Genomic DNA, 144,179 nt, shown 5'->3' with positions numbered 1-144,179 from the left:
GGTGCACCCAGTAGAGTCCTTGCACATGAGCTCAAATTTACACCATTTTAACTATGAAGCAGGTTCCCTTTGGATACTATATTAGGTTGAATTCTAAGCCTGTGAACCGGGCCTTCTTTAACCTCCTGTTCTTTAACCTCCTGGATGATAATAGGGATTGAGGCTCTTCAGGCAGGAAAGGCCTGAAGTATGGGGTTCCATACTCAGAATAACTTTTATTTATTTGAGGATGTATTGGTGGCTACTCCAAAATAGAAAAGGCCTATGTCATTGACCTGCCACCAAGTGACTGGTTTATCACAAGTAACAGGACCATATCAGGGACAATGTTGGCATCTGTCACTAGCAAGTTAATCCGTCAGAGACAGAAGTAGCTACATACTGACCTCAATAAGTGGGAAATCTGTAGAATTTGGTTCATGAGTAGCTTCTATCTCTGTAAACATGGCCATTATGATCATGTGCCATTGTGCCTGTTCTGGAGCGAGCTATGATAAATATCAACTGGGAATTATCCTTTTGTCAACTGTATTTCCAGTTTCTTTTTCACCCTGGTGGTATTTTCTGGTTGAAGTGAACATGTGACACAAAAATATCCACCCTTTGTGCCCACTCTCAAATATCTATCCATATTCCCCTATTGCAGACCTCTTTACCTCCAGTTTTCCAGGGTTTTCCTTCAGGATCCTGAACAGCTAACCAGACCATTGATATTGCTCAGGAATCTATATAAATTATCAGCAGAGTTCACTTCTCACTCAGTCTACATGAAGTGAATGACACAGATTGAAGATTTGCCCACTAGAAAGATTTTATTCCCTTTCCACTATCATTTAGGGCCACTTCTGAATGTAGCTGCCACCCATATGCCATGCCAGCTCATTCATAAATCAAGCTCAAGTTTTTCCTCCTATTTCTATGGCCTGTGCAGCCTAAGGAATGGGGGCTGATACAACCATGGTCGGTGACATAGGGATCTGGGGTACAAGTTCATGCAGTTTACTTGTGCCCTTTGGTCCTTTGGGGTTTAGCTTTGAATACATCATTTCCTTATTATGACTAACTGCTGCTAAGCCCATCAACAATATGATTGAGCCTAACAGAACTCAGCTTATGATGGAGACTTCCTCACATAAGATAACTAGGTTCCCTACAGTCAAGTTTTCTGCTTCCACTAGCATTTAGCACCACACTAAGGGCTATTTACTGAAAGGAGTAAAATCCTGTGCTGTGATGGCATGGCCTAGCTCCAAAACCCAAGGCCTATATGCTGATTTCTCACAGAGACTTGTACTTTGTAGCTGGGCTGCATTCAGATCAGGCAACTTTCCATGTGTCCCAGAATATGAGCTAGAGCAGTGTTCCTTCCAGTGGAATTTGTTACTTCCAGAACCCAAAGGGACTCACTCTACATCAGGCTCCATGATAGTAGGAAATGCAATGTACAGAAATGTGCATTTTACTCTAGAGAGGATCTCTCCATGTGCCACCAACTACTGCACCTCTAAAAATTTTACAGAAGGGTCAGATTCATGGATCTTCCTAAGGTTTATCTTCTTCTCTGAGGATGCACGAGTCTTACCAAGGCCTCTAGTACACAAGCCTCCTCTTTCTCACCCACCCTATCAGAATATTACTGATATAACACATCAAGGTACTATTCTGCAGGATATTCAGACACCTCATGTCTCTTGAGACAGTATTATAACAGAGGGTAAAAGAGTTAACATAGTCTTTAGACAATGTTTAGAAAAATAGAAACTGTCTCCTTCACAAAGAAAAAATAAACATTATTCAATTTCTATTGCATATACCTTTCATAAGTATAAAAGCAGTCACCCATACTGCCCTTAGCTACTGCTGATACATGAATGTAGCTGGAAGTCAGATTGAAAGGGACAAAAACACAAAACCAAAGTGCTGCACCATGCACAAGACATGGCATGGAAGGTGAGCTAGTGGGAAGATAAACCAGGAAATAGCAGTAATCATCACAAGGCCTGTATCTCTACTTGTCTAAATCCTCTTTCTCTTTTAACATCCAGACAAAATGGCATGAAAATGCTCCAGAAAGCTTTCTCTGATCCTTATAACACAGATCATCTCTGAACTCCAATAGCTCCTTATCTGGACAGACCTGTCTCATTCCACTTATCACTTGTACCTTGTATCACAGTTATTTATAGACATCTCCTCTCCTCTAGTAGACTGTGAGCTCCTTGAAGAACGAAACTAACATTTATGAAACACCTGCTCTGTACCAGGCAATGTGTTTAGTGTTTTCAAATGTATTGCCTCACCACCAGAATCCTTATAACACCCCTGCAAGGTAGACCTCGTTTTCCTCCTTTGAAGACAAGAAAACAGACTCAAAGGAGTTAAGCATTTTGTTCCATAGTCTTGCTTTTATTAACAGCTAAAGAAAATATAAGATTTAAAGTCAAATCTGAAGTGGTAGTTTTCCCACTATAAAAAGGTTGTCTAATTCATCTTGGTATTCCCAACACAGTTCTTTGAACACAGGAGGTGCTCAATAAACCTTTAGTCATTGGGTTAGGTGATTCAGAAATGTCTAGTGAATATGGACAACAAGATCAATTGTCAATTTTTCAGGTCACCTTCTGAAATGCAGTCCAGAAAATAACACAACATCAAAATGACCAAATGTATTCTCTACAGACTATAAAAATTCAAACTAAAAGGGGAAAAAAAGAAAAAGGGGGGAAAAAGGGCAGTGAGCCAGTTTCTAACTTATCTTTGGGTGAGCTCCATAAAAACCATATACACTGTACATAAGAACATGCTGTTCTAATCGACCATCGCATCCCAGTACATTATACAAATGCAACCTAGGATGGTACCTCAAGTTTTCTCAACAACCCATTAAATAGTTTCTTAAATAAGTAACAGAACAATCCTTTGTTCATGAAAGTCAATTATTTACCCTTTTAAGTATGACTATTTCTTAACCGTGGCCTGAATAAAAAGTATCACAAAGTTCCCATATTCCCTTGTAAGGAGGAAAAATTCTAGGCTACACGATTTCAACTGGAGCCACAGTTGTAAATTTTATAGGCTCTCTGGGAGAGCCCTAAGGTATTTTTCCCTTTTTAAAAAAATGTCACTGAACTAATTTTGAAGTATCCAACTCTTCTGTGAAGTGTGTCAAAACTGAAGTCCAAGAGGGTAGATTCACTTCACAGTTCAATGTGGCTCCAATTCAGTTGAAGTGTACTAATTGGAATTTATAATGTGGCCTCTTAATAAACAGTAATTAATTATCCAGTGGGTCCAATTTTTAAAATGCTGAAAAAAAAACAGTGGGAGGAAAGTGATCTCATTTGGGGTCTGAGACTTGGGTTCCTAGGTTCTAGTCCTAAATAATAAAATCCTTCCTCATTGTTAGTTTCCTCACTTCAAAAAAAGGGGGGGGAGGTGTCTAATATCCCTTTCAAATCTAAATCACTGTGATTCCACCCAACAAGTAATGGAATGGTTTTCACTGGACCTGTGTCAGGCTCAACAATGGACCCCAAAGATGTCCACATCCTGATCCTGATCCCCAGAACCTAGGAGAGGGATTTGCAGGTGTGATTAAGTTAAGGATCTTGAGACAGGGAGATAATCCGGGATGATCCAGATGGACCCAACATAATCACAAAGATCCCTATGAGAGGAAGGCAGGAGGGTCAGACGGGAGAAGGAAATGTATTTGGGAGGAGGGAGTGATGTGCTTGCCTACACTGAGGAGGGAAGGGGGACCCGGAGCTGGAAGGTGGGAAAGGCAAGAAAATAGATTCCTCCCCAGAGCCTCTGGAAGGAATGCAACCCTGCTGTCACTTAAAGTTTCTGACCTCATAATGCAATAGAACAAACCCACACGTTTCAAGCCACAGTAATCACAGTTAACTTTTTACAGCAGCATATGGGAAACTAACACAGACCTGAATATGCTTCAGTACAACTCGTACACAACAATGTCATGAAAAGAACAATCTGGAAAGATAATAATTATCTTTCTTAAATTTGCCAGTTTGATCTATTTGAAGATGAAAATTTTCTGCTGCTAATGACTATGGGGAATGGTTTGGAATACGAAACTATCCAATTAGACACTCATGAGACAGTTGTGTAAAATCCAAGCAGAGTAATGAGAATAATAAGTGTGATAGTGGATAAATATTGAGCACTTATTATGTCCTAGGCTCTACAAGCACTTTGTGGCATGCTCCGATTTCACTAACCCTCTCTCTGCCTGATCCTGGCTTCTCATGTGCCAAACAAAACAGCATTTAACAGCAGCTGGTGGGAAACCAACAGAGAAAGAAGGCAAGGTAAGTTTAGTTTAGCACTAGCTAATGTTCTGCAAAAAGAAAGACTGAGGTCAATTTTTCTGCTTTCGTTCAGAGAAAAACACTTGAGTTGCAACCATGAAATATCAGACCTTTGACTAGACTCATGTCAGACATGAGTCTACAATGTACCAGACAACATTTTTTTTTCCTATTTGAGACTTAAAACACAAGCTCCTCATTCAAATGCTGTCCCCCATAAACCAAGAACAGAAACTTAAAAAATAAGTGCCTTGTGTATTTGCTTACCTGGAAATTCCTATGAGAAAAATTTTATTATTACTTAACTGGGACCCATTATATTACATTTTTGAGAGAAAGGCTGGATGCTTTCTCATTTAATTCAATTACCTAAAACAGCAAAATGCCATAAGTGGAATTCCACTGTTGTTAAAACAATAGATAACTAACTTTTTATAAGATCATTCTGTGCAAGAGACAGATGCTGAGAAGCAACCAAAACTATCTCTATAAACAACATGATAGATAGTCCACTCATAAAATGCCAAGTTAGGGATAACATGAAGAAATTGTGGAAATCAAAAAGATGGTGCATGCATACCCCACAGTAATAAATATCAATATCTGATTTTAGAATCATCTGTAATGAAAATACATCACCTTTTGTCAAAATGTCCCTGCTTTTATTGATTCTAATTATTTGATCCCAGCATGTCTCTAAATATGGACTATAAAATGTTTCTTTCCAACATAAAACATTACTTCAAAGATAAATAAAAAGCACAATTAATACTAAAAAGCATTGAAATAACCATTATAAATACATATTTGCATCAGTTAAAACAATTACCATATGATCAAATGTGTTTTCCCTAAATGAGAGAGACTCACCAAAGCAATTAGTTTAGCTGACTAAAAAACTTTCTGCCTTCAAATGAGTTTTCCCACCAGGCTCAGTATAATAGGAACGCCAAATAACAATGACTTTGAGATTCCCTTGGCCCTGGGCAATATTCTGATTAGTATGTTTCACAATGTACTATGGTTATCTGTTCCCATGTCTGTCTCCCTCATAAGACTGTAAGTTCCAGGGTAGAAATGAGTAACTTATTTGTTAGTTGCATCTCAATAACACTAAATACTTGTTGACTCACAAATGAATACTCATAAGAGGTTTTTTGAGTGATAAATTAATAAATCAGTTCCAAAGACCAACTTTAACGAATGTACACAAAAACCAAGAACATGCCTCATTTGTGCCACTGACACAGCACAGTGTTCTACAGAGTATAAACTCACCAAATACTGGTTAAAGATTGAGTTAATGAATTATGCCGTTACTAGGAGTGATTTTTAAATTTGAAGATCAGCAATACTTATCAAATTATAATCCTTTTATATAAGACATTAACCATTACTAACCTATCTGATGAACAGTTTTCCCTGCAGTAAGAGTCATTGCTAATATGGTTGTAAACAAAATAATTAATGGCAATTTCCTTTTACCAATGCTCAAGGAGGACCCACCCCAGTCTATCAATACCTCTTCTCTCAACCTTTCCCACTGCTCATTCACCCACTTAGCCAACTGGTTCACCAGGGACACAGCCTGTATTTGGAAGCACAAGTAGAACTGCTTAATTGTTATATCACCATGACTAAGCTAAGAATACTGTGATTAGTTTAGCATGAGATGGAATGAGATAGAATCCCAGGAGCCTCACACAGTCAGTGCAGTTGAAGCAATATGAGTAGGAGGAAGAAAATGCTTTTGGAGTAGAAGTGGAAGGTGCTTTGGGGGGGCGTAATTAGTTTTTTAAGATATGTGTGTATGAGTATCATACATACACACAAGTGTACACATATACACAGAGATGTTTGTATTTTTACATACATAATCTTAACAGTAATTAAGTGGTCAAATACTTTGACAAAACATTTTGAGAAGATCTATTTGGCTGGAGTTCTTTTAGGAAATCTCACTGAATGATACTACAAAGATCTTAAAACAGCTTCTAAAACAGAAGCCCCAACGGGACCAGTTCTAGGCGGTCTGCCAGAGTATAGGACACAGAACTTGCTCCAGCAATATTACTGAGTTTTCTGTGTTAGAAAAGCAAAATTTCATAGGCAAGACGGTTAAAGCAGAGTTGAAAGAAAGAAGGAAAGAATGAAAGAATGAATGAAAGAAAGAAAGAAAGAAAGAAAGAAAGAAAGAAAGAAAGAAAGAAAGAAAGAAAGAAAGAAGAAAACAGGTCTCTTGTGCTCAGTCCTTCCCTGAAGGATCTTGATGGCTACAGGTTTAAAAAAAAATTTTAAGAGTGAAAACTATAAAGGCAGATGTAAAATGCAGGAGTAAGAACACTAGAGAGAGAGAGAAGCAAGAGAGAACTGGAAAGAAGATGACCCAGGAGAACTTAAAAATGTGAATGTAGTTGGATATTAATATTAGATTAAAGAGGCTGAATCTGAATATTTGAAAGAAATATTTAAAAAAATAGCTCCCTAAACTCACACTGATTTGATTGCCATACTAAGGTTGGAAGGGACAAGATTGACCTTCATAAATTTGCCTGGATGGAGAGGTTGCTTCTCCCTTCTAGAATGCAACTTCCTGTTCAGATAACTCTCACTTTAAAAAAAAAATTAATAAAAGGCTCAAAGAGCTTAAATTTCAAATTGGGAGCAAAGAAAACCTTTCATTCATCAACTTTTATAAATGAAACCCCACTAAATACCATGCACTGTTTTTTTGTTTTTGAATCGAGGAAGACTTTGTTGGAGGGATGCTGATCTACTCAAATATCAGTACACATGTCCACAGAAGTTCTCATCATTGCCACCATCCAAGTGATAAAAAGACTCGGACATAAAATTGACTTTGGGCCTCCAGAAAAAATAATTACATATAATTTGAATTTGCTTTGATAAATAAATTATTCAGCACAAAAATTTTTAAAAGGCATAAATAATCCTAGTTAAATATACATGTCCTCTATAAACTATTAATCATATATTGGTTCTTTTGCAGTATATAGAGAAACCATATGTCCAGTAGCATAATAAATAACACAATATGAATGAAGGACATAAAACAATTAGCAGATGGTATTAAAGATTCAGTAGCAAAAAACACATCAAAACACGATGGAACATCAAGAGATGAATGAATAAACAAAACTGTGTTATATTTATGCATTTAAATAAACTACCAACTCAGCAATAATAAAGAAACCCATTACTGATAAGTATATCAACCAATTAATATTGAGTACAACAACGCGAATAACATAAAAATACTGAGTGCAAATAGGCACAATCAAAAAGATCCCACAGTGCATGATCCTATTTACACAAAATCCTAGGAATTAAAGGTTAAATTTTTAGTGACAAAATAAAGATTTCATTGGCTGCTGGAGCTAGGGATCAGATGGAATAATGGACAATAAGCTCTGGGTATGACAGAATTTTGTATGTTAATTATAGTGGTAAATTCATGGGTCTATACATTTCTCAAAATTGATTGAATTTGCATAATTTGATATTGTTTATTATACATAAATTATACTTCCATAAAGAAGTTCTGGTGTACTATTGCACAAGAGAGTAGCTATATATGAAAATAATGTATTGCATATTTCAAAGAGCAAGAAGAAAAGCTTTTGAAAGTTTTCACCATAGAGAAATGATAAATGTTTGAAGAGATAAGTATGTTTAGTGTGATTTCAACATTATACAATGTACACATACATCAAAACATCACACGGTACCCTATCGGCACGTGCATTTTTATGTTTTCATGTATCCGATAAAATACATTTAATTATAAAAAAAGAAAAGAAAATTAAATTTTTAAATAGGGTTTGCATATGTTCTTGAAATATTTTTTTGAGATAAACTAGGAAGCCACTTAAACATCATATTAATGAGTTGAATTTGCATGCTAGAACCTGTCTCCTTAAAGTGAACCTATCATTTCCACTGTTTCATACACTCTAGGTAAGTGGAAGGATAAATGTTACTCATTTCCACTGTCAAATGGGAAGAGACCCAGTCATGGAAGATCTCATGAACAATGAGAAAAAAGGAAAGTCAATGCTGATGTGCATACTGCAAGCAATGAGTGGTCCAGGAGAGCAATTTCTAGCTTCTTTTTTGCTTCTGGAATGTGATTTTTCACATTTTACAATGACATGAAGAGACCTGTCTAAAGGTTCCATCAACATCTATATTTGTATGGGATACAGAGAGAAGACTCTTGATTTTGACAAATGTTCCAGGTCTCTCGATCCGTGTCTAATGACTCCCTTTACCAGGTCATGTTTTTTTCTCTGACTCTATTATTAACCACCACATTAAAGAATATACGAAACAGCCTATGAGTACGTTATGTGTATCTTTGTGAAAAGCTAACTAAGTATTTAAGAAGAAAGCAGAAGGTAAATTTATGAAGTAACTTTTGACAATCCCTGTCTTCTCTCATTACATACAAGCTTACAAATTTCATGATCTTCCCCAAACCCCTAAGAATGGAACATCAGATAAAGCCACTCATATCAAGTAGCAGATACATTTATTTTCTGAATAACAAGTGTTTAGAAAACCATATTGATTCTAATTGCAGTCATTTCTTAGTATCCTCAAAAGTTTGTTTCCAGGATCCTTCCCTTGAGCATCTGGCATGGTATTTACATGTACCTTATAACATCTTCCCATATAATTTAAATCAATTATAGATTACTTATAATGCAATGTAAATGCTAGTGACTTGATATATTGTATTGTTTAGGAAACAATTTTGAGAAAAAAAGGTCTATGTTCAGTGTAGGTGCCATATTTTTTCCAATGTTTTTAATTCCCAGTTGATTGACTTCAAAATGTAGAATCCTTGGATACAAAGGGAAGACTGTATTATTCAAACTCTATATATATCTATATATACACAGAGAGCACTAAGAGAGCTCTGTTGCCTTGTGAGTATAAAAGCAACTCTAAAAATTTAATTGATGAGGTATCCACAGAAGGGTTTCATCTTTAGTTATTAAAGAAGCTAGATGTTAGCCAAAGCATCTAATGGCTGTTTGGAAATGAAAAGGCAATACTCAGGTAGGAAATTCAAACATAACGAAGGAAGAATTCAATATATGTTATGGATGCCAACAAAAATTTAGAGTTTTGAGCCATAGAGGGACAAACATACAACCACACATATGTCTATACAACTACAGCAAGGGAGATAATTAAGTGACTATTAACACACAGTTGTGGGTAGAGATGAGATTGTCTCTTAATAAATAGATTGACCTGCTTCACCCATAATACTTTTGAAAGTCTCTTAAAAAATTACTTAATAATTTGACAGCAAATAATACTATCACATATATTTGGAAAGAATATATTAATTTTCAAGTCATTTCCTTACAGGCACATTAGAAAAAAATTATCATCTCCTTTGTCCTCTGAGTGCAACACATCTATTACGAACATGACAGGAGAAGTACCAAATTAAATATAACTATTATTGATGTCAGCAATTGGCCAGTAGGAATGCTCTGAAATCACCCGAAAATGTGTTATAAGACACTTAATAGATACTAAATTGAGCACATTTTAATTGGCTAGTAGAATGTGATATCATAGCATCAAATGTTGGCAGCAAACAAAATTGATGAAATTCACATTTCCCACATGTAAAAAGATAAATCCAAAGTTGGACATTCACTTTTTAATTAAATCCCACAGGAGATAAACTTTAAGTTCACCAAAGAAAGCAATATTTTTGACTGAAAATTTAAGGCACAAAGAGGTAACAGAGATTTATTTTTATTAATTCAAAGATTTATGCAACTACTAAAAACATGAAGAGTCACAAGCAAAGATGACAAAATTATATAGCCATGCTTGATGTGAAATTCTTGCCTGTGTCTGGCCTAGGAAGTATAATTTAGCTAATTAACACTATATTAACCCTATACTGGAAAGGACCAAAAGACACAATGAATTCTTTATTTCTTGAAATTTATCATTTTCTCAGGAAGAAAAAACTTAGGAAGAAAATCCTAAGTAATGAAAATTATTTAAAAACACGTTTTATAAAATATTACCTTCAGCCAGGCGCAGGGGCACAGGCCTGTAATCCCAGCAGCTTGGCAGGCAGAGGCAGGAAGACCAAGAGTTCAAAGCCAGCCTCAGCAACTTATCAAGGCCCTAACAACGCAGCAAGACCCTGTCTCTAAATAAAATACAAAATAGGACTGATGATGTGGCTCAGTGGTTGAGTGCTCCTGAGTTCAATCCCCAGTACCCAGAAATAAATAATAAAATATTACCTTCAAAACTCATATGACCATAAATGTCACAAGGTTCATAAGGACAGAAGAAAATTTGAAATGTAGATGAAATTAAAATTAAAATAATTCACCTTTTCTCCATGCATTCTTTCTACCAACAGGTGTAGCTATCTCTAAAATATTTGTAAATATTCTTCATGAGAAGAAATCTGGTCACAAGTTGTTGAAAACGGGAAAAAAATGGCCACAAATATTTCATAGCTCCTCTCATCAATAAAATGAAATCTAAGTGTCCACCAGGCCAACTAGAATTACCAAGTGACTTTTTTCTTAAAGGTATATTAACAAAGAGGATGCAAACACCATCCTTCAGGGATGCAGACATCAAGTTTATCCTCTCTGGCTGCTCTTGGAACCCAGCTTCCAGGTGAAGACCAGGCTCTCCCTCTGGATGCTGGAGATATATGACTGGTTACTCCATCAATTTCCAGATGTGTGTTTGAGGCCATGGGATAAATCACCCAGGAGTAGGCCTGCCCGCTGAGTACAGCCACATGTGGGATCTCTGATGATCCCAGAAGAACCACCCAGCTCCACCCAGCCCAAACTGTCAACCTACAAAATCATAACTAATAAATAAGTTGTAAACGGCTAAGTTTGAGAGTGGATTGATACTTAGAAATGGCTCATGGACAGACATGCTTACCAATTTGTTATGATTAACACCTTTAGGCACTTTACAAATTCTAACCGGGATTTATTTCCCATTCCTATGAGCTGGTTTCAATAGATCCAGGGTGCAGATGGATAGACTGAGACATAGTCAAAGTACATAAATCTAGCAGGTTGGAAGTCAAAGTTGGTTTCAGAACTAGAAATTGAATCCACAAGTGCCAAAACTCAAATTCTAGAGTTACTGGATTGCCTGAAGACTGTTCTCATATCAGAAGTGATGTTTAAAAACCAAAACAAACAATGCAAAACAAAACTCTGTGTGTATGTGTGTGTGTGTGTGTGTGTGTGTGTGTGTATTGTAAAGTGTGAGCAATTAGGATAAAACATGAATTTACATTAGAGCTGAGTTTTGGAGATCCCTGCAGTGCCCTGAGGAGTTTAGCCCTTAATTCCTGGATCTTGGGTGGTATGAAGTCCTTGGAGCACTTGGTGGACTCTGTAGCATCAGTTTGCTACTAATCAACACGGATGCATCCCAAAATTTAACAACTGGTATAGCTGAGCCAATGCACAAAAATCAACCCCCAACACAACCAATGAGGATGCAAAAGTAGAAGCATTTTTAATAACACAGCTATCTCATTTAACAAGCTAAATTGTTCTAATTTCTTTATTTTCTCATTTGTTATTTAGAAACTGAGAAACAGCAGCCGCACATGCTTGTAATCCAAGTGACTCAGGAGGCTGAGGCCAGAGGATTGCAAGATAAAGGCCAGCCTGGACAATTTGGTAAGACTTTGTTTCAAAATAAAAAGTAAAAAAAGGCTGAAGATAAAGTTCAGAGGTAAAGTACTCCTGGTTTAATCGCCCATTCTAAAAAAGAAAAAAGAAAACCTAAGAAACAGTTCCTTCCTTCACTGCCTCCTTATTGAAGTAAACAATCCCTAAAATCTCATAGTTATGATTTAAGATATCAAGACCCCTCTGTTCAACAAGCAAGATATAAGTAGAAGAAATATTGTTGGCAAGCTGTTTCTACAAGATATTATAAATTGACTCAAATCCTTAAAAGAAAAAAAATACTTTTTTATTTCTACAATGTCTTCCTAGTTTTTTGAGAGGTGGTTCCAGGAATAACTAGGACAAGCTTTAGTTGAATTGGATCAATTGACCCAAATTGGCAATCCCAAAGAGGAGCAGATAATAAGAATTAGTAAGAACTTGGGAGCTCAGAGCTTAGAATAAGCAAAGGGTTTTTTTGTTGTTGTTATTGTTGTTGTTTGTTTTGTTTTGTTAATTCCAGAAATCCTTCAGAAGATCTGAAAAAAAATAAGCTGAAAATATTATTTTTACAACAACAAAGATTATTTGACCCTCTTCTCCCATTTTTTTTTTCAGTAAAATATTAAGCCCAGCTGGGCACAGTGGGGCACGCCTGTAATTCCAGTGACTCAGGAGGCTGAGGAAGGAAAATGGCAAGTTCCAGAACAGCCTCAACTTAGCAAAATTCTGATTCCCCCTACCTTCCAAAAAAAAAAAAAAAAAAAGGCTGAGGATGTGACTCAGTGGTAAAGTGCCCCTAGTTCAATGCCCAGTATCAAAAAGTAAAGAAAAATAAAATGAAATAAAATAAAACGTTGAGCCCAGGAAGTTAGGCAAATAGAGTTCATTCTTCAAGAGCAGGAATTGGCATGCCCAGAAATGAACAGTATTATTTCCAGAGATGTTTACAATAACATAACATTTATTCTCCTTAAAACTCAGTGGTCTGTGCAGCTCAACTCTCTTACTAGGAAACAGGCTAGCAAGCTTTGATCTGAACAGTCTTCAGCTCCTCTAAAAGATCTTCCAATTCCAAGAAGGTGAGCAGAAAAAAGCAAGCAGTGTTTCCCGATTGCCATGGGACTCTCACTATTGAATTAGAAAGTTCATGGAAACTTATCCCAATATGAAGAAAAGAACTTGAAAAAGAAAGTAAAGAGAAAAAAGAAAATGAGATAAAACCCATGTCTAGTTATGAACTATCTCATAGGGAAATTACTATGAAACTATTGACAAGTCAAACAGAGATTAGGTAATTCAGGACATGAAGTTTCTGAAGGACAAATCGGGGACTTAAGTGATGATAGAGTTAAGAGAGAACAGAGAGCTGAAGGCTGAACCACTGGACCTTCAGCTAAGACAAGGAAAGAGAGATAATTAGCCTGATCTCCATGAGCCAAATGAAAAGGTACGGGAGTCTGCTTACAATGAGAAAGCAGAAAGCTAATATGAATTACATTGTCATCAGGGGTTCAAGGAACATTTATCATCTAAAATAATTTGCTATATGAATAGGCAAAGCTAAGGTCAACATATAGGCACTACATTATTGATAATATTTAAATGATTAATGCTGCTAAACTGCAGAGAACAGCAAATGAATGATTTTCCAAAGTTATTTCTTGCCCCACTAGAGTCATTATTAATATATTACATTATATTGTAAAATAATGCAATATCATTTAAGATTAAAATCCTTTTTATTTAAAAATGAGCAACTTCCTCTGGGAAACAAGCCTAAAAATAGTAAAAAAAAAAATTTTAAATAGTATATTAATGTAGATATTCACCACAGTTTATTTATGATAAATAAGTAAAGCAATTTAGAAAAATATCAACCATACTGGAAGGAACAATAAAATCATGCACATCATGAATGGGATATAGTCAAAATAAATCTGAGCAAAAAAATTTAAAAAAACATGTAGCAACCCACAAAAAAAGGAACTGATATTATATGCAGGGAAAAACACAACTCAGATTATAAATGTTACAATCATAATGAGGTAGGATAAAGATGCAGAGAGAAATATGAATTAGACACAATTGGCATAACAAAACATTTTTCTCCCCTCTCTCTCTTTTACATATTAAGAATAATGTAATAATAATATTATTATAAAAATATTTAAAATAATTCTATAGGCCTTAATTACAATAACTTATTCTTTTATATTGTGATTCTATGCCATCATGGTCACATGTAATCATTACATTATTGAATATTATATCTTATCATATTACTACATTATTATCAGAAGATGAACATACTTCAATAGCACTTATTTAAAATATATGAAAGTCACTGCACAGCATCCATAAAAGCAGAGAGTGAATAATTTGGTCAGCTTCATCAGTTTAAAGGCACAAGAGAAATGCTCAGAGAGCATCTTACAAATTGCTGAAATGCTTGGAGCACAAGCCAATTTAAGGTTGAAGCCAGTCTTTCACTAGCATAAATACAAATGACTACACTTTTTCCCCATTTTGTATGAGTCTTCTTTAAAGCACTTCACATGGTTAAGACTCCTACATTAACCATTTGGCCAGTCAAGGAGCAACAATATGCATGTCTTGATTTAGACACGAACCATCAACCAAAGTGTCCTAAAGTACAAAAAAACCCAAATCTCTCTTCCAAAATTCCGGTGCCACATAATCACCATTTCAAAAATAACACAAGAAAAAATTAAACATTCACATGCTTAGAATATCTAAGAAATAATTTAAAAATAAGGGAAAAAAGTGTTAAGTACAAATATGTTCATAGCACTAGTGGAGATGAGGAGTAGCAAACTCTAGAGCAATGTTCGCCTATCAGACAACTCGAAGCTAGCTGTATTTACTTCCCAGACATCCCTGGAAATTAACAAATTACAAAAATACAATTTTATCAGGCCAAAATGATACCAGTTATAATCTAATAGGTTTCTGTTACAATCTCTAGCACAACTACACAAAGGCAAATTATACTTATTTATGATTAATCTGACCTTGAGCTTCTTGCTCTTGAGGTCCATTAGTTAAAAAACCAAGAATTACTTATAATTAAGACTTTCTTGTAGGAGTAGAATGTGTCAGAATTAAAATATTATATTTAATAGTAAAATTCTCTCCACTGTTCCAACTCATTCCCAGATTTTCATCTGATCATTTGCTGATAATTAACATTCAGCAATAATGTGATTTAAAATATTGGAGTTATGGAAACATTCAGTTGTTAAGAACATGGGTTTTGGTTTTTCTTTAGTGAAATTAATCATTTATATTATCTATATTTTCTATTAAATACTCTGGAGTTGCCTAGAATACTGTCTTTGAATACCTGCCATGAAACCATTCTTCAAGTGTTTTATTATAAGATGCTTTTAATAGTATTCTATGGAAATCAAGAGGTTACTCTGCCATGGCAAATGGTCAGGTTTTGGTGAATGACCAGGTTGTAATAAATGCAGTGTTTAGTGAAATAATGTGTTTGAAATTTTTTTAAAAAGCAGAAAAATGTAATTGCTGAGAAATTGCTTTACATGTCCAGTGGAAAGGAGAATGTCTGCTCTGTGTGGTAATTTCCCTAGGGGGTCAATCTGTATGGATTATTAGTTCCTCCTATTTTTAATACAATGTTTAATACCTCTAATTGAAGTAATTAATGAATGATTACTTAGTGCCATGGAAACTGTCCATTTGACTCCAGAAAAAGTGAAATCTAGAGCCAAATAACAAGGCTAAGATCTAAAATATAATTCAACAAAGTTAGATCCTATATTTATATTCAAATGTACAAAAAGAGGCTTTTTTGTGAAAATAAAACTGTTCTTCAAGGGAGACAGACTTTGAAATTGTCAAACTGTATTCTGCAAGTATTCATGCAAAGCCTCTTAGGCTATCTATTATCCTAAAAATAAAAATAAAAATATATATGCCCTAAATAGGGATAATGTTACATGATATAAATTTATTTTATAACTCAGAATGCAATCTATTTAATATAATATAATATCATATTTCTAAATTACACTTTCTGCTGGATGAAGAAAATTCTAATATATTTTTAAGCAGAATTTGCCTTCTTTTAAAGGACTTCTGAATTAATCACACAGAACATCCTGCTGTCCAATACTTTCAGTTTGTTTCAGAACCTGTAAATTAATTCCTTCCCCTCCATCTCCCATTTCCAATATGTAAAAAACTTTGTAAGCCATTTCTTCCTTCATACAATACTAATGAGCATCTCAGTGATTTGTCTAAATGGCTTCAAATATTAACTTTGTGTTGGCTAACTTAGGCTTACCTACATATAGGCTTACCTACATAATTCAAGTTTACAGATACTTTTGTGAAAAGTTATCTAAGAAAATATGTCTTATTTTTAAGAAATCAGATAAAACATGGCTTCATTTGCATTTCATATTCAAAATGTCATATTTCTAAGGCACAAGGAACATTTGCAGTTTGCTAAAGTGAAAAAATAAAAATTCCACAAGTAAATGGTTTTACAATTAAAGGTATTTCCCTGACAGAATAGATAGAAATTGAAAAATCTCCAAATTTAAAAAGAACCCAGGATGTTTTTTAATCTAATGGCTTTAATGAAGCAGAATTGAATAAATGGTTTCACAGTGCCAGACAATCAACTTGGATTTCTTTTCTTTTCTTTTCTTTTTTTTCTTCACTGACTGGACAAATTGTTTTGGCTTCAAGCAGAAGCAACTTCAATTAGAGATAATGTTTGCTTGGCTTGAACGAAGACTCAAATCCAGAGACTCTAATGTAGGTTCTGAAACACTCAGCAAACAAACAAGGTAGTCCTTAAGATATATTTCACAAGGGGAAGTCTGAACAGTTCTTAAGAAAGTAAAAGTAGTAATATGCAGCTAAAAATGCTATTACAACTGCACTTCAAATGTGAAAGCTTTAATTTGAAGAGATGGGTGTCAGATATTGTCTTGAAAACAAATGGAAACCTGAGCAAATATCCACTGAATCTGATCAATGCACTCAGAAAAAGTCCTCAAGCTTGCCTCAATTTCCCTCATTTGTCCATGAAAGTGATGCAATTCCATTTGACTTGCCTAGATAGAAGTAAATACAAAAAGAACAACCTTTTTTAATGTTTTTTTTTTCAAGAAAGAAACTCAGGGTTTTATTCAAGCTACAATTTGTAGATGTAACATCAATAGCATTTTTATCTTTCCCTAAGAGAAGGATACAGATGATGGGTTTTGGTTTTGTTTTGTTTTTATAAAAAATATTTTTGTAGGGACAGAAGAATGATGGTCCTAGAATTCCTACCTTGAGATAAAAAATATGATTATTGTTTACTATTTCACAGATGTTTACTATTTCAGTTAGATCTACTTTCCCTTCCTGCATACCTCTGTCTGTCTGTCTGTCTGTCTCTCTCTCTCTCTCTCTCTCTCTCTCTCTTGTTCTAGTTTCATCACATACTATTAAATAAAGAAATACAAATCTTATGGATTAAGAGAAAAATATTTTTCATAAAATCACTCTGCTATTTAAAAACTCTAATTGGTACTGCTCATGCAAAAAAAAAAATTGTTAAGAAATTGGCAAGTTGGATTCAGGACCATATACTATATAGTTTATAAAGAATCCATATGAAAAAAAAGCACATTTCAGAAAACAAGATAGAATGTATTCAATAAGTATTATTTAAGTATGATAGGCTGGCAATTCACTCTCCAGGTAAAAAGTAGACCTACTCACACATACAGAATTTAAGAGAAGAAAGCAGTGGTAATAATAAGAATCCTGCTGTTTGAGAACAATGCATCTTTCGGTATCTAGAAAATCCTTCTACCTGAATTGTGGCTCTCTGAAGTTTTAGTATATCTAGAGATAAAGCACAGTGCACAGCCCAGCCACCTAGCCCGAGTTTAACAAACATCTGTTGAAAGAATAATTGGTGAAGGGAAAGAGGTCTGTAAACCCTTTTTAAATTTTAGCTCTGGGGAAGGAACCAAACCTGAAAATCGTCATAATAAAACACTTCATTGTCTTTGAATTTCAAGCCCTCCAGTCAGGGTTGAAGCTGGTCACAAAGGGACCGACCTAAAAATAGACTCTGGCAAGTGAGAGGACTGTAGCTTGCTGGCTCTGTCAGCTCCTCTTGCCAGCCGTGAATGGAAAACTCAGGTGATGTCTTATCATGTGTAGACTTGTCCCCTTAAGCACCTAAATGCAACAGCCAAAGCAGAGCAATGCCAGTGGCATTTTAAAAACTGGTGAATCAACTGCTTTGCCTAGGAATAGAAATGAAGATGCAGTATCCTATAACATGTTTGTAAAGCAAATAATAGTCCAAATTACCCTTATTTTTCTTAATTTAGTTCCTAATAACAACAATTGCACCAGAGCAGATTTTTGCTATTGTGCTCCCAGGTCTTTCCACACTGGGGTTGTTTCTACACAGTAATAAAGCATCTGGGTGAAAAATGGGGGGAAAAAAACGCAACTAATCATCCAGCTGTTTCTAAAATCCCAGCTGTTCAGTAATAGGCAGAAAATAGCTAGCATAATAACAGAACATAAGAGACCCACATTGCAGGTGACTGTAGAAGCTCTCTGGGTATGCGCTGTCATGACCTGATTTATAAAATGGCAAGATGTCTACCTGCATTGCACAAAAAAAAAAAAAAAAAAAAAGCACTTCATGAGAAAATTTGAACAGGAGACAGCAGAATCCTTCCTGATCTGGGCTTTTGTTGAGGAAAAGCCAAGTTAGATGAGGTGCGGGTGCTGAGAAGGTAGGGGAGACAAGTGTTTTACATGTCTAAAAACAATGTTCTTTTTTTTTTTTAAGTCAATAGCTGGATAAAAAGATTGACAAGAAACAAACAAAAGAACAAAAGAAGATCTCCATAGACTTTGAGCAAGTTTATATTTGGTCCAAACTTATATTAGAATCTTCTACTTTGAATTTCCTTCCGACATCCTTTCAGAGGTGCAATAGAATGTTTTAAAGTCAGGAGACTTTTTCTCATCTCTTTTGCAAAGCTTATAACACAACTACAGTTTTTCATCACTGAAAATAAATGCCTCCAGCATGTAACTTTCAGCTTGTTTTACCAGAAGGCACGATTTAGGCCCCTGCAACCCTAGACTGATCTCTAACAATGATAGCATGGACATACAAAAAGCAAACAGTAATTCCTGAACAGAGCCGCTCCCATCCAAAGACTCTACTCAGTCCCTTGAGAGAGTAAAAATAGTCTAGTGTCACAAGATGATTCACACCTTAAAATACTGTATGTTGCTTTATCCTCATCTATCTAATCTAACCCTTTCTTTCTCTGCTGTTTCTCACACTGCCTTGAAGCCTGTGAAGTATGTGGATTCTAGTAGTGAAATGACACCTCTTCTCTGTGTGGATGAGAGAAGCAGCCGTCACTGCAGCTAAATCAGCAAGGAGCATCTGACAGCAGAGTTCTAATTAGGTGGCACAAATTTTATGATTTTTCCATTCCTCTAAGAACTGCACACCAGCAATAACCGACATAAACACATCACACAGCTCGTGTTCTTGACATTCATTCCCAGGGCTTCTATTGGCTGCTTAATTCTGTCTTAGTTTTAATACGCCTCTAGACTGAAATCCTGCATTAGCTTAAGGTGGAAAATTTTTAAATATAAGTGGTCAAGTGGTAGTCTCTTAAATATATGAAAGAGACCCTTTCTCAGAAGGGAAAAGTGAGTTTTACCCTTAATAAGACAAATAATTTAATTTAAGCTCAGCAGCCTTTATATGATTTTGTATGTACCCTCAAAAAATATTTGGGACTATGATACATGTACATACCTATGCCTATTCTAATACCTATTCACTTTCCCAGATTTGCTGGGTTAACAAAAATTAATGTTTAGCATTATCAAATTTAGATTGATACAGCTAGTTTCACCATCAAAGTCATGACTTCATTGGGCCTAACTCCTGTGCCTTGCCCACCTCTGTTCTATTCTGCCTATCTCCCACCTGACTCTGATCCTGGATCCTGTTTATATCCTGTTGCTCCTCCAGAAAGAAAAAAAAAAAACTGTTTGCTAACTTGTTATTGGCTGGATCCATTCTGGAAGAAACATGTCAATAGCTCCAAGAACACTTCTAGGAACTCAGAAGAAAAACCTATTCTTAATATTGCTGTTCTATCATATAGACTCTAACATGGCACATAGGCAAGCCCCTGTGTTGTATTTACATTTACTGAAGTCAGTTTCTAAAGTGATCAACTGCAAATGTTTTTTAAAAGACTATCAAACAATCTTGTCATCTTTTAATCAAATCATAGCCAAGACTTTCACTCGGTTTACTAAGAGATAAAGGTTTTTTCTTTTGTTGTTGTTGTTGTTTTTTTTTTTACAAAATCTACCAATTCAATTAAAGTGTGGAAAAGCCAGGAGAAAAGAAAAGAAAAGCAAAAAAAAATCCATTATATTCTCAAGAAACCTGCATAAATGAATCATAATTTATGGGATAAATTTCTTCTAAATAAATAGTTCTGAATATAGATTGCAATCTTCAAATCTCATGTTAATTTCTTAAAATATTTAACCAGGGATATACCTAAAACTAATAGGATAATGTGATCCTTGGAATCTCTGCCTGCCTTTATCAAAAGTCATCTTATATTAGGAAAATGATCCTAAAATTAAAATCTTCCACCAACAGTAATGCTAACAATGATACCAGCCAGAAATGGTAAAGAAACAAATAAATATAAATCCTGATGCATTCCCTAGTGATTCTATCACCTCTTGATAGATTACAGTCCAATGAGAGCTTCATTAATTATTTCCGACTCTGCCTGATAGCAAATGAAAGCCTCATTTGGATCATGATCCCTACCAATTGAGAGGAAAAAAAAGACTCACTCAGGTGCTATCAACACCATTAGTGTTCTTAGGGGAAATCATCAATCTATTCAGGTACAAGTGCATTGAGTTTGTAAATAGAATAACATGCACTTTCCATGTTAACTAATGTGGCCCCTATCATACAGAAGGCTTGGATAATACGGAGCCCTGGTCTCCAAGAGTGATGATACTTTCCAATTATTTTATGGCTTTGTATGTGAGTGCCCTCAGAAGCTAGGAGAGGTATTGATACATGTACAAAAAATAATAGCCTAAAACTTTTTAATGGTATAATTAAACTTAAGCCAATTAAGGAAGCCATAAAAAGGGAAACCTATTCTTAATATTCTAGTTCTATCCTATAGACTCTAACATGGCAAAAACAGCAGTTCCAACAAAAATACAGAAAGATAATGACTTAAAAACAGCATACTACAGGGACACAGCCACATCAATGTTTATAGTAGCACAATTCACAATAGCTAAATTTTGGAACCAACCTAGATGTCCTTCAGTAGATGAATGAATAGGGAAACTTTGGTATATATACACAATGGAACATTACTCAGTAGTAAAAGAAAATAAAATCATGGCATTTGCCTGTAAAATGGATGGAATTGGAGAATATAATGCTAAGTGAAGTAAACCAATCCCAAAAAACTAAATGTTTTCTTTGATATGAGGATGCAGAATGATAATGGCAATGAGGGGGAGCATGGGAGGAATGGAGGAACTTTAGATAAGGCAAAGGGAGGGAGAGGAAAGAAGGGGGCATGGGGTAGAAAACACGGTGGAATGAGCTAGACATCATTACCCTAAGTACATGTGTGAAGACAGACAAGAATGGTTTGAAAATACTTTGTGTACAACCAGAGGCTTGAAAATTGTGCTCTATATGTATAATATGAAGTGAATTGCATTCTGCTGTCATATGTAACACATAAGAATAAATAAATAATTTAATAATTAAAAAAGAAAGATAATGACTTTGGAAAGTCTATTTCTTCAGAATTCAAAGTACATGTATGGATCATATAGTTCAGTTTCCATCCTATATGCATCCTTTATATGATGGGAATAATATGCATGAAAAATTTTTAAAATCTTGCATAAAGCATAAAAATTGACCCTTTGTCCTATTAATGAAACTCTATATACCCTTAGGTAATGTCTCAGAGATCAGCCCTAATACCATTGTAGTTATATGCCACCAAAGTCCAGCTTAAAGTGTAAAAAAAGATATTTCAATATTTAGATTCCACCCATTTCTCCAAAACATATATGTCTGCCTACTAAGGGCAATATTTTACTCCCACTTCACTTTAAGTTGTCTCTTTCAATACCTCAGGCCATTCATTTTACTCATACATCTTTTTCCCAAAGACAGAATAAGAAATGCATAATATATATGAACATATGACTATATTATATATTAATATAGTTTTTTAAAACAAATATAATTCTTTAGCTCAGCATTGGCTCATCTTTAGTTGATATTCACAGGGCTATTTATTCAACTGATTTGATTGATTTAAGAGGTGACCAACCTTCAGTAGCCAATAGTTTAAGAAGCTTTGGATAAAAGTTTTCCTCCTCTTTGATTCTGAAAATACACCCTTGATCTATAGATTTGTGAAAAACAATCTATTTCTACATAATGCCAATAGCTGACAAAAAAAGAGTATATCTTCCATATTTACTAGCTCTTCCTAATAACTACTGCTGAAGTGCCATTTCTGTCACTTTCACAGCAGATGGTAATTCATGTATTCATTCTGTAGCTTTTTTCTGCTTTACATCATCAATTACAATAATCACCTCTTAGCTATCTCTGCTAATGGTGAGGAACTATGACAAAGCTACTCTTAATTCCTTAATATTTAGTTCTAATGAACTTGACATTATCGACTCAACAGACCCAGTTTCCCAGTTTTGCTTGGCTTCCTAATTCTGGTGTTTTTACTGTTTCTTTGTACCAACTTTATCTTTTTAAGATTTCACATCTTCGGAGCAAGCTGTTTAACAAAGTTCTGAGCCTGAGTAAAGACAGACTTAAATGAAAAAACAGCAATGGATAATCTCCAAAATAAATTATTCACGTCAGAAAACAAGAGTTGACTATTTATGGATCATCTACCAAAGTCATTTATCCTCAGTACAAATTCTCCTTCCAAAATATCAATGACAACAAATGTATCAAAAACTGAAGCCTAGGTCAGCAACACTATGATCAGCAAATTGGCGAATATGCTTTCCAAGATGGTGACAAGACTTCATACTCATCACATCATTTTCCTTATACATCTGAGCTGGTCCCACAGATCTGAAAGGGAGATGCTTGAGTCTCAGTTATACCTTCAGCTCCCTAGTATTTTCAAAGCAACCAACTCATGTCCAGGTGTTAATGTATTTACCCCTAAATAAGGTGACCATATTTCCTGAATCTCAAATTTGACCATATACCAGATATGTAATAAATACTTTTATGAAGAAGACATTGTGAGAAATCAGGACTGCTATGGAAACAGAAAACCAAGCCAGAAATAAAACTCATATCACAGTCCTAATCTTAATTTACTTTTCAGAAGTACACATTCCCATTTATTGCAAAAAAAAAAAAATAGCTCTGTTTCCTTCAATCTTGAATGCAAACCATTCCATCAACCTTTTTTTTTTTTTTTTTTCCATACAGGAATGCTGAGTCCCATACTAGAAAGCAGGATGGTTCTCTAAACCACAGTGGTTACATTTTTCTGGAAAACCTGTGCTTAGTATCAAGTTTCTTTTCAGGCAGGAAAACCAAGAGGTACCTTTTTTTCCACATCAAATGTCCCTTGTAGAATTCAGAATGACTTTTGGGTCAAGAAGAGTTCCTGGAACAGGCCCTTTTGTCACTGAATGACAACCCGTAATCATTCTAAACTGTATCAATAAAAAAAAAAAACACAAAAAGGGATGTTACAGTCTGCACTATGCACGTTAGCACACCACCACAGGCTCATTAAAAATGTAAACCAACCTAGGTGTGTTTCCCACTTTACATAGTACAAGCTGCATTGTTAGTGTTAAAAATTCATCAAAGACCTGGAAATTAACAATGGATGACACCATTTCTGATTCTATTGGAAGGTTGTTATAGCTATTCTAATGCAATGAAAAATTATTTTCCATTGATGGAAAACATGTATCTTAATTTACAGTATTTTTCTTAGTTATATCTTATTCACATGTGGGTTCTATTTCAACACACACTTAATGGAGAGAGTCTCTCACAAAGCTTCAGTAATCAGTTTGAAAACAAATGTGACAAGGAATGCAAGTCCCCCTTGTGATATATTCCACGTGTCTAAGCATAAATGAGTCCTCTAGCACAGGTCAGAAGACTGTTTACTGACAGAACTGTACTACAATAAAGTAAGAAATCAAAATGTGTACTTACCAACTTTTCACCATATGTATTCAACTGGAGACAGAGTGACTTTTTCATAAAGTGAATCCCCTCCCTTTAGAAGTCTTTAAAATAAATAGCTTCAAGATACATCCTATTCATTCAGTTTACTTTACAGTCTAAAAAAAATCACAAACTCCTGGTTCTGCAGTTAAACTAACAGTGATATTTTTAAACTATTATGCTGTTATGAGTTAACTGAAAAATCCAGGCTTATACGACTTGACAGGTATTTAGAAATATCAAGGAAGTCTATATTTTCATCAACTCCATAGCAGAATTTTGGTGCTAAAGGGCACCAAGTGATCATGTGGTGTAATATCCTGATTTTACACTTAAAAAAAAACAGAAGGAGAAAGAGAAGAAGAAGAAAAGAAAAAAAAGAACCCTGAGAATCAGGGAGATGAAATGATTTCCCCACAGTTAACAAGCCAGTACACTTGACTCCCTGGACCAGCTGTCACTCCTCTGGCACCCACCAATTCCCTTTCACAGAAATCAAAAGGAATATTTATTCTTCCTCTCTTCCCCATAACTGTTGGGCATAACTGCTTCCTTTTCAGACATTGGCAAAAGAGAACAATGCATCCACTCTTGAAAAGATTTTGATTAGGATGACCCTCAAAGTGTAACATTTATTATCATCTGAAAAACAACTAACAGATCCCAGATCTCTAACTGGGATCATTTTTCTTTAGTCTCACAACCAAACATGTATGGTGGCCTCTTAGAAGACAGAGTTTCTTTAATCAGTTACACAGAGGCCCTAGGAGCATTTTCCTCAGTATAGAATTTTCTCTAAGTTGTTGTAAACCACACTGGATTGTTTCAACTTGGACAAATGTTGTAAAATTCACAGTTACCCCAATGTCCTGCCTTCACACAGCTTCTGTAGAGAAATGCTCCATATAGAGGTCCCTAATAATGTCTTGAGGGCTGAAAAGCTTTCTTCTCAGTGTAGAGCCAAGATCCAGACACTCTGAAATAAATACATTTTGCAGGGGTTGGAGCAAAGGGTGAACATACCTTCAGCAACAAATAATATTTGATTTGAAAGTCCATGACTGTCACTTCTGACTTTCTTACCCTAAATAAACCATGTTAGATAAAGGATTCCTAAGTGAACATACTTTCAGGAATCTCAGAATTATTGATATAATATGTATAATCAAATAGACTTTCCAGTTAAAAAAGGAAATGTCACAGAGACTATGAAATTCAGTTTTTCATTTCCTTCTTAACACCATCACATAATTGCTATTGCCATTATAGAATGCTCAATAAGATCCTAAGCTAGAGAGCCCTTAAATTGTTTTAAGATTTAATCTCATCTACATGGATATGACATAATAATGTGATCCCTTATGCAGAGATGCAGAATTAACTTTTTCTTTCTTTTTTTTTTTCCTTTTTTGGTACCAGGAATTAAACCCAGGGGCACTTAACCACTGAGCCACATTCCCAGCCCTTTTTTAAAAATTTTATTTAGAGACATGGTCTCAAAGAGTTGCTTAGAGCCTCACTAAGTTGCTGAGGCTAGCTTTCAATACACAAGCCTCCTGCCTCAGCCTTCTGAGCCACTGGTATTAAAGGTATGCACCACCACAACTGGCTCAGAGGTGACTTCTCATTTCATGATATGACTGATATCTTCCCCCTAAAAGAAGAAACTCCAGTAATTAGCCAACAGTAAGCCACCTTGTGTGTGCAAATCAACTTCTTGTTAGTACACCAACATTAAAGAAATAACCCATTATTTTTACAGTATTCTGACAAAGTATCTGAAGCTCCTGGGTTCTACAACCCTTTTTCTCTAAGCAAAAGTTAAATAATTTAGACCTAACATAGGCATTTGTAGGAAACTCAACATTTCAGAGATTTCAAGGGTTCTGTTCTCATTCACTTTCCATAATCTGTGATGTAACAAATTTTATGTGTCCTCCTTTTTACTAATGAGAAACTTTGGTACAGAGATGTTAAGTGAGCTTTCCAAAGGAACAGTGACCAATCCATATAGCTTTATCTCTCATTTAATACTTGTTAGATTTTTGCTCAATATCTAATATATTAAACATCATTGTTAGAGTCTTAATTATAAACAACATTTTCTAGTTTTGTCACTCTGTTGTTCACTATTGATCTTTGGTTTTTACATTCAAACAAATCTGCTGAATGCTGTTTCTCCTTCTCCAAATGGAGTTCTAGAAAACTGCTTCTCAGTGATGGGGGAAGGGCAGGGTAACAGTATGGATCTACTTTTAACCCTAACAATGGATTTACTTTGAATTTCAAATATTATTAAAGAAGAAGTAAAATTTAGCAAAAAATGGCATAGGTTAGAAAAGTTTGAGAAAAGTGATTCTAGGTCATTTTTCATTTTTAGTTCACAGTTTTCATAATGCATTGTGTGCTAAAATAGTCTGCATGTTATTTTTTCCCCAAAGCTCAGGGATCAGGGTAACCATTTTCAAAAGAATAGAAGCTAAAAAAAAAAAAAAATAGAAAAAACGTTGGAGAGTGAGGCCTCTAATGTATGTACACTGAGTTTTCTAACTTACATCCCATTAAGACTTAGGAAAGGTGGAACACCAGTTATTACTCACATTCTAGAAGAGCTTATTTTGAGTTAAATGCAGTTACATGTTTCATAAAATCCTTTGATAATGATGATAATGATGGTGATATGAAACCAAATGTTTTGACAAAATACTTCCTTACATCCATGTGAGCAAACTTAATACTAAAATCTGAGGTGAATCCCCACCATTCTGCTCTCTGTAGCTGCACACACACACACACAAAAAAACATAAACTTAATAAATCCATCATTTATGTTGCACATTTAATAGAAAAAGATCTTAAGCCATAATCACTGTAGCTGCTGGGCATCGTATTTCTTCAAGAATTCTTTCAGTGCATGCATTAACTTTGGTTAAATTATTCTGGATTTAAAAGGCAGAAGAAATATTTAAAATAGTATTGTTTCTGAAGCATCATTGTAACAGATCAATTTCAGAAGATTCAGTTGCTAAACTTTACTTCATCGTCCCTTTGTAGATCAGTTATTTAGATTTTAAAATTGGAGAGAATCATGTGCTGTTGTTACCTGTGTGGTCATTAATCTCACATAAAGAAGAGAACAATAAAATAAGACTAAGAAATCATTCTTCAATGATTGTCATTGAACTGTTACATTAGTAAACATTCACAGTATGAAGTCTCTCTCAATCTTCAGCATATAAAGTAGTGCAAAAGAAAAAAAATCCAGTCCTGTTACCTGTGAACAAAACTTGTTACATTTTCTCCAATTTCATTTATTCCATAATGTTAGGCATTTGCTATCATATCTTCCCAAAATTAATAATAAAATATAATCAATTTCTAAAGGCCCCTGCAGCCTTTTTAAAAGTTAATTTCCAGTTAAAAATAAACTTTAATTAAATCCAAGATAAAATTGTGACCTATATTCTATTAAATAATTTGCTTTCTTTTTTTCTACACAATAATTCTTACAATTTTTAAAAAACAACTACAGAATCCAAAGACATAGGAGATGCTATTAAAGCACTGATAAATGACTGTTCAAATTCATTAATTCTTACATAGTAAATACTTCAAAATGCCAACTTTCCCCATCACTGCACAATTACCAACAACGTTGACAATTTACTTACACATACACATGTACACACACGCTCACATACACACACACATTCTCTCCATGGAACCATCTGTACTATTAACATCTTTTCCAGTTAATGTGCAAAATTCTTGCATTCTAATAAAAAATATAAAGATAGATTTGCTCCTATTTAAGCCTCCCTCTTCTCCAAGATGTATCCTTTATGTGATATGTAATACAAGTTTAGTAACAATTATGCCATGTATTACCATTAAATGGCGTACTACTGTATGCATTGGACTCATTTGCATATTTCATTTTCATAACTGCACTCTCTATGCATAAATATATTTGGAGATGCTGGGGGAGGGCAGTGGAGTGTAGAGAGAGCGACTCACACATCAGTCTCCACAGCCTTTGCATTAGAACAGTTGTTTTTATCTGTCTCACTGTCATCCCCCTTGCCCTGACACTTCTCCTCCTTTGCACACAGAGACTCCTTAACCCCTTCTTCCATCTCTAGATACTCTGACTTGTCCCCCAGGGAAGAAGAAGTGGAGCTCCGAAATTTCTTGAGCAAATTAGAAGGGAGGTATGGGCAACTGACTGCATTTTGTGTCAGCTGCGTCTGTTCCTCATTTTCAGTCTCTCTGTGGTAGAAATAGTTAAAGTTAGAGACAATCACTGGCACTGGCAAAGCAATGGTTAAGACACCCGCAATGGCACACAGGGACCCCACGATCTTGCCCCCCACAGTGATGGGCTTCATGTCCCCATAGCCCACAGTTGTCATGGTTACCACGGCCCACCAAAATGCATCTGGGATGCTTTGGAAATGAGTGGTGGGTTCATCCGCCTCTGCGAAATACACAGCGCTGGAAAAGAGGATAACCCCGATGAAGAGAAAGAAGATCAGAAGGCCCAGTTCCCGCATGCTGGCTCTGAGGGTGTGGCCCAGGATCTGCAGGCCCTTGGAATGTCTGGACAGTTTGAAGATCCGGAACACTCGGACCAGACGAATGATCCTGAGGATGGCAAAGGACATGGCCTGCTGCTGTTGACCATTGCCACCCCCCTGCTGCTGGGCCAGGTCGGTGCCCAGGGTGATGAAGTAAGGCAAAATGGAGACAATGTCAATGATGTTCATGATGTTTTTGAAGAAGAGTGCTTGGCTAGGACAAGCAAAGCAACGGACCACAAACTCAAAGGAAAACCACACGATACAGACTGTCTCCACGATGAAGAAAGGATCGTTGAATATCGTGTGCCCTGAGTTTTCCAGGTGGTGTGCCGAGGTGTCGTTCAGCAACCCACTGTGCCCACCAGCACTCAGTGCCATGACCAGATCCCTGTCGTCCCTGAACTCAGGCAAGGTTTCCAGGCAAAAGATGACAATGGAGATTAAGATGACCAGGACAGACACGATGGCGATGCCCCTGGCAGGACTGGAACTCTCTGGATATTCAAAGAGAAGCCAAATCTGCTTTTTAAATTCATTCTCTGGCAGGGCCCTGTCCTCTTCTTCTCTCACAAAGCCCTCATCCTCACGGAACTTGAGCAGGGCCTCATCTCCCAACTGATAGAACTTCACCTCCTCAGTGAAGATATCAAAGGGGACGTTGACTGGCCTCTTCAGGCGGCCTCCTGACTGGTAATAATATAAGATGGCATCAAAGCTGGGTCGGTTCCGGTCAAAAAAATACTCGTTACGCAAAGGGTCAAAATACTGAGTCCTCTTCTCGGGGTCACCCAACAAAGTCTCTGGAAACTGGGCCAGAGTTTTCATCTGGGTCTCAAAGCGGAGGCCAGACACATTTATCACCACACGTTCACAACAGTCACTATAGCGGACTGAACTGTAGCCACCACCACCCCCTTCATCCTGAGGCAGCAGGTCTGTGTAGGAACTTTCCTCACCATAGTCATCTTCACTATAGTAAAACCTTCCCTCCTCCTCCTCCTCTTCCTCCTCCTCCTCCTCTTCCTCCTCCTCACTCAGCTCCCTCAGGATCTTCTCCTCAGAACCACTGGGCATCAGGTCAGAGCAGTGAGGAAAGCTACTCTGCCTGTGGTGGACTTTCTTCTTCTCAGGCCGCTGTCGCCTCCTCCTTCGACTACCCCTGCTACTCTGAGGGTCGTGGGAGGTGCAGGCCCCACGTGTCTGGTGGTGGTGGTGGGACCCCCCACCAGAACCCCCGCTGCCTTCAACAGCAGCAGTGGCAGCTGCCACAGCAGCAGCTGCAGCTGCCCTGGAGTGAGCAAGCCTCTCCCGCTCCCGGGCCCGGGCCTGGGCTGCATAACCATAAGGCATATGACTGTTGCACCCTGAGCTCTCCGCACTCACCATTGCAACCTCCATGGTGGTGGTTGTGGGAAATGGCTGGTTCCAGTTGTAGAAGAGGAAAGAAAAATAGGGCAGCTTCTTTTCTCACCAAATGAAGGTAAGTTTGGAACCCTTAAGCAGATTGCTTGGAAGACTAAGGATATTTTCAGTCCAACTTTGCATTTTCTGTTTTTAAATCAGCACGCCCCATGCTCTCTCTTCTTGGGGATTCAACATTGCTCTCCAGGGCTTGGCTAGTCTAGATACACAGCCTAGCACTCTTCAAACCTAAGTCAGAAAAATGTTGGTATCTCCTGAACATCTATGTTTTGGGATAGATGTTCAAATTTGGAAATATGTCTGGGATGCGGTCGGTAATGATGCTGCAAGATTCAAAAGCAGGAAGTATCTGACAGCCAGCAGTTGTGCCTAGAAAATGAAATATATTTTTCTGCCATGGAAATTGTCCAAATCCTGAGCCATCAAATTTAAATAAATTGCAAATAAATGTTTTGTCTTAGCACTTGCCTTCTAGTGATGGTTTGACCCATGTTAAGAGGTGGCTTAAAGTATGTCCATCCATTGCTGCTCAGTCTATCAAGATGATTCTCCAGCCTCTGCCCTTAAGTTCATCAAAGGCTTCCTGGACCCACAGGCAATGCCAAGCTGTAGACAGAGGCAAAGACCTTGGGAGGTAGAGAAGGTACAAGACGAGGTGTCATCAGATGCAAAAACTGCTCTGAGGTCTCCATAGAAATCAAGGGAATGCAAAGCATCCTTCAGCTAAAATCATACAGAAGCTCTTCACCTGAAAAAGGTTGGGAAACAAGCATAGGGGGAAAAAAAGAGGAATGAAATCATAAAGAGCCAACTGAGCATCTTACCTCATATACGCTTCCTTCTCTGGTCCTCAGGCAAACCATAATACACAAGAAGAGACCATAAATTTTCAAGAGTGTGGGGCAGACTGCTCTTAAATCTCTCTCTCTCACTCAACAACCTTCTTCTTCTTTAGTTATTATTTCAGCTCAGTCTATCTTGCAACAACTCAAGTATTTTTCTCCTCTCCATTCTCTACCCACATGGCTCTGCTTCCCTTTTCCCTTCCTGAGTGCCAGGTTTTAACACTCACTATCATTCCCTTCCTTCCACAATCACAGTGTTGTTACTTGAAGCTTCTTCCATCATTCATTTATCTGAAGGCATTTTTTAAAAAAGTTTCCACTCATAAAATATTTCTGAATTTAGCACCCTGCCATTTCTCTCTATCTTGCCTGAGGAGTAGAGAAGTCAGAAAAAGGGGTGTTTTTCAATGCAGCTTCTACTATTTGAATGAGCTTCAATCACCTCATCTACAAAGTGGAGACAACACAATAGGAACACCCCCATCCCACCTTTGTAAGGATCAAGTGAGATAATGGGAGTTGACAGAATAGCACACCACTTTGTGCATAATGAATGGCAATAAACATTGGCAGTTATGAATAACAAGACAGTAATCTATGCTTTATTGTCTATCTACCCATTCCCAAAGGCACATGTCCTATGCTACCATTTGTAGCAGGGGAAAGATGGAATGTGAGAACATCCATAGCATTCTGACACTCCCCAATGGTGGTATGAAGTTGGCATTCCCTGACTCCCTGAAGCATGTCCCTGTTGTTTTTCCTCTTCCCCAAATTCCTATCACCCCCATCCTAGAAGTTAATCCTAGTTTCCACATCTCTAATAACCATCTTCTCTCTTTGCACTTCCTCCATATTTACCTTAATGTTTCCTCTAACACTCTTCTCAAGGAGAGATCTCCTTATTTTTTTAAGCCCTATTTTGTGTGGACTTTGCTCTTGGCCAATCACACTTTATACCCTTATAATTTAACCCGTGTCTCCCACCCTCTGTCTTCTCCCTACACCTTCATTTCCAATCTCCCACATCCTGCTCCCAGTAGTCCCAATCATTTCCCACTGTCACCTGCTATCCCTGACCCTTCTACTTTAGTTTGCTCTCTCAGGTCAAGTGAATTCATCTCCTCAGCTCCAACCTATAAAACCTCCTGCCATGTGTCCTATCTCCTCTTGATTCTTATTTTCACTGTGTCTGACAGGACTTCTAAGAATGCAGAGGATGACCCAGGGATTTGGAGAGGATGATGACAACCAGAATGCAGGGCATCCACTAGCTTCTATTACTGGAAACACTTGGGAAATGGCTTTCTGAAATGGCTTTCTGAAGCCATTAATAGGGTTCAGCTCTTGACCACCTGCTGATCTTGTCTACCTTGCAACCTAAACAAGCTCACATTATGAAGCAACAAGGAGGGAAGTGGCAAACAGAGAGCATCCCGATCACACACATTCTCACAGGATAAGAGTGGAAACTGATGGAGCCTAAACCACTAAATACACCTCTGAAGGTATCTTGTGTGACATTCCCCTTTCTTCTGCCCAACTTTGAACATTACATACTTGGGAGTGTTTACCATCAGAAAGTCTCTAAATTCTTACTTATAAAGCCACCTAGAGATTACATTCACAGTGGAGTGTTAGGCCAACACCCCTTAAAGACTTGCACAGGCCAAAGAGCCCAAGAGTTTGCTCCGTTTCTTCCCCAACTCCTACCAACAGTTATAATGCACTATGTAAATATAGTCCCAGTGTAAGTGAAGTGCCATATATTTGTACACTATGCACACCCACTTCCACCAAAGTCACTCCCAGAATATGATGAATTACAGGGCCTTATTCAACTCTGAGGAAGATCTAGCTCTAGTCTTCTGCTCCACACCAAATAATTTCTTATTTATTTATTTGTGTGATTTTGTTAGGTTTAGTTTATCTAACTCCCTCCTTCACCTTACAAAAAGCAAACTGCCTTCCTTCTGATTGGATTCCAGTTATCTCACTGTTCCTGATGAAAGAAAAAGAAAAGAAAAAGAGAGAGATACATAAAGAGAAAAGAAGAGAAGTCACCTCCCCCCCCCCACCCCAAACAAACCAGACAGGCTCAAAAATCTCTCTTCCTTCTCAAGGTATTCATGTTAAGAGAATCTGTTCAGATTCCTAGGAGCCTTCATGGGAGAGACCTTTGCCGGGGTATTTCCCTTCCTTTTTAACACCACTGAACTAGTGGGATTTTGCAGACTATCTCTTTCTCAATCCCTGTGCCCCCAAAACCAGCCCAGCATGCTGCCCCTCCTCCTCTCATCCCCCAACAACAAGGCTGTTTTCATCTCTCAGTGCTAATTCCTGCAACTGTGTTAGGGTGGTACCTGAATCTTTTCTGGGAGAGAGAGAGAGAGAGAGAGAGAGAGAGAGAGAGAGAGAGAGAGAGAGAGAGAGAGAGAGATGGATGGATATGGATATATATATATATATATATATATATATGGATATATCCATATATATCCATATATATATATATATATATATGGATATATACATATATATCCATCCAGAACCAGAAAGGCCAACACTATAAGAAATGTATACTTCAATGCACGCCATTTACACAGTCCCTATGGGTTGCTCAAATGCTCAGAAAATGCACGCAAATCCAGAATGTTGGGAGAGGCATCAATACAGACCCGTTCACCAGCTGTTCCCAAATGAAATGAACCGGTGAGGCTGGGATGAGGCAAAATGCTGCTAAATCTAAATCCCACCTCGTTGAAAAACGACATCTTTAATTGCACCTTCGCCGCCCAGACCTCGGTTCCCGCTTGGGCACATTAAGCAGGGCACACTTACCCCATCCCCGGGTTGGCCCCCGGAGCGCCGCGTAGCATCTGCACCTCCCTTCTCCCACCTCCTGGTTTATTTTTAACCGCCTTCCATTCATGCCCTTCTGTCACATTCTCGATATTATTTATCCCTCAAATATCCACAGTTTCTTAACAGCTAAAAGAGGAGGGTGGAGAAAAGATAAGAAAGGTATCATACTCACCATTCCCAGGAGGGGTGAAAAATAAAATAAAGAAAATCCCCCGTGGATTTGTTTTTTCCCTCTCAAGCTGCAACAGCTGGAGGAGGGGAAGAATGATCTTGGGGGGGTAAAAGAAATCACTCCGGTTTGGCGGGTGAAACGCTCCAAAATATCCACAAGACAAGTTCTGCTGCCTGGCCAGGGGGGCGCAGAGTCTTCGCGGCGAGAGCCTAGGGGTGGGGATCGGATTCGGACTGCCCCAGAAAAGACCCCAAGACTCCGGGTTCCTCTGGAGTTCAGCACAGCAGGGCTGGACTGGGAAAGGAAGGCAAGGTTCCCCGAAAAGAAACAAAATCCTAGACAGCAGCGATCACTTGTTAAGCCTGAATTCCTCCTCCAATATCCATCCCTCTCTGCCTCTCTCGCTGGCTGCAGAAGCAGCACACGCCTCCCCTGGCCGCGAACGAGCGCCGGGCGGGGGCGGGGCCAGGGCCGTGCCGAGGGTGTGGCGTTCAGGGCGGTCGCCAGGGGCGCCTCCCGGCGCGGCGGGGCGGGCGCAGTCACGACGCCGAGACTCCCCGCCCCCCGGTCCTGTCCCCCGACTCCCAGGCTTCTGGAAGCAATTTCAGGGGCTCTCGGTGTCGCCCCCAGGGACAAGGAGCAATCCCGGGAGGGAGCTGATCTCAGTGGTAGTCCTGACGGCAGCGCAGGTGCCCCTAAAGAGGTGGGGGGAGGGAAGGCTCCAGGAGAAATACTGTCCCGAAAGTGGGTGCGTTGGAGAATCTTCTCCTTCCTGACCTGCTTTCTCTACATCTATCCAGGAGCCGGGTCCTTTTCTCCCCGCGTAAATTTGTGGAGTTGGGATCCCTCTTGCATGTCTTGGCGAGGCCTCAGGCCAGGAGCCCTCCTCCCTTTCCTAGGGAGAATGCCAAGTTCGCCTGCCTGGCACGCAGGAGTTTGCCGATCTCAGCTCTGGGTTCGGTCCTCAGGGCGCAGAGGAGAACGATTTTAAACATGTATTAGACCCTGGTGCTAGGAGAGTTTCAGAAATTGGAAATCAGGCCCTGGCTAGAGGCTGTGCATCACGGAAGGCAAAAGTTCGAGGCGGAGAGAGTTGGAGGACTGTGAGCAGGTTGCAGGGCTGACCAGGACTGAGGCTTTAAAATGCAGACGAGGAGCCCTCTGAGAACCTGTTGCTGCAAAAAGAAATACGACTTGGCGAGAGGTTTGGCTGGTTCAAAGGAGGTCTTTATCACAGTAGCCTGATCAATTTAAAGATTTTTAAAAGTTATTACCACATACACATACAAGGGAAATCAAGAACTCCCACAGTGGGGTCGAATTGGGGGACAAGTCTCCATCCAGAAACTGAAATGTAGTTTGCTTATGGATGGTCAGCTTGTGAAATACCTCTGAACTTGGATGCAAATATACAATTCCCACAAATCCACCGAAAGACAGATCAGCATGGGAAACATGAATTTAACACACATACAAAACCAGAAACCCAGGTGACCTGGGCATTGCTCCCAGCTCCCCTTGATGGGCCAAGCAAGCAGTGGGGGTGCACGCCCAGACTGCTGGAGCAAATCCCCCCTTGAGCTGGTAGGTTGGCGCCTGGGTGACCACTGTCGTCCTTGGCTGGCAGCTTTGTTTGAGGGCCCTATTGGGCCTCCTCCTTTTGTGGCACTCAATTAATTATTAAGGGGAATATTCTGGAGCTGAATTATAGATATGCCCTGTGCTCACTCACCTATCCGCTGCTGGCTCTGCAAATGACACCTGGAAGGGGCACCTGGAAGACTGCTCTTCTTTGCTTTTTAAATAATGGGGGGGGGGGGATGAAATCGGAATTGTAATCAGTGCAACAGAAAAGAAAGAGGAAAACAAATAAAAAACCTGAGGTGACACCAATTTTTAACGTCTTCCAATTAGTGCACCTTGAGCTTTTGAAATGAATAAATTTACCTGTGATCTTCCCCCACCCCCCACCCCAAACACCTCCTTCAACCAGGGGCTGGAGGGCCAAAGAGAAAGGTACTTCCAGGCCTCTCAACTCGTGCTTCAGTCCATTCTATATTACAATTCATTCCATCAGATAGGGAGGGCAGATTTCTCCAAAACTGGCAATTACTCTGTGCACCAGCTACAATTTGTCTCTGTATCTCCACAATGCAGTGTAGTCACTGTGCAGTTTCATACATGCCAGAAGCAAATAATTTGCTTTATTGTTGGCTCATCAGAAGGATGTTTCTTGGGATGAGAGAAGACAGGGCTGAGGGCACTGGATCTTGGGATGAGTTTCCCAAAAGCAATTTGTGAGATCAGTCCAGAGCAGCTATGGAATGCTTTCAGGAAGATGAAAAATGAGATTGAATGATATACTAAAGATAATAGTTATATTGAAGCCTGGACATTTTAATTGGATCATATTAAAACTTTATGAATTATGCTTCTGTATGTCATTCACTATTTGTTCCAATTATGGCCCGGAGAATTTTAAAGTTTTAAATGCCTGAATTCTATAAATATTTGTATTTCTTAGGTATCAGGAATGGGAATTAGAAAAGCACAGTAAGAATTCAGCTGGGTAAAAACCACTCTGATGAAGATAATCATTAAGGTCATTAAATAAATATTTACTGGGAACTTAATCAAAATAGATAATGGCCATTGAGTGCCTAGTGTCTACCTAGTTTGTATACTATCTACTTTTATCTGTATAAACAAAATACTTTGTGTAATAGGTGGTACTATTCTTATCACTATTTTAGAGAAGCAAATTGAGCCTCAGTTAGATAATTTGCCCAAAGTTATACACTCATTATGAAGCAGAACTAGGCCTTAAACACCTAATTCTGCCATATGGACAGACCCCCATGCTAGTGTGCTCATTGCCCATGTGTCCACAGATGCTAGTGGCTGTCATAAATACATAGGCATACCATGAAACAAGGGTATTCCTGCTACAATGGAGATATGGTAACAGTGTTCTTGGTGTGGAAAGAATGTAGCAGCAACTGATCTAAAGGAAATAAGGATTTCCAAGGAGAAGGGATGATATGTCTGATGAATGGTGAGCACTGGAGTGGTAAAAGGAGCTAGAGAAATAGGTTCAGTTCAGCAGGGAAGAAGATGCTCCTTCCCAGCCTTTCCCAGTACACATATTCTCTCTCTCTCTCTCTCTCTCTCTCTCTCTCTCTCTCTCTCTCTCTCTCTCTCTCTCTCTCTCTCACACACACACACACATACACACACACACACTTTTTCCCATTTAAATAATTATTTTTTTATACAGCAAGAATCATTCTTTTTCTCTCCCTGAAATTCTTTTAAGGATTAATTTTTAGAAACTCAAACAGTGAGCAGAAAGATTATTCTCTCATGACCCACAAAAATGTACCATGACTTAGTCTCAAAACTCACTTTTACTTGAGAAGAAAAATTATTTTTTTGCCTTTCTTATTCACAAACTAGTTGAAATTCTTTAAGTGCCCCATCTCCAAATATACCTATTGCCACAAAAAAAAAAAAATTATCCCTGGCTTTGAATTCTCTTGTTGATGGTACTAATATTCCAGCTCACTCTATAAAGCCTTTGTTTATGTATAATGAGCAAGGGGCAGCAGATTTTCCTTTGTACAAAGCAGGACAGAAAATTCCTTTATAAATGTTTTCATTCTCTTTGAGGATAGTGGTTCACAGTGAATTACAATGTCCTGTTTACTCCTTCATCTCTTCAACATGTATGTGACACCTTGCTAAAAACAGGTCCTATATCCTGAACAACTAGGGCTATACCTGACCCAGGCAGAATATAATGGAACAGGTTTCCATTTGCCAAAAAAGTTCAGTGAATGTGTTGGGGAAAAACTAAAAGATTGCTTTTTACCTGCTTATCCCAGCATCTCAACTCCCTAACTTTTTGAAGTTCTGAAATGATAGAGAAGAGAGAAAGTACTGGAATGTGTTCTGAGGCAACATCCCCAGATTTATGAATGGAAATGTTCTGAGCAGCCCATTATTCCCTATACGATGTGAATCACTCACCTAGGTTTTTTCTCTTCTAGATGGGTTTTCCAGTGACTGTCTACCAACCCTTCGCATTCCATCTTATGTATATACTGATGAGATCTTAAGAAAGGCATATTTACTTCTGTCTACAGTAAGTGCCTTAGTTCACTTCAGCTTGTGTAGCAAAATACCATAAACTGAGTACTTATAAACAACAAGTTTATTTCTCACATTTCTGGAAGATAGGCAATCCAAGATCAAAATGTAAGCAAATGCTGTGTCTGGCAAGATGGCGTAGGTCCATTTCCTGGTGCAGAGATGGACCTTGCTTGCTGGGTCCTCATATGGTGGGAGCAGCAAGGCAGCTAGATCTCTGGAGGTTGCTTTTATAAAGGCACTAATTCCATTCATGAGGCCTCTGCCCTCAGGACCTGGTCACCTCCTCATGCCACCACACTGGGGTTGCAATTTCACCGTGAGAATTTGGGGTGGAAACATTTAGACCATAGTGATGAGGAAACATCCACCCTGGAGAGAATGACTGATACTCACTCACTCACTGATCATACATAGTAGCACTGTGCCAAGTTCAACAGGGAGTAAGTCAGCTGGAGCCAGCCCTGGTGGTCCAGAGAGTGAGAACTGAGAGTCAACACACTCATATGGTAGGCTCTGACAAAGGTACCATAAAAGCAAGAAGAAGAAGCATCTAATGAAGGATACAAAGGAAGTTCTTCAGGACAGAAACACCCATGGCAAAGGCTCATTAGAGGAGAATGGTGTGTGTGAGAATAAGTAAAGATAAGGAGAGGATCCAATATGGAAATGGAAAAGGCATTGCTTCTACTCTAAAATCTCTGAAGTCCCCTTTAAATACAGTTAATGCCATTAGAGTGGATTTAAGATATGCCAAGCTCAAACTAAGGCCTATGAAAAAAAGCACTGTTTGACCTGATTCTCAACCTTTTCCCATCTCTACATACAGGACAGATGTGGTGCATATGTACAACACACTCCCGTAGGCAAATCCAGATTAGCAGCCGCATGTTCACTAAATAGACTGAATCGTAGGCATTTCCCAGACCTCCTGGCTATGACAATGCCCCTCCTCCTCCATCTCTGAATATATCTCAGAAGCCAAGAAGATGGAATTAAATTGACATAACCTTAAATCACCTCAGATTTAGTTTTCTCAATGCAAATCAATCAAAAACTGTCCCTCTTAAATTTAAATAGTTCAGTATTTGTAACATAATCTACATTTAACAGTGACACACCAGTGTGACACAAAGCTTCAACTGAGATCCATTCTCTTAGATGCACTATAAAAAGGTAAAGTAGAATCATCCTTTTATCTCTTTGTTCTCTTTTCTTTTTATGCGATTAGGAAATAGGGCAGTTGTGGAGACTGATCTAAAATCAAGTACCAACCTTGGTACAGATAAAAATCATCCACAGTCTTGTCTGCTGGCCCTAGCAAGGAACAAACTCAGGGCAGAGGTGAATCAAGGCAAGATAGAGGCATGGAGTGGTGTCTCCATCCTATAGACCCTACCACCACTAAGCCTTCTGGAACAAGGTCCATAATTAATAGGCAGGATAATACGAGTGGAAGAAATTTTGCTGGGTATAAATCAGTTAGCACACCTATATCCAGAATTATTTCTGCTATTTGCTCACTTTTCTCCATTCCTGGTTGAAGATAATGATACAGTTTGGGGATTATCCAGTTGATATATTTTAAGCCAAAACAAAGCCGAGAGTATGCCTGTGATGAGGATATTAATTTACAGTTGATCATCGCTGACCGCAGACAGCAGCACGTCACACATCAAGTTTACTTTTCAGGCAGCCTTCCATAACAGTTCTTGTTCTGAGTAAGCACAGAGATCAGAGGCTGTCATCTGCAAGGGTCACATGAGGGTGCATACACTGCCTATTTTCTTTGGATGGTTTTTAGCAAAGAGTTCTTATCTAAATTCACACATCAGTTTGAACTGAGGGTATATTTGTAAATTTACAGTGAAATTCTAATGATTCACAATAGTCCTTGGGAAAAACCATAAACATCTGATCAAAACAATTACTCTTGAGTTGATTGAGGGGCTGAAGTAAAAGGCCAGACTCTGGTGTTGTAGCATCGTCTCTCTGGCTTCCTGACTGCAGAACTTCCATCAAGATACTGAATCTTTGTGAGCTTCAATTTCCTTATCTGTAAAATTGGGAAGTACAGCATCAGTGTGTTTCGCAAGATCATGAGGGCAGATTCGATAAGAAAATGTAGGGTAGCATTTTCTACAAACATAAAAGCAGAGCACAGTATGGTCATTATTATGTTAAAGCAATAACCATCAGTCATAAGCTGCATAGACTGAATATTTGTGTCCTTCTTGCCTCCAAATCCATTTATGTTGACATCCAAATTCCCAACATAATGGTATTAGGAGATAGGGCTTTAGGGAGGTGTTAGGATTGGATGAGATCATAATGGTGGAACCCACACCATGAGAATAGTGCCCTCCATAAGGAGAGAAAAATCACCTTAGAAAGCACACAAAAAAGTGTCATCTGAGCATATAGCAAGGTGGCAGCCAGCTACAAGTCTAGAGAAGATGCCTCGGGATGAAATTTGCTTTGTAATACCTTGATTCTGGCCTTCCAACTCCAGAACTGTGAGAAAATAAATTTCCGTTTTCTAAACTCCACCCCAATCCTTTGGTATTCTGTCATGGCTGCACAAGTTAAGACATTATTTAAACCAGAAAACAGATATTCAAATTTTGCTGTGGTACCTGAAATTCAGCATCAAGTTAGTTAGGAATGATTCTTACAAATTCCCCTTTAAAGAATTGAAAGGTTTATGATTAACCTGCCAGTTGATAACATGGTAATAAAATTTTATTAGACCTTCATAATCTAAAACTCACTCAAAACCAATATGGAATTTCAGGGCTTTTTTTTTTTTTTTTTTTTTGCGGGGTGGGGAGAATGACTACAAATGACCTTAGTTTAAATCTTCAGAATGTTGTTAATGGTATTATTCATTAATCTAATAAAATTTAATTGAGCATCTACATCATCTCAGGCATTAGTTTATGCTCTAAGTGGTATATGTAAATGAAGACTAGGTCCTAATTCTGAAACAGATGTGATAATTTCAGACAACAATAACTGTTAGGAGAAAAAATCATATAGGATAGTGGAGTGGAAGGGAGGGATTTTCAAATGTAGATGGGTAACTGAGGGCAGTTTTGCTTAGATTCTGTTCAAGCCAAGGGCTACATTACAAGAAATCTTGCGGTGTGAAAATCAGGGACAGAAAAAAGAAAAAAAATATGTATATATATGAATAGTACAGAGCCAGCATATGAACAGATATAGTTCAAAAGTTGAAAATATTGATTGTTAGATAGCATAGGCTTTTGGAAAAGGAGGCTAATGAATAAACAGCATCTAATATACAGGCTAATCTAATACACAGCACCTGAGTCCTAAGGGAATTTAATTCTAAAACACTGCTATTTGATACATTCTAAGTTGGGATCCCAGAAGTGATTCTCTCTCCTTCTTTCCCTCGGCCCCCTCTTTCAGACTCTTGTCATTCTTCTAAGTGCCTTCCTGGAAGAGGGTAGTGGGGTAGTAGGCTCCTAGCAACTTACAAAGAAGTCCTGGGGAGGAGGGTAGAGTTTACAGTTCAACACAGGAATACCACTACATTTGCATAGGAAATGGTGAAGTTTGCTGGTCTCATGTCCCCATTACTAAATGTAGTTAACATTACCGGATTCCTTTCCTTTCTGGTCTAATACAGCCTGTTCTCAGAAAGGCAGGATGTGCTATGCTCAGTTACAACTTCTGTTTCATTAAGACTTCTTTTGGTAGCAAGGAATGGAAAGCAGTTCAAGCCAGCTCACACACAACAGTGTAAAGCTATATTCAGATCTTGCATGAGTCTGAAAAAGAGCTGAAGACCAAAATTCAACAAAGACAAAAACATCATTAGCCAGAGCCCTTTCTCTCCCTTCCTGCCTCTCTCCTTCCCTCCCCTATTGTTCTTTCTGTTTATCTTCTGCCACTTCCCAGCTCAATTTCTGCTTTTTCTTTTCTCCAAGTCTGCAGACCCCATAAAGGCTGATGTTGCCCCGCTGCTAACATGATCTTTCAGTTCAGCAGTCTCACATACTTTCTTTAAATTTTCCAAAAGAAGAAATTAAATTGATTTAACTCATCCTTCAGGCCACTCAAGTCCCAGGTTACCAACTTAACTGATCAAGTCACCTGTGTCCCAATAGGGAGTCACTTATTCATCTGGGTCTGTGCATGGATGAGATTCTTTGAATAGGAGCCAACACAAGTCCAGCACATTAATTCTGACAACAATATTATCAGGTGATCTTGGGAGACCGTTGATACTGTTATTTAGTGCAGACCTCCTCTGTATCATATTTAGCATGCTTATATGTTTACACATTCCACAGTTGAGGTTATGTTAATTATTTTTGCAATTGAGTTGCAATAGACTAGTCCACGATGTTAGATTGAAATTTTGGGGGTTTGTTGTTGTTGTTGTTGTTTGTTTGACTTTTTTTTTTTAAATTTCAGAGCTAATAATCTCATTTTCAGAGCAAAAACATGTTATAGCCTCATTAAAATAGATACAAAGGAACAACCCAGAAACAAACCATAATTTCAGGATGAAGAAGTAGCTCCTTTATTACTGCCAAGTACTTAAGATTCTTTACTTTCAAGGAATTATTAGATCATCTCTTTGGCTGATAAATTCTGGATGAAAGATATCTTCACTTACCTGTTTATTTTGTATAACTATGTGCTGACGTATGTGAATACATCCTGTATTTATGTTGTCTTCTGTGTTGTGTGTAATCTATACTGGGAATGCTAATTATGAAACTCTGTAGATGCACCCAGAGGCTACTGTGAGCAATGCTTCCAAAAAAAAAAAAAAGGATCTAAAAATAACTAAGTAATAAATAACTATTTGCAGATGGGAATTATTCGTGCAGTATTCTAAGCAACAGCAGGTTGCTTTAAGACATTATGGTATTTTCCCTGATATTTCACTAGATGTACTAAATCTTCTCCACTTAAAGGCAGATCAGTTGAATAAGAGTGTGATAGAGTTGCCTGGATCCAAATTAAAGTTATTTTTAAGACAATATCAAACTGTGGCTTTCATTTTAGAATAACCTCACATATGCATATTCTCTTACATTAAAAGCACTGAGAGTAAATTCTGAGAGACAGAGCATTCCAGAAATTATTGTAGAATATTATATTGCCAAAAATGTAAGGGCCACTCTTCAAAGTAATATCTAGATTGCTCAGTGTTTTCTTTGTTCAGTTTCACACACAGGGGGAATTTTTTTTAAAAAAAAAAAAAAGAAGAAGGAGGAGGAGGGGGAGGAGGGTGGAGGAGGAGGAGGAGGAGGAGGAGGAGGAGGAGGAGGAGGAGGAGGAGAAGAAGAAGAAGAAGAAGAAGAAGAAGAAGAAGAAGAAGAAGAAGAAGAAGAAGAAGAAGAAGAAGAAGAAGAAGAAACAACTATAGCTAAAAAGTTTGCTGCAGAAATAGGTAGGAGAGAAAACTATGGAGTTTGCAATGGGAGACTTACTTAAAAAATATAAGGAAAAAAAGGTATTCCTAGCAGGATGACATACCAACTTTTATAAGACAAATAATATTAAGTGATCAAGATTTGAGGTTAACATACATAGGAGTGGGCTTCATTTGCAATGATATAAGTGGGTTTCTTCTATGTAAGAACCCAGCAAAATATGTGATACATCTTCTAAGGAAGTTCCAGTTCATATGATCTTCTACCATCATTAGTGTATATAGAGTTAGTAGTTTGGTCAGGTGTTTCAAACCAAAGTCTCTGTACTAATAATATATTTAATAACACAATTAATTTTTCTGCTTAAGACAGTGACTATCCATCAAGTTATGGACTTTGACTCTGGTTTTAAGTTAAAAAAATATAATCTCCTTTTCAACTTAGAGAAAGTTATTGAATATTTCATTTCTAAAATGAATGTGACATATGAAAAGAATAATGTAACTCCTTTAGGTCCTTTATAGTGATATATGAATTACAGATTAAGATTCTAAAATCAGAAAATTTCCATTAATTACTAGCCATAAAAACTTGATTAGGTTTCTTAAGTTTTCTAAATGTAATGTTCTCATGCACAAAATAAGAATGATATAAGCTTTTTAAGGTTATTGTAAGAAACTGATGAATAAATTATGTGAAAGACAAAATGCACAGGGGATTGAAGAGACGGCTTCATTCAGGTTATTACAGCATAGAAAACATTCATTACTGTGGAAAGACTCAAAGAAAAGGAGGGCCCTGGTGGATTTTACAGAGATTAATATACAAAGGGCCCAACCTGAAATCCTATGGATGTTATAGGATGTTATGATCCTAATAAGTAGAAGAATGGAGGTGTGTGTGTGTTATCAACTGGAAATATGCAAAAGCAAGGGATTTTGCTCCCTGGTGCTCTTTACTGGGAACAGAGGTCTCAGATGTCAGTTTCCTCCTTTTGTATGAAACAAATGAATATAAAACATCACCAAAAAAACTCAGAGGCAATTATAGACCTCCTGAGTGGGGTAAAGCAGACTTCAAGAAATCCTTTCAGTGGTTCTTATACACTATTCCTATAAAACTAGTTGAACTATCTGTTGAAAGGTAATAGCAAGGTCAGTTGTTTTAGGAGACTAGAATCAGAAATATTAAAAGATGGATGCCTAAAACAACAAAGATAAATATTAACATAAAAGATTACATTAAAAACCAGGCATGGTGGCACACTCCTGTAATCTCAATGGCTTGGGAGGCTGAGACAGGAGTTTAAAGCCAGCCTCAACAATATCAAGGTGCTAAGCAACTCAGTGAGACCCTGTCTCTAAATAAAATACAAAATAGGGCAGGGGTTGTGGCTTAGTGGTCAAGTGCCCCTGAGTTCAATCCCTGGTATTAAAAAAAAGAAAAAGAAAAAAAGATTTAAAAGATTACATTAAAGAATCAGTTATTGAACTAAGAGTGTGATTACCTCTGTGAATTCTAAGAGGTTGGTAGAGGAAATCTTTTGGTTATTCACTTTCACTGGTTAGGTGTCTTGAAGCTCTCTAGCAACCATGTGGGTGTACATGGTGAAGTTATGCTCTCCTAGATAAGAAACCTTGGTTTCTTCAATAATCAAATATATAATAAAATCAGTGTAAACATAGAAGGATAGTTTGCTAAGATCCAGAATCTTTGCTGTTGGGGTAGATTGTGTGACAAGAAGGTAAAGAAAAATGTTTTATTATTTCTTATTAAGAGAAAGCCAAGCTAGGTGGGGCAGCAAATGATTGTAATCCCAGCAGCTCAGGAGGCTGAGGCAGGAGGATAGAGCCTCAGCAACAGTGAGGTGCTAAACAACTCAGTGAGACCCCTGTCTCTAAATAAAATACAAAATAGGGCTGGAGATGTGGCTCAGTGGTCTAGTGCCCCTGAGTTCAATCCCCAGTATTCTCTCCCCATCCAAAAAAAGAACATATCCAAGTAGAATAAATATCTGTTGATGCTACTTAAACTGATGAACAAAAGAAAACTGATTTTTTTTAAACTAAAAAATATTCGAGTCTTCTTTGGCAAAAATTTACCTAATCTATATGGGCTTGAAATCTTGAAACATTTCTGAGTTGGTTTCGATAAGGATTCTTTATAAATTTAGCATATCAGAAGTCCTAGTAGTTTAATTTCTTTAATTGCTAGGAATTTTAAGAAAGTTTGGTTTTTATAAGCAATGGTTTACCTTTACACCAATCTTCCCATGGAAGAGCCCATAACATGGGATCAGTCCCCAGACTCCCCACTGCATGCCCAGTCCTGACTCAGGGGCAGATCAAAAAGAGCCCCAAGAGGCCTCACTGGGTGGAGTAAAGGGATACTCCAGAACAAGGAGGTCTGACCCTCAGCTGCAGCACCAGACACGAAAGACAAATATGACCGATGAGGATATTATATTATTTGTATTCTTATAATAGGAACAGTATTCATTAATGAGGAATGTTATGAAGAAAAGGAAGGGGTCCTAGGGATTTTTAAAGGCAGGTAAGGCCACCCAGGATTTTATGGGAGGCATGAGGAAGAATTTAGGTGGATTTTATCTTGAAATATTCCAGTTCAGAATGGTCTTTAAAGGGTGAGAAGATTTCTTAACCATTCTGCTTTCTATAGGTGAAGAGTTAAACATAAAGCTAAGGACTGTCACATTCTTAGTTATATAAAATATTTGCTCTTATAAGACAAAGCGTTGGTGCCTACTGTTGGAGAAGGTGATATACTTAGCAGCAAACTTATTATATTTTAACTAAGGGTACATTCTGGCTCTACCTTTGACTAGCTATAACTTTGGGAAATTTACATAATTTATCTCATTCTTAATTTTCTTATCAGCTTGTGTTAGAGTAGAAGAAATAAAGACAAAAAGAAAAGAGTCAGAAGAGAAGGGAAAAGAGACAGTAGCTGTAAATCAGACTCACTCCCCAGACCTGTTTTATCTTCCAGTCTTGTCACTCCCAAATTTCTGAGAAATCTACAAATCTTAGACTTACTATAAATTCACTCATCTATGAAAACCGCGGCATTTTGATGAAAGCTTAAGTTCACTGTTAGCCTACACAATGTGTTTTCGGCTTAGAGAAAGCAGAGGGAGATGTATTTTAAGAAACATAGAAATATAGATAGAGGAGACAATGTTAGCCTGAAGATCGTGGAAGAAGACCAGACCAGACCAGCATCAAAGTCTTGTGAGGCATGAGCAAAGGAACTCAGTTCACCAGGCTGAGGATGTTCCCACATACTTCCACATGCCCACCCCTGACACATATTCCCTTGAAAGAAGAGACTGAGACCCACAAAGTGCATCCCAAGTCTTGAGTACCCCTGCTCCCTCTTCCTTTGAGTGTGTATCTTGCCCCATTGATTTCCTTTAAAAAAAATGGTATTAGAGCATTAGAGTTATATATAGTAGTTGGGTTCATTTGGACAAAATCATACATGCATGGAATTTGGTTTACTCCATTTCAGTCCTGATCCTCCACTTTCCTCTCCTCCTCCCTCACCCTATTGATCCTCATTTGGCTCATTTATTTATTTTTTATTGATATATCTATTACTTTTTCACTGAATACATCTCTGTGTGTGCTTAACTATCTGATATGCCCTAAAATTTTCCATGATGAAAATCAAGAACTTGCCTGGGCACAAATGAGGTCCCCTTCTCCCCTTTGGAGGGAATTCCTTGGATGCCCACCTCCAGTGACAATCTCCTTGGACATTAAAGCAATGGTATTGTCATAAAGCTTTTATGAATTTTGAATAAGACAAAGATGCAAAATTCTGAGATAGGTTCTGACACCCGGTGAGCTGTCAGAAGCAATGGTTAGTTATTTCCAACCTCATCATTTAGTGCTGAATTAATTTTCTAAGAAAATGTGCAACTGTTTTATTTCTAAGACCCATTTGTCCAAGTAAATAGTTTATAACACAGTTACTTACATTTTTATTTGCCAGATTAGCTTGGTGATCTTAATGGAAACCTTTCATAGTTTTTAACAGAATAAATATTTTCATCTCTTCATTAAGACAAAGGGGAATTTTAAACTTGTTTCTTAAAAATAAACCCTTTTACCCCAGAGGATATAGGAGGTAAATTGTCCCTGAATAATTAATTGAAATTAAACCAAATTCAGGGAAAATTAAATGGTGTTTTTTTGTGTTGTGCTAGAATATATAGTTCTGCTGTTTTTATATCTCAGTTGATATAAAATTCCTAGACAATTGTATGAGGGCAGTTCAAGAATATTTCTTTCTTAATGTTTCTTTCTTTTTATTTTTATTGTTGCAAGACTAAAATGAATGACAGGAAAATTTTCCCAGGACATTGTTTATGTGACTGTGGTTCTGGGAGGGTAAATGTCTTGCTGTTAAAGAACAGCAAATAATTTCTAGAAATTTCGTAACCATCATGTAATTCTCTCTTTCTGCTTCCAGCTTGGGTAGTTTTGCCACAGGGCTCAGTCAACATCTCTCCCAGTTCTCAGTTCCCTACTGATGCTATTAATGCTATCTAACTAAATGACTTCTACAATTGCAAGAGAAAAAATAATTTATGCTGATTTCCCTGACTCTCTACTTGTGATGAGAATAGGCTTAAAGAAAGAGGGAAAGGGTGATAAGATGAAGGAGTGGTTTTTGTCATTTTTGAGCTGGGTCCCTCAATTACTTACATCTGTGTTACAAAGGGCATTAGAAATATTCTGATTTCTAAGGGGACCAAATTTATTGACCTTGGCTAAAAATCATTTCTATCATTAAGTATATTAAAAATAATACAAAACTTGCATTCCAAAGAATTGAGGCAGAAGTGTAGGCTTAGATTTCAACTGGTGACTGTTGAAAGAAAAGGTCTGCAGGCTCTGTGCTTAAGATAAATGGCAGGAGAGCCTTGCCAACAGCATTCATTGTTCCAAACAATGGGACAGCATCAAACCAGTGAAGGCAAATCTAACCATACCTGTCAGGAAGACCCTCATTTAAATGCATTTACATGTTAAAAAACAAAAATACAGACAAGAGGAGACCTAACACAATTTTTAGCTCACTTTTAACCTTGTACAAATTGGCCAGACACAATGAGAGACTGCAACATTGTTTATGAATATGTTAGTGTCTAGCCCCCCACAAAACATACATACACTGTTCACCCTTCCATCTCTTTTTTGGTCTTCTTATAGGTAGCTGCCTTGCTATGTGAATCAATGTAATAAGTAATTCTTACTAGCCCTCTTTTTAATAGCCATATTTAATTACTATACTGCATGGGCTAAAGGGACCCACAGAGCTGATGACAGAATCAATAAAACAGCAGGCAACTGTGGAAAGCAAAATTATAACTTTAAGAAGCTTCAAATCGACCTGAATGCTTCAGAAGACAAGGCCAACAAAGTTTTCAATACATAAGATAATATATAAGTTTATGTGGCCTCTAAAGTTCAGTAGACTTGGCTAAAATTATAATCTCATCAATTATAGAAAGAACATGGACAAATAGCAGCTATGAACCTCGGTTTCTTCATCTGAAAAATGAGAATAAGGAAAGGTACACATATTGCAAAATCATTTTGAGGATTAAAAGAGAAAATTAAAGTAATATACTATATATTTTAGTACTATACCAGCAGTAAATATTATAAGGAATTTATGCACAGCTTGAAATTAGTGTATCTGTCAATTAAATAGTATCTATATAATTTAAATGTATTTATGGTAGTACAGATATAAATGTCACAGCAAGTCAAAGGAAGAAGAAGAGTGGGGGTATTGATAGAATGATTAATGCTCTGTGTATCATTCCTGACAAGTAGTAAGCTCTTGATAAATGATAGATGCTTTTAATATCATGTCTATTGATCATAGTAGACTTTGTTGAGGAGTTCAAACTTGAATGGAACTTTAAAGAATGAGTAAAATAAGGATTGCAAAAGGATATCTCATGTGGCAATAGCAGAAAGGAGGTCACTGATGTGGGAATTGGCATAATTGTTTAAGTCAGCTTTTTCATTGCTGTGATCAAAAGACCTGACAAGAATAATTTTAGAGTTTATTCTGGGGCTCATGGTTTCAGAGGACTCAGTCCATAGATAGCTGGCTCCACTGCTCTGGGCCCAAGGTGAGGCTAAGCATCATGGCATAAAGGTCTGGAGGAGGAAAGCTGCTCAGGACTTGGAATCAGGAAGCAGAGAGAGAGAGAGAGAGAGAGAGAGAGAGAGAGAGAGACAGCTTCCCTCCCCACAGACAAAATATAAACCCCAACTGAACTCAATGACCCACTTCCTCAGCTATACCCTACCTACCTACAGTTACCAGCCAGTTAATCCCTATCAGGGGATTAATGCACTGATTAGACTAAGGCTCTCACAACTCAATCATTTCACATCTGAACTTTCTTGCATTGTGTCACACAGGAGCTTTTAGGAGAAACTGAATAAACCATAACTCATGCCTTAGTCCACCTATATAAAGACACTAATAGAAATAACTCTAATTTCTCTATTGATGAGTTGTCATTAATAAGAGTCATTGTTCCTTATAGTATTTATGTGCTAGTTACTATTTGTAGAAGGCTTTATGATGGCCAACAAAGAGGTGTGTCCTTGTTCTAATCTCCTGAACTGGTGAATACTATCTTAGCAGGAAAAAAGGGTCTTTACAGATGTAATTAAAGATCTCAAGGTGAGATAATCCTGGATCCCACTATCCAGGTGGACCCCCAATGCAATGAAAAATATGTCATAAGAGAGGTTGAAGAGGTTGGAGTGGTGCAGTCACAAACTCAGCATTGGTGACAACCACCAGATTCTGGGAGAGACAAATAGCAGAATCTCCCTCAAGGCATGTGAAGGATCTAGGCACTGTCACCTGGATTCCAAAGTTCTGCCTCTACAACTGTGAAAGAATGAATTTCTGGTTGTTCATTTAACTACCAAAGGTGTGCTATTCTTTTATAGCAGCTACAGAAAACAAATACTTGACAAGCAGATGAAGGCCCAAATAGAAGATAAGGAGCTGAGCATTTGGTGATGGTGGAAAACATGAGTACAGGAGAAAGAGGAGCATTAGGGACTGACCAGTAGGAGCAGAAGGTCAGCCCAAACCTGATCCCAAAACAAGATCAGAAGGGACTGGCCATAGGGGAGGCCATACCTAAGAGACTCTAATAACAGGCAGAACCTCTAATAACAGAGGTTGGACTTCCTTGTTTTGTGAGCCTGCTAGAGGCTGAATGTTTATGTCCTGTAAAAACTTTTAAGTTACACCTAAGCTCCTATTTGATGGTTTCTGAAGGTGAGACCTTTGGGAGCTTACTAGGTCATGCAGGCAGAGTCCTCACAAATAGGGCTAGTGCCCTTGTGAAACTCAGAGAGCTCCCTTTCTTCTTCTGCCAGTGAGGCTGCAGCAGTGGACATCTATGAACCAAGAAATGGACTCACATCATGGCCCAACCCTGCTGGCAGCCTGATTGCAAATTTCCAGACTCTAGAACAGTGCCCCCCCAAAAAAAAATTCCAGTTGATCATAAGCCTTCTGGTTTATGATATTTTGTTATAGCAGCCCCAGCTGACTAAGACATAGTCAATCTTCCAGCTTTTCAAAAAAAAAAAAAGCATATATTATCTTAAGTCCATGTGGATGTGGGAGGGGTAGGAGCAGAGAAGAGGTGATAAAATACACATGGAAATTGGTATAAGCTGTTCAGGGTTTTTGCAGAAACCAGGTGGTATCCCCCAAAGAAAATCAATAACCACTGCTGCTATTTGTGGCTCTGTTTCCACAGAAACCTGTTTGTGGGTGAATCTGGAAGGCAGAATTATAATGCCAAAACAGCCAGTTCAAAAATTTTTTTCAGTCAAACTTTGTTATTGTAGTAACAAACATTTCATTTTCCTAATGTTTTCCATTTAATTAACCAAATTGAAGGAGGGGTTATCAAATAAATTCACCAATGGTACTTAAGTACAATAAGACTGAAATCTGGGAGCAATATTAGCTTTGGTGTAAGCAGAATCTGTGAAAGTGGTAGGAAAATGTTTGACTCACTTGTCAAGTTGAACCTACTGGCAAGCATAATTAATAGAGCAGAACTCCACTTTAGGTAGAGTTATGCTAGTGAGGGGTAACTAACCATGATTAAAAGAACAAAAATCTAACTTTTGCTTTGTGCTTTCCTAATCTTTAGTGTCATGAAAAAAACATATTACAGGCACTCTGCAAAGAACGTTCTTGAAATTATCTTCCAGGAGTATTTGTATATGACTCTCTACCTCAGAAAGATAAAATTCTCCCTAAGATCAATTCTTTAGTAAAATATATAACTACATTAAACTCAAAATACTAAAAATGCTCAGAATTTTTATATTTATTTATTAGAGCACTGGGAATTGAATCCAGGGGTACTTTACCACTGAGCTAAACCCCTACCCTTTTTTACTTTTATTTTGAGGCAAGAGCTTGCTAAATTGCTGAGGCTGACCTCAAATTTGAGATCCTCCTGCCTCAGCCCCCTAAATTGCTGGGATGTCAGGCACGCACCACTGTGCCCAGGACAATTTTTGTTACAAAAAGCATTAAGTTATGACAGTCCAATTTTAAATATATATCCCTGGCACTAAAGGAGATATGAGTCTTGTATATCAAAAGCATGTTTTAGCATTGAGTCTGAGATTTGGATCTTCCTAAGTTCTTCTACTTTTTAAGTTGTTCTAGACTCCTGGGGTGGTGATGAGCCTGCAAGAGGAGTAGGGGAGAGGGTAAGAGGAGGAAGGTAATTTCATTGGCCTCAACTGTGACATTTGTGGGGAACATGAAGAAAAAAGAAATGGGGATACAGGTATATTGATACATTCCCAAGGGGATCTCATTTTATTGTAACACATCATAGTCTTGATAAATTATTCAAGATAAACAAGCTCATTTGATGTTTTCACTTCTTACATTGAATATTTTTTATCATCTTCTATCTTATCTGAAATGAACATTATTAGTTACTTCCCTGCCATTCTCTATTCTTTTCCCCTTGAGAAATGCATCCCAAACTGAGTGACCTTTTACCTGGCCACCATCGCCTCTATTCCATATCACTTCACAAGTTTCCTACCATGCCCTCCTGCTTCTGCCCTTGTCCCCTAAATTCTTTCCCCTCACCTGTTTTAGTCAGCTATTTCACTGCTGCAATGTGACAAGAACAATTGTATAGGAGGAAAAGTTTATTTTGGGGCTCGCGGTTTCAGAAGTCTCAGTCCACAGACAGCTGACTTCATTCCTCAGGGCTGGAGGTGAGGCAGAACATCATGGCGGAAAAGTGTGGTAAAGGAAAGCAGCTCTGGACATGACAGCAGGAAGCAGAGAGAGAGAGAGAGAGAGAGAGAGAGAGAGAGAGAGAGAGAGAGAAAGAGAGAGGGTGCTCTGCTCAACAAGAACAAAATATATACCCCAAAGGCATACCCCCCAGTGACCCACCTCTGTCAGCCACAACCTACCTGCTTACAGTCTTTCAGGACATTCTGTCATTCAGGTCATGTGCCTTTCCTGCTCACTTGATTTAAAAGAAACCCACTCCCCAGACACTGTCAAAGGGTTCTACTTCATAATCTTCATGCCACCAATTATTATATGAAATACTTGTATTTATTTATTATTTTCTAGAATGAGAGATTTTTAAGTGCAGAAAGTATCCCCACAGCTTCATGACTGTTCAATAATATGTTAAATAGAAGAAAGGAAGAGATCTGGGTGAGAACTCCAGTTACATTGCATTAATAAGTAATCAATATACATTCTTAGAGTTAACAGGCCCACTGGCTAAAGAATATGTAACTAGATTAGAACTTTAAAAATAAAATGGAATAAACAGATGAATGATTTTTAAACACATAATTCAATAAACTCACAAATGACACAACATATTCCTGACGGTTGTGCTGGCTCCCTTCAACTTATCTTCCTATATATGTGTTCCTTAAATGCACCGATAGGTGGACAGAATTATAAGCAAAATAAATAATTGTAGAGTTAAAAAGCAAGATGAGGCAATACATGCTGAGTTATTTAGCAATTCTCACTCAAACTAAGGATCTTCTTATCAATAGATTTTCAAAAAAGGTACTTGGCTCTCTCATTTACAGTAAGACCACATGAATGAATCACTCAGCATTGGGTCCATATGCAATATTTGATACTATGTTTTTTGAGCTTTGGCAGTATATTCACTTCCCCTTAATAATGACAGTAGCACTTTCTTCGGCTGCCAGCCAGCCATGCCTGCTAGGCCTTTATTTCCTTTCTAGAAAGCTTTCTTTTATCACAGCTTCACATATGCATCCGATTTGGTCTGTGTTCTGTGTGGCTGCCAATGTGTGGGATCTGTTTGATCTTGATGAAATTATAGGGGTAGGAAAGGAAATTTAACACATACATTATTCTTTTTTCTCCTTTGATTGGATTGGATATCTTGGAGATAAAAATAAAAAGAGGCAGTATTTTCAGACTGATGCCCAGAAAAAGTTTCATGTGAACTCAACAACTATTAAAAGGCACAAAATGAACTACAAAACCTTGCAACTATATTTATATGCTTAACAAAAGCGTGTGAATAAAATGTAACAAAAAAAAGCAGACACTGACAGATTCAGACTATACTACCTAATCACTTACAAACTCTTAAGCAAGCTGCCTATCTGAAATATGAGATTTCCACGAAGAAAAGAAATAACAGGGTTCACATTAAACCAGGGTTCTGAATTTTATTCATATTAAGCCAAAATACAGTTTTTAATTCTATATTTTCCTGACATTTCTGTGGTCTGCATTTATAGGCTCACAATAGCCAATCACAAAATGACACATAAATATGAAAAAAAAATGTTTCTCACAATACACTAAAGCCAAGAAAAGGAAGTAAAAAAGGAAGAAGGTAATGAAATCTGCAAGGACATTAATTCTTTTGGAGTATAAAAAGCATATTGTTTCATCGTAATAAATAGCTGTTTCCCAATAAATGTGATATGATTATAAATCTTTCAGCTATAGGCAAAAGTTACAAATGAACCATGTCTTTGTAGAATAGCCTATTTGGCAATTCATATTTAGACTCAAAAAACATATACTATATTCTGAGTACTATGCTAAACATGGCTTCATGTTATTTCACTTATTTCTCATAATTACTATACGGAAAAAGCATAACTGTCACATAATTGTCAACTTTTGTCACATGGGAAAACTGAGGCTCAGAAAAATGAATTCACTTGTATTTAGTTGCATAGTTAAAATGGAAGCTTTAGGAGTCATATCTGGGTTCTAAGATTCCAAGAGATTTTACAGAAAGGTGCAGAACTACCATTCGAGAGAAAGGAACCTGGTAAGCTGGAAGCTAGGACTTATGCATGACTAATAGAACCAAAACTATGAAATTTAAAACAAAGTTCTCAAATATAGAAAAGAGATTAAAAGAGTGTCCCCTCCTGAAAAAAAAAATTAAAAATCTAGCAAACACTCACTCTTGTTTATTATTGTGGTCTGCTGCCTCAACATCATCCTATTCCTAAACGTGGATGATTCCCAAGGCCCTGCCCTCAGCTGCTCTCTATGCTTCTATCCTCAGTGATCCATTTACTCTGTAGGTGATCTCTGTACAAACAGCTCTCAGATTTATGTCTCCAGCATTGCTGTTCATAAAGAGCTCCAATTACACCTTGCCAAGTTCAAAGTAGCAAATAGGTAGGATGAACAAGTCAAAAGATCTAACATACAAAATGAGAACTATAGTTAGTGTATTATATTCAGGATTTTTTTTCCTAAATGAATAAATCATAGCAGTGCTTGCCACAGGAGGGAAAATTGGATAACTATAATGGGTATGTTAATTTGTTTCACTATAGTAACCATTTTACTATATGTGTATGTGCATGTATATATAATAGCATCATGTTGTAGGTCTTGAATATACACAATCAGATTTATTTTTTAATTAAAGGTCTCCTGGACCCTTTCACTAGATGATATGACTAGGTTTCAAAATTATTATTTAGAAAAAAATAAAGAATATCTGTCCTCCTGAAAAACCAGCCTCTACCTCAGAGCAAAGCCTGTCCAAGGAAGGGGGCGGGACCCTTGTCCTTGGAAAGACCCACAGAGCACTCCTAGGCACATACCCACCTTGCCTAGTTGTTTATCTACAAATAACAGGAGAGATCTGCTGCACCAGGTATCCCTGACTCAGTCAGGCTAGGTGGGGACCCACAGCAACCCTCTGGCAACCCACCAATCAGCATGAGACAGGGAAAATACCTAGGATTCCAGATGACCCTCCCAGTAGTTTATGGTGGTTGATAACATGTTGGAAAACCATGTAGTTCATTCAGCACATACTCCCCTCATGGCTTAAACCAATCAGTTCAAACGAATCCCCCTCTTGTACTAACCAATCACCCTTACCCAACTTGTTCCCGCCAGTGAATGTACTAATCATGTTTTAGAGTTGTTTTATGATTTTTCCCGCAGTGTGTGATGATTTGCTAAGAGATGCTATGATGTATGTGAAGTCCCTGCCTTCTCCAAAGAGTGTATAAAACTGTTGCAAACCCTGGGCTCTGGGCTTCTCAGTTGCTGTGTGTGCGCGGAGGACTGAGCTAGCTCACAATAAACACCTCTTTGCTGCTTATATCAATCTTGGTCTCTGGTGGTCTTTTGGGGGTCCCAAATTCGAGCATAACACTCCCACTTCAATATCCAAACTTCTCTTCAGCCACCTTCCCCTATTTCTGCTTATGATAAATCAGCCATCTTAGCACCTCAGTACAAAATTCAACAGCAACCTTAGCATCTCTTTCCTCTCTTAAATTTCACATTTGTCATTGGGTCACATCTATTATACCTTTTCAACCTCTTACCTGTACACCTTCTGTTCTATTATAGGTATTAAAGGATAATGTTTAAATGGCAAAATAAGACACATGTAAACATAAAATGAACATGTCAAATACTGTAACTCAACAATTAATAAGGAACCAGTAAAATGTTCCAACTATTCAAAGAACCAAATTTAAAAAAATACTGAAATGAATTCATAAATATATGTAAATAATTTATGAGTAAATGAAACTGGTTTACTAACTGAGTTGAGAGAGGAAGGAAAATGAATGGTCTCTATAGCAGACAGATCTCATTTGCATGTCTATGAAAAAGATTCATTTGTATGGCAACCAGTTAATTATAACCTACATTGTAAAACTTTGGAAAATAGTTCACAGACAATGAAAGGCACAAATCCCATACACTCAGATAACCAGGCAAGATGCACACTAGAAAACACATGCTCTCCAACTGAAAGAACCTAATAATCTTATTGGCCCATTTCAAAGTCTTTCATAAACTCATGATTCAGATTTTAGTTCTTTACTTTGGAACTCCACACACAAACTATTGCTATAGCCTCTAGCTCATCACCCTGCATCAATCCTCTGAGAAGGCCTTCACATTCTACTCAAGTTGTTTCTTCCTAATCATAGGCCCCTGATCTCCCTTTTCTTAAAGCATTTACTTTATAAAACATGCAGCTGTAAATTCTTCCCTGACCCTTTACGATGTAAGTCTTCTAAAATCCAGGAATGTCTCAAGGACCTTTGAAATGTACTCACCCAGAGAGATAGTGCCCGCATTGTGCAGTTCTGTGAGAAGTGAGGAGCCAACTTCCATAAGAGCCCATTAACAATCACAGATAGCCTCATCACATGGATCCACTTCCCTACTAACTTCTTTCAGTGCTTTTCTACTAGTATTTTCCAGCACTTAAAAAAATCCTGCTTTTGGTTAGCAGAGCTGAGTTCAATTTCTCTCCCTTACTGCAACAGTTTTGAACAAGATCTCCCTTATTGGTTTAACTACTCTGGTACAATTCTTCTTTTACACCTCTATCCCAATCAGTCTATCACGAACACTGAATCTTCCTAAGACACAATTTGTAACCTTTTCTTCTACCAAAATTATTGCCCACAATCGACCACCATTAGTCCATGGGCCATAGATAACTAAATTAGTGAGAGTTCTCTAGAAGAACAGAACTGATAGAATTATATATTAGGTTGGCTTATTTAATCAGAGGCTGGATAGTTCCACAAAGGCCTTCTGCAGGCTGAAGAGTGCAGGAAAATAGGAGCAGCTAAGAATTCCAAGAATTCCAAGAATCTTGAAGCCTCAAAACAAGAGGGACCAATAATGCAGTCCTAGTTCAAGACTGAAGGCCAGGATGTATCCTGGAGAGTCTGGTATGAGCCTAGTTCAAAGGCTGAAGAATCTGGAGACTGATTATCATGGGTGATAACAACAGCAAAAAATGAACACATTCAAGTAGAATCCATCTTACAAGTGAGAAACTGATGTGACTCCATTTTTGAAAACCCAGAGGGATTTCAAGGCCTGTCCAGAGGGAGAGGGTGTGACCCTTGTCCTTGGAAAAACCCACAGAGCCTCCTAGACACATAGCCACTCTACTGAGTTGCTTGTCTGTAAATAACAGGAGAAATCTGTGGTGCCAGGTATCCCGGACTCAGTTACACTAGGTGAAGACCCATAGCAACCCCTTAGCAACCACCAAACATCATGAGACAGGGAAAATATCTGAAATGCCAGGTGACCCTCCCAGTAGTTTCAGTGATTGATAAATGTATCTACCTCTTGAATTCACCAATCATCCTTACCCAACTTGTTCCACCAGTGAATGTGCTAATCAATGTTAAGAGTTGTTGTTTGATTTCTCCGCGGTATGAAATGATTTGTTGTGTGATGTTATGACACATAGAGTATTCCCCCCAAAAATCTCACTGAACAAAGGACTGGGAGTCACTCCTGGGGATCCATGCATTGGAAACAGTTGTGAGTCCAGGCTCAAGCTTGCAATAAAGACTTTTGTGTGATTGCATTGGATTCAGCTCCTAGATTGGGGGCTCACAAATCTGGCATTACATAAGCAAGAGCAAACCTTCCACTTTTTATTCCATCCAGGCCTCCAGCCCATTGGACAGGGCCACCCATATTCAGGGCAGATCTCCCCCTCCAGTTCACCAACCACACGCCAATTGTCTCCGGAAACACCTTCACAGATACATCTAGAATGTGTGTTACCAATTTTCCATGAATTTCTTAATCTAGTCAAATTGACAACCAAGATTAGCCATATTCACAAAGCATTTTTTAATCCAATATTTAAAAAGCAGTCAATTTTACATAAAATATAGATACTATATCTTAAACCAAAACAGGTATTGACAACACTATCTGGGCTTACTTTCAAGCATGGTTATAATTATCTACAGCTGGATAGTGGGACTTACTCTCCACATCCCTACCTCTACCCTAATTGGAACCTGTGCATCTCTTACTTACTTATCTGACTTCTGCAGATATGTTTGTTTTTGAACCAAGGCCAGAGATAAAATCCAAACTCTTAAAGTTTCCCTACAAAATTATTATTTTTTATACGAACAGCTTTTCCTTTTACTGTTTTGCTAATCCGGGTTCTTCTCTATCCCTTGGGAATAGATTATTTTTTGTTGTGTTATAGGCTTTATCTATCTGAAATGCATTTGTTTCTTTGGTCTTCTGACCTTCTTATTTCAGGCCATCAATCTTACTTGACATTCAGATCCAGATCATGTGCTGCTCCTCCAGGAAGTCCCCCACAACGGTCTCAGCCACATCTACATTTCTATTTAGTAAAAATTATGTTTAAATTTTAATTTAAAAATGCCACCAAACTCCCTGCAGCATTTATCAAGTCCTCAAGAATAGAATTGTCCTTATTTGTCTGTATACCTACCACATTTTCCACACCCCCAGCTTCCTAAAGCACAGTGGTTGAATATGGTTAAATTGAACTGTGTCTTTTATTTCCAAATAATTTTTTAGCCTTAGGTTAGTGCCATATCTTAAATTGTCCCTTAATCTCAATAATCCCTGACTCAAGTTTACTATATATTATGAGATAGATGAGTTAATAAAATACTGTGGAAAATCACTTGAGAAAAAGCTAAGAGATTTATTGAAAGTGTTTTAAAGCTCGTAATTCATAGGACTAAGGAACTAATAGAAATTGTCATATCGTTACAGATTAATAATTTTAGCCCATACAGGATTCCTTCTCTGCATATAAATGGTAATTTTAACTTTTCCTCCTCCAAAGATATGATTACTTAAATGAAAGTGTATATAAAAGAAAGAAATAACAGTACTGAACCACAATTTGAAATCTGAAGAGGAAAATCCCCTTTAATCCTTACATTATGAAAGTGCAGATCACCAGTAATGGAACGCTTCCACAGAAGAGTATCTTAAGAATTTTAGCTATTTATTATAGTGGCTTATCACAACATACATTTATTATCTGATAAGTTCTTTGGGCATAGATTCCAGGGCAGCTTAGCTGGATACTTGTGCTCGGGGTTGCCAACAAGGCTAAGTCAAAGTTAAGGATCAACTAGGGTGAATTCATTTCTAAGCTCACTCTAGTGGTTATGGGCAAGATTCATTTTCTCACAGGGGCTTTGAAGTAAGGCTTCAACTCCTCACTCAGGATGTGTTGGCTGCAAGGTTGCTTACACTTGGGCCTCTCCATAGGGAAGCTCACTACAATGACAATTGGCTTCATCAGAACAAGCAAGGGACAGGGAATACAAGAATGCCAGCACTGTGGGATCACAGGGAGGACAACTGCAACACATTTGCCAAAATCTATTCTATAGAAGCTTCAGCTCACACAAAAAGGAAGAGTACACAAGTGTGTGGATACCTGGGGTTGGTGGTAATGGGAAGCCATTAGAAGTTGCCTACCATGTTTCCCCTCATTCCCCTGTCTCTTGGCCTTATCAGGACATCTGAGGCCATGATTCTCCCTCTCAGAATCTTGCAATGTGCTCCAAAAATAAAGAGGTAAAGAAGTAATAAACGGTAACTTAGAGGGATGAGAGATGGATTAGGCAAAGCAAACTCTTCAGGGAGCAGGTACGTGGAAGAGTCAAGAGACAGGAAACTGGATACACAAGAAGTAGCCTCGTGCAATTAATGGGATTTGCTTCTGCGAATTAATAGAGTCATTTAAGTATTTATGCTATCCATAGGGCACAAGTGAATTTACAAGGTCATTTGAGATCCTTAATTCCTTAAGTCTATGAATTTTTAAGAAATTATTAGGATCCTATTCTAACCACATTAAGGAGATATTTTTAAGTGCTCCTACTTTTATTCATTATTGTGAGAAGTTTTGTTTTCCATATTTCATCCATATTTTGCCCACACATGTATATTTTCTTATGTTATCACAGTGACCATGCAATTATATGTGATATTTTGTTTTCACTGTATCGTTCTGTTTTCTTCTGCTAATAACACAGCATCACAAACTGGGTAAATCTGAAAGACAACTAGTTTATTTTGGCTTACAATTCTGGAGGCCCAAGACTGAACGGCTACATCTGGTAATGGCCTTCTTGGTGGCAGAGTCCTGAGACAGAACAGGAAATCACATGATGGGAGTTCAGAAGTTTGTGTGTGTGTGTGTGTGTGTGTGTGTGTGTGTGTGTGTGTGTGTGTGTATTCCCTGTGGTCTCTCTTTTTTTACAAAGACCTCTAGTATCCAATCAAGGGAGTTCCACTCTGACAATCATATCTAATACTGATCATTTACCAAAGGTCCCACCTCCAAACACTGTGGTCTGATAACATTTGCATCCTCTTAAGGCTTCAAAGTAGGTTAATTTCAGCACATGAACCCTTAGGAGACACACTTCAACCATACCCAAACCATAGTACTAAATTAAAATTATATCATCCTCAATGTCTATAGCAGCACAATTCACAATAACCAAGCTGTGGAATCAGTCCAGATATCCCTCAGTAGACAATTATATAAAGAAAATGTGATATATATATCACATTTTCTTTATATATAATTGTGTCACATTTTCCTTATATAATTGTGATATAAAATGTGATATATATATATGTGTGTGTGTGTATGTATATATAAAGAAAATGTGATTGATATATATATATATACATACATACACACACACACACACACACACACACACACACACACACACAATGGAGTATCACTCAACCATACAGAATAATGACTTTATGGCATTCTCCAGTAAATGGATGGAACTGCTAAGTGAAATAAGCCATACCCAGAAAGTCAAAGGCCATTTGTTTCTCTGATATGAGGAAGCTAGACAAAAATAAGGGAAAAAGGAAAAGGGGTAAGGATTTCATGAAAATAGAATAGAGATCAGTCGAATAGAAGAAAGGGATTGAGGAGAAGGAAAGAGGCATGGGAAAAGGGAAGAATGGTGTAATGAATCTAACCCAACTTTCCCATGTACCTACATAAAAATGTCACAGTGAATCTCATGTTTACACATATTCACAAGGCACTAATTTTAAAAAAACTATAAATAAATAGCAGAAAAATCAATAGAGTAGAGAGAAGGAAATATGGAGGGAGGAAAAGAAGAAATGGGGAAGTAGTAGAGACTGAATTAGAGCAAATAAGTTTCCATGCTTGTACTATTATGTTAAATTAAACCCTAATATCATGAATAACTAAGAGAAACAACAAAAAAGTTAAAGAAACTTCTGTGAAAGATAAAAGTTCACATTTAAGAGAAACTCTCTTTACCAGACTCAACTAAAACAGATAAGCTATAAAAAATGTCAACATAACAAAAATATTCTGAGTGATAAAACAGTGAATGAAACAAAGAATGTGCCACAAACTGAATAGCACTGTCTATTACCAAACAACCTGGACTCAGCTGAAATAAGATGCATAAAATTTAAAATGATAGAATATTTTATTTTAAACACATACTCTCAATCTAGGCGATCATCCTGCAGATAGGAAACAACCAAATATACAAAGGAATAAATAGTATATTCAGCAAGAGTGATCTAATTAATCTTAAAAAGAAAAGATCCAATCTTCTCAAATACCACAGAGAAAATGACAATATTTTTAAATAACATACTAATAGCACAAATTAGATACTATGATCACAAGCAGCAAAATATTTAACACACTGATAGCACAAAATAGATTCTATGATCACAAGCAGCAAAATATTTGAAAGAAATTGGAAAGTTTTAATTATGTACTAAATTCAGTTAAATAGGAATAAAAACTAGAAGTGAAATAATTAGAAAATACAACTATGTACTAAGAGGACATTTCATAAAAATAAAAATCATTACTAACCCCGTTAGTTAAAACTGATTTAAAAATTAAATGTAGAATTTAGGGGGAAAAAACAATAAATGAATTGATAGTTAAATGATCTACAGTTTGGTAACTGTAGGCAGGTGGGGTTTGACTGGAGAAAGTAAGTCACTGGGATGCCCTGATCCCTTGTCTCCCTCTGATTTCCAGTAGCCACAAGCTGAGCAACTTTCCTCTGCCATGTTTTCCAACATAATGTCATGCCTCACTGCAGACCCAGAGCAATGAACTGAACCTCTGAAACCATGAGCCCCAGGTGAACTTTTTCTCCTCTAAACTGTTCTTGTCAAATAAATTGTTCACAGAAAAAAAAAAAAAAGCTCATTAATCCACACTTTTTGCTTAAACTAGCCTGACCTAGTTTCTACCACTAGATACCATCGCCCAACCAATACAAAAGTCAAGGGGAATGAGATGCACTATGTTTTAATGAATAATTTCAATTTTCTCCTAATTAAGCAGAATACCACAAAAAGAATCATTTACTTCAAACAGGAGTGCATGGTAAATGTTATGGTTTGGATATGAGGAGTCCCCCCAAAAGCTCATGTGTGAGATAGTACAAGAAGGTTCAGAGAAGAAATGACTAGGTTATGATAGATAGCCTTAACCCAATCAGTGAATTAATCAGCTGATGATATTAACTGAGCTGAGCTGAGTACTAAAGGCAGGTGAAGTTTGGCTGGGCGGGGGGTGGGCATTGAAGGCGTTGCTTCGGGGTATACATTTTGTATCTGACAAGTGAGTCTTTCTCTCTCTCTCTCTCTGCTTCTTGATCATCTATGTGTGCTGCTTCTCTCCACTACACTCTTCTACCACGATGTTGTGCCTCACCTGGAGCCCCTAGGAATGGCGCCTGCTGTCTGTGGATTGAGAGATCTCTGAAATCATGAGCCCTCAAAGAAACTTTACCTCCTTTACAATTGTTCTGGTCGGGTCATTTAGTCACAGCAACAAAAAAGCTGACTAAAATAGTAAATTTATTCATTTGCTAGTACTTGCAAGAATACCACTCTGTAAAGATTCTGCCTTCAAATACAAAATAATGTCATCTCTAATATGACCCATCAACAAGAAACAAACTTTGGTGATCAATTGGTTTGATGTGGCTACTCATCCAAAAAAGACTAAAAAAATGAAATAAATGCAATCTCTCTTAGACAGAAAAATCCAGAACCCTACAACATCTTTGGCAAATAATAGAGCCCTTCCCTGTGTATGCTTAGTATATTATTATACAATGTTCCACAACTTAATAGAAAAGGTCTTCTGGCTACAATTGATACACAGTTATTATCTTCTCTGAAAAACCATTATGGTCTCACAGCAGCCTTCTATATGGAATAATTCATATCTCAAAATTTATAAAACTTGCAGAGAAGCAAAAAAAGTTTTTATGGAGTGATTCCTACTGGAGACCTTTAAGAGAAAACAAGGTTAGACATGCTGCTGAGACATAGAATTAATGCTTATATTATTGGATATATGCTATTGCCATGACTAGCTCTTTTGCTACAAATTAGAATCGCTTTCCAGGAAAGTGTTTGTCCTTAATGATTATTGTTATTTCTTGACTTGATGTGATTTCTGTATTAGATTCTTTTGAAAGCAAATGTCAGAAGCCCAAGTCAAAGTAGTTTAAGGAAAACAATGGTGGGGGTCATTTATATTGGCTAATGTATAAGAAGTTCAAGAAATTATCAAGCCTGAGATAGGCTGAATCTGTAGACTCAATGTTTTCATTCTTCTTGTTTTGCTTTTTTTGTTTGTTTTTAGATGAGATTTCCTCATGTAGTAGCAAAAACTGGGAACTATCAATTCTAGGCTTAAATTATACTGATAGCTAGGAATGCTACTGAAATATTCCCTTAAGTGTTTTAATCAATTTTTATCATCATGGTCATCCTTTACCCAGTCAATGTCCTGAGAAGACAGGTATTCTGCTTGGGCAGGTCCTGTGGTCACTTCCATAGCAGATGTTCTGTAGCAAAAGAAAGAGGATTCTTAGCAGAAAAATGGAAATGGCAATGAAAACCAAACCTACTGAGCAGACAAGCTTTAGCTACCACAATCCACAACTAATAATTCCATTCCAACTAATGCCACTATATTAAGAAGAAAAACATCATTATTTCCATTTACATTATCATTTCTGAAACACAGAACCCATGATTTCCCTTGAGTACAACGTGAAGTGCTCCTGTCTCCTATATATGGACATTAGCTACTGGCAGCACTAACTCATGCTGATAGTGACATATTTCTTTTAGGCATGATCATTCATCATTTATGAAATTCCATATGATGAATAAATTCCTATTTGTGGATTTTGGTTTACTGGTGGTACTGCTGACTATACATAGGGGCACTCCAAACCACTGAACTATACCCCTAGACATTTTTTTTCCTTTTTTTATTTTCAAGACAGGCTCTTGCTAAAGGCTGGGACTGACCTCAAAATTGTGATTCCCTCTGCCTCAGCCTCCTGAGTAGAAGGGGTATAGGCATGTGCCACCATGCCTGTCTGTTTGTAGAATTCTTGATGGATAGGGAATCATCTTCAGTCAAAGCTTTCTAGAGGAGTGAAAATATAAAACTGGGACCTCTGTTTCATTAACACAATACTCCACCCTATCAAGCTAATCATTCCAGAAAGTCACCAATCATTATGACTCAGATTAACTACAGAAAGACACCAAGGAAGAAAAAAAGAAAGAAAGAAAAGAGAGGGAGAGAGGGAAAATGGAAAAAAAAAAAGAGAGGAAAGGAGCGCAGAAGAGAGGTAGGAAGAACAAATCAGGAACAAAAAAACAAAGTATATCAAGATATTTGTCAGAATCTCAGCCCATAAGATCAGGTGGGCAAGAAATTTCCTATTAAAATTTATTTTCAGTTAACCTAATATTGATTCTGTTCTCCAGTTTAATGTTGTAGGATTCCTCCCTCTTCACTTCATGGTGGTGTTAAAACACCAGGAACAAAATAGCACCAAGATTTTGGGAAGGCCCACCTGATGGTCACTCATCCATCTGGTGCCCCCTGGGGTACCCATAATTATCTGAGACCACAAGCCACTTCAGAAGAAGTTGCTCTGCTGCTTTCCTCTAAGTCTTGAGCATCTGACTCTTAGGCAAGAGTGGGACATAGAGCAGATGGCAGCCATTTCTCTCTGAGGTCTTGCCTCAACCCGAAGGCAACTGGACCCTTGAGCATAAGTGCTTCTCTTCGTAGGAAGTTGAAGTTTTCCTGCCTTCTCCATTTATCAGGACATTCTCTCTCTGTTCAGCTTATTTCTAACACACACATCTGTTCTGAACTCCCCCTTTTTAGACACCAGCATAATCTTTCATGGCTTTAGGATTATGAACAAAATAATAACAAAGCTGAATAGAACTAAAGGAGCACGTCAGAGCTCCTGCTTTCTACAGAGTACGTGATAGACATTCCAGAACAGGGAAATGGCAAAACATAGCTTCAACCTTAAAATGAGGAGGGGAAAACTAGGAGAAAAAAGCATCACGATTTAATATGTCCTGTTTGATTATTAAACTTGTGTCAATGGAAAGAAGAAGAGAAGGAAAAAGGGAGAAAATGGATGGGTTTAATGAATTGTAAGGGAGTCTAAGACCTTGGTATTTTTCACTAAGTGCTTTTTACAAACCTGTCCAACTCATCACATCATTCACTTTAAAACAATCTAAAAATTAGGTAGGATAAACCCCAAAATTAAAATCCTCAATTGATTTTATTACTATTTTAGTTGCTACATTTCATCAATTTAATTGACTGCAACTTTAGGAATAGCTTTGGGTTTCTCAGAAACACAATTGGTTTTAAACCCCCCATCGTCTGTTAGGCATGTTTTAGAACTAAAAGTTTTCATAGAACTAAAAGTTTTCATGAGTTACCATGATACATCTTAGCATTGAAAATGGTAAATATTGTAGGATCTTAGACTTTCAAATCTTAGAAAAAATTAGAAACATCAAAATACAAAATCCCTGAACTCCCCCTACTTTGTTATTGTTGTGTGTATGTGTGTGTGTGTGTGTGTGTATGCACACACACACACACACACCAATGTAGTAATGGTAGTGCTGGGGATTGAACCAAAGGTCACTCTACCACTGAGCTACATTCTCATTCCCTTTTTAAATATTTATATTTTTTAAAAAATTTATGCATTAGTTATAGGTGAACACAGTATCTTTGTTTTATTTTATGTGGTGCTGAGGATCCAGTCCAGTGTCTCCTGCATGCTAGGCAAGCGCTCTACCTCTGAGCCACAACCCCAGCCCTAAGTTTTTATTTTGAGAGAGAGTCTTCCTAAGTTGCGGCTGGCCTCAAACTTGAGATCCTCCTGCCTCAGCCCGTGAATAGCTGAGATGATAGCTATGAGCCAATATGCCCGAATTGAACCACCAGTGTTCACAACTCCTTGTTAACAAAGTGGGAGTTGGGGTCTTTTCAAAATTGCAATTACTGTTTCAAGCTGCCTTCCTCATTCCTGAAACAAACATGAGATGCCTAAAACTAAGCCAGATGGCAGATTTCCTACCATTAAATTTGTAATGGCAAAGAATCAATATGTGAATCCTCTGCTTTTACTCTACATGTTCAAAGACCTGGGAATGTTCCCAGAAAATACGTGGATTAAATAAAGTCCAAATGCTATGGCAGAGAAGACTGTGCTGTGAAGAACTGTTTGGCAACAAAGCTAGCACAATAGAGTCATTTCTTAGCTCTATACAATAATGGACTAGCTTGATGGCCACACATCAACTGAAGTCTAGAAACCTTAGGACTTCTACAAAATTGAGAACAGTGAATATTTTGTTTAGGCAGAGAATAATAATTCTAAAAAAGGAAATTAAGGGAGTTTATGGATTATTAGATAGTATATTCTCTGTTAAATAAATAACAATAGCCTTAGTTTCAAGCATGATTACAGAAATTCAGCAAGTCACCCACCATACATGCATTTGATTTCCTGGAATTAGATACATGCAAAAACAATTTTTTAAAAATCATTGTTGACTTTTGAACCTCAAATAAGCCAAAAGTCTATTACATTTTTTAAAAATTGGCTTTGATCAATTGGCATAGGTATTAAATTTTGAATCTAATCCCCACATAATAGGTTATTGCTGCAATGCTATAGAACTAAAACTGAGAACAGAATGTAGGGTTGAGGCCTAAAAAATAGCCAATAAGAGATATTTCACACAGGTGCCAGAAAGGTAGAAGGTATCTCATTCCCCTTTGGGGGAAGCGCTTATTAAAAACCAAACACAAACAAATAAGCAAACAAAAGAAAAAAGAAAAAAAGCACTACAAACCACAACAACAATAGAATTTCAGTATGACAGTGAGTTTTGTGGCATTTAAACTCATTTCATTCCTATTTCCCTTTCTCTGGATATGCAATAACCTTGAAAACCAATAGTTTCATATCCAGGAGAGCTGCAAAAATTAGCACACCAGCAGCTGACAGAGAAGGAAAAAATGGATTTAGAGTTTGCCCAAAGCCCCATCTCTTCAAAAACGTTACCAATTGATCTGTGTGGAAAAATCTCTGAATAGCTTCTTTCTCAGGATTTGTGTTTAATTGACTTAATTCAAAGCTTACTTTGTAAAAGCAATCATATATCTAGATAATTTTTCAAAAACAATCCAGGGTAATTATTAATATCAATTAAGCAGCACCGGTTGGACTAAGAAAATACTTAAGAGAAAAACATTGGGTAATGAGATTACCATAGGAGGTTTTAAAAGCTTCAGTGTATTCCTGGGAATCTGTAAGGCCACACACATGTGCAGAGTTGTGTCCATGTCCAGGAACAAGAAGACTCTAGAATCTCCCCAGTGATTGACTTTGAGGCTCTATTCCAACAAGAAGTAAAAGCTTAGATCAAGCTTTAAACTAACTACCTCAGATGTCCATAAAAGCATAGCAGATCCTAGGTGATGTTTGGAGACTAACATGTTGTAAGAACTTATGGAAATCTATGTTCCCTAAGATATCTAAAGCAAAGACTCCAGTGGCCAGACTCTGCATACAGTGGTCAAAATTACATACAATAAATAATATAGTTCTCATAAAATTAATCTAGGAAAATCATTAAATAGCAAAAGCAACAACACACCCTGGGAAATGGAGGACTGTGTTTCCAAAGTTGCTATTTAAGATGTCCAGTCTCAAAAAAAATAAATAAATAAAATCATGAGACATAAAAAGCAACAGCAAAGTATAGTTCATACATAGGAAAAAAGTAATCAATAGAAAGCTTTCAGATAAGGGCTAGTTATTGAACTTACTAGACAAATATTTTTAAATCAGCTACTACAAATATGTTCAAGGAACTAAACAAAATCATACCTAAAAATTAAAGAGAAACATGAGAATGGTGTCTCACCAAACAGAGGAAATCGATAGAAATAAATAAATAAAATTCCATAGTTGAAAACTACCTACTCTGAAGTGACCACCTGGATTAACAACAGATTTGAATTACAAAAAAAAAAAAAAAACAGTGAACATAAATGTAAATTTACATGATCCAGTCTGGGACAAAAAGGAAAAGAAATGGAGAAAAATAAGCAAGACCTCAGAACCTGTGGGACCATATGTATAATAAGATTCACAGGAAATATGGAACAATGGAACAGGAAAAAATATTTGAAGAAATAATGGCTCAAATTTCCCAAAGAAGAGCATTAATCTATACATCCAAGAAACACAAACCTTCAGTGGGAAAATTCAAAGAAATCCACACCTAGATACATCATAACTTGCCTACTAAAAGTCAAAAACAAAAGAAATTCTTAAAATCACCCACACAAAAGCTATTTCTTCTACACAGGGATTCTCAATAACATTAACAGAATACATCTGTTTTAGTCAGCTTTTTTGCCCTTGTGACTAAAAGATCCGACCAGAACAATATTAGAGGAGGAAAAGTTTATTTGGGGGATCACAGTTTCAGAGGTCCCAATCCATAGACAGCAGGTTTCATTCCTCAGGGCTCAAGGTAAGGCTGAACATCATGGCAGAAGAGTGTGGCAGAGGGAATTGGTTCACATGTATGATCAGGAAGCAGAGAGAGACACTCCACTTGCCAGATACAAAATATGCACCCCAAAGCCATGCCTCCAGCCATACCCCACCTGCCTTTAGCCAACACTCAATTAAGTCCATCATGGGATTAATTATGATTTTCATAACCCAATCATTTCTTCTCTGCACCTTCTTGCATTGTTTCACATTGGGGAACACCTCAAATCCAACCATAAGAACATCTTATCATAAACCATGAAAGACAGAAGTGGGAGAACATGTTTAAAGTACTAGGTCAGGGGTGCATTAATTAAGAATCCTATATCTGGCAACTATCCCCTCAATAATCTGGGAGACATTGAGACTTTGCCAGTTAAACAAAAAGTGACATCCCTAGCCAATCTACCCTAAAAAAAAAAAAAAAAAAAAACTAAAGGAAGTCCATTAGTCAAAATGAAAGGAAATTAGAAAGCAACCCAAGTCAAAACGAAAAAATAAAGAGAGCAATAGAGCAATTACATAAGTGAATATAAAAAACTATATAAATTTATTTTAGTTTGTAACACTTTTCTTTCATGTAGTTAGAAGACAGAAAACTGTGTCAATGTGCTTAAAATGTACTAATATGTAAGTTATATGATGAGAATAGCAAGCATAAGTGGGGAGGCAATGGAGCTACATGAGAACAAGGTTTATATATACTACTGAAATTAAGTTGTAAGTTTTAATTCTAAAGAAAAATATTTTAAGTTAAAAAGTTCATGGTGAATCCCAGGGCAACCACTAGGAAAATAAATCCAAAAAATACAATGAAAGAAACAAGGTAATTAAAACAATACACTAGAGAATATCTACTTAATACAAAGAAGGTAAACATGGAAAAAAAAAGAGAAACAAATAGAAACAAAACCTATAGAAAAGAAGTAGTAAAATAGCCTTATAAATTTTACTTTATCAGTAATTACATTAAATAAATATAGACTATGGGGCTGGAGATTTGGCTCAAGCGGTAACGCGCACACCTGGCATGCGTGCGGCCCGGGTTGGATCCTCAGCACCACATACAAACAAAGATGTTGTGTCCTAAATATAGACTACACACTGATTAAAACAGATTAGCAGAATGGAGTTTAAAAAATATGTAATTATGTACAAGAAATATATTTTAAATATAAAGATAAAAATAAATTTAAACTAAAAAGCAGATAGTTACCAAAAGAGAACTGGAGTGGCAGTACTAATATGATACAAAATAAATCATTTTATGATAAAAATTATGAACATATACAATGAAGGTCATATTCTAAGTATAAAAGGGTCAACCCATCATGGAAATATATAATTACAAAGAAAGATACCCCCAAGAGGAACCTCAAAATACAAGAAGTAAGACTTGCCATCACTGAAGGAAATATACATTTCAACAATAACAACAGAACAATTTAATAACCAATAATCTGTAATGGGTTGGCAACAAGGCAAAGGATCAAGAAAGAAACAGAAGAGTTGACCTAAACTATAATTCAAACAAATCTTACATATATCTTTAGAGCACTCCACCTAACAATAGCACAATACAAATTTTTCAATTCTTCTCAAAAGCACATGAAATATTTTCATGGTTACACCATATGTTAAACAAAAATAAGAATAGATTAGGAATTAATAACAGAAGGAAATTCAGAAAACTCACAAATATGTGGAAATTAAAGAACACACCCACAAAAATTCAATGTGATGAAGAAGAAATTACATGATAATTCTAAAATATTTTATATGAAAGAAAACAAAAACATAACATACCATGAAACATTTCTGAAAGAAAATGGATGCCAACCAAGAATCTTATATTCCATAAAATTAAGCTTTAGATTTGATGATGAAATAAAAACCTTCCATGATAAACAAAGTTAAAATAATTTACAACTCAAAAGACTGCACTATAGAACATCCTTGGCAAACTATTCCATGAAGAGGAATTGAAAAACAACAATAAAAATCATTAAAGGGATGTATTATACTAAAGGAAAAACTAATCAAAGGAGAAACCAAGTCAAGTTAAATATCAAAAATAAGCAAAAATAGCTGGAAATACAAATTATGTCTCAATAATAACCCTGAATGTTAATGGTCTAAACTCACCAATCGAAAGACATAGACTGACAGATTGGATTAAAACAACAACAAAAACAACAACAATATGCTACCTCCAAGAGACTCATCTCACAGGAAAAGACATCCACAGACTGAAGGTGAAAGTTTGGAAAAATCATACCATTCACATGGATTGCAGAAGCAAGCACAGGTTTCCATCCTCATATCAAATAAAGTAGACTTCAAGCCAAAGTTAATCAAAAGGGATAAAGAAGGACATTTCATACTGCTTAAGAGAATCATTCATCAACAAGGCATAACAATAATGAATTTACATGCCCCAAACATGGAGCATCCACATTCATCAAACAAATTCTTCTCAAGTTCAAGAGTCAAATAGACCACAACACAATAATTGTGGGTGACTTTAAAACACCTCTTTCACCACTGGATAGATCTTCCAAACAAAAAGCTGAACAAAGAAACTATTGAACTTGGGCTGGGGTTGTGGCTTAGCATAGAGTGCTTGCCTAGCATGTTCAAGGCCCTGGGTTTGATCCTCAGCACCATATAAAAATAAATAAATATAATAAAGGTATTGTGTCCAACTACAACTAAAAAGTAAATAATTAAACAAAAAAGAAACTATAGAACTCAATAATACAATCAATAACTTAGACTTAACTGACATATATAGAATATTTCATCCTTCAATGAATGAATACACTTTCTTCTCAGCAGTACATGGATCTTTCTCTAAACTAAAATAGACCATAAATTATGCCACAAAGCAACTCTTAGCAAATATAAAAAAGTAGAGATACTACCCTGCATTCTATCAGATGATAATGGAATGAAATTACAAATCAATGATAAAATAAAAAATAAAAGCTACTCCAACACCTGGAGACTAAATAATATGCTACTAAATGAACAATGGGTTGCAAAAGATATCAAGGAGGAGATTAAAAATTCTTAGAGGTGAATGAGAACACAGATACAACATATCAAAATCTCTGGGACACTATGAAGCAGTTCTAAGAGGAAAGTTCGTTGCATGGAGTTTATGCCTTAAAAGAAGAAAAAGCCAATAAATAAATGACTTAACATTAGAAAAAGAAGAACAAATTTACACCAAAAGCTGTAAAAGACAGAAAATAATTGAAATCAGAGCTGAAATCAATGAAATTGAAATAAAGAAACATGGAAAAAATTGACAAAACAAAAAGTTGGTTCTTTTAAAAAATAAGTAAAATTGACAAACCCTTAGCCATGTTAATGAAGAGAATAAGAGAGAAAACTCAAATTACTAACATATGTAAAGAAAAATGAAATATCACAACAAACATTACAGAAATACAGAAGATAATTAGAAATTATTTTGAAAACTTGTATTCCAATAAAATAGAAAACATTGAAGGTATTGACAAATTTCTAGAGTCATATGATTTGCCCAAATTGAATCAGGATGATATACACATTTTAAAAAGATCAATTTCAAGCAATGAAATAGAAGATGCCATCAGAAGCCTACCAACCAAGAAAAGCCTGGGACCAGATGGATACCCAGCCGAGTTCTACAAGACCTTTAAAGAAGAACTAAAATCAATACTCTTCAATTTATTTCAGGAAATAGAAAAAGAGGGAGCACTTCCAAACCCATTCTATGAGGCCAGTATCACCCTGATTCCAAAACCAGGCAAAGACACCTTAAAAAAACAACAACAACAACAAAAAAAAAAACTTCAGACCAATATCTCTAATGAACATAGATACAAAAATTCTCAATAAAATTCTGGCAAATTGAATACAAAAACATATCAAAAAGATAGTACACCACAATCAAGTGGGATTCATCCCAGGGATGCAAGGTTGGTTCAACTTATGGAAATCAATAAATGTGATTCATCACATCAACAGACTTAAAGATAAGAACCAATATGATCATCTCAACAGATGCAGGAAAATCATTCAACAAAACACAACATACCTTCATGTTCAAAACACTAGAAAAACTAGAGATAACTGGAACATATCTCAACATCATAAAAGCTATCTATGCTAAGCCCCAGGCTAACATCATTCTAAATGGAGAAAAATTGAAAGCATTCTCTCTAAAAACTGGAACAAGACAGGGATGCCCTCTTTCACCACTTCTATTTAACATAGTTCTTGAAATGCTGGGCAGAGCAATTAGATGAAAGAAATAAAAGTTATACAGATAGGAAAAGAAGAACTTAAATTAGCACTATTTGCTGACAATGTAATTCTATAACTAGAAGACCCCCAAAATTCCTCCAGAAAACGTCTAGAAGTAGTAAATGAATTCAGCAAAGTAGCAGGATACAAAATCAACACCCATAAATCAAAGGTATTTCTGTATATCAGTGACCAATCCTCTGAAAGAGAATGAGAAAAACTACCCCATTTATAATAGCATCAAAAAATAAAATAAAATACTTGGAAATCAACTTAACAAAAGAGGTAAAAGACCTCTACTATGAAAACTACAGAACACTAAAGAAAGAAATTAAAGAAGGCTTTACAAGATGGAAAGATCTCCCTTGTTCTTGGATAGACAGAATTAATATTGTCAAAATGACCATACTTCCAAAAGCATTATACAGATTTAATGCAATTCCAATCAAAATCCCAATGACATTCCTCATAAAAATAAAAAAAAGCAGTCATAAAATTCATCTGGAAAAATAAGAGACCAGAAAAGCTAAAGCAATCCTTAGCAGGAAGAATGAAGCAGGTGGCATCTGTATACCAGAACTTAAACTATACTACAGAGCAATAGTAATGAAAACACCACAGAACATAGTCACATCAATGTTTATTGCAGCTCAATTTACCAATAGGCACCAAAATAGAGTGGTAGACCAATGGTACAGAATAGAGGACACAGAGACTAACCCACATATTTACAGTTATCTTATATTAGACAAAGGCACCAAAAACATACATTAGAGAAAAAAAAATAGCCTCTTCAACAAATGGAGCTGGGAGAACTGGAAATCCATATGCAACAAAATGAAATCAAACCCTTATCTCTCACCATGAACAAAACTTAACCCACAGTGGATCAAGGACCTAGGAATTGAACCAGAGACTCTGCATCTAATAGAATAAAAAGTAGGCCCCAATCTCCATCATATCAGATTAGGCCCTGACTTCCTTAATAAGACTGCTTTAATGCAAGAATTTAAATCAAGAATTAACAAGTGGGATGGATTCAAACTAAAAAGCTTCTTCTCAGCAAAAGAAACAATCAGTGAGGTGAATAGAGACCCTCCAGCTTGGGACCAAATTTTTACCACTTGCACATCAGATAGAGCAGTAATCTCTAGAGTACATAAAGAACTCAAAAAGCTAAACACCAAATAAATAAATAAATAGGCCAAGGACCTTTACAGACACTTCTCAGAAGATGATATACAATCAATCAAAAAATATATTAAAAAATGTTCAACATTTCTAGCAATTAGAGAAATGCAAATCAAAATTATTCTAAGATTTCATCTCACTCCAGTCAAAATGGCAGCTATTCAGAATACAACAACAATAAGTGTTGGTGAGGATGTGGAGGGAAAGGCACACTCATACATTGCTGGTGGGACTGCAAAATGGTGCAGCCAATATGGAAAGTAGTATGGAGATTCCTTGGAAAACTGGGAATGGAACCACTTTTTAACCCAGCTATTCCCACTCCTCGGTCTATACCCAAAGGACTTAAAAAAAAAAAAAACAAACTACAGGAACGCAGTCACATCAATGTTTATTGCAGCTCAATTCACAATAGCTAAACTATGGAACCAACCTGGATGCCCTTCAGTAAATGAATGGAAGGAAATGTGGTATATGTACACAATGGAATATTACTCAGCAATAAAAGAGAATAAAATCATGGATTTTGCAGGTAAATGGATGAACTTGTAGAATGTAATGCCAAGTAAAGTTAGCCAATCCCCCAAAACCAAATGCTCAATGTTTTCTCTGATATAAGGAGGTTGATTCATGGTGTGGATGGGAGGGGGAGCATGGGAAGATTAGACAAACTCTAAACAGGGCAAAGAGGAGGGAGGGGAAGAAAGGGGGTAAAGGGATAAAGAAGATGGTGGAATGAGATGGACATCGTTTCCCTAAGTACATGTATGAAGACACAGATGGTGTGAATATACTTTGTATACAACCAGAGATATGAAACATTGTGCTCTATATGTGTATTGTGAATTATATGCATTCTGCTGTCATACATAGGAACATACATAGAGATGATTGCAGTGATCCTCAAGATGGAAAGAAAGTAAAATGTCCTAACTTTATTCATACAAAGAGTTGTATGCCTGTATTTTAAAAATAAGATATCAAATCAATAACCAAACACTTCATCTTTAGAAAATAGGAAAAAAAATAGAAAAGAAGCAAGAAGGAAGGCATGATAAAGATTAAAGCAGAAATAAATGAAATAAGAAAAAAAATTATAGAGAAAAAAAAGAAAAAACAGAATCTGGTTCTTTGAAAAGGTTGACAAAATTGGAAAACCTTTCACTAGAACTACCAAGTCATATATTACATGCTTCCATTTATATGAAATATCCTAAATAGCCAAATCCCTAGAGTCAAATGTAAATTAGTGTTTACCCCAGAAGAAAGAAGGGAGAGCGGATACTAATGTGCATCTGTTAGTAGTCAGGTTTCTTCCTGAATTGAGGACAACCTTCTGAAATTACATAGTGGCAAAGAGTGCAAAACTGTGACTGCACTAGAAACCACTAAATATATACTTTAAATAGCACATTTTACAATTTATGCATTATACCTCAATACCTCAATAAGGTAAGGTAAAAATAAGACATAATTAAAAATTTAAGTCAAATTTTGGAAGAAAATATTTGTACATCATATATACAATAAAAGACATATCAGATTATATAAAAAAAATTCTTAAAACTAACAACCCATTTCTTTTAAACAGCTAAATGATTTGAACAGAAATATTACCAAAGAAGTTGTTGAGATGGCTAATAAAGGATATAGAAAATGGCTGCAAATCATGAGTCATTAGGAAAATGCAAAGTAAAACCACAACAGCAGAACACGACCCAACTTCTGTGTTCCGTGTGGCTGAACCAGCAGCAGGAGTCACCCCAAAATCAACAGCGGGGGGGGGGGTGTCCCACGAGGAATCACTCCAAACTATTTTGTTTTTGTTTGGTAAGATCATTTAAATGATATCTATGTTCTTAATATATTTCAAACTATAAAATACCTACTATATTCGGAACTATTTCTCAGTAGTACTATTTTCCTTCAGATATTACAAATGAGTTGTTCCCTCTGGCTACAAAGCTCATGGTACCCCTCAGCCTAGCTCCTAGTTACCCCTTTGATCTCTTTCTACCATCCTGTCCTCAAGGAGATTTTTGAGCACCCTCAGCCCCCAGCTCAGTTAGGCTGTGTCATGTGTTCTGGGATACCTTCCGTGCGCTTGCTCTCTTACACTACTTACCACAATTATAATTGTATAAATATTTATACAGAGGCCATCACTTACAAAATGCTGCTGCCTCAGTAGTCATTTTAAAGTGGGAGTCAGCTCACATCCTTCTCCGTGACTGAAAGCTTCCTATTCTTTTCCCACTTCATTCAGAATAAAAGCTGAACTCCTTGCCATGACCAAAAGGCTCTTGCTGATTGGGCCCCCAAGTCCTGCTCAGAGCTCCTTTTACACTACTGAGCTCTGTAATCTTTAAATTTCAGCAACATTAGTCTACTTGGTATTCTTTAAAACTGTCATTGCCTTTAGCTTTTTCAAAGCCTTGACACCTACTGTTTCATGTGCCAGAATGCTTTTTTCCTAAAGGAGTTTTTTTTTTTTTCTATTGCTCATTTAATGTGTCATCTTGTCAGAAATTCTGTCCTTTTCACCCTGTCAAAGAAGCATCTCACCCCAGCCTCACCAGACATGATCATATTATCCCCTTTGTTGATAAGTGTATCAATTTCTTTCCTGTTTCTCTTGATTTCAGGGCACTGACTTTTTATCTCCCGGTTTCTAGAACAGTGTCTGGTACTGGATGTATGCTCTCCCAATATTTTGTTGAATTAAAGAACATGTAGAGATCAGTTCTGGGCTTTTTTTCTAAGCTCTATCTACAGTAATCCTGTTGGTCTCCCAGCTTTTTACTTGACAACACTAACTTAGCCCTGACTTAACTGTTCTTTCTTTATTTAAAAATAGGAATTTTCTTTAATGTTTAGATTTTTTAAATAATAGCAGAAATTGATCTCAATCGATTATTGCTCTTATTCCATTTCCTAGTTCTCCCATTTTTTTTTCCCTTAAACTTAGTAACTGGCCCCAGAGATAGAAAACTTCATTATCAATTGGCATATGTTATAAGGCAGAAAGCAAGCAATTGCTTGAGTCAATCAATCTTAAGACTCCTTCCTGATGTCTGTGCAGGTTTTAAGGTGAAGTCACACTGCTTACCTGCTTACCACAACTCTTATTTTACACAGGAAAGATGAAATTGTACGTGGTACTGGACAGCAACCATGAAAATGAACAGTCAGCTGTAAACCTCACAAGACTTCATGCAAGGCTTCCAAACACAACCTGGCCTTAGTAACTTTTTTTATGGTCCTATCCCAAAGGAGGGAAGATTCTAACAACGATGAGAGAACCGTGGCCCATGAGAATCTACAGTGTGATTCCAAAACTTTTTTCCCTGTACCTTTTGGTTCTCCTCACACTGGGGTTAGCACTCATCTTCTTTTTCCTTGTCCTCTATGATGAAGCCTTTTTTTTTTTTTTTTTTACCAAATTTAGATGTGGAGATGTAATTTTATTTGCCTCCTGTATTTATAAGACACAGTTTAATCTTGACTTGTTAAAACTTAAAACCCTTGCAATCCAAACTCTTTCCTTTTGAGTAGTCAAACTGAGGGTTTCTTCTCTCCCTTTTTCTCTTAGGGATTATTATGGTTTAGATATGAGGTATCTCCCAAAAGCTCATGTGTGGCACAATGCAAAAAGGTTCAGGTGAAACAATTCGATGATCAGAGCTTTGACCCAATCAATGGATTAATCTTCTGATAGGAATTAACTGGGAGGTAACTGAAGGCAAGTAGGGCGTGGCTGGGTAAGTATTTTGGGTGAGTATTTTGTCCCTGATGAGCAAGAACTCTCTCTCTACCTCTCTGCTCCCTGACTGGCAGGCTCTGAGCTGCTTTTCTTCTCCACAAACTCTCCTTCATGATGTTCTGCCTTACCATGGGCCCAGATCAATAGAGTTGGCCATCTATGGATTGCGACCTCTGAAACCGTGAGCCAAAACCAAACTTTTCCTCCTCTCTGTTGATCTTGCCCAATCTTTAGTTTACAGCAATGCAAAGCTGACTAAAACAGGGATTATCGAAATTCCTAGGGGAATTACTTATCACTTCATCACTTCACTATGAAGAAACCAATGACTCTCCTGTCAACCATGGCTTGTTCACATATTGCCCATTTGTATGAAGAGAGGCAGTAATGTCACTCTGGAAAATTTCGAGTCTCCCCATCCTTGCTGAGTTAGGTCACAGCTCTGCTCTTATTGGCACGGCTGAACTCTAAGCTCAGTGATACCGTAGCATAGGCTGTGGTTTAGACTAATCCCTTTAGTCTCTGCTGTGGGTCTTCTGGATCCATGAGAGACACATGCCAGGCCCTTTGGGTCTCCACAGCCTAGGTTTCATATTTTACTCAGGCATGTGGAGACTCCCTGTTGCACCTTCACCTGTTGAACTGGATGCATTCTGTGTTCAAAACACTACAGTTCTCTCCCAACTTCTTTCTGAATTTACTCCCAATGTACATGATGATAGAAGCACATACATTCCTTGCCTATGCTTTGGAATCCACCTGAATCTGGCATAGTTGCTCAGAATATCTTGTTAAGTAAGACTTACAGCTCAGTTGTGTTCGAATTTGAAAACTGAGCATCCTTTTCTGCTTGATTTTGAAACTTATCTGATGGAAGGGTTGCCCTCAGAGAAACCTCCATGATGTTCATTGTCATCCCATGACACTGTGCTCTTCTAATTAAACGTCTTACTAATGACTAGATTCCATGAGTCATGATATTTTACTAACATGTTTATTTTATAAACGCAAAATGATTTTTCCTTTGAGCCATTTTATGACCACATCATGAGGTGATGGGTTTGGCAGCAGGACGACCCAGATAACTCTGCTATGTTGATAAGGAAAGAGCTCTAATCCCAAACAAGCCTGTTAAGCTTTGCTACTTCCTACCAGGGAACAAAAATAGAGGTGTGTGTGGTGGGAGGCTGAGCTGGGAGGTGCTGGGATACCTTTGAACTTCATATGAAGCAGGGCAATCACCCACATATGTGCAAGAAAAATACATAGTCTTATTTTTCTTAAAGGGAGAGGCAGTTTAAAATAGATTCTTTCTTTACATACTCTGTGTAAAATATTGTGTGTTTCTTATGAAAGGATTTCTTTTTCACATGGAAACTGACATTCTCCTGCTCTCATATTGCAGTTACAAAAATTCTGATATGGGAAAACATTCTACTTTGGTCCAGAATTGAGCTTTCTACATCGTTTGAATCACCCACAGTAGCTTGCACCTCCGTGGGCGCTAAAGAAAAAAAAAAAGAAAAAAACTTTGTTGACTAATGCTCCTCTTGAAAAAAAAAAAAGACCACATAGTAATTATCTTCTCCTTTTTAAAAATGGAACAACAGTTACCCTTTTAGATTTATAGCACCTACAGAGTTCAAAACATTTTCCAAGCAACATGAAAATGTATTACAATCAGAAATAAAATGTAATAGTGTTCTCACTTTATAGGCATTAAAATGAGATATGGGAAAGAGATTTTCAATCAATCATACAACTATAATAATAACTTATATTTACTGGTACTTAATATATGCTAAGTACTGTTCTAAATGTTTTGTGTACGTAGTTCACTTAACTCACATTACAAATCTATAGAGATTACTACTGTCATTACTCCCATTTTACAGATGCACAAGCAAGAATAAAGCAGCTGAACAACTTGCCTAAGGCACTGACCATATGTAATAGACTCAGGACTTGAACCTCAGTGACCTTAATTTATTGTCAAACCTCAACATTACCCATGTCTCCTTATATATATATGCAGGGAAGTTTCACCCTGTACCAACTGCAATCCAGAACTCAAGTTAACTGCATTAGCAATTTAGTGTCTTTGGAACAAAAAAATTAGAATTAAGATGTGTTCTCTGTATGGAAAAATGAAAAAAAAAATCAAGAGGCGACAAACCCACTTCTTAAAGATTTAAGCCACCCTCCAGGTGGGTCTGGATGTTAGGAAGACAAGTGGAATGTTTATTTGTACCTGATTTAAAAATATATAATGAGAATCAAATATAATCGGCATGAGCAATGTAGCTGAGCTTTTTACTTCCTATAGATTGTAAAAGAAAATTAAGGTTTTGTTTACTGCAAAGCTGTTTATCTGTGTTAAGTGCTTTTGTCATTTAGATCAAATATAAGTGTATATAAGAAGAACCTGTATTAATTTAATGCTTTACACAGTTTACCCAGTGCCTTCCTGCAGGCATTGCATTTAAAGAAGCAAGGAGACCTATGACTTTTTCCTTTCCCCAGTTGAGGAAGCAAGGAGCCAAAGAAATTAAATGTTTTGTTCAAGGTCACTCAGCTATGAAGTTACATGATTGTGATGCAAATCATCTCCACTTCTTTTTCAACTATACATCTGGAATACTGTAGCACTTTGCCATTTATGGAGTATGAAAATAATGTTTGTCTATTGTATTCTTACAGTAGACTCAGGGAATGATGGTATAGCAATTTAAAATATGGACTTCAAAATCAGGCTGAATTGGCTCAATTCTGACTCTGCCATCCAGCTGTGACCTTTAGCAAGGTATTTAACCTCTTCATGTTTCCGTTTCCTCATCGCTACAAGATTACAATAATATCTACCTCATGGGGAAGAGGGGAGAATGTATGAGTATAAAGTGATATATCATAAAGAAACACTTGGAATGCTACCTGGCATAAGAGAATATATGTGGGGTTTAAAACTCAACATGTTAGTGCCTGTACAGAGAAAGGTGAGTTGCATCCATTTATAGATAAAAGAATGGTGGCCTCAAGTTAAATAACTTGCCTACAGAGCTGGAATCCTAACTCAATTCTACTGATTCACAATCTGCTTCTTTCTCACTGTAGCAGCTTGCATTATGTACAAATCCAGCTTTTACTGAATTCTATTCAAGTTGGAGAATTATAGAGAAGGGTTCTAAATCAGGTGTCCATCTGTGGACTTTAGAGTTTCTGGAAACCTTCTAACATGATATGAAAAATGTGCTTTTGTATATTGTTCTAGAAAACCCTGCTTGACTGTCATCAGATTCATGAAGGAGATCCAAAACCCATAAAGGTTAAGAATCACTGATTTAGAGGTAACACAACATGACATTTAAGACCTTGGCTGTGGAACTGCTGATGTTCAAATCACACGTCCAACATTAAATAGCTTTGTGACCACAGGCAAGTAACTTATCTGTAACTTTATTCTCTCATCTGTAAAAGAAGAATGATGGTTTGTAAGTATTAAATTAGTTAATACTTATTTAAAAAAAACACCCAGAACACTGGCACATAACAAAGTCCTTATAAAGGTTGTTCTTATTTATAATTGCTATGATTAAGAAATATTAAAAATCCAACCATAGTCCATTCACTTGGAAAGTGAGGTGCTAGCACAGGTGGTATTACTGAGAACATGGACTGTTCTTGGCCAGTGTTGGGGTACACAACTCCCACCTAATGTTTGTCACTCCCCGTGTAATCCACTGCTCCTGAGTGGCTCTGTTGACTAGCTTCCAGTGAATCAAAGGTGGTACAAGTGATGGGATGAGATTACGTTTTCTTAGCAGAGGTCACCTGTCATGGTATTAGGCAGCCCTGTAAAGAGGTCTGAGGGGTGTTGGGGAGGACACTGAGGGAGGCTCCAGCCAAGAGTTGGAAAGGAAATGAAACAATCCCACAGCTCTGAGGAAGAGAGGCACACATGAACACAATTGAGAGCAAATCTTTCTTCAGTCAAGTTTTCAGATGAGACTTCAGAGCCAGCCAACAGCTTGGCTGCAGCCTCCCGAGAGAATGTGAGCCAGAGGCACTCAACTAAGCCAGACCCAGTTTTCTGACCCACAGAAAGTGTGAGATAATAAATATTCATTGTTTAAAGCTACTTAGTTTGGGGGTAATTTGTTATGCAGCGATGGATAACTAATACATGTGCCAAGTACTTTGTACACATTTTCTCATTTGGCACTTACACCCACTCTGTGATGTAGGCATTGTTGAACTGATTTATAGAGGAAGCCTGGAGTAATTGAAAGACCAACGCAGGCGGGTAGTGATTTTTTTCCTGACTTCAAAACTCATGCTCTTTCTTAGCTAGGATATTAATTTCTCTTGTTGATTCATTTTTTTTAAGATTGCTTTTGCTTCTCTGTGTTTTTAGTAATTGAAATAAAAATTTCTCAAGTTATTCAGGAATGGACTTCAATCTGCCTTGAAACATATTATTGGTCTTTATTTTAACCAGAACTTGGAAGGCTGAGTAACTCTGACTTAGCAAGACACTAAGTTTTGCCAACATTTACTCTGTAGAGAAGAGGATCTAAGATTTTTATAAACATCAAATTATAGACCCTAAGTCTAGGCTCTTCATTCTAACTTCCATGTTATTATTGTCATTTATTTTTGGAATGCAGTCCTTTAAAAATATCTCTTATTGTACTTAAATTAATTAGTGGTTTTAATCCATAACCCACTCACTTGCATCCTCAAATAGAATGTCCCTCAACAAGTCAGTGGTCTCTTGACTCTTGGTCCAGCAGTATGTCAGTTCCATCCTTGGTTTCCTAGTGCAGAAAATATTTGAAGTCTGCCAGCAGTTAATGATCCATGCCAAACCATTAGAGAAAGCAATAGAATCCATTTAAACTTGCAGTCAGGTTTGAAGGAAGACACTAAAGAAGAGATATTTATAAATACTCCTACATATAGCTCAGGCCTTACACACCAATTCCTTAACAGAATTCCTTCCCTCTGCCATTTTGAAATAGTGACTTTACCTCAATTGGATATTAAAATTTTATCTCTGGTTACTGTAGCAAATTGAGAACAAAATGAAAATCATTAATCCCAGAGACAAAAATGTCAGTTGTCTTGGGTGCAGGCACATTCCAGTAGAATGTTATTAAAATGATTAAATATGTTTTAATATATCAGACATTTATCTATCATTCATGTTAGAATCAACCTATCAATATTTTAAAAAAGGACTAATTTCATATTTGGAAGTAAATGTTTCTTGAGTTATGAGTACCTTAAAGAAATAATAGAGCCATAGGGTTTTTTTAATGTGTTATTTGAGTATTTTAAGGCACTTTCAACTGGATCAAAATGAATATATAATATAAAAATATTAGAAAATGAAAATCTAGATTTTAATACTGCATGTAATACAGAAGTGTATTTTTAGATTTAGTTTTATCATTTTAAGAGTCCATTTAAGATCCACCTTGGGAGCTGGGGTTGTGGTTCAGTGGTAGAGTGTTTGCCTAGTACATGTGAGGCACTGGGTCTGATATTGAGCACCACATAAAAATAAATAAATAAAATAAATGAATGGTGTCCATCTACAACTACAAAATAAAATAAATAAATAAAAAATAAAAAGACACCTTGGCTGACTTCATTCATAGCATGTGCTAAAAATATGCCTTTCTACGAATGTGGTAAATAAATGAGATGGTTAGGCATAAAAGTTAGAGATCTTCTCTGATGGTAGAGAAGTTAAGATTGACTGTCTTAAGAGCCCATTGCTTTTGCTATGCTGAATTTCTTACTGTTTGGAGATAAATTCAACCCCCAAATTGGCTTAATCATTGATATAATCTCAACCTTAACATTAACTTTTTACAATATTGTACTCTACATTATAGGGGATGGTGTCTTGAAAGGAAATGGTTTTGGGGTTAAGAGACCTGGAAGCCTCTGTGGGACTTACAATGCAATTTTGGAAAAGTTGCTTTACCTCTCTGGAAGCACTTCCTTATGAATGAAGTGATAAAACTAGCCTCTAAAATCCCTCCCAATGTTATGTTCCAGACTAATTGTAACATAAAATAAAGAACCTTCAAACATTCAGACAACGCAACCTCTAGGAGACTGATTATGTGGCTCGTTTGGGGCACCAATGACCCAATGAGCATTTCTTTCCAAGCACAGTGGATCTTCATTGTTCATGGATTCCACATTTTTTAATTCACCTATTCACTACCATTTACTTGCAACATAATAATGTTCATGAGACCTTCATGGTCATTTATGGACATACATATCGTGGCAAAATTTTGTCATCCATTGCATATGTTCCAAGCCAAAGTCAAGTAAGGTAATACTCTGCCTCTTTGTTTTAGTTCTAAATAAGGATCCTTTGTGCAGTCTGTTTGGTGACATATTTTTTACTTTTATGGTGATTTTGCTATTTAAAAAGCGCCCCCTACACACACACACAAAAAAAAAATAGTGCTGAAGTTTTATCTAATGTCTCTAAGCCCAAAAGGCTGTGATTGCTTTGTGGAGAAAGCATACGTTTTAGATAAGCTTTGTTTAGGCATGACGCACAATGCTGTTGGCCAGGAGTTCAATAACAATGAATGGACAACACATGTTAAATAAGACCTCATTATATGAAGCACATATAAAACAGTGTAATGTATTGACAGGTTAATGAAAATGTTGTGACAACAGACTAGTAAGAACTAAACACTGTTATTTCTCTGAGGAGGTTTTGGAAAATTCTTTCTAAAGGCCATTCCTCTAAAGACATTGGTTAGTAAATTTATAACAGAATTTTATTTTCAGACAGCATTATAGATGGTCATCAAAATATCTGGTGTGATAATAGTAATGTAAGGTACAGCTGCAAAATATTTAGGATTCTGCCATTTCCATTAATAATACCCCTCTCTGCTATTTCTAAATTTCATCTTCATTTTCTAACTTATTTCCATTTGAGTTGTATCTGGGAAGTTCAAGAGTTCATTTGATGTTATAACTGTCTTCAAAAACATTATTTTGCAGGGCCTCTCACTCCCTATCACCCAATAAAACATTTAACTCCTCTGAGTGCACATTCAGCCTGCTCAATATTCTGTCCCTGGGAATGTAGCAGCATCATTTTGACAGAAGTGTATCTGAACATCTTAATAGACTGGAAAACATGCCTAGGAAATAGAATACAGGTGTGGGAGCAATACAATTTCAAAGAATACACTTGTTTTTCCAATAAAAACTGAAACCCTGTGATCTGAACCATCTGTGGACAATTTGATAAACAGATATAAGAGGAAGGGTGGGAAAAAAAAAGAAAGGTTGCTCGTGATATTTTGTTCCTTGTGTTAACAACAGATTGCTAGAGTTACTGCCTTCAAATCCTGCAAATATTGAAACTATTTCAAACTCATAGAGGCAATGTATTTTATAACTTGGAACTACAAGTTAAAATAGGAAGAAATAAGCCTTATTTAATATAAAGCAATCTGCAAGTAGTGGAATGATGAATTTTATTCCCACCAATTTAAATAACTTACACTTCTTCTTCTAAAGAAGGTAGCAATGTTTTCATCTCACATTTTCCCAGAAATGGGGAAAAAAGAAAAAGTAGCCAAAACATCATTGCCGGTCCATACATTTGTTTTCAAAAGTCTAGGTCTATAAGAGAACATAGAATTGGATTATCTGAGAAGAAGGACTTCAAGGTTGGCAAAGATAATGAATTAGGCTTTAAAAGAGAAAGGTTTTAAGAGAGGTTTCCTGGAGAATAAGATAGTAGGAGTCTAGTGATTTCACAAGCAATGGAGAATGATACACGGGTTTGTTTTCTACAACCAGGGAGATGGCAAATCTCAGAGGAAAATTACAGCTAGGTAACTCATAGTTCAGGGTATTCAAAGGTTCACGTATGATGAAGGCCTTTTAGCTATCAGAGTACTAAATTGGTGCTGGGCATCACCTGACAAAAAACAGGGAGCGTGTGTATGTGTGTGTGTGTGTGTGTGTGTGTGTGTGTGTGTGTGCGCGTGTGTGTGGCATGTCTTCCAGTTTCTATCTCTCTTTTTCATAAAGTCACCAATTTCAATTAGGGGAGCTCTACCATAATGACCTTATCCAATCCCAGTCAGTTCCTAAGGCACCACTTCAAACAAAACAGATTAACTATCCACCCTCTTAATATCTCACAATGGGGATTAAGTTTCCACACACAGACTCTTGGGGAAACACACTCAAATTATATCCAAAACTTACAATATGTAACAGTGATGACTAGCATGCACTGTAGACCAATTTTTTTTTCAAATATTATTTAAATATTATGATTTTTGCATGACTACACGCTCCACATAAAAACCTTAATTTTAATTTTTTTAATTTAAGGTTATAATCTATTCATCTCATTTTCAAAAGAAAAATAAGACTATGTGTCTTGCATTGGATCATAGACATAGATAATTACCACACATTGACTCAAATCTTAAACAACTCTACAGTATAGGTACTGTTATGACCATTTCACAGATGAGGATAGTGGGGCACAGAAAGGTCAAGTACATTGCTTAATGTCATAGAGTTGAGAGGTAGCAGAGCTAGAATTTGAACCCAAGCAGCCTGGTGAGATACTCCTCCTCCTGCGTCCTCCATTATTCTACCTATTCTGCCTGTTGATGTCAAGTCCCATAACCCTTCTTAAAAATGATCTGCTACAATCACTGTGCGTGTTTTATCTGGCCTTAGCCCCTCAGGAACTGACATGCTTCTTATTCTTCATATTTCCCACAGTGCCTGACATTGACTCTGGAAAACATCATTCATATGAATATGTAAAAATCAAGTTTGCTCACAAAACAGATTGGAATGCATCCATGTGCAGATAAAGACACGCAGCCTTTAAAACATAGATGGTCAGGATTGATCAGTTGAAATGTAATCAGTATGTGCTAAAATGCCTCACACTATGTTCACCACATATTAAAATACATTCCCACAGAGCCGCGTGGATATTTTTCATTATCTATTTTCTTCTTCACATCAGAGTATGGGATAAAAATGGTAATTAGATGGATGTTTAGAATGCAGCTAGTAAACTGCCTCTGGGTTTTATTTTGAATGGTATTTCAGAACTATTTTAAGAAAGGAACATATGACATTTAAAGAGCATGCCATAGCTACTGTGGTGGACTCTGTTGTGCACATCCAGACCTTGCTTCAGACCTGAAAAATGTGTGCTGCCAGCTACTGGAAGTGCTGCCCACTGTCAATCCTCTGTGCTCAGCTCTTGCCAGAAATTACTCTCCACTGGAGAATGTAAGCTTACCTGTTTCCCTACAGACAGCCTGCAACTGATGGTGGCTCAATGTGAAGATGAAACAACTCTCCTTGTCACAACTTTGAACCTCTCTGGCCAGCCATCATGACGTCCAAGCTCCCTGTGGGGGACAGCTGTGACCTTCCTCGAAATTGTCTCAGAGCCTAACTTCCCTCTCTGCCCCAATTATGTTCCCTTTTCTCTCCGGAAGGAATGAGAGTGAATGTTGATTTGGAAGGTCCTCCGAATACCATTCCTCATCCAGTCTTCCTGTCAGCACCTGCTTCTTGGGGAAAGCAAGCTGGGAAACCTAATGCATCCAAATGGATGCTTCACGTTGAACTGGCCTCACTCTAGCTCCTTTGTAGGCATGCTCAATACATTTTTTTCCAGCTTGTGGTGCTTATGCTTTTTAACCTAATGGAAGTACATAAGCCACATCCAAAGATTCAAGAAGCTTATCTTGCCCTGCTGTGGTTCCCAACATTAAAATGAAAAGATTCCATTCCACATAACTATTAGATCCTCTTATGATAATTTCCATTGTAGCAGCTAACACTCGCTGCCCATGAGGTGTCAGGCACTATGCCAAATTCTCTGCATGTATTATTTCATTTAAGTCTCATAATGACTCTATGAGGTAGATACTATTATTTCATTTCACAGTGAGATTTACAGTATTAGTTGGATGACTTTCTGAAAGTTATGTGGTAACCTCGCTTTCTGTTTACAGGCTCTTAACACTGATATGTTGCAGATATATATACAGAAAGAGAGAGGTCTACAAAGAGCTCTAAAGAATTCAATACTGCATTTAAATTACTTTCTATTTTATTCACCATAAAATAGAATCTGAATTCATTTAAGATATAGTGCACTATTCTTATTCGGTCTCTAGAGAGTTTTTGGGGTGCAGACGCAGTTGCAAACCTCTTTCAAAAACCATACACCTCTCAGTGAGACCCTTTCTCAAAATAGAAAGGACTGGGGATGTGGCTCAGTAGTTGAGTACCCTGGGTTCAATCCCCATTACCAAAAAAAAAAAAATTAGTAAACATTATTTTAAATAGTTTCTATACCTTCCCCTTTTAGCAGTGATCTCCAAGATTTCAGACACTCCCTCCAAACACCTGAAAACATCCACATAAAATAGGAAAAGACAGGAAAAATAGAGAAGTTCAAAGGGGCAAATGCTATGGACTTCAAAAAGCAGCCCAAAGGAGAAAATAGGAAACTTTGGCCTCGCTTATGCATATTTGAACACTTACTACCATTATGGTACCTTAAGATTCAACTTGGGGGAAATGGTGAGTACTCCTAATTTTAAGATTTTTCACTAAAACCTCTACTATGCAAAAAAGTAGACTCAAGGGATAAATAGGAATGCAGGAAAAAACATCTAGGGAAATTCTTATGAGGAAAGGCCAGGCCAGATGCTAAGTGAGAAAAAGCATTATGCCAGCACATATTATTCTAGAGTTACATAATGATATGAGTGAATTAACTGAAGGCTTAGTTTAAGGTATTCTACCTGGAAAAAAAAAAGTGGGATATACCTCTAACAACTGAAGTAAACCAAAGACAGGGTATTTGACAACATCTCAGAAGAAAGGAAATATTAAGTGTTTTAGTTTTTGTCAAAGCAAAACTGTAAAGTAAGGAAATGATGCGCTATTCCTCTTCTCTGTCCCTGTACCTACTCTAACATAAAAGAAAGGAAGAGAGAAGAGGAGGGAGACAGGGAGAAAGGAAAATAAATTACCTTGGTTCAACAGGCCAGCTACTAGTTGGGAATATAGGAGGTGTGGAAGGGAAAAAATAGCCTTTGATGACTAGAAGGACAATTTACCTTGTTATATCAAAGCAAATATACAATCTGGACTGAGACATGCATGATCATGGCCAACAAAAATGAATACAGTTGTATTTGAATAAATTTTCTGTTATAACAAGAGATGAATGAAGAATCCAGCCTGGAAAAAGCATAATACAAATGAAAGAATAATATTATTTTTGAATAAACAAAGCTATGGAAGAATAAAATAAGAAACCACACACAGAAATAAGAGCTCAAAGATGACTAATAGAATGTGATTGAAAGGGAAATTATAGAGAGAATAAAGGAATTAGGAACATTAAGGAACAGAATATTTGGATTGTTGAACAGGATTGTACTGTTGAACAAGAAAGACTTGAGTTATTTTTATCAAATGCAAGGAAAAGGGAGAAGAGAACAAAAGAGAAGCTACTATACAGGTAAGATAAGCAAAGAAAAATTAACATTAGGAAATTTGTGTCCTTCAAGGTGAAATTAACCAGTAGAACAAAAAGATATATTCAACGTTATCAAAACAATAACCTGAAACAAGGAACTGCATAGGCAGACAGGAAAGGTCTAGAGTGTTCAAGGAAACCCAGATGAAAACAATTCACATTAGATACATTCTGATTGTTTTGAATCATTAGAATAAAGAAAAATTTATTCAAATGTACCGACAGTATCAAATAAAAACCAGTAATATAATCCAACAAATTCAGGTTGCCTTTACTCTTTAGAAGTATTCAAAGTTACAGATAACTCTATACAAATTTTAGGAGATGTGACCCAAGAGTAATTATCCAACTAAGTCATGTCCAAAAATAGAGGTTCTGGAAGAAACTTTTAATCATGATAGAACCCAAGATACAAAGCACTCAAGAATCCTTCTTGGGAAACAAGAAAGGAACTAAAGGTCTAAAACATTCAAGTTTGGAGACATAAAAAATGAATAGGAAATTTCTAATAGAAGTATTAGAGCACTGTACATAAAATCCAAAAGAAAATAAAATATGACCAAAGAATTTAGCATCCACTTTAGTTTTCCTTTAGGTAGAAAACAACTCCATAAATATTTTTAGACATTAAAAAAGTTTAAGGAATTCAATATTTGTGAACTTTTATTGAAAAAAATCTTTAAACAATGAAATGGAGCAAACCAAGAATTGGATCAAAATAAATAATTTAGAGCTAGAAAGACACAGTAATTACTGTAAGTCAGCAAGGGATCCATTTAAATATAGAAATAGGCCTCATCACCCAGAAATTATGGTTATAGTAGAGCAGTAAGTATTCAGACTTTGATGTCAGATTGAAATTAATTTAATATCTGGCACTTCTTGCTTTCTAATGGTATATTACACAATTTAGTTAACCTCTTAGTGCCTCAGTTTTGTTATCTGCAAGATGGGATAATAATAGTATATATCATAAAAGATTATAGTGAGCATTAAATTAGATAATACATGTAAAACTCTTAAACTACCCAATAAATATCCTATTATAAATAAAAAATTAGTATGAGCTGGTTTTATGAATCTAACGTTGAATAAGAAGGAAGAGAGGGAGGAAAGAAAATAAGGAAGGCATGGAATAGTTTTGGAATCTATTGATTTCAATAAATGTCAGTCATTGATATATTTATACAAAATGATATAAATATTACAAATTTAAGGCAAACAAATCTGCCAAAGTTAATAACCAACATAAGGATATGAGGAAAAATGGAAGTTGAAGAAATATAAATATGAATTTTTTCCTATTCTTCATAGCATGTAGGCATCCAGTACTATTTAAACTTGAAGTGCAGAATTGAATTAAAAAAAGACTGCCATGTTTATTTTTTAAATAAATTTTACTTAATTTTAGAACAATCTATTAGGAACTAGTAAATGTTTCAGGACGAAATAGTTATTGGATGTTTAACTGTTCCTTCACTCTCATTTCAGTTTAATTTGCTGTAGTAAACAAATAGAATATATTTAAAGTAGAATGTAATCCAGAATGCTATTATAAAAGTTAACCCATTCATCTATCTATCCATATATTATTCTATTTGTAGACACTGATAAATATTTTTTGCTATTATGTTCACTTAACAATGATGGTGGTCATCTGGTGATGAGACTTTTTTTTTCCTTTTGTATTTGAGCTTTTACTTTATAAAATGATAAATCTTTTCTTATGTGGGAATAATAAAGTAGACCACCTAAATAAGAACAAGCAGACTATTCAGAGCTTGCTAGAGCAGGGAGTTCACCACATTGCTTGCATTCTGGGTGAGATTCAAAGGTGACGAGAGGAGTGGGGAAGTGTTCTAGTGGACAGGAGGGAAGGCTTTGGATCTGACCTGACACTGGGCTGTTGGCATGGAGAAGATGTCAGCACTGGGAAGATGTGGGCAGGCTAACATCTTATGTAACTAGTTAGAGAGGCATAATTGGCTTTCTCTGACTGGTCCTCAATTGTAGGCAGAGGGGAAAAAAATTAGAGAAGCTTTCAGTTATTAACCAAGTCCTGGCCATTCAGGACTAACTCTGACTTATAATGTCAGACTGGCTTTCTGGAATTATTACTCTTGGTTTACAGCTCTGGTTGTTGAATATCATGAGTCAGAATTCTATTCTTTCATATGTCTGGTTATTGTTTGTATGTTGTTTCTGTCACTTGAAAGAAAAATATATCAAGTCAAATAGTGTGAACAATTCTTTAACTGTTCTTGTTAAGGTTCTGTTTAGGGGTTTCAGAGATTGGCACAGGCAGAGGAAACAATTAGTTCCCACTCACTATTTTCTTTGTGTGTGTGTGTGTGTGTGCACGTGTGTATATATGCTTACATGTATACACATATATATATATACATGTAAGCATAACATTATTTGATTACAAAAGTTGGATGAATTCAATGTAAGCATAACATGTATGTGTGTGTGTGTGTGTGTGTGTATATATATATATATATATATATATATATATATATATTCATGTAAGTTCTTCCTATGACCTTTGTATAGTTTGAATGGGAGGTATACCCCAAAAGCTTATGTATGAGACAATGTAAAAAGGTTTAGAGAAGAAATAATTGGGTTATGATAACCTTCACCCAATCAGTGAATTAGTCCACTAATTCACTGGGATTAACTGAGTGGTACCTGAAGTGGTTGGGTGTGGCTGGAGGAGGTGGGAATTGGAGACATGGCTTTAGGTTATATATTCGAACCTGGTGAGTAAAGTCTCTCTCTCTACTTCCTGATTATCATGTAAGTTTCTGCCCTCTGCCACACTCTTCTACAATGCTGTTCTGTCTCACTGGAGCCCCAGGGAATGTGCTGGACCTCTGTGGACTTCTAAAATGTGAGCCTGCATATAATCTTCTCCTCCCTACAGTTGTTCTGGTTGGGTCCTATAAGTCATAGCAGAAAAAAAAAGCAAACTAAAACATATGAGTTGATCATATTTATGTGGGTTTTCTCTATGTCTTCTATTCTGTACCATTGGTCTTCATGTCTGTCTTGGTGCCAATGCCATGCCATATTTGTTACTTTAGCTCTGTAGTATAATTAGAGGTCTGGTATTTTGATGCCTCCTGCTTCATTTATCTTGTTAAGGATTGCTTTGGCTGTTCTTGTCCTCTGATTTTTCCAAATGAATTTCATGACTGCTCTTTTTTTATTTTTATGAATAACGTCATCAAAACCTTAATAGGAATTGCATTAAATTTCTATAGGGCTTTTGGTAGTATGGCCATTTTGGGAATATTAATCCTGCCTATCCAAGAACATGGCATATCTTTATATCTTCTAAGGTCTTCTTCAATTTCTTTTTTTAGAGTTCTGTGATTTTCATTGTAGAGGTCTTCACCTCTTTTGTTAGATTGATTCCCAAATATTTTATTTTTTAAGACTATTATGATTGGGGTAGTATTCCTAACTACTCTTTCAGTTAATTCGTCACTGATGTATCAGAATGCAATTGATTTATTGGTGTTAATTTTATATCCTGCTACTTTGCTGAATTCATTTATAAGTTCTAGAAGTTTTCTAGGGTTTTTTGGGGGGGAGTGGATCTCCTAAATATAGAATCATGTCATCAGCAAATAGAGATAGTTTGAGTTCTTCTTTTTCTATCTGTATTCCTTTCACTTTTTTCTTCTGTCCAATTGCTTTGGCTAGATATTTTGTATCTGGCAAGTGGAATCTCAATATATCTCTCTCTCTCTCTCTCTCTCTCTCTCTCTCTCTCTCTCTCTCTCTCTCTCTCTCTCTCTCTCTCTCTCTCTCCTTCTGATCATCATGACAGCTGTTTCCATCTGCCATATTAATCTGCCATGATATCTGCCTCACCTTGAGCCCTGAGGAATGGAGCCAGCTGTCCATGGACTAAGATCTCTGTCTATGGACTGTGAGCCCCAGAATAAACTTTTCCTCCTTTACAATTGTTCTGGTCAGGTCTTTTGGTCACAGCAATGAAAAAGCTGACTAAAACAAGCTTCAATTAAGAAAATATTATTTGATTACAAAAGTTGGATAAATTCAATTATGTCCTATTTGCTTGAGCTATTTCTAGGAAATATTTTACTTTGACATGGGTAGCAGTGTGATATTCAGCACAATATAGCAAGTGCCCACTTACTTGCTATATGACTTGGCGAACTTGACTAAAGCTTATTTTCCTTATCTCCAAAATGGGAAAAACAATAAGAAATAAGAAATGTTAATAAATTATCTTAACTATAATACAGGCTCATTTCATAAAACAAAGTTAAACATTTTTTAACCTTAAGAATAGTATGATGATAAGGAAATCATTATACATTAGATATAATGCACTTGATTTTTTCTACTTTTAATTGGAAATACAAACTTAATATACAAAAAATAAGTGATCTTATTTTCATACACTAGTTGCATTTATATCCATTTTAGTTTATATTATATTTGATTTCATCATCATGTGACTATTTCTATTTATGAATGAAAAGTACAAATTTAAATAGATTTTTTTAACAAAAATGGATGCTAATTTTACCTACAGATAGCTTTTCTTCAAAATAAGTGATTTCCTTTTGTTTCTTCACTTCAATATTATTTTAAGGCCAAACTACATGTAACTTATCCAATTTCTTCCTTTATTTGAACAATTGAGCTATATTCTAGAGTTAATTTTATCTTCCACATTTAAATTCAGCCCTAGAAATACATAGAAGTTGAAACTAGCTATAAATATTTATTCCTTCATAAACTATAACCTAATCCATCAGAAAGTTAGGATGTTCTAGTGCTTAATACATAGAGTTTGATGTTAAACAGATCTGAATTCTGATTTTGCTCTAAATTTTTTTGTATGACCTTGGAGCTGTTACCTACTTAACTGATTTACTCTGTTTTTTTAAACTCTAAGATGGAGGATAATAATAGCCTTTGCTAAGCTAATGTCATTAGAGGTGTCTAGTCTAACTAACAAAAGCTATACTGTTTCCTCTGTAATTACATGATGTAGTTGCTCTGAGAAAAAGGTTACTGTGTCTCCCCCATCAATTAAGACCATCAGTCACGCTTGATTAATTCAGCCCATTTCAATGCTCTCAGCATCTGGCCTGCTTACAAAGGGAGCACCTACATACTAAGGGGATGTGCTATATTGCAACAGAAAAATAAGTCAGTCGGTAGACTGTCAGTACCTGAAGGCATTGTTATCCAATCAAATTTCTGTTATTAGCAAACAGAGGATCAGACTCTGAGCATCTCCTTTTTCATTACTTGTAAACCTGGAATTAGATTCAAATTACATTTTGTTTTTTAAAGTTGATTGGTTATGATCTATTTTATACCCTATGTGACATGATTCTCCATTCCAAATTAATATGCAATCATCAAGTATTTACTTTTGTATTATTAAAATGGCATCAGAGCAAAAAGAGAAAATGTCATTACATTGAGTTTTATATGACACAAAAGCCTTGAACCAAGATTGCTACTCTACAAAACAGACCCTCTAAATGGAATGACTGACCCCTTATATTCTGAAATAGAAAAGGGGAAGAAAATTACCCAACAGAGCAATTTGCCATAGAATGGTGTTGAAAAATCTGAGGTACAAAGAAGGGTTTAGACCAGGCAAAGTTATCCAGGAAGAAAAATGCCACATCCAATGTCATTTCATTTTTCTGTTTCATAAACCAATTCAAATATTCTGTCTTTCTTACACTGTGTTACTTTGGGGAATTTTCATAATGAGATTATTCAAAAATTATTTGATAGGTATTTATTAAACAAGGGAACATTCATTCTCTCTCTGTGTTGCTTACCAAGAGCCCCACCAGCCAATACTGGTTTAGTTTCAGTTTCATAAAAATTGGCTGACATTGATATTTTAGGCTGTCCAACTCAAAGCAATCCCCTTTCTTTCAGAACTTCCACTAACCGGTTTTCAACCTTCCTCTGTATATTCAAACTTGCTCTCCCAGGACTTGATAATGATTCACAGGAAGCCAGAGAGTTTGTTCATGCTTCTAGAACAGAAATGGGTCAGTGGGTTGGGACAGTCCATTGTGAAATGAGAGAGAGAGAGAGAGAGAGAGAGAGAGAGAGAGAGAGAGAGAGAGAGAGAGAGAGAGAAATTGAGCATACTACTCTCTTGGTTTCTGATAGCTTAGCACTCTCTGAAAACTGTCCTGTTCCAAGTCTCTTCTTAGTTTCAGTCCCTTGGTCTCCATCGCAACTGTTCTTCTCTCCCATTTTGTGGTTCCAGTTAACCTTACTCATTAGGATTAAAATTCTTTCATATGTCCTTCATTGGCCCTTGATCCTTACTTTCTTGAAATTGTAACATTTGACTTGCAATTTCAGTTTTTTCAGAAAAAAATTCCCTAATGGGATGAGTCATAAAAAGATACACACACACACAGTAACCATAACAATCAACCCTTATTCTTTGATCTGTTTCCCAGAACCAAACTGGGAAATATACTTTGATGTTCTGTGAATTTATGGTGGCTATCCTCTCAATCCGGGAGAACCTTGAGAAAGTTATAGGATATCACTTTTCCTCAAGAATGTTGATGATGTGTGTTAATTTTCCTAAGAGAAACTCTAAGGGTCAGCCTAAAATTGGAACCCCAAATGCTCTGAGCTTCCCCTAAAATCCTTATATATTAAAATTTGCAAAGAAACATGAAGTAGCCTGCACTGCGAACTCCTGTTACATGTAAAAAAAAAAAAACCCTCCCATCTGTTCCATTTAGTAGGTGATTAATTCCACATGACTTCATTTAAACTTGCCATTCCTCTCTCCCCCATCTAAGTCTCATTGGATACCTAATGCCTGTCTGCAAATGGAGACTCTGAGAGGAAGCAGCTTCTTTGCTGGTATCATTTTCCACTTCTGGACCTAAGCTTCTTCAGCTGTAAAATTAGAACTTGGACCAACTATTTTCTGTGAATACTCTCTACTTTATAACTCTTAAGAATTTTCTTCCTATAGAAGGGGATAGTAAAAAACAAAATTCATATACTACACTTGTAAGGAACATAAAAAATATTTACATCACAGTATGTGTTAAAAATCTTATCGTATGCATATCTGTAATCAGTATCATTTTTCAGGCCATATATAGAAAATTAGTTTCATTTGGTGAACATGAGTAGCTTTTGTGTGACCCAAAAGTTTTGCTCTTATAGACTTGAATTTTAAATCCAGTTCTAATATTTACCTCTGCAAAACTGAACATACTATTTCACCTCCCTTACTTTACACACTGAACAAAAAGACAAATGATACTAAGTTTATAAGATAGTTTGAAGAGTCATGAAATAACATACAAATCACCCAGTAGAGTGCATGGTGGGTATAATATGGATTGTAATAATTACAATAATATTAATGACTTAAAGTTTATAAAAATCAAAATACTGTGACATTACAGCATGGCTCAGCTGTACAAACGCTGACACCCCATTGTTCATAAAGGTCATTTAAAGCTGTACAATAGGTGAAGAGAGAGCGCTGACCTCCTAAAAATTTTTTTCAAATCTCTCCTTTCATTTCTATTCTCATATTTGGAAAAAGGAAATGAAAGCATTGAAAAGTGAAATAGAAAATAACGCAGTTTTTTTTCTTTTATCGGTTTACACAGGCCGCATTCTTTCAAAATTAAAGTAAGCATTAGCATTTCAATATATTTTTGATTTCTAGTGACAGCATGGCAGAAATAATATTCTCTGTACTTGAAGAAAAATGTTCATACTGACCAGATTATGTTCATCCCTCTAAATCAGTTTTAGATTAACCCTTATGGTTTCAAATAAAATAAGATTTTAATGTTGAGGTCTACATTTTCCCTGATGATTTTCATGTCCTCATTGAGAAGAAAATATTCACTCTTTTTAAAGTTACTTTAACAGATTATTATTTTCTTGGGAAGCTCAGTTTTCATTGAGGTCCACTTAGTAAAACGGAAATCACTCTAAGTTTCCTAAACAGAAGTTAATTGCAACAACTAACTGGGGAACTACGTGACAAAAGAGCTTAGAAGTCAATTAAGGGACAGTGAGTCCCTCCATATATTAGCAACTGCAGGAAGTTGCGACCACTTGAGAGAGCTGGAGAACACTGGGAAGAAGTGGATGCCAGGCAGCAAACCTGACCACAGAGACAACCACAGCAAGAGCTACTATGGAGGAGTTAGAACCCTGGAGGAAATTTGGTTGTCGCAAGGGATGCCACCGGAAACAGAGACGGCAAGAGTGAGGGATTCTTTACTCCCGCCTGCTCTATGGCCTCCCTCCAGTGTCTTCACGGCTCAAATCTACCATCCTAGAAAAATGTAAAGCATAGAGAAAAAGCTGAGGAAGATTATGAGAACAAAAGAGAGTTAGGTGACCCGCCCAAGTTAAGCTGAACTTGTAAGTTCTAAGAGAACACGGACTTTATCTGGTTTCCAAGCAAATACACCATTAACTCAGGGCCATATATCAAGGTTATCTTTCATACCTATGGACTTTGTGAATCAGTGTGCAAGTTAGCTGTCTCAGACCCTCATAGGCTCTAATCAGAACCTCTCTACCACTGCTCCCTCTAGAGTCCTTGACCACCAGCTCCCAAGCAACTGATGTTAGTGGGTACAGCCCAGCATGGGTCATGTCTTCTATCTTCCATACCAGGGGAACCTGCCAGTACCCCCATATGCACAACCTCTGGATCCACACTGCAGTGGAGATTGCAAGTGTCAGATTAATTTGTCTCTCTTTCTCCCATTAATGGACGATCCTGAGGTGATGTTGTTTGTAAGTCCTCCCAGAATGATCCACAATATCAAGCAATTGGTTTCCCTGCATAACAGAAGCCGGTGTTTGTGCTAACATATGCTCTTAATTGGGCTTACTCCTTTTCTTTTTCCCCCTCTTCTGCTTCCCAGGGATGGCACTCCCTGATTTAACAGTACATTAAGTTGACTGAGGCATGGGTAAAATTGAGAGAAAGTACAGAGTTAGAAGTCAAAAGTGACAGGTTCAAATCAGAGCACACCTTGAGCCAGCCCTAGGGTCTTTAGGAAATAATTTAGCCACTCAAGACCTAAATTTTTCTGAACCAAAGATGGTGCTAGATGCTGGGATAGAAATGTGTTCTTGGCTCTCAAGGACTTTACCTATTAAAGAGTGATAGAAATGTAAATGAATAATAATGTCCTCATCTATAAGGAAAAAAATGCCCTCTATATATCAGAACATCAGTGATAAAACTCAGACTTGGGATATTTCATAAATGTTTCAAATTATTACTCTCAAAGACCTGATATTTCTATACTGAATTCAACAGTGCTATTGTACAGTCTAGCTTGAATTCTGAATAAAAACTCTCTCTCAAATATATTTCCCCTATACTATTTAAAAATGAGAAAGTTCCATGTTTGCTATATTGGCAAAGTATCATGAAATAATCAGAGATATGTGCAAAAATGCTCAGACCTAGGTGTTTAATAACAGTGATTCTGTAAATAAAACACATTGGAAACAACATGAACATCCAACATAGGCTAAATGAATTATGCTCACATCCTTATGATGGAAAATTAATCTCTAAAATTAACATAGATGCTTACACATGGCATAAAAATGTTAGATTTTTACATGAAAAATATTTTAAACCAGTAAATAAAATATTTTATATTAGTAAATACATATGTATTTGCATATTTATAAATATATATTTATATATTATGTGGGTAAATATATATGCATACACAAAAATCTAGAAGAAAATGTTAACATTAATTGCCTCTGAATAATATTTTGTCTATATATTCTATTTTTCTACTATAAAGATTTATTTCTAAGTATAAGGGCATGATAAATCTTGAATAAGGAACTTGAAGTAATCTACCCACTTGGGCACCACTAGGAAGGAAGTGACAAATTATTATTTTTTTATGCCACGTGTTTTCTTCTGTTAACTTACTTCGCAAGTAATACTAAATATACTCTCCACATAAAAAAACAGATTAGTAAATAAAACAGAAATTCCTTTCTGTATTATTTTTACATTAAACCTTCATTTTTATGAGGCAGGTTTACAGCTTAACAATTTCAATGTCCCTTGGAGCTCATTAAAATGGGATTCACCCTGAAGAGTACATTAGCTTTTTGTAAATCATAACCTGGAGTTAAAGTAGGGAGTGAATAAATACAGAACGGAGTACACATTCTGAAAATCCGGAGAGTCCTGGTTTCAAATCCTAGATTTCTACCCAGCAGTTGTGTGAACTTGAAACACAGGTTCTTTGAATGAGAGGAAATAATAATGCCTGAGAACATTTGTGAAGCTGAAATGGAAGAATGTCTGGGAACAATTCGGATAAAGACCTAGGTGAAGAGAGATTCTACTGATAGAAGTTAGTTCCTTTTCCTCTACCACCACTCCAGAGTCTACAAGCCTACAATGAAATAGCATAAATTTTACAGTTTGAATCTATTCTACTTTTCTAGTATGCTGGATCTTTTTAACATTTTGAAATATGAGGGAAATAAAAGAGGGTTTTTTGTTTTGTTTTGTTTTTTATAAAGGACCTAAAATACCAGTGGAAGGCTAAAATGGTATACCCACAGATACTACAGTTAACCCAAATTTATTTCCAAGTAGCTCAGATTTAAAACAAATCTTTTATTTTACTTCACACAAATTGAACAGATTATTCATATATATTTTTATTTAGAGAATGGAAAATGTTAATCTTGCATATGAGCAATTTATTGTGATGTACCTTTTTGTGTCAGAAAATTCATTTTTAGAATGTTTCATATTTCTGCTAAAGTATTGTAGCTAAATGAGTCTCAAAGTACTACCGCGCATCCAATTCTACCAAAATGAGTCTCTTAAGTGTAAAAATTAAATCTCTTTCCTGTCATGTTCATACCATTAAGCTATATAGAACATTTTTATAAAAAAAAGAAAAAAGAAAGCTATGATTTTCAATAAAAGTTCAAAATGCCCCAGAGAAATGAATGTGTTCTTTATCATAATATCTTAGGAAAATTGCCCATTTATCCAGAGAAAAACAAGTACTTGGGTGAGCACTGGAATAGATATCAATGTACATAGGGATACAGATTTATCCTAAATTTGTTATCTCAGGGAGTTTTAAAGAATATTTTCCTCTTGTTACGGCTTGTGTGACCACAGTCTGGATTTTCATGTTTCATCTCATTTTCAGTTTGGTTTTTTTCCTCAGAGCAACCAAATAGCTCTTTCTCCTGACTTAGAACCATATTCTTAGGGAAATTTTTAACCTCTGGTTGGGGGAATACTGTCCAAAGAGCTGGGAGGAGAGGTAGGAACCAAAGGTAAAAATAACAACAAACAAAGCAAAGGTTAAGAAGGTCTCAAGGTGATCCACCCTCTTCCTTTCCAGAAGCATAAGGCATCCAATGCTTTAAAGAGTAGAGTGGCCCAGTGTCTGTCTTTGAAATCCAGAGGAAACTGAAACTGGACTAATAAATAGCAACACCACAGTGACTGGTGCCCCGTGCCAATCCTGTCATTCATGAGCATCTCAAGAACCTTAAAGAGAGAGATGTCCGAGGGGAATTGTATTATTAGGCTGAGAGAATAAAATTGGGTACGGTATTGGGTCATAGTCCCTTGGGATACTGGTTATATTTTTTTTCCTTGGCATTTAGAAGAATCACACATTTTAAAAGCAGACTTTCTATTTTATTGTTTTTCTTGTATAAGATTTATTTTGGAATGACCTAGCTCTTAAGTGTCTATCTCTACTCTCAATTAGAAGCTTCAAAGCTTTTTAAGAAATAAATTCAACTGTTTAGACTTCTGTCAGATCAAAAGGGATTTAAAAAAAAAAAAAAAGATATCGAAGAGTTAAAAACCACTTCTGTAGCAGACCGGCATTTTCATGTTTTCTGACCTGAAGAAAACCAAAAGCAAGTAAGAGAGGGTAGAGAAGAGTAGAAGCATTGGCTCCCAGGCACAATTATATATCACACAAAGCAAGTGGTGAGTGATGGAGGATTGAGAGGCCGGCTACAGTGAGCAGCAATATGGGTCAGAATATTGATGAAACAACAATTTATGGCTGCCTCTGAGAAGGCACAGCAGAACCAGTTCAGTTTCAGGCAAACACAGAAAATGAGAGTGTTTTCACAAAAGGTGAGTGAGGGTTCAGCTCTGACAACACAGGAACTTTACGAACAGCAGGTATACCAGATGCAGCTGGGTCACTTAGAGAAATCTTTTTGAGAAAAAAGCAAGCCAGGGCAGGCGTGGGGGCTTGGAATTCACACCAGCAGGATAAAAACAAGAAAAGAGACACTCTGGTCTGTTTCAAGAGGAGGGCTAGGCATGCTTTAGGCATTTGAATAGGGAGAAAGCAGGCTGAAGGAAAGCCCAGGGTTTCACCCAGGGTCCAGTGTCTTCTGCAAGAAGCTCAAGGGACACCAGCTGAAGGACATAGGACAGCAAGCACCTGTTCCTTCCTAGAAGACCAGCTCTACAGTCTTGTTTAGGTGCCTCTAGAATTCATTCCACAGTACACCTAACAATTCCTCTTTTTCTTTGGAATCTACTCTCAGCTCTGTGTCTCTTGTTCAGTATCTTCAACACCCTACTTTTCCCCTTTGGCTCCTTATACCTACCCCTGGGGCTCCATGCTTTTGACAATGCTGTCTCCACCTGGCATTGCCTGTCAAACAGTTTTCACCCTTCATCACCACTCGTAAGAGGCCCTCTGGCTTCCCTCTGGATCAGATCTTCAGGATGCTCTCAGTCCTCCTCCTCCTCATGCCCACCTTCCTATAATCCACTTCTACAAATAGGACAGTCTTGATGTCCTTCAAGAATTTGTTTTTTAAACCTTTGAACAGGACAGTCAAGATTAATTTATCAGATGCTGTTGATTAGTGGACTTCAGGTAGCCTCCTAGGCATCTCTCAGATCTGTTCTGTTCTCCTTCTCTATTGTGTACTTCAAGCCCCACAGTATCTTATCTTTATTAGTTCAAGAGCCTCCCATTTCTTTTCCCTTTCTCAAGTTTGGCACAGCACTTCCACAAATCTATTTTATGCAATGTGATGAGATCATTTTCCTGAAATAAAATCTGACCACATCATTGCTCTGTCAAAAACTCATCAATGGCTTCCCTTACTCTCAGGAAAGAGTCTAAATATCTTACTGGTTCCTTCAGGATCCTGTTTCCTCAGGATCCTCTCTCTGTGTTCTCCCTTACCTAGCACTGTAAGCTACAGCCATAGCTAAGGACAGTCATGAATTCTCCATCTTCATGTCTTCACGTATGCCAGATCTTTTCTCCTTTCTTCTTACCCCTGATTCTCCTACCATTAGCTGGCTAACTTCTCTTTCCCCTTTTGTCTTCAGCTTCTATCAGGAAGCCTTCTCTGATCCCACAGATCCAGATAGCCCTTTTAACGCTATCACAACATTTTATTCTTAACTCTCTTGAGATACTTAACTGCTTTATATAATTAATGATCATTCTGTTGGATACCTAGATCCACATGAAACTCTAAGTTCGGTGAGGGCAAGGGTCCCTTTTGTCTAGAAGAGTCTGGCATGAGACAATTCAGACAGATAATTTTTTTTCTTTAAAAAAAATGAAGGAAAAGGAGGAAGACTGCCCAAATGTGTTGATGGTACTACTGGAAGAAATTAGGTTATGTATACAAGACTTCCTTCTCATTTATAAAAAATAAGGTTGGAGCTACTGTAACTCAAGACTGACACAAAGCCCAACTGTGCCTCCTTCTCAGTGCTGCCCAAGGTAAACCCTCTATGACAACAGAGCAGACAAGCCTTGACACCTGTCTGCCTTCACCCAGGGGGATGGCACACAGTGAGCTCTCTATCACCTAAATGTCACTTACCCAGTAGTTTAGGTATCTGGGGAAAGATGGAGTGGCACCATACTGGGAAGATGTCAGGCAAGGTATGAACTCTTCCGTTTCCCAGGATTTATCTGGTACCTGATGAATTCTGACACATGTAACACTGTGTTAGAATATGCTCCTGAAAGCAAAATTTGTATATGTGCCTTGGAGATTTCCATTTCTACCACAGAAAATCACTCAGGGAAATGCGTAAACAAGAACAGACAAGAATTTGGATGCTCAGGAGAATTCCTCAGTCTACTTTCAAACTCTAGTGACAGAAACCAGAAAAGGCTCCCCAGTTCACTGACTTCAGTGCGATGGGCTCTGAACAGGCCTCTTAAAAAACAGAGAGAACAAAATATTACCTATACTCCCCTGTCATTCCACTTTCACCGAATGAATGTCATCTGATTATAAGCATCATACACTCTAGGATGATGTTTGGAAATTTTGCATTCAAAGTTGGAAATACAAGTGAGATTTACTTACTCAACATCCAAGAAATTTTTACTGAGTACTTTATATTGTTTTAGGTTCTAAGGAAATAGTGATGGAAAGATACCTAAACATATTTATCTTCAAGGAACCTAAATCCTATTATACTATCTTGCATATCAGATGGAAATAAGTGGTGTAGAGAAAAATAAGGCAGAAGGTAGGACATACAATATTAGAGGAGAAGGAGTTTGCAATTATAAAAGGTAGTAAGAAAGTATGAGTTCCTATTAGCAGCTGTGATAAGAACCATAGACAGACCACAAACATTTATTTCTCACAGTTCTAGAGGTGGGGAAATTCAAGACTAAGGCACCCAAATTCTGTCTGGTAAGGATATGCATCATGTTTTATAGACCATAACTTCCCATAGGACCTCCCACGGTGGAAAGGGCATGAGAGAGCTTTCTTTTGGATCCCTTTTATAAGGGCATTTATTTATCCAATTCCCAAATTCTCTGTTCTTATGATCAAATTGCCTCCCAAAGTCCCCACCTCCAAATATTATCATATTGGGACTTAAATTTTGACATATGAATTTGTGGGAGCACAACACAAAAAATTAATCCACCCAGAAGGCTTCCCTGAGAAGGGGATATTTGGCTTTCTCTGTTTTCAGTTACAATTCCTTCACATTTCTGCCACCATTTTTCTAAATACCTTTCTGCACCATTCTCTCTATAGGTTCCAGGACTCCAATAATATACATCTTAGATATTTTAAACATGACCTTTCTCCCTGTTCTTCAGATTGAATCATTTTAATTAATAATTCTTCAATTTCATTGGCACATTTATCCTTTTCATTCTACTACGAAGTGTATCCAATTTTTAAAATTTTAGATACTACATTATTACTCTATAGAATTGTGTTTTTCTGTGGGGTTTTATGGTTTCTTTTTTTCTCTGCTGGTGTTCTCTGTCTTTTCATTCATCATGCACATGTTTTTCTGTCCAACCTGAGCATATTTACAATGATTGATTGAAAACTTTTGCCTATTAATTCCAATATCTGGATTATCTTGGTGTCAGTAACCTTTTCAGAATAAGTCACATTTTCCTGTCTATTTGTAAGTCTACTAATTTTGAATTGCAGCCTGGACAGCAGGAATGACATGTTATAGCGAATCTGAAAAGTTCCTTCAAAGAATATTGATGTGTTTTTAAGCAGGCAGCTCACTTCAGCTGGGTGCAAACTCCAGGTTCTCTCTTTAATGCTGCACAAATTTCCATGCAAGTCTTTTAGAGTTAGCAGGGCTGCTGGGAAGCTGTCCCATGCTTGCATCCCTATTTAGATATTTTGATAGAATTTATTCAGAGAATTTCAATATCTTTTCTTCTGGTTCTGTTGTATTTCTGAGATTTCCCAGAATGATTGTGGTTTCCTCAAAATCAGTAAGACCACGGGCTTTCCAAGAGAGTTTAAGTTACTTTTCTCAGGTAGATGGTAGATCAAAACCTGAAAACCGGAAATTCATTCAATGCTTTTGTCTACCAACAAGTGACTCCCTGTAGTATCTACCTACCTATGGTCATTTTCCAGTGCCCTTAGGCAGAGAGTGTGTGTGTGTGTGTGTGTGTGTGTGCGTGCGTGCGTGTGGTGTGTGTGTGTTTGTTTCAAAATTATCTCTCCTATTCACAGTAGGTTAGAAAGGAATTACTCAAGCAAGGTCAGTAATAGAACTCCTGAGAAAGCAATATTTGAACAAACACCTAGAAGACTGAGAGAGCTGGCCATATATACATGTATGGAAAGAGCATTCCAGAAAGAGATTATAAGTAAATCCCTGCAGTAGGGCTTGCTTGGTATATCTGAGGAATGACAAGAAGAAGAGTGGGAAGAAATGAGGTCAGAGAGAAAACAGAGAATCAGGTTGTGTCAAGGACTCAGGATTTTACTTTAATATAGAAAGATCAGGGAAGGTTTAATAAAGGTGTTATGTTTGGCTCTGGAATGTCCTCCCAAAAGCTCATGTTTTGAAAGCATGGTCCCCTGTGCAGCAAAGTTCAGAGGTGGAACTTTTAGGAAATGATTAGATAATGAGGGCTATAACTCATTAGGGGATTAATCCATTTGATAGATTAACAATTTTAATAGATTACAGTGTGGTAATGGTAGGCAGGGAGGGGACAGATGGAGAAAATGGGTCACAGGGAGCATGCCCTTGGGGACTGTCTTGCCACAGGCTCTTCTCCCCCCACCCCTACAGAATGACATCAGATGAGTGTGTTCCTCTGTCATAGCCATGATATTTTGCTTCTTTTCAGGCTCAGAGCAATTGAGCTGGCTGAGCATAGACTAAATTCTCTGACTCCACGAGCCAAAATAAAACTTTTCCCCTGTAATGTGTTATCATCAGGTATTTTCGTCATAGCAATGAAAGGCTGACTAACTCAAGAAGAATGAGATGACTTAGATTTTTTTTTTTAAATATGACTCCACTAAGACTAAGAGAGCAAAGCATGGAAACTTGCTAGAACTTAGGACTTAGGACTCTTGCAAGATTGGCAACACTGGATATGGTGAGAAAATGACCATCTGCATGTATTTGGGGCCAGAGCAAAAGGATTTGCCAAGAATTTGGATCTGTGGTATGAAGGACAGGGAAGATTCCGAGGTTTTCAGCTTTAGAAACAAGAAATACTAAGTAGGGGAAAAATAGTAGGGTTTGAGACATCCCAGCGGGACTACCAAGAAAGAAGGTGGATTTGAAACTAGAGGGAGAGGATAAGGCTGTAGATGTAATTAGTAATTATCTGTGTATACATTAGTATTCAAAGTCAAGAGAGGACACAGAATCACCAAGCACCTGGTCTAACTAGAGAAAACTCCCAAGGATGTTGTTTTGAGAATGACATGATAGGAGGCACAGAAAGAAGGAGGAAGCCCATAAAGAAATCAAGAAGATGCCAAGGTGGGAAGAGGTGAACCAGGAGAGTGGAACCCTAGAAGTCATAGGAAGAATGCATCCAAGAGTTTCAGAGCTCTGAATTGGAAGTCAGAGAGATGAGGGTTCAGGCCACTACTTGGCTGCTTAATTAGTTGTGTGACCAGAAACAAGTGTTCTAGCTCACTGACCTTCAGTTCCTAATTCTTATCCATATACCCATAAGGTACTGAAAAAATTGAATGAAATGACATACACATTTTAGAAAAATCATATCTTTATAGCAGCTAGTAAAAGACTGAATTACAGTGGAAGAGGAAGACTACTATGTTGAGAAAGTTGTGGTGCCCAGAGATGAAACAGAAGAAGGATCTAATACCGCTGAATCGGACAGATGAGGAGAGTGTAGAAAGGTAGATTTGGGAGTTCCTACCTACAGACTTTTCTAGGATATTGTAATTCTTTTCCCTAGATAAATTAATTCATGAACTGTTTTGAGTTCTCATGGAACATTATGAAGGGCTAAATTTTGCATATCAGTAGAAATAATGTTGAAACAGAGTTTCATGTAGTATACCCACAGCTATTTATTTACATTTATAAAATGCCTAGAACATGGTGGGCTCTCCATAAGCATTTGGTCTCTAATTCTCCCATCTTTCACCTTGCTTATTGTGTATCCACCACCAGCAGAAGAGGCCCTGTGTAAAGACTATGACAAACAGTGTCGGCTCTGGAATTGTACCATCTGGGTCATGTGCCAACTTTACCTCTTAATTTGTGATGTAGGGTAAGTTATTAAGTATTACTGGGCCTTGCTTTCTTTGTCTGTCAAATGGAAATAATAGTAACTATTATAAAATATTTTAATGGATATAGAGTTTGCCATAATTTATGAAGGATAATGCATGAGAAGCTATTAGGCAAGATTCTTATACAGAGTAAACACTCATTTTTCCAACTAATATTATTCCTGAACTCACATTTGCCAACATAGTGTATAAAAAAATTAACTGAGAGCATTGTCACATGAATCATTTTGAAGAATTATCTGTATAGAATTCATTAAATCACAAGTAACTAGGGAGGGAATGACATGAATAGGATATGCATCAATAAAAAATTCATTTAACTTTACGTTGTTATTGTTTCAATTGTTTTCTCAGCTTCTTCAAGGAAATGAGGTTTGTTTTCCATTCCTCATGTGTCACTTTAAAAAAGTACTGATCTCAGCCTTCAAAGATGTCACTGTATTTCATGATGTGATGTAATTTGCTGAGCTAAAGCAATCTTGGGTGAGTCACTGCAAGAACAATGCATCATCCAGGCAATTTTATCTTCTTACGAAGGAGGAAGCAGGGTACAGTGTTTTTCTGAACTCCTCAAGTTGTAGCTGAAAATAAAGACAACTTTAAAAAAAAAAGCCCACCTGTTTCTCTATCAACCATTTTCACTCCATTGCAAACAGAATATTTAGAACATAGATTCTGATGTCAGACAAACATAGGTTTAGATCCCAGTTCTGTCGCTTGCTAATTGTGTGACCTTCCACAATCTGCTTAACCATTGTGTGGCAGAGATGGCTCCTGTCCATCAAAGATTTATCCTTTTCTTCCATAGGATAAAGCTTTTGTTGGGAAGCAGCTGCATAGTCAGTAACTGCATTTTCAAGCCTTGATTTAATCTAGAAAGGGTCATGTGAAAGAATTCTGGCCAAGAGAATGTGGGCAGAATTGATAGATGCCATGGCCCATAAAATCACCCATAAAATCCTTTATGCTCACTTTTCTACCTTCTAGCTGGCTGCTGATACTTAGGGCCTCAGCAACATCCACGTGTTGAAGGTGGTGGACCCTCTATCAGTCTAAATATTTACATAGGTGTGGGTTTCACACCCACCACCAAAACCTTTTCCTAGCATTGAACTTTATAAGTCTGAGAAGTAAACTTCTATTAGAAAAAAACTATTGAGGTTTCATGGTTTGTCTGTAACAGAATTTAGTACGGCATTAACTAATACACACTTCAAGCCTCTGCTTCTCCATGTATAAAATGGAAGAATAAGTGTACCTGCTTAGAATTGTTGTGATAACTAAAGAAGATAAGCCAGGCAAAGCACTTAACATACTGCCCCCAAACTAGCTAGTACTCAGAAAATATTAACCACTACATTCACTAAAATAGAAACTTTTCCTTTTGAAGATTCTGAAATTTATGCATAAACTCCTTCACCTCCAGTTGCCTCTAGAATAAGATGCTCTTAAGCTAACTTTAAATCTTGCAATCAGCAGTTTCTTGGCATTTCAAAATATAGTTACTATTATTGTCTCTGTTATTTTTTATCTGAATTTTTACTAAGATCATCATACAAATCATCATATACAAATCTCTTCTCTTTTTCCACTATAACCCTCAGGTAACAGTACAGGTCTTTGTCCAGTATGTTAGCCAAACTCATGCATCCTTAAGAGGAACTTGTTTGTGAAGGAAAGAAGCCATAAGATATACCAGTCTGCTGCAAGCAATTATCTAAGATCAGCATACAACCTTCAGTACATCTTTGAGTTATTTAAGAGACTGCCACACAAGAGATGCTACCTGAGATACTGTTCTTTATTACTTATTAAATGAGAATGTGTTCTTTGGTGGAAGGTCTGTTACTTAGTAACACAATATATTCTTAATGGAGGGCTTGTTACACAGGAGGAAAAGGGAATGAGCAAATTTTTCTGTCCCTGCTTGCTCCTGGCCCTGTCCTGGCTAATTATGGGTGTTAAAATCCTGCCACCTGCAGTCTGTGCCTTAATCAGACCCCACATCATAGAAGATCCTCTGCTCTCCATGATGCAGATAAATAGAAGACTAGAATTCATCTAGCCAAGCTGGGTATACAGAGGTCACAGTTTGAACTTTGGGTTGTCTACCAGGCTGATTACCTTCTTGAACCTTTCCCCAGGTGCCCAAATAGAACATCTGGGTTCATGCATGCTCTCTCCAATGCTATCCAACCTACATTCCTGGTTTACACTACATTTTTTCATTAAGAATTGCAAACAGCTCTAAATCACCATGATCAACATCATCATCGTTATCACCACCATCATCATAGTAAGAATAATAACTACCCTACTCAGCATTTTCCGTATCTCAGGAACTGATTGCTTCATATTCATTATCTTTTGAAAAAATCCATGAGAAATCTTCAACATGAATATTATTATGCCTATTTTAGAGATGTAAGAGCTGAGGTTCCAAGTAGTTAAGTAGTTTTCTAGTAAAGGATGGGGCCAGTATCCAAATCCAGCTTTGGTTTATGACTATATTTCCTTTTCATCTGGCCACCTCTCACCAGACTGTTCCCTGAGTCTCTGACTGTTTCCTATCTACAAGAGAAGACTCTTTGCCTTTACACAGCAGAATAGCTTAGGGTCTGCATAAACCCAGATTGGCTGCCTTGCCTGCCTGTACTGAAGTTGCTCAAGGACACCAACCTCCTTCGTTGGATGCCAACCAACCCCTAGGAACAATAGGAACACCTGCCATCTTCCAGAGATGGAAACTTGAACACATCAGGAGGAACTTGACAGATAACTTCATCACTGTGTTGGAGCCTAAGGCCTGGCCTCACCACTCCCATCTCATGCCTCCTCGCCTTGGTCTGTCGATGTGATAACTCTGCTTCACAAACATTCTCACAAGCTTTAATAAAAATATAATGAAGAAAATAGATCGCTGAGGCTCTTATTCCTCATTATAAAGCAATTGTTGAAGTCCTAAAAAAAATTCATTGAATATACTCACTTCTCTTATAGATTCCTAACACCTCAATCAAGAAATAGCATATGGATTTTTGAACTCTTAAGGATTGTAGCCAATTAATGATCAAGTTCAAAGTGGAGCTAAGCAAAGGTTTTGGTAAATGAGTGAAAAAATAACCAAACGGCCACACTTCTCTTTCAGTTGTGATAACAGTGGACTGACAGATCCAATACCAGTTTGAATGGTTTCTCTAAAGCCTGTAAAAAAAATTATAAAGTATCAGCTGCCACATTACATGGATCCAGGGCTATGGGGTTGTTGTAAGTCAAGTCCCTGGCTCTGTGTTGTGGGGTCAGGCAGGGCTGAACACCATAGCAATCAAGAGTGATTAGGAGAAAAGCATTGTAGCAGAGGAGAGAAGCCACAGGCTCTGGAACCAGACTCTCATGCTTTTACAGCCTACCAGCCACATGACCCTGGGTAGGTGACTTTCCCTCATTACACCTTAGTTTCCTCAACATAAGGAGAGAGGAGTCCTAACTTTATCTGCCTCCAACCAGACTCAGGAGGCATAACTGAATGTAAATCGCTTTTGACAGAACCAAACAGGCATAAGCACTCCGTAGTGGTTAACTATGAAAATGAGCCTCTTTTCCAAACTGACCTTTAATCTTTAACAGGAGTTTTCCTCTAGCTCTCTTTACCTACCATCTTGAAATTCAGATAATTTCTTCTGTTTGCTTTTACCTCCTCTTTCCACTTCATCTCCATCCAGGTTCTTGGCTTCACTCTCTAGTTTTCTGCCTGTGTTTTCCCTCTTTCCTTGACATTATCTGCTTGATAACACATCAAAGGTGACTTGCATAACTCAGAATCCCTTCCCTGTCCCTTGTCCCTAGCCAGGTAGCAGTGTCCCTAACTGTTCACAGACATGCCCAGTGCCTAGGCCAGACAATAATCCTAATTTGTTCTAACACTTTTATATTCCCTGTCCCTTCCCAAGGATCTATTTCTTTACATTTTTGCCCTTTGCTTTTCTGTATCATGTTGTTTTCATTTGTTTATATCTCTCTCCTACTTGTGATAAGCTGTCTAATCAAGAATCTAATATTTTGTTTATATGTCCCTCTTCTTCTTTCTCCACTACTCCTGGAAACTTGGTTTCCTATTTAAGAATACTCATGGCACATGCCTATAATCCCTGTGGCCCTGGAGGCTGAGGCAGGAGGATCACAAGTTCAAAGCCAGCCTCAGCAAAAGAAAGGCACTAAGCAACTCAGTGACACCCTATCTCTAAATAAAATACAAAATAGGGCTGGTGGTCAAGTGCCCCTGAATTCAATCCTTGATACTCACCCCTCAAAAAAAAAAAAAAAAAAAAAAAAAGAACTACCAAAGCAGCAATGAATGGTTACAGGAACCGTGGCATCATTGATTTACACCACCAGCTAATTGAGGAGCTATTGGAGGATTTATTTCCAGACAACTTTATCATACTTATTAATCCTTATGAGGTCACTTCTTTCCAGCCCATGTTTATACTCATTGCTAGAGTCTTTCTCTCTCTCTCTCTCTCTCTCTCTCTCTCTATATATATATATATATATATATATATATATATATATATATATATATTATCCTGAGGTCCCTCAAAATGAACACAGCTCCCTGTTAAGTGCTGAAGTTGATAGGGACTCAGAACTTCTCAGGCATGGAGTAAAGAGAGGCATTGTTGTACCGTGTCATTTTGTCTCTACCTAATAACATAAGGGTTGTGCTCTTGACTTGCAAAGAAAGTCTGCACTCATTCTCAAGCAGAAAAATTGTATCTGAATTTTCTATATAAAATATGCTTTGTGTATTTAGTAGAAGGGATGAGAGTGAATAGAAATTCAAAATGCATTCTCTTCTGGTACATATCTTATTTTATTCAGAATATAATTAAGGGAAGGACTTGGCACTTATCTTTGAAAGAGGGTATAGAATTTGTCAATGAATTTTTAATATTCACCCATCCAAGATTCTGTGTCTGAATGAACAGGCTGTTCATGCACACATTGATTGCAGCCTAAGGGGGCCCAATTCACAATTTTCAGAGTTCACACCTGGCTTACATCTTTCCTCTTCAACCTAACATGCAATGCAAAGGCCATTCTTACCTTAAAGGAAGGAATCCAAGGTATTTGAAGAGAAAATGTTTGTATTTTTACTAGTTTTAAAATATGAAGACTTGGATGTAATTGAAATTTAATACATTTTCCTTTTTCTGGTAGTTTGATGGTGACAAGCTTAGTCTCCAGAATTTCTACTTAGAAGTTTATTAGGATTAAACAAGAATCTATATGATCTGAAGCTCTTCCTTACTAACGTCCCTCCAAATGAACACAGCTCTCTATTAAGTGTCTGAGGTTGATGTGAGATTTCATTAGCAGAACTTCCAGGTCCATCCCATTCAGGAGGATGAGAGCCCCAGAAATGGTCTGGAAGCAGTGGTGGTATACATGATTTCAAAGTCAGGGAGAGAGGTGAGTCAGGAACCAGATCTGAGCACATTGCCTGCCTGGAAGAAACAGGTGCTTAAGTGAGAATCAGGAAACCTAACCAGGTAACAGAGCCTAACTCTATGACCTGTTAGCAGTCTATCCAGTCAGAGGTCTTATGATTCCTCAATCCTTAACACATGAAGGGGTATAAGACCATAAACCAATCACAAGGGATTTTGATTTCCCCCAACTTTATACTATTCAATCCTCCATAAAGCAAAACTATTGCTACATTCCTGAACTCATAACATCTTTCTCCTATCAATGGTATTTTGAGAATCTCACAGTCTGATACCCTAATTATTCAATCTTCTAGCAGTTTTCAATTGCCCAAATGCCAAGACATATCTTGAGACAGAGAAGAGGGAACTTGAGTTGACAAGTTTATTAAGCAGATACATGGAATCCTGCCCAGACAATGTTGTAGAACATGCTCCATCACTGACTCTCAAATTCTGTAATTGAGTAAACTTCCTTCTTCTAAACCTCATGCACAATAGGTGACTAATTCTTACCTGTTCTTTATTAAAGATCTATTCATCTTTATTGAATCTTGTCTTTGTGGGGTGTATTTCAATTGATCACAAATTATTCTCATCTCTGTATCTGAGCCCCTCTGCTTTGCAATATGTTATTGCTATTTCTCCCAGAAATAACTGGACTCTATTTCTCCACACACTACATCTCACCTTGACTACCAAATTTACTTTGGTCAAAGGTTTATTAGAAATGTGATTTAAGTGAATGAGAAAGGTAATTGTTCAATGTCACCCATTTTTGCTTGCTACCCTGATACTACCTGGGAAGAAACAAGAGCTGGTCTTCTGGAGGAGGAGAGATCAATGAATCAGAAACAAGTTACCCCAGTTTAAGCTCACTGGCCCAATCAGCCTGACAACTGCCAGGCACATGAAGAAGGCTATCCCAGACCAACTAGCATTAGCTGAACCACCAGCTGCCCGTAGATCTGCTTGGCTGATGCATGCACTTGTGAGCAATGATGTAATGGTGTTATTTTAAACCACTATATGTTGGAGTGGTTTGTTTTGTAACAACAGATAATTGATATACCTTGTTTGTCAGTGCTCCACCCCAACTCCTACAGGTACTATATGATTTCTGTTCTTAATTGTAATACGCCAGATGGAATATAATCCATTTACTATATTTGTTAAAGTATTTATGTATTGCCGTCTGCCTCCTAGAGTTTATAACTAGAATTCTTAAGCTACCATGATTAGAAAATAAAAACAAATAATTAGGATGAGGTAAGAAATAAAAATAGAGGAGAAATGTTTAAGATAAAAAAAGGAAGGGCACAAATATGCTGATTATTGAAAGCTATGCAGTTGATGGAATTGATTTTTAATTTTGTCTCAAAGTTTCCAGACAGCCAAAGAAAAAGTAATCATCTTTTAACATCAGGAAAACTCAAGCATATCAATTTTTTAGGATAAACAATATTTGTTATACTAGATTCTACAAAATGTTTTTAAAAATATGCTTTCTTCTTACAGGAGTCAGGAAATGACATAAAAGATAGCATTTTCCCAATTTAATCTAGTAGCTAGCTTTTGTATGTAGTAAACTACAAAAACCAAAAGTATAAGGTGAGACAAGAATTTCATGAAAGAATTCTTCTATAGACTACTAAAGTTAATCTTATCTCAAGATTTTCAAGACTTCCAAAGTGTATGCTCATGTATAAGGCATGAATAATAGCATGAATCACATTTTGTATTGTGTAAGAAATGTAGAAGTTGTCAGAATCAAAATGGAATTGCTGTGCCAATCTTAACAAAAAAACAAATAAATCTGGGAAATTCTGAAGAAAGTGTTCTCATTCATAAATGCTTGGTAATAGCTATCACCAAAGACACAGCACCATAAGCTTATATAGAGGCTATCACAACTGTATACACAAAGAACTTCTACAAAAACATATGCCCAGCAACTGTCTGTTCATCCTCAGACTAACATCACTCTTGTTATCAATCATTTTGACCAAGGATTGTTATTTCAAAATATCTGACATATTCCTTCTCAGATTTGCCTGTAAAAACTTCCCTTTGAATTAGTCAAGATGGCAGAATAGAGGAAGTCACTTTGCTGGCTGCTCTATGGAGTGAAAACAAGAAAATAGACAGGCAGCTTCTCAGCAAGGTGGGTGAACAAAAACAAGTGAGAAGAACATTACTGAAATTGAAAACTGACATTCAAAAGTGATCGGGGACTCAGGAGGCTGGATATAATAAATAAGGAAGAAATCACCAGCAGCAGAGCCACTGCTGCCGCTGGGCCAGAAGCACCAGCCAGAGCTGTCCCTCCATGAGCATAGTGGAGGGATAAGGGAATTAAAGGAACCCACATTTTTGGGAGGCCCGAAGTGTGTCTGAGTACAGAGCATTTAGAGATCAAGGACATTGCCTAGCAAACCTGAAAGAAGCCACCATCTCTCCAGGCAGCATGCAGAGGACTAAGGAATGGAACCATTTTGCAGCTGCTGTGTGGGGGCCAGCAGCTGAGGGAGTCAATTCCTGGCAAATCCAAGTTTGGTCTGAAATATGGGCCCTGTAAACACATGGTACACAACATGGAGTGTGCTTAAGTGACCAGGAGAAAAATAAAACACAGAGAGAGGTTTATGCAGAGGACAACTGGCCATAGAAACCCACCTGGCTCTCCCCCTCCCCCTCCAATCCCACTGCTTGTAGAACTGGCTGTGAGAGACACATCTGGCCAGGAACTTGGAAGGGTGGGGGCAGGAGAGATTGTTTGTAGACTGAAACCAACACCAGGACACTTTTGGTGTCCAAAGGTGACATAGGGGACTAAGGATTGAGTCCCCTACCAAACAAGTGGAACCAAGGGGAGATCTCTGAGGTATAGTCTTCCAATGAGGACCAGCAACTACTGGGTGCTGGAGGTGCACTGATTTAAAATCTCAAGACCATCTGGCATTCACCAAAGAGCCTGGAGCCCACCTAAGCCTAAATCTTGAATTCTGACTGTAGGATCACCTTTCTCACTATAGCAATCCAGAGGATGGATCATCATGCTCCTGCCAACTCCATCTAAAACTGCTGAGAAGAGAAACTGAGAATCTTTTGAATGCCAAAGGAAAGAATTCTTTAACTTTTCATCAAGATGTTTGTGTTGTTTTTTTTTTAATTTTTTCTCTGTTTAATTGTGACCTTAATAGTACATTGACATTTGTACATATTTGTGTTTGGTTTTTTTTTCTCATTTCTAGCATTTTTGAAGCCAGTTATTTTTATGGATTAGTTTGTGTGTGTGTGTGTGTGTGTGTGTGTGTGTGTGTGTGTGTGAACTGGGATATTTAATTAGTATATTTTAATTTTGTTTGGTACCTTTTTATTTTTATTTTTAATTTTTAAAATTTTTACTGTATATATATATATATATATATATATATATATATATATATTCTCCTACCTGTTTCCTTTGATTTTCTCTTCTTTTCTGCTAACAGCCAATCTCCACTGTTCTCTCTTTCACCCCTCCTTTAATTTTTTCACTTCTTACCTCCTCCTCCCTCATAATCATTATATCCTATGTCACTTCTGTTCTTTGCCTGTCCAGCATTTGAAATTATAAACCCTTTTTCAAACCTGTTTTTATTGTAGGCAATATCTGATCATATTATTTCTGTTCATTGTTATAATTAACATTGTAGACATAATAGTAGGAACTATTTGGTTTAACATGAAACAACATGAAACAGCAAGGGAACAAATTGCCCCAACAAACCAAGATAACTCCAATAACAGAATCCATCAACATCACAGTGGAGGAAATTTCAGAGAAGGAGTTGAGAATGTACATAGTTTAACTGATCTGTGAAGTAAAGGATGGTGTAAGAAATGAAATCAGAGAGAAAATACAGGAAATGAAAGATCACTTCAAGATAGAGGCAGAGATTCTGAAAAAAAGTAAAAAGCAGAAATCCTCAAAATGAAGTAAACAAGAAACCAAATTAAAAATTCAATAAAAAGTATCACCAATAGAATAGACCACTTGGAAGACAGAACCTCAGGCAAGGAAGACAAAATATAGAATCTTAAAAATAGAGTTGACCACAGAGAGAAGATGTTAAGAAACCATGAATAGAACTTCCAAGATCTATAGGATAACATGAAAAGACCAAATTTAAGATTTATTGAGATAGATGATGATGCAGAGATAAAAACCAAAGGAATGCACAAATAATAACAATGAAAAAATATCAGAAAATTCCCCAAACCTAAATAATGAAATGGAAAATCAAATACAACAGGCTTACAGGACCTCAAATATACAAAATTATAACAGACCCATACCAAGTCACATTATAATAAAAATGCTTAACATACAGAATAAGGATAGAATTTTAAAGGCTGCAAGAGAAAAATATCAGATTATGTATAAGGGGAAACTAATTCAGATATCAGCTAATTTCTCATTCCCAATAAGCTAAGAGGTCCTGGAATAACATCTGAAAGAAAATGGATGCCAACCAAGAATCCTATATCCAGCAAAATTAATCTCCAGAGTTGAAGCTTAATAATAAAAATCTTCCATGATAAAAGATAAAAGAATTTACAACTAGAAAGTCTGCACTACAGAACATTCTCAACAAAATATTCAATGAAGATGAAATGAAAAAAAAGTGAAAACCAGCAAAAGGAGAACTACACTAAAGGAATAGTCAATCAAAAGACAAACTAATTCCAGTTAAAAGCTAGAAATAAACCTAAATGACTAGAATACAAAATCATATCTCAATAATAACCTTGAACATTAATGGTCTAAACTCATCAATCAAAAGACACAGACCAGAAGACTGGATTAAAAAACAAAAGCCAACAATATGCTGTCTACAAGAGACTCACCTCATAGGCAAAGACATCTATATACCGAAAGGGGGAAAAAAAAAACAAAAACCTATCACTTACATGGATCACATAAACAAGCAAGGGTTTCTATCCTCACGTGAGATAAAGTGAATTTTAAGCCAAAGTTAATCAGAAGAGACAAAGAAGGATATTTCATACTGCTTAAGTGAATTATACATCAATAAGACATAACAATACTAAATACTTATGCCCAAATAATAGAGCATCTGCATACATCAAATAATCAAATAGACCACAACACAATAATAGTGGGTAACTTTAACATGCGCTCTGTCACCACTGGATAGATCCTCCAAACAAAAACTAAATAAAGAAGCTATAGAAGTAAAAACTACAATTGATGATTTAGACTTAATAGACTATTTCATCCATCAATGATTGGATATACTTTCTTCTCAGTAGCACACAGATCCTTCTCTAATATAGACCATGTTATGTAAGCTATCACATATGTTGGCATACAATTATAATTACCTTAATATATTTTTAGCATCTGTAAGGTTATTTTGATAGTTCCCTTTCCACTGATATTAATTTTTGTGTTCTAGCTTTTCTTTTTAGACCTGTTTATTTTCTATCAAATTTTAGTTGTATTATTTCTTCTCTATTTTATACATTATGCTCCTATTCTTATGTTTTCCTTCCTACTACATAATTTGGAAATAATTTGATTGTTATTCTGGCTTCTTTCTGTTACATATACTTTAAGTTATAAATGTTCATCTGAGTACTGTTTATTCCCAGAGATCCTATTATTTTAAGCTTTTATTATCACTTAATCCAAAGCACTTTTTATTTACTTTTCTTGTGCTTTCTTCCTTGACCTCTGAGGTATTTACAAGGGTGCAATTTAAGTTGCAAATACTTGACATGTGCAGGTGGAGTTCTACATATCTTAGGGTGACTGATTTTTAATGTAATAAATCATGCAGGAATCACAGTCTGCATGATTTCAAATTTTAAAAAAAGGTAATATAAATGCTTTTCATATTGATTGTGTTAGTTACATACATGTCAAAACTGATAAAATCTCATACTTCAAATATGTGCATTTTATTGTACTTCAATTTTACCTCAATAAAGCTATGGGGGAAAAAACAAATTCCCTTTGCTTTTACCTCTTTGAATATATTCATAGTTTACTACGGCATGAATATTCACATTACTCTGCTATTCTTATATAAATGTCATAATTCTTTGGAGAATCTCTTACAGGCCTGGATTTTTCGTTGGTAGTGTTGTTTTCGTTTGTTGTTATTGTTGTTTTAGATTGACAGTATGAGGTGTGAATAGCATTTATAATCAATAATCCAAATAAACTTTGATCACTTAGCAAGACTTAAGTTTCCCTTTCCATGAATAACTCATTTTCAGAATTTTTACCAGTACAAAATCTGAATCTTGGATAAACTGCCGAGTTTCAAAACAGAAAAAACAAAGAAAAGTTGTGAACCCAGTTGTTTTTGATTTGAAAGTCAATGGCTTTTTTGAATTACAATGGTGTTATCATTGATTAAGGAATTAATTGCTGATTTTTAAAAATATTTCCTTATTTAAAATGTTAGACAGCTTTCCATCACTGTGACCAGAACACCCAATGCAAACAACTTAAAGGAGGAAATGTTTACTTTGGCTCATCGTTTCAAAGGTTTCAGTCTGAGGTTGGCTGGCTCTGGGCCTGAAGTGAGGCAAGACATGGCCAAGGAAAGCTGCTCAACTCATGGCAGCTGAAAAGCAGAGGGCTGGGGTACCAAAGAGAAGAAAAGCAGACAGAGAGAAAAAGAGAGAGACTCAGAGAGAGAGAAGGAGGGAGAGAAAGGGGTTGGAGAGTAGGCAAATCTTTTCGGGGCAAACCTAAATTGGTCTACTTCCTTCAACTAATTCCCGTCTCCTCAAATTTCGTTTTGAAGTCGGAGCCCTCATGATCCAATCAATTGCCAGAAGCCCACCTCTGAACACATGGGACTTTGTGGGACATTCCAATCCAAACAATAACATTGACCATATTTATATTTCAGAAGGAGGTTTCAACTAAAATCAAGGTGTGCATAAAGGTGGAATTCTCTGGTGCTTGAACCAATTTGAGAAAAGTAGATGAGAGAAAGGGAAGAGGACAAGTTTAAGCATTTTGCCAAATTATTCCATCAGCCCTCAAATTACAGCATTTAGACCTATTCAATCAAGATTCTGTATTTGCTCTATATGATACAATCAATGGGGAAGGTCCACTCCCAGAATCATCATATGTGTCAGCAAATGTTATGCTATAAATTGCTGGAATGAGGAGTTTGACTTTTCAGTCCACCTTGAATTGCTGGTCATCAAATATTTAACTGAAAATGAATGTAATACTAAAATTTAAATATTCTTGGAAGTGCTTATGCTACCTTGTCAAAACACACACACACACACACACACACACACACAAACACACACACATGCAAAGTCATTTTTTTTTATCCCTCAGGTTAGAGCAGATTTACAAAGCCTCTGAGCTCTACCTCTCAACTGAATATTTAATAGCTAATATATAATTATAAAGGCAGAGTTAAGGTTGTCTAAACACTTGTTAAGGCCTCAGAATCCACCAGCTATTAATCACCAGCAGCCCACTTTCTAATTAGGTTTTTGGAATGGACTATTTCTTCTAAAATTGTTTAAGGCCCATGGAAACCAATCATACATATGTTAAGGAAGAAACTTGGATGTCTGCCCTCATGTACGTTTTCATGATGGAGGCAACCAAGATGTGGGGCTAATTCTAACTTGAAATTATTCATCAGTGTTCAGCTATCCATGAAAATGTGTCCTGTTGAAAGAAATGTCATTTGAGTCAATAACTGACCATTTCAAATATCAGCATGAAAATTGCACATGACACAGTGAAAGCCTGTGACCCTGTGAACATCCACTGAGGGGTGGACTACTAATGAATTGTAACTATACTAACTATACAGGTAGTCTGTCTTATGGCAGACAGATGCTTTCATTAAGGAAGAGTAACTGACTGTAATAATATGATCCTCCTTGGAATACATTAAAAACCAAAATAATAATAGGTTACTATTAACTAAGGGTTTCTTATACGCAAATCACAGAATTAATTATTTTATATATTGTCACTCATTCAAATATTTATGAAGCCCAGCATTTTTCTGTCCTCTGAAATTAAACTATGACTAGGACACAGTTCTAATCCTTAAGGAATGGAACCGGCAGCTTCAAAGAGAGACATTAAAGGATTAATTCCTAACTCATTTAACATTTATAAAAATGCTGTGTGTGTTATCTTAATGTTTACAAAAGAATGAAGCAATGCTTAGAGGAGGTAAATAGTCTCCCCAAGGTCACTGCTGGTAAATAAGCGTCAGAATATGAACCTGACTCTAAGGATTTTCTCTGAACTAAGATATTTGTGTTACTGACTAGATGCCTCACTAGCCTGATTCTGTTACAAATTCTTTAAACCCTTTTTCCCTGTCTTAGCACATTCATTCAACCAGTCAGCATCAAGAGTGTGTTGGTTACTATTTCAGGCACCAGGGACATCATATCCATCAATGAGTGTGCTCTGTGGTAAGCACTGTGCTAGGATTTATCCTGCTTCCTCTGACTCTATCCCCAAGACACATTTTTTCTCCTCCTCTTATATTAAATGGAAGAAAAGCTTTCCATGTCTAAGTAATATTCATTCTAGCTTGTATCTACATAACAAAAATTCAACAGATGCTTATGAATGAATGCTAATGCCATTTAACAGATGCTTCTGAGAAAGAGTGCTCACATTTTGACTTTCAATAATTAGGAAATATTTCTTTCCAAGAGAATCTCTTTAAATCCATACTAATTTTGAATTGTGGCTGACTTCAGGTGCCAAGGACAAATAATCTAGGATCCTTGGAGATTATCTATTTTATTAGTCTCTGCCTTTCTAGTGTTGATTCATGGATGTAGTAATTTGTTGAAAGGACACCACTGAATTAAACAGGTTTCTTAGAAATCATTATATTCCAAGGGTTTCAAAATTTGTCTATGCACTAGAATAACCTATGGAATTCATAATAAAAGTACCTCTGGGTATATTTCAGTGCAACCAGACCAGAAAGCTAAGAAACTGATCTTCATATCCATGATAAAGGGGACAAGGGGGAGTGATAAACTGGATTTTATCAAATTTAAAAACATTTACTTTTGAAAGACTTTATATTAGTTTGTGAGGGCAAAATAATATGATACCAGCAGAAATTTCTCAGTCTGGAAGCTGGAGGGTCAAGGCCAAAGTGTTGAAGATTTGGTATCTCCTGAGGTCTCACATTGATGTACAAATGAATGCATTCTTAATAAGCACTTACATGGACTTTACTGTGTGCACACACATACCTAGTGTCACCTGTGTGTCCAAATTTCCCTCTGAGAAAGACACTAGTCTTTTTAAGTTGACATTGGAGTTCACCTTAGTGCTTAAAAAGTGAACTTAGTCACTTTTTAAGAGGTTCTATTTCCAGGTACAGTCATATTCTGACATTCGGAAAGTTAGAGAGCTTCAGAAGATGAATGGGGGGGGGCATAATTTATCCTATAACATAAGCTATTAAAAATGTATGTAAATGTAAATGTATTAAAAATGTAAAAGGCAAGACACTGACTGGGACAAAATATTACTACTATATATATTTGACAAAAGATTTATTTCAGGAATTTGAAATAAGCCAAATACAGGGGCACATACCTGTAATCCCAGTTACCCAGGAAGCTAAGGCAGAAGGATTCAAGTTCAAGGCAGGCACAGGCAACATAGTGAGACCCTGTCCCCAAAAAGAAAAAAAAAAACACAACATGTACAAAGAGCTTTAAATTTTCAGTAACAAAAATATAATAAAAGTGGGCAAAAGATTGAATAGACACATCACAAAAGAAGACAAATAGCCAATAAGCACACACACACACAAAAAAACACATCCTTAGTTGCAGCAAGACAAAAAATTAAAATTATACTGAAATTCTACTCCACACTTAATTGAATGACTAAAATTTAAAAGACCAGCAATGGTAAGAACGTAGAGCAAGTAGAATTGCTGCACATGGTTTGTGGAAACTGCAAGCTGCCACAAGTACTTTGGAAAACAATTTAGAAGTTTCTTTTAAAGTTTAAACAGCATACTATACAATACAACAATTCCACTTCTAGGTATTTACCCACGTGAACTGAAAGTTTCCACACAAAAGACACACACACACACACACACACACACACACACACACATAAATGTTCATGGATCTCAAGATTCACAAAAGCCCAAGAAATTAGTAAACAAACTGTGAAATATCTAGACAATAGATTATTACACATAAATAAAAACAATAGACCTCAAAATATAGATGAATCTCAAAAACATCATGCTGAAGGAAAGAAGCCAAAAAGATTCGGACCATTGCTTTCATATATCAAATTCTCGAGAAGACAAAACTAATTTTTCATGACAAAAAAAGCCCATCAGTTGTGAACTGGAACAGGGAGGGGACAACTGACAAGATGGCCCAAGGAAGTTTTGGAGTTGTATAAACACTCTATATATTGTATATTAATGCTCCTATTGTGTTAATTTTAACTCTCAAATGCCTGGGTCCAAAGTCAGATTCACTAAATCAGAAGTTCTAGGGAAAGAGCCTAGGAATTTGTTTTTGTTTTTGCTTTTGCTTTTGTTTTTTAAAAATCCCATCCCCACGTGGTTCTGATGTAGCTACGTGTGGAGATGATGATATGTGGCAAGTACAGATCCCCCTCTACCTGCAGCACCCTCACAGGGCTTCGCAGCTTCAGCTAGACTCCCACCACACTGCACTCCTTTCTACCCCCTTCTCTACCAAGAGGTGGCTAATACTTTAACTGATGGATCTTGAAATTTCAGTAGCAAAACAGAAAAATTGTTTATTTCTTGCTCATGTAAACTCCAGTCTGTGTTTTGGGATGGCTGGATCCTCAGTAGAAATGAATCCTAATTGCCCATACATCACAGTAATTGCTCAGACGGGCTCTGCATAATTTTACTGGCTTCCTTCTCCTATTTCAATCTCACAGTCCTCTTCCTATGCATTCTGAGTTCACTTTCTAAAGAGCCTCCTTGTATCCAAATGTTTGTGTCAGGATCTGCTGTTAGGGGAGCCCAAACTAAGATTCTTAGAAGAATTCTTGTTCCTCATACAACTGACAGGAGTATAAACTTTTGCAAAACCCCACTGAAAAAATAATTTGGCATTACTTGGTGAATTTGAGGAAATGAGATCAGAAATTTCATTCAAAGTATATATCCTAGAGAAATGCATACACTCATACCCTAGGAAACATATATAAGGTTATTTATAGCAGCATTATTTGAACTTGCAAAAGTCTATGGCAAGCATCAGGTTGGGGTTGCCGACCTAGGAATGAATTGGGGGAATTTCTAGATATATATTTTCTGACATTTTTGAAATGTAGTTCCATGCCTCCAGTAAGATGTTATTTCTTATTCATTAATTTCTTCATTGCCAGAACTAGTCATCTCTGCAGACGAACAATCAAAATCTCCTCAAGGAACCCAGGATCTGGCTATTATAGAGTAGAGAAAGAAGTCAGATAAACTAAAAAGGCTAAGTGCTGCTACAGGATTAAGTAAAGGGATGCATAATCTGAGGTTTTAAAATGTGAATTCTGAGTCAAATAGATGTAGGTTTGAATTCAGCTGAGCTGAGTGGTAATTTTGTCTTAGTGAATTCTTAGCTTCTCTGAGCTTCACTTTCTTATAAAATATGTTAACAATACTACAAACATGAGAACTAAAGAGCTAATAAATGTAAGTGCTTAGTAGGGGCCTGTATATTACATATGATCAATAAATGCTAGTAGCTATTTTTAGGAAACAGTTCAAGGCAGCCAGAAAGGGACATTGTCAAAGGGTGACAAACACCTTCAACAACATACACCCTAAAAAATGGTGGCTGTTCAAGGGCATAAGTGAGTAAAACTGAGAATGAGAATTCAACTTCCTAATAGTTGAATTTTTGAGTTGTTGATATTATTACTTGGTTTGAGGAAAATAATTCTCAAGATATAAATGTTTAGAATTATTACATTACCTATGCCATCGAAAGCAGCAATTGGTGACTGTCAAAATATCCTCTAGAATGTGTTGTTGCCTTTGGTGTGTCAATGATGCAAACTTCTAGGTGGGACTTATATTTTATCTTCATTTGGGCTGCTGATTTGTTTTCAATTAAATGCGTCGTAATCACCAAGCCCCTTTTTACCACCTACATGAAGTGTTTATCATCTGTCTGAGCCACAACTGACCCAGAACTGGAGCCAAAGTATGTCCTTTCCCTAATCAACCAAAGTTAACCAACCACTTCAACTGTTCCACGCAAAATCAAATTCCATTTGCACATTTCCATTCTATTCTTTGGCTTAGTCAATATTGTGTATTACAAAATTATCCTTAAAAATACCTCATTGAAATCTTCTCAAGGGTGAATGGTAAGCATTCTGTGCACAGTAATGTATCAAGTCATGTAAACGTCATTGATTCAAACTATAGCCCCACAGAATAAATCTTCGTTATCTCCAGTCATTGCCAAATTACTACCCAGACCTGTTAATTCTAAGAAACCCTAGGATTTTCATTCCTTCCCAATAATCTGATATATACTCCCCTAAAGCCTATTCGCATTCCCAGCATCTCATCACCATGTCTCCCTGCCTGATCCTGTACCTAGCATTCTTGAAGATTCTTGTTTAGTACATTTAGTCACCTGGTTTAATCACTATTGATAATACTGCAGGAATTGAGTAAATTCATAACCACTCGATGCTTTCAATTTGTTCATCCTGGTCACAGTCTTCTCATTTTGCTAATTTTAAAATTAACATGCCAAAGAAGAAAATGAATCAAATTCTGAGTTTCCTCGACACATGTGCCCATACCTTCTATCTTACTATCTTCCGAAGTCTATTTTTGAACACTCTAAGTTACATTTTCTGCTTCTAGATGAGAACGTTTCAAACTCAATCGGCATACTTGAACCTTTATTTTCTTCTAGTCTAAAATTTTGTCTTAAAGATTATTACACAGACCAGGCATGGATGGCACACCCCTGTAATCCCAGCAGCTCAAGAGGACTTATATTTTATCTTCAAGAGGATCACAAGATCAAAGACAATCTCAGCAACTTAGCTAGGTCCTAAGCAACTCAGCAAACCCTGTCTTAAAATAAAATAAAATTTAAAAAATTAAAAGGGCAGGGAATATGACTCAGTGATTAAGCACCCTGGGTTCAATCCCCAGTCCCCCCAAAAAATAAATTAAAAAAAAAAGACCAATACACAGGTGAATATATCACAATCCCTGCTCTCTGGGATTTAGCCCTCTGATATCATAGATAGGAAGGTACAGAGCCATAATATTGTGTCATAAACACAACGTCACAGAGTGTGGGGATACCACAAAGGGAGGTGTTCAAGATTTCTCAGTGGCATCAAGCCCAAAATGTCTTTTGGATGACAAATGAGCTGACAAAGAGAATGCAGGCCATTGAGAAAAGCCATGACAGCGCCTCCCCCCCACTCCTCCTCCGTGAAAAGTATCCTGGTATTCACTCCCTGGGTGCTTCCCTAACTCAGAGCACACTCACCCTGAGATTTGTCAGTTATAACCTCAGTTACCAGGGTGTTGACAAGCTACTAAATACAGGAAACACACACTAGAGACTTTTTTCTTAAATTTTACAAAACATTCCAGATGATTTTTCTGGCAATCCTGATAGTGTTTGCCAATCGGGCCGTGAATCACAGCTATCGCTCTCTTCTCTTTGGCAGTGAGATGTTTCTGGACTAGGCTTGGATCAATCTCCTTAGCCTATTTGTAGTAATGGAGTAATCAAGGGACTGCTGAGGTTCATTAAAATCCCAGACACACTATATGAACTACTGAGACTTGAAGATGTCCAAAAAATAACCCTCTGTGAGTTCAGACAGAACTGAAAGTGAGGAACACATATAAACACATAAACACACAAGGTTTATACATATGCATGTACATACATAGATACGTGTGGAATATATATAACATATATATCAATACGCACACATATGTATACATAAAAAATAATACTTTAATGAAAATATTAGTTTCATTACCATTTAAAGTTGGATTGGAACAACATGTGGTTTATGTGTGTGGCAAAAATTGTCTTATTAATACTGTACCAAAGCAGTCCCCTTGCATACCATTTTAGACAGAATGTTCTAGAAAGCTGAATACTTGGCATCTATGCTTTCACTACTCCCACTTGTGCCTATGACAGCCATAGACAGAGTTGGAAAACTATAGGCCTGGTCCACAAAGAAAAGACCTACCCAATAAGCCCATTCCTGACCCAGGCAGCAAGCACACCAGAATACATGCTCTTACCAGGCAGACAGAAGCCAAGAAAATATCCAAAGAGTTAGGATACATACAACGCATTTCCAAATCAAAAGGTCACTCCTCCTTCCTAGAGAAGAGTAGGCAGGGGATAGAGACAAGCTACAACTGGAAGTCTAACTTGTAAAATTTGGGTTGTCTATATATTTATTGCCCTGTGAAAAGTGTAAAACTCTTAGACAAAGGCATTGTGCCCAAATCACCTTTTAATCTCCAGTGCTCAACTCTATGCCTGATATACTTGATTTCTCAGACACAAAATACTTGATTGCTGAATTAATTTTATGACCTGAACTTTCTAATTCCAGAAGTGGTAATATTCCACTATTTCTCTCAATTATTTTGCCTTGATAATTTTGTCTTATTCCTCTTCTCCTCTCTCTCTACTCAGGATTCTGAATTCATCCTTCTTAGACTATTTCCTCTTTCACCCTCATATAATTTATAAGCCTATTATTAGACACTTTAGAACAACATGAACCTTAGAAAGTAGTGTTTGTGGAATTCTAATAGGAAAAAAATGAAATCAATTATTGAGATGATTTTTTTTCGTCTCTCTGAAAAGACGGGGAAAAGGAAAGGGAAAGGAAAGGAAGGGGCTGGCCTTTGGTGTGTGTAAGGGAGTCTCTTGGAGAGATAAGAATACCTATTGCACTACTTAGAGAGGCAGTATAGTCTAGTGGTTACATGCAGGACTCAAGATCCAGCATGCTTGGGATTCAATTTTTAGTCTGCTGCTTGTTAATTGAGACCTTGCACAGTTTTCTTAAGCTTTCTTTTCCTCGCTTTTCTTATATTTAAATTGGAGGTAATATCATCAGTTTTATAATTAAAATAACAATTAATAATTAAGTGTAGATAATGAAAAAGACATCATAGGTTTATGGTAAAGAGTAAATGCATGTAAAATGCTAAGATCACCTCGTGATGCACAGTAAGCACCATCTAGATGATAGTCATTAATAACACACTGAGGGAGTTTCTTGTAAGTGTTCAGGGGACAATGGAATCAAGAATCCAGATATGGAATTAGGTGTAGTGAGTACCAGAGGGCACTTCAAAGAGGGACAGAATGTTCTAGAAAGCTGAATACTTGGCATCTATGCTTTCACTACTCCCACTTGTGCCTATGACAGCCATTTCGTATCAACTATGGAATTTGTTCTTTCTGAGACAAGATACCACTTCAGAATTTTATTCCCAATATCACACTAGAAATCCACTCTAAATCCATTATAGGCAAAAGGTCATATGAAAGCCATTAAATGTCCCTGTTAGAGGATCATCAATAGGGTCAGTCCCCAGGGAGGTGACAATGAGCTAATTTGGGGATGGGTTCCTTGGGGAGATAGGTCCAGATCAAATAAGCCACTTAGTTGAGGGGACTTTCTGTCTATAACCCGATCCCACTATAGTTTCTTCTATTGATAAATCAAGTCATATTTTAAATCAAATAACAAGTGAAACTTTCATAAGGATGACATGACAGGGATACCAAGACCCAAGTGTCCATTCACATGAATGTTATTAGAAGGAAGAGCAAAAGTGCCTTCCTTTGTTTACTTTGCTCATATTCCAGTATTTAAGTCAGATATTTAGCATTTTCTTTCCAAAAAATTCCACCTCCCCTTACTAGTTTTATTTATGTGGTCTTCTCAAAAATGTATATTTGGAAGAAAATGGATCCAAAGTGATTAACAGAAATTGGGGCAACCCAGAGAGGAGTGATAATGTCCATTGAATTGCTTGGGCAGATTGAGATGGATGTATTGGGATCTGGACCTCTATTTTCCAGAATGAAGGAATAAAGCTTTCCAAATTGGACAGACTTATGTATTAAAGTGCTCATCAGTATGTGTCTGCACTTCCGCATCTAGAATAATATGGCAGAGGAAGAGTACATTGGAAATAAGCCCAAGACTCAAGGGTAAAAGCACAAAATCCCTGAAGACTTAATGAAATTAAATGTTTCCCAAAAGTATCCACCTAATTCCACCCTCCTAGGGTAAATTTTGCATATGGAAGAATTGAGAGAAAGGGAAATCAGATACTAGAATCTGATGGGGAATGAATAATATTCTTTTTTTCCTGAAGTGTTACAATGGGCTTATTCTACATGTCACCTTACATTTCAATGAGCCTTACACCTCTAACTCTGACTCATTTTCTCCATTCATACCTATCAGACATTGAGGCAGGACCACTACTCAAGATTAAAAATGCTAGGCTAAACCTTTTTGTTTGTTTGTTTGTGAGTGCCTGACCGAAAGGCCCCACTCATGCTTATATACCCATACATTCTGTTGTTGCCCCAGGTTTCCTTGACTACCCTAACATTAGTCAATCCCAAAGAGTTGATTTGAACCCAAGAAATTTTTTTGCTTTTGAGGAACAAGTACAGGATAAATTCAGGTTAAGAAACACATCAAATCATCCCATGAGGGAAATAAGAAATTAAAATTGTACACCTTCCGTTGAGTTGAAAAAGGGAACAATCAAGGGGGACTCTCTATGAAAACTTAGTCTTCATCGAAACAGGATAGAAACCCCTAGACAGAAAGCCATCTATATGGTACCCTCTTTGGGACTCCTCCCATGCTGTGGGAGTGTTCCTTGCTTACTTCTAATAAATTTGCTACTCCTAATAAATCTGCTGCTGAATTCTCGCTCCCCACCATCTATAAACTTCATTCTTTAGGTGCATAAAACAAAAACACTCCAAGATTCACATGACCCTGTGTCACAACATCACCATTCGAGATAGGATCCCTCAGAGTAAGTAGAGAATGAAAACTTTGATTTCAAAAGCTCCAATTTTAGTAGATTCATATCACCAGCTCACGCTTTTGCTCAACAATATTTGCCAGTGATCACCTCTAGAGGGAGCTAATCTTACTATCTGACTTCATAATATAAAGGGCAAGAATTGTCACACAGGGAATTTTTAATCTCCAAGATTTGATAAACTAGGGCATTGTCCCTTGTTCCCATATGTAGGGGTATATAAGCATGAGTAGGGCCTTTCAGTCAGATAGCCACTTTTACTGTCCTATCAGGATATTGGTTGGTAGACAACCTATCCCTGAAGGACATGAAAGAAGCTTGTGAATTTCTTCAGCTCATATATACTAAGTGCAAAGAAAAAAATAATGGCTACACCTTGCTTTCCCAAGTCCCTCTTCAAATATTCCTCTCCAGATATCTCCGATCCTTCCTTAATATAACTAATCCCACCTTAGTAAAACATAGCAGTTATGGAGATAGAAAAGGGAGGCCATAAGGAGAGCAAAGCGGATCCAACAGTCTAACTTGACCTTCATACTTTCCCGGACTTTTATAAGACATTTCAGCTTAACATTCAAGTTTCCTCCCAGGCACAGGCTGGTGGGCTCTACCCAGTGCAGGACTGGGAAACAGCTGTGTGGAATCTGCAACTCCAAGATATTTTGTTAAGACATGTCTGGTTCTCTGCATCATTTCAGAGTTCCCATATTATACTCAGCTAAACAGAACAATAAATAATAAGCACCAACGGAACCAGACAAAAAAAGTATAGCTTCAGGCTGACAGCTGACGAATGAACCACCATTCTCTGCAGGTAAAAGGGGCTTCCAAATTATAGCCTGGGAAGGAGAGAAACAAGGAGGCAATGCTGTCAGCCAGCTGGAGCCCTGAGATCCCAGAGGCATTGGTTGATATGATACAATGATGCCAGAAAGAGTGGTTAGACAATGATAGAGAGGCTGCTGGAGGCCCACCTCAAAAGGAAAGAGCTCTGTTTTACAATCTGCAAGGCAGGATAAATATCAGGTCCCAGCCAGCATAGAAATAGCCTCCTTTAACATTCCCCAAACACCTCCACCCCCAACTGCAAAGGCTTATCAGGCTGAGGACTCAGGGCCTCAACATATGCTAAAAGGAGTCTCCTGTGTTCTAATTAGTGAACTGAACAGGCTTAAAGGATGACTGGGATCAGGGAATTTAAAGAAAAGAGTGGCTAAGGGACTGTATTTCACCTGCAGTCACCCTGAGGCCAGAAAATGTATCTGGGAAAAAAAGAAATTAGATCCAAAATTGTCCAAAGCAGTATGATCCTTGTGAAAATTGCAGTGACCTCCAAAAAGCAAGTGTAAACTGCACAAGGTGGTAAAATGTTTGATTAAGACCCCTGTGGAGTCACACCTGGATCCCAGCTATAGCCTCCTAGCCAGCATCCCTGCCATTTATCACTCCTTCCAAGGGGTAGCCATTATTTTTCTTTGCACTTAGTAGATATGAGCTGAAGAAATTCACAAGCTTCTTTCTTGTCCTTCAGGATTTGGTTGTCAACCAACCAATATCCAACTTCCATGATGGTGGCAAATTCATCTTCCCAACCATCACATTCATGTTGTCATCCCATTCTCAAGATAAATGTATACTTGCTGCTCCTCCTAGAAAGTAGGTTTTATACGTTGAATTATCCTTATCTTTCAGCATAAAACTCTTAGCTCAGTTCAGGATATTCACTTACTCTCAGCCTAAGAAACTGTGAGGAGATCCAGCCAGAGCAGAAGAACATGTGTTTGGGTGATCTCAATGCCAGCCCTGCACTCCACCACTGGCAAACCTTATTCACATCATTTAACTCTCATCCACACCTGTAAAACAAAGATAAATAATAATTCACAGTAGTTGTTATGACAAAATGAGAAAATGTGCCTAGAGCTCACAGCGTTACATACCCTGGACTTGTTGAAAATTCATTGACAATACTTTTTGCTTACTAATCATTATCTGTTTTTCAAATTGCCTGGGATGTTATAATTTTATTTTCATATTTAAAAATTAATTTTAAAAAAGAAGCAACTGTGCCACCTTATCAAAACTAGGGAATACCAAAATGTGTCTCAGGATGACTAAATTCTAACGAGAAAGGGTAAGGCCTGGAGAAGTTCTAAGGGTGGGTAGCAGCTCTAGCAGTTATAATTGATCTCGTTTTGTTTGCAAACTACTTAGGCTCTTCCTAGCTGTCCTCTGCATTTTCCCAGATACCCTATACTTTTCTGAAAACTTAGATGACAACATCAATAGCAGCTTTGTAGAAGGGCTGGAATAGAAGACACAAGCATCAACAGACACAAAAGTACCATAGAAAATTCTGGTACTTATATGTCATTGTGTTAAATCCATAGTCCTTGCTTATTCAGTTCATGTTTTCTTCAACATGTCCTACAGTGTGACAAGGGTGACAGTCTACAGCTGGTTTTGCACCTTCTGAGTTCTTTTTCAGAGTACAAATTTTACGTGAACCTGACTCTGAGCTGTGTTGTGCGGATCTGACAGGAGCTGCACCTGAGGCTGTTCGGAAAGCACCAGCCAAGTATGCTATTCTGCCTTTCTACCTAGAAGCTGAACTCCCAATTGACTGTCCCAGTTTCTTCAAGGAACAAAGGTAAGTTTCCTTCTTAAAAACACTAATTCAAAAAGGAGATGAATTTGAAAAGGAAATTAGATGGTGTTTATCATTTGCCACCCAAATTCAACGGTCTATTAATCTTTGGGGCACAAAAGACATGGAAAATATCTTTAGGGTATAATAAACAGAGAAATAATAACTTCTAAAGAGGAGAGTAAGAACAAGTTGAGAATGAGAGCAACAGACTATTTTAAGAAAACAGGAGATGACTGACAAGAGAAAATGGTAGATTTACTTTATTGGAAAATACTGGTATATTTTGGGAGCAACAGGAGAACAAATGATGAAGAGGTTTTCATTACTTATCTTTTTCAGAAGCAAAGCAGAATAATCCAAAAAGAATGACTCTATTTTTCTTGGTACAAGGGATTGAAGATCGAATCCATTTTTTCCACTGAGCTATATCCCCAGCCTATTTGATCTTTTATTTTGAGGAAGGGTTTGCTAAGGTACTAAGTTCTCACTAACTTCCTGAGGCTGGCCTCGAACTTGCAATCCTCCTACCTCAACCTCCCAAGTTTCTGGGATTGCAGGCATGTGTCACTATGCCCAGCAGAAGAAAGAACTCTACTCTGAACTTTGTATATGACACAGAACAATGGATATCTACCACAAAGGAACCAAGAATACCACTAATTTGCTAAAGTGAGCACTTTAGGAGGAAGAAAAAGAAACTTTCACCCTTTTGAAACCAAAGGTCTTGCTTACACAGCAGGTGTCCAAGTGGTGAGGGCAAATAAAAAGGAACTTCATACAACTTTGTACTCACCCTTTTAGTACCTTGTAAATTGAGAAAGGACTGTGGATGTTTCTGAGTCCTGAGTCCACTGCATCAGAAACACGGGGTTGTTTTAAACCAACGCTGTGTGGAGCTATTGCCTTAAAGGAGTTTGAATGGTCAAGGCCAAAAACACTTGGTGTGACTCACTGGAAAGGGAGAAAGTAAGCCTCAAAGCATGTCATGGACAGAGAGCTCTAAAGGAAGCCTGTGAGAGGGCTCAAAATTCCAACAAGAAACAGCTTTGGCAATTTAAATCATTAGGTCACTGAAGCCTACTAAAACGAGGCTTTTAGAAGGTTTCCAAGTAAACTTATAGATCCAAATTAAATAGGCTGATATTGGAGCCTTGGGAAAAATTCTGAATATCCTAACCACTTAGAGTATTTCTACCAACACCTTTTATTCTTCTCTTGGTCCTTCTTAAATGCCTACTTTCTCATACTCTATTACTAGCCATTCTGAGCCCTCTCTACATTAATCTTATGTAAGAAGTACATCCATTATTTTAAGAACTTGTTCTATTTTATAATTAGTGCTTTTTGTATGCTCTCCTAGAAATCTTTGTTTTGTCTAAGGTCAAAAAGATGTGCTTCTATGCTTTCTTTTCTAAGCTTCACAATTTTAGCTTGTACATTTAGGCTCAAGATCTATCTTGGATTCGTTTATGTTTATAATGAGATTGAGGTATATGGTCCTTTTTTCCCATGTGTTTATCCCAGTCACTCAAACACCACTTGTGGAAAAGTTTTACTTTCCTAATGGAATTACCTTGGCACATTTATTGAAAATTAGTTGGCTACATATGTACAGGGTTTATTTTCAGACTCTTTTCTTCTGCTGATATATGTGTTTGTTTTGATGCCAGTGCTAGTGGCTAGTGCCTTGATTACTCTAATATTTATAGTATAGCCCTCTCTGATTTAATAGATATCATGATGTCGAGGCCTAAGACCTAAATTCTAGGGCCAAATTTGGCATGTTCTACCTATTGAATTTTGAACAACTCATCCAATTTCTTCATGCCTTAATTTATTGATCTGTAAAAGAAAGTGTAAATCAGGCTTGCAAATTAAAATACTCGGCAGATACTGCAAATGAACTAATCTGGCAGGTGTTATATAACAGTACATTAGGGAGTGGTGGGGATTGTGCCAAAGTTCACGTCCAGTCTGAAGATAAAAGTTACTGTTCAATTCTAGCTTTGCCGGGATGCAAACCTGTGTTGGATACATCTTTTGATTTTTTTTCCCCAAAGAAACCAAAAGCTGATATTCAAAGTATCTTATAGGCCAAACAAAATACAAATGCCCAGCCCTTAGATTACCCATTTGAGGTCTCTGAACTAGCATACCTATCAGAATACTAATACTTCTTTTACAGAGTTATTTTAAAGAATTGATAAGAAACCTGTGAAATTGTCACTGGGCCTCTTATGTAAATAATATATTAAAATTTTTCCAGACCCAATAGTCTATAACTTGTGTCTCAAGTTTCTATAACTAGTGCTGCTTTTCTTACAAAGTCAGTAGTCATTTCTTCCCTTAAATCCAACGACTAGCTCACTCCCCATTGAGGTCACAGTCCTTCCTGTGATGGAATAATCTTGGGATTACTCCCTCGGATCCTTTCTCCACTTTTTGCCAACCTAGTCTGTGCCGGGGTAGGCTGACATGAATTTCATGAACAGGCTTTTTGTTGTGTTGTTTTCTGTTGGGTTTAGCCAATGGGAACATCAACAAAGATTCAAAGGTGAAAGAAGAGTGAGGCTGTAGTATATTTTTCCCCAGTACCTGACCTGCTAAGTCACCAGGGTTGACTATGGCCTAAAGTCATATCTGCCTCAGACTGCTCTCCCCAAAAAGATAATTTATTAGTCAGCTCAAGCCACTGTAACAAAAGTATCATGCACCGGGTGCTTTGACATCATAAGTTTTTTCCTTGCAGTTCTGAAAGCTGAGAAGTCCGAGATCAAGCTGTCAGCTAACTTGATTCCTGGTGAGGGTTCCTGATTTGAGCTTAGATGTCTTCTTGCTGAGTCTTCTGTGGTGGAAAGAGACCATTTTTTCCTTGCATTTCTCCTTATGAGGGTACACAACCTATTTATGAGGGCCCCACGCTAATGTTCTAATTACTTTCCAAAGACCCCACCTCCAAATACAACGTTGGGGGATTGAAATTCAATATCTGAATTTTCAAGGGGGAACACAATGTTCAGTCTATCACAGGTAACCACCCTCTTTGGGGGTGGTCATACAAAAACCATTAACCACTTTCTTCTTCTGACCCTCCTGGCCAACAGGAAGTTAACAGTTCTCATGTTCTTTAAGCTCTGCCAACTCACTTATAAATCATTCATTTTGAGTGTGCTAGATCATCTTGTTAATAGACATGGCCTAATACAACATTCTGTTACCCCAGAAAGGACTCTCCTCATCTCTATTTGAATCCATGGGGCCACTATCCAGCCCATTAACCAGCCCTAAATTATTGGGTCTATAATAGAAAAGAAGATTCTCGTGGTACCTTTGTCCCTCGCTCATTCCTAAATGAACCAAGACAATAAACTTGACCTGCAAAGAAAAGAGAAATTGGCTAAGGTCAAGGACATAAAGTTGGCCACATATTCTAGGAATAGAGTTTTAAATGAAATACCCTTCACTGATTTCGTGGCTGGAATTTCTTTCATCTCAGCTTTATTGGACTAGAAGTGTGAGAGCTCAAGACTGCTCCCTGCCTGCAACCCTTCTTTCTCTCAATTGTAAATACCCTGTCTTCACTCATGCGTGGAGCCACCAGCACTTTTCCCCTGGCACTGGGTACACCTTGAATTGGCTTTTCTTATATCCAGGCTGAACTTAACAAACGTAGAAAGCTGTTTCACTTGCTTTGGATCTAAGCTATATATAGGCTGCCTCTAATGTCTTATAAAATTCTCCACGTGGTTCATCCTAGCTTCCTAGTTTTGTACTGGAACTTCAAGCAGAAGTCTCTGCTAATAAGGTGTTCTGTGCTTTCTTTTGCCTCTGTTGTCCTGTATACTCATTAATAAACTGCCTCAGAAGAGGAGACTAGTATGAAATGTGGCAGAATTTGTGGACTCCCCATTATAAACATATAAAATCCAAATTTAACATAGTCAACAAAAATGTCTCAGTACACATTTGACTCATGCCAATGCTTCTTCTCCAGTGTCCACTTTAGTACATGCCCTTTCTTTTTGCTTCAATATGCCATTTATATTGTTTTCCTTATCTACCTTCTTGACTCTACCCCATTAGTCTGGGTTCCTGGCTCATCGTAGCAATCGTCAGAGTGATAACAACTTCTGTCCCTTCCAATCCATCCTGCCCACCTCGGCTAGATTCATCTTTCTTGAGTGCTTCTGTGTCAGTCAGATTTTTTTTTTTAGTCACTCTGACCAAAAGGCTTGACAAGAATAATTTTAGAAGAAGAAAACTTTACTGGGGGGCTCACGATTTCCGAGGTCTCAGTTCACAGACAGACAACTCCATTCCTTTGGGCTCAAGGTGAGGCAAGACATCATGACAGAAGATTGTAGCAGAGAAAAGGAGCTGGGAGCATGGCATCAGGAAGCAGAGAAAGAGACTCCACTTGCCAGGGATAAAATACATACCCAAAGGCAAGCCCTCAAACACCTACCTCCTCCAGACACATCCTACCTGCCTATAATTAACACCCAGATAATCCTCATCAGGGGATAATCTCATACATGAGCTTTTGAGGGACATCTAATTTTGAAACCATAATAGCTTGCATTATAGAACTCTTTATTACATGTTACTTCAAACATAAATTCTATGGCACAAGACATAATGCTTTCCATAATATGCATACCCAATAATATGCATACTCAACCTAAAGACAATGCACAGGAGAGAACAGTCTTCTCAAAGTTTCTCCCACTTGGCATGTTTGTTCTATCTCCAAACCATCCCCCTTGCTTGATACATCATATCATCCTCCCTCTACCTATAACCAAGCCCTGTTCAGCTCAGACTCTGGCTTCTCAATTAACCTTTTTCATTCTAATTTATTCCATACTTAATTTTTTCTATGAACTCACATGAGAATTTTAGCCCTGTCCATATAATTTAATTATTAAGTACACAATATTTTTGCTGTTCTCTAATCACTTTAAGTATATTATCAGTGGTAATGCTGATGTTTTTGATGATATCATGAATAGAGGACCTCAAAATGGTTTTCCATCTTGCTTTTGATCTTGCCAGTTGTTCTTCCTCGCCAAGACCCTCGGAGAAAGAAGGGAAAATGACAAGTGGTAAATGTGGTACCAGCTTATAATGATCAATTGTCTGGATCAGTTTGACTCTGCTGAATTTTCAGTTCTTCCGTCACACACTGATCTGTGTGCTGCTGTGAAGATGTCTTCTAAATGTCATGAATGTCTATCTTCAGTTGGCTTTAAAAAAGACAACTATCCTAGATAATCTGTGTGGGCTTGATTCAATCAGTTGAAAAAATTTGGAGAGCAAAGTTGAAGTGTCCCACTGTGGACACAAGCATTCACCTGTGCCAGAGAGTTCCAGCCTGCAGTTTCTGACAGCCTGCCCTAGGGATTTTAGAATTGTCTAGGCACACCCCACAATCTCACACACACACACACACACACACACACACACACACACACACAAAATTTACTGCAATAAAACTCTTAAAATATATCTCTTATTAATTATATTTCTCTGGTTTAACCCTGAAATGATAAATATTTGGCTGCCTGGAAGAGGAGTGACATATAACTAAATGTGGAAGTGTCTTTGGAATTGGGCAATGGACAGAAACTGGAAGAATTCTGAACAATATATAGAGATAAAATATCTAGATGTCCTGTAATAGACTGTTAGTAGAAATATGGATGTTAATGATTCTACTAGCAACTAGAATGCAAAAGGCAGTGGAGAGCATGGCAGAGAAAACCTATAACACATTACAGAATATATGAATCTTCACTCAAAGACTGTTGGTAAAAATATATACATTAGAGATGTTCCTGATCAGGACTCAGAAGGAAACAAGGAACATGTAGGAACCAATTGTTATACAGTTGCAGTAAGCTTACTGGATTTGTGTCCAACGACAATGTGGAAAGCAGAACATGTAAGCAATGATGTTGGATATTTAACTGAGATTAATTCCAAGCAAATCATTAAAGGTTCAGAGTGGTATTATCTTGGTGCTTGTAGTAAAATACAAGGGGAAAGAACTCAGTTAAACTCAGTTAATGGAAGAATTGTTAAAGAAAAGGGAATGAGACTTGAAGATTTTGGAAATTCTTATTATATCCAGATTGCAAAAGATGCTTAAATTGGTAGACTTATTGTCGGGAAAGATAGCTCTGGAGAAAAAAACAGGAATGTGACTGGATAGCCTTTTGCTGGTGTCCTAGAAAGATCAGAAGGTCAGAATATTCAACCATACAGAGGCAATCTGGGAAAGATTAGTCATATAACTCATGAATCTCTTCAGCCATCAAAGCAGAAGTCAGGAGTAGAGAGGGTATTTTCCTGGAAATACCAATGGAAGAAATTCTCACCTAATAAAATAAGTCTGAAAAATAGTCACAGGAGGCCTATGAAGCTCTTGAGAATTTTATACCAACAGAAACACTTCCTGCTTAGACTGAAAGGGACAGAGAGAGGATGAAATGAATAAAAGCTGTTGGATTTCCAAATTTCTGCAGGTAGGAAACAGACTGATAAAACCATTCTGCTGAAAGCATATAATATCTTTTTTTGTTTGTTTGTGGTGGTGCTAGGGATTGAACTCCGGGTCTTGTGCAGGCGAGGCTGACACTGTACCAACTGAGTTATATCCTCAGCCCTAACATGATATCTTGCTTGGAAAAAAAAAAAAAACAGATGGTTTAGATGGGGAATGACTGGATCCAGAAAGTAAAGCCTAAAGTCACAGAAGATTATTTCCAGGACTTAAAATCTAATGGAATTTGCCCTGCTGGAATCTAATTTGCTTAAAACTTCTTCTATTTTCTCCATTTTTCAATGTGACTAATTTACATCCTATTCCTGTACCACCATTGTGTCTTGGGGAAAAGTTCTGCTGTGTGGAAATAATGAATGAAAGAGCCATTCAAGTTCATAGACTACTAACCCAGACAGTGACTTCATCCACTAGGACATGGAGCCCAATCAACCTAAGTTCTGGATAGTAGTCAAACTAAGAGTTAAAAGTTTTGGATTTAGAGTCGGATTATCTGTGTTTGGTCCTCAGCTCTCCTCCGGTGATCTCACACAAGATGCTTTAAACCTAATTCTGCCAAAGTTTTCTCACCTGCAAAATAACAATAATAACTATAAAATTGAGGCATGAGATTGGAACAGTGTTAAGCAGTTTTATGGATGAAAGGAAGGAAGAGAACAGGAGTGTATGCATACACACCAGAGAGGGGTGAGATTATAATAATTCTGAATAATAGACAGCATGTTGCTGAACTCAGAGTAAATTCTAACTGTGTGCTTGTTTATCAAAATATTTGACAGAATAAATTATCCTGTTTTTTTCTTTTAGTTAACAAGGAAACGATGTAGAGCAAATCCAAATAACCCTGCTAACTCAACTAAAATGTCCAAGGAATGGGGAAGAGTAGCCACTAACTGTTTCAGAGTCCTTCTTTCTAAATTTTGGAAGATACAGGGCATATTCTGATTGGTAGATCTGAAATACCAATTTAAATATTTGTTTATACCCTTGAGATAGGAATTTATTTCTATAAAATAATTTCTCTCCCAGGGTCAGTCTCCAAGGAAAATAATAAACAACATGTTAGATTCTTCCATAGCTACATTTGCAACCTGGAGTCACTGGAAAGCTAAAGGCTGGTTGCCCTGAGATCAAGGCCAGCTTCACAGATAAACAGACTTGGTGATGCCTTCCAATATTGATTTCAGAAGCAATAAGTATATCCGATGTGTCCCAGACTTGCTTCTAGCTAACTTGTAAAGAGCCTCTGACATCTACAATTTTAACCATGCTTTACTATGATTTTGCTTTTAATTTGTTCATTTTTAAAATTTAGTCTTCATTTATTGAGTATCAACCAACAAACACACATAGAATCTCTGAAATCTGTGCAAGGTTTATAGTTTAGAGATGAATAAAACATTGCCCTTGTCCTTATGAAGCAAAGACATTAGAGATCTTTCTAAAAATGAGGATAATATGCATCTACCTCCCAGGGTATTGTGAGGATTAAATGATGTAATGAATATAAAGTCCTTTTACAATCCCTGGGACGTGATCAACAACCATTTCCTGCCGTTACTATCCTCATGTCTTGGTAGAGCTCTCAGGGTCTTAGAGAACTAGCCCAGTCGTGCTCAAGCTTTTGCATGCATCTGAATCACCTGGACATCAGACCCTGGGCCCCACCTCCAGAGACTGATTCAGTAGATCTTTGGTAAGGCTTAAGGATTTGCATTTCTAAGTTCTCAAATGATACTGTTACTGCAAATCTGCATCTGCACTCTGAGAACCCTGTTTTATTCACATCCTCATTTTACAAATGAAAAGTTGAAGCTCAAGGGATTTGAATTGATCTGATCATACACTCATCTATAATTAGCTCTCTGACCCCACCTATCTTTATTATTTTGCTGCCCTTCTGTGATAGATTTTTCATTGTATTAACCTTAAAGAAAGCAGTATTATAGGTAACATAGGTGTTATATATATATATTTGTACATGGACTGGTGAGGGGAGGGGAATATGTCTCTGGACAGGAAAGCCACATAGATAATCATGCCTGCATAAGGTCATCAGTCACTTTGAAACCATTGTTTATTAATTACCTCTTGATGTATAACAAATTCCCTCAAAACCTAGAAGTCCAATGCAACATACATTACAAAGTTTCTGTGTGTCAGGAATCTGGGCATGGTTCAACTACACCCTCAGTCTGAGTCTCTCACAACCTGCAATCAAGGTGTTGGAGGTCTTATTTCGACTGAATAGAATCGCCTTACAAGCTCACTTATATGGTTTTGGGCAGGATTCAGTGACTCGGGGCTTTTGGACTGAGGGTCTCAGTTTCTTACAACTATTGAACAGGCTTTCCTCAGTTCCTTGTCATCTGTGCTTCTCAAGTAAGATAGCTGTCATCCAAACCAGGTGGGTAGAGAGAGCACACTAGCAAGATGGAAGTCCCATTTCTTTGTAACCTGTCTATGAGGGTGGCAGCCTGTCATTTTCCCCAGATTCCATTGATTAGAATCAAGTCAGTGGATTCAGCTCATTTTCTAAGTAAGAAGATTACCCAAGGGTAGTAGCAAGTAATAAATAGTGAGAGTGGGGATGAATGAGGCCATGCCAGAAGCCACCTGCTGTGTGGCTCATAAACCCACTCCTCCTATCACAGACAAGGACGCTGAAGCTCAGAGATCACACATACACAGCTTACATAAAATTACATAGCTAGTCTACTTCTCTGACTAGGATTCTAATGCACTTTCTATGATGTTGTTGCAAACTTCTGTGCACCTGATCTCTGTTGCAGACATAACAAATGAGACATAGATTTAAAACAAAGGAACAAAAAGTTTTGATGGAATAAAAGCTTATAAGTTTCTCATATCAAAACCGTAATTCATATAAATTTCAGGAAGCATTTGCTTAATCATCATTGTAATCAAGAACCCAGGAGGCAAAATGCAATGTAATAGATCCAGCAAACAATTATTTGGCATCCTGTTCAAATAACACCAAGATAAGCATTTTTCTTTTGGATCTTACACATACAATCTTGGAGGAAATTTCCCTATGTATCTACCAGAAGAATCT

The 144,179-nt window shown here is 37.1% G+C and overlaps 1 protein-coding gene and 2 long non-coding RNA genes across 3 annotated transcripts; all 3 read right to left on the bottom strand.

The window, feature by feature from the left end:
* Positions 1-27,240: 27,240 nt before the first annotated feature.
* Positions 27,241-35,492, bottom strand: Kcna4 (potassium voltage-gated channel subfamily A member 4). Its single transcript, XM_005327459.4, has 2 exons — positions 34,307-35,492; positions 27,241-31,172 (listed from the first exon to the last, which is right to left on the bottom strand). Exon 2 carries the CDS (start codon positions 30,398-30,400, stop codon positions 28,436-28,438), a length of 1,965 nt encoding a protein of 654 aa, XP_005327516.1. The 5' UTR covers positions 30,401-31,172; positions 34,307-35,492; the 3' UTR covers positions 27,241-28,435.
* Positions 35,493-38,504: 3,012 nt separating this feature from the next.
* On the bottom strand, positions 38,505-124,450 carry LOC144376766 (uncharacterized). The gene is made up of 3 exons (XR_013437206.1): positions 124,376-124,450; positions 65,117-65,186; positions 38,505-40,511 (listed from the first exon to the last, which is right to left on the bottom strand). It is a non-coding gene; the product is annotated as an uncharacterized LOC144376766 (long non-coding RNA).
* Positions 108,991-112,970, bottom strand: LOC144376765 (uncharacterized). Its single transcript, XR_013437205.1, has 2 exons — positions 112,896-112,970; positions 108,991-109,821 (listed from the first exon to the last, which is right to left on the bottom strand). It is a non-coding gene; the product is annotated as an uncharacterized LOC144376765 (long non-coding RNA).
* Positions 124,451-144,179: the final 19,729 nt, after the last annotated feature.

This window comes from Ictidomys tridecemlineatus, chromosome 4, assembly GCF_052094955.1.
Source record: "Ictidomys tridecemlineatus isolate mIctTri1 chromosome 4, mIctTri1.hap1, whole genome shotgun sequence".
NCBI lineage: Eukaryota > Metazoa > Chordata > Mammalia > Rodentia > Sciuridae > Ictidomys > Ictidomys tridecemlineatus.
Note: the sequence above shows the minus strand (reverse complement) of the source record. Positions and strands in the feature narration are given on the sequence as shown.

Excerpts from the sequence above, each read along its gene's own strand:
- Kcna4 (XM_005327459.4), bottom strand. The coding sequence starts at position 30,400 with ATGGAGGTTGCAATGGTGAGTGCGGAGAGCTCAGGGTGCAACAGTCAT.